General features: G+C 40.9%; 2 protein-coding genes across 4 annotated transcripts; one reads left to right on the top strand and one right to left on the bottom strand.

The window, feature by feature from the left end:
* Window positions 1–2,858: 2,858 nt before the first annotated feature.
* On the top strand, window positions 2,859–30,999 carry LIFR (LIF receptor subunit alpha; the record flags this gene model as incomplete). The annotated part of the gene is made up of 19 exons (XM_080362435.1): window positions 2,859–3,253; window positions 3,960–4,080; window positions 6,082–6,233; window positions 8,591–8,754; window positions 9,670–9,844; window positions 10,122–10,391; window positions 12,654–12,783; window positions 14,587–14,750; window positions 15,706–15,851; window positions 18,627–18,792; window positions 18,951–19,021; window positions 19,426–19,639; window positions 22,661–22,840; window positions 24,435–24,536; window positions 26,952–27,119; window positions 27,744–27,905; window positions 28,960–29,053; window positions 29,606–29,684; window positions 30,361–30,999. Exons 1-19 carry the CDS (start codon window positions 3,175–3,177, stop codon window positions 30,997–30,999), a joined length of 3,276 nt encoding a protein of 1,091 aa, XP_080218561.1. The 5' UTR covers window positions 2,859–3,174.
* A 14,112-nt stretch (window positions 31,000–45,111) lies between these two features.
* EGFLAM (EGF like, fibronectin type III and laminin G domains) lies at window positions 45,112–121,014 on the bottom strand (the record flags this gene model as incomplete). Of its 3 annotated transcripts, XM_080362379.1 has the most annotated exons (24): window positions 45,112–45,266; window positions 45,817–45,920; window positions 46,986–47,069; window positions 49,710–49,853; window positions 50,725–50,803; window positions 53,146–53,169; window positions 55,812–55,992; window positions 59,893–60,009; window positions 61,575–61,686; window positions 65,984–66,227; window positions 66,979–67,104; window positions 70,151–70,340; window positions 72,911–73,055; window positions 74,150–74,250; window positions 75,509–75,609; window positions 78,068–78,404; window positions 78,647–78,762; window positions 87,272–87,438; window positions 93,229–93,376; window positions 93,641–93,758; window positions 98,259–98,285; window positions 100,052–100,135; window positions 102,121–102,233; window positions 120,906–121,014. In XM_080362379.1, 24 exons carry the CDS (start codon window positions 121,012–121,014, stop codon window positions 45,112–45,114), a joined length of 3,126 nt encoding a protein of 1,041 aa, XP_080218505.1. The 3 variants fall into 3 exon arrangements, with proteins under 3 accessions (XP_080218505.1, XP_080218507.1, XP_080218506.1); XM_080362381.1 differs by lacking the exon at window positions 53,146–53,169 and having other exon boundaries at window positions 102,121–102,230; XM_080362380.1 differs by lacking the exon at window positions 53,146–53,169.
* Between the last annotated feature and the right edge of the window lie 23,165 nt (window positions 121,015–144,179).

Here is a 144,179-nt window from a genome sequence, read left to right on the forward strand (position 1 = left end):
TATTTTGTAACTTTATGATTAAAATAAGCCTATAAACGGGGATATTTTCTTCTGACTAATAACATTTAATTATGCAACATGAGGCTTCAAATTGCCAGCTTTTCAGCAAGCTATAAAATGTGTATAAGAAGACAGAGTCAGGGAGTCTAAGTTTCTTACGAAAGATTGTGGTTTACAAGACACTCATCATGCTCTGCATGAGAGTACATAGGTTCACTTCAATGCCTGACTCTGAAACAGAAATTAAAACCATGCTTGAGTTAGGAGAATTTGGTATGACTCAAATTTCTTGTAATTCACAGCTATGATGTTACTCTTAAAACTTCTGCAGTACGGGGGACTACTCAGTAAGCTATATATTGGAAGAGTATGCAGACAACCAGAAGATTTTCTTGAAACGTGTAGCTGCTGAATCAACCTTGTAAACCTGGCATGAGCCAACAGATTTTGCACAATCCTGTACAGATAATGTATTTAGAAAGTGAGAGGCTTGGGATTTAATTAACTTCACAATGCAGGGTTTTTTTCCTTCTAGTGGCACCAGTGCTTTCCTTTTTTCCTTTCTTTCCTGGACTTCTGCCAGGTGATAGGGGACTGTCAACTAATTTTGATTTTAAACTTGAGATTTTGATTTGGGTTTTTTCTACAAACCAGAAATAGCCTTTGAAGAAGTACTGAAAACAAACATATAATTGACACGTACATTCACAGTTAGAAAATGGTCATTTTACTCTTGTAACTTCCAGGTCTGCCTGAGTGGTCTTCATGTTTTTTATGAAGTTAGAGTTTTTTATGAAGCAAAGTTTAAAGCTGGAGGTAACATCCCATATTTTCATTAGTAACATGGACAAATACTAAATAAAGACACTGAGTGACACCAAAATGCAGTGGGGGGATCCTGGGGCAGATATTATTATATTTTATGTGCTGGTGGGTTCTTGGTGAACATGGATTTGTCAGACTTCTTTCTTGATTTGGCCTCTAACAAGTTACATGGCATGGATATTGCAGTTTAGGGATATATAAAAAGAACTGAATGTGTGTTGGGGTAGTATAGCTTAAATCAGTATGTTTTTAGTGAGGTCTTCAAGTAGCTTGAGAACATGATGAAAATAAAATAATAGTTAAGTTTTAAGGGTGTTTCTTCCCTGCAGAATTAACACTGACCTTTACCATTTCTCAGGTCCTGTGCTGCCTGTGCTTTTCCCGCATTCTGTTTATTGCAGACCTAGAGAAAAAAAGTGGCTGCTTGTGAACAACTCTGGATTATTTGACATAGTGCTGAAATGTTTGTCCTTGCACAGAGCAGATTGGTGAGAGCCAGAACAGCATTTCGGGCATTCCCAGATGTCCCCCGAGAGAGAATTCCTTAAAAAAGAGTAATAAAAAATATACAGTTGTATTGCAGGGAAGAGGGAGCATACTCCTTGTGCCACAGAGGACTTCAGTGAAGAGATTTTTCTTTAAAAATTTCAGAGACTTTTAGGCAAGGTCTGTTATCTGACAGTGATGTCATCTAGCTTCAGAAGAGACTTCTAAGACAAGGTCAGGAGTCTTTCCACTGGAGACATGGAAGAAGTAGCCTGGACAAAATGTTTTGAGTTCTACAAAACTGCTCTGTAGGAGGGGCTGGCTCAGCTATATTCTTACATGAAAGATGTCCCTTCTGCTGTTGTTCACCAAGGGAAGGCCTTTTGCTATCTGGGAGTGGTGGTCTCTGGGAGGGTGCTCAAGCCCTCAGAGCTTTCAGGTGGCAGGGAAACAATGCACCAGGGATTGACTGGGCTTTAAGACAAGCTTTCCTGCAGTTTTCTTTTTGAGAACAAAAGTTGATGGTGGCTGATGTGTGGGAACTGAATGTGTTTCCCAGATCCTGTTGAACAGTTGAACTTCTCTTTGGAAAACATGTAACCCATTAATACTCAAATAACACATTAAATGGAGTATTCTAGATAACTCTCACCTTAAGATTAATATTTATAGCAACAAGTGTCTTTCAGTAGAGAAATGCCTCTTTTTTTTTTTTTTCCCCCCCTCTAGAAGTTATTACTTAACACCATATTGAACCTCTGATCCTGGGTGATCAGATCTGGGTCTGCAGTGTCTTGAGCATCTCGTAACTTCAAGGAGGAGCAAATGTGAGCAGAGGAGAGAGGAAAACAGATGGGCTGTACTGTCCCCTTGAAGCCATATCCAAAACAGAAGTCATTTCCATTCATGGTACACAGGACGCTTTGGGAATGTGACATTTAATCTAAGTTGAAGTGACCTGTTCTAGGGGAATACCCTGCCATGTCTTTTCTCTTCTGGAATCAAAGAATCATAGAACAGTTTGGGTTGGAAGTGACCTCTAAAGCTCATCTAGTCCAACCACCCCTGCAATGAAAAGGGACATTTTCAACCAGATCAGGTTACTCAGAGCCCCATCCAGCCTGGCCTTGAATGTCTCCAGGGATGAGGCATCTACCACCTCTCTGGGCAACCTGGGCCAGTGTTTCACCACCCTCATTGTAAAAAATTTCTTCCGCATGTCTAACCTGAATCTCTCTTCCTTTAAAACCATTACACTTCGTCCTGTCATAACAGGACCTGCTTAAAAGTCTGTCTCCATCTTTCTTAGAGGCCCCTTTTAAATACTGAATGACCACAATAAGGTCTCCCTGGAACCTTCTCTTCTCCAGGCTGAACAACCCCAACTCTCTCAGCCTGTACTCACAGCAGAGCTGTTCCAGCCCTCTGATCATTTCTGTGGCTCCTCAGGCCGCTCTCCAACAGGTCCATGTCTTTCCCGTGCTGAGGGCTCCAGAGCTGGACACAGGACTCCAGGTAGGGACTCAGGTAGTCCTGCAGGAGGCCTCTGGATAACTGGGTTTTACATGTCTTGATTTTTGAGGTTATCTTTGAAACGCCTCTCTGAAAACATGTTAATCAAGGAGTGGTTGGGGCAGTGAAAAGGTTTATTTGCCAGACAAAGAAAGGGAAGCAGTTGCTATGCCTGGGAGCAGTACTGAAGAGGAAAAATAAATGGAACAAGAAGTGGTGTTTGCAGAGTATCAGCTCTGGAATTTCAAAGGTTTTTTTTGTTTTTGTTTTTAATTTTAGATCTGACTAGCTTGTTGGAAGATGACATTTATTCCTGCCTGAAGCTGCTGTTCTGAAAACAACAGTTGAAGAATGTGGAAGAATTCAAGCCTCCGCTGCCTTTTAGTACTAGCTATTTTATGTTTAAGCTTAATATATAGCCAAGAGATAGGTAAGTTTATTGCAATGCAGTTCACTAGTTACTTTTTTTGTATCTTCTGCCCTGACAGCATTTATGTTGCTTTCCTACGATTTGTATGTTCTAAGACTGTCACCTTTGTGGTCCTGCACCATCCTAGAGATGGAGGTACTACCAGTCCTGGTCTCTGCTTTCCAGCAACCAGTGGCATCTGGTAAACCAGTGCAAAGTTGGCTGTTAAATTTTCCATAATGCAACTGTGATAGTCTGCGTATGCAGTTGGTGTAAATGTCCACATTGAGACCTTCTTGCTGTATGTCGGGTATCTGCAACAATTTCACACATTATCTTCAATTGCCCTTCTGTCATTAATTGCCTTCTATGTGAGACAACGGAGGAGAGCAAAAAACTCATTAAGTTTTTCATCAAAGCTTGTGGTTTTGCCATTGGCCCAAAGCCTGCTTATTAGGCTAGACTCGGAATGGCTGTTGTGGAAAGAGACAGCTGCCTGTGTCATTGGACACAAGTATAAACCCAGATTTTGGGTACTTCTAGAAATCTGACACTGTGGTTGTCTGTAATCAGGCACACAAATAATTCAACAGTTTTAAAATAGTGGTCAGACATGCATGCAATAAAAGTATAAAAAGAATGGCTCTAGATGTGAACAACAGCAGGTGTTTTACAGTTGGTAATTTTTGACCTTCAGTTTGTGTCTGTATTTCTTACATGACTTCAGGTTCTCTGGGGCACTCTCAGAATTTAAAATGCGTAACGCACAATTTACGTAAAATGATCTGTACTTGGGATGTCTCGTCTAAAGGAAGACATGGACAAACTGACTTTTGCTACACTACCAAGTAAGTCTGCTGTATACCTGATTGAAAACTGCCTAATTGTGATGAAAGTGTACTTATTCCTCAGTCACTGCCCATGGAATTTGTGATGCTGTTGTTTCCGAGCATCTCCCCATCAGTTTTCTTTGGGTGGTGCTCCCTCCAGGCACTGTTAGCTCAGGCAATGGCAGGGTTTCTGGCAAAGTCTTGTTTCATGCTAACAATTCTGCCAAAATCTCCTGCTTGGTCTCTTCAAAGGGCTGGAAGAGCTCATTTACTCAGACTTCATTTACTCAGACTTCTCTGTGTGTCTGCCTAGCCCTTGCTCGGAGTTTTCATGAGGGACATCTTCATACCAGGTTCAATCCAAAAGGAAATTATAGTTGGAACAAGTGAATCCTGATGCTATGGGCCAAAGTGGTAGAATATATGACATAAGTGTTGAGATTCACATGTGGAAAAACATGAAAAATCTCTTGGTGGCTGTCTTACAACCCTTATAAATTTTAAGCTGTCTGGAGAACACAGTATTAGAGGAAACATAAACATTATTCCACAACTACAATAGCTTTCTCAAAGTGAAAGCAAGTTGAAAATTTTGAGAAAAGTTAAAAAAGTTAAATGTTCAGTGTGTTTTTCACTAATGAGAACTACGTGTGCAATTCCCCATGCTGTGGGTCTGCCAAATACTTATCATGTGCTAGGGATGAGTTCAAATCCTTTTTGCATCTCAATCCTGCCCCCAATCCAGATATTAGTACTGTCTTTTTTCCTGTAAATTCTGCAGTCAGCCTAGACTTGTCCTTGGGGTCCCAGGGCTTGGCTGCACTTCTTCCACCTACATGTTTGATTTTCTGCATCTAGTTATTCCTTCTGCATTGCCAGATATCATTTCTACACAAAAGAAAACCAAAACACATTTGTGTGACATTGCAGCCAGGGTTCAAGAATGTAGAGTTCACGAGGTACTGCCCTCTAAACAAGAACAGTTGTGTAGCTGCTGCCGTTTCTCCTTAGCAAAGCAGAACAGGCTTCGGTCCCCGAAGCAGAGAGGCTGAGGACTGAGCTTAATGCAGATCTCCCCGAGGGAAAGAGATTTTGTTTTTCAGTTACCCAAACATCCTCTAATAATATCTCAGTACAGAAGAGGAATAGCATTTCTGAGCACTCAAGTCTCAGCTGGCCTCCACTAGCCCCGAGTCTTGCATGAATCTTAAAAGTTCAGCCCAAGCTCTTGACTCCAGTTGATGTGAGCTCCAGGATCTTGTTCCAGTTCATAAGTGAGTAACTCCCTCAGCAGGAAGTCTGGCATTGTTTTCTTTGCTTGCCTTCCTCCCATCATTCCCCCAAGAGGAAGGTCTGGATTTTTCCAAACTTTTTGCCTTTCTAGTTGCATATCAGTGATAATGAGCAAAGGGACTTGACCCATCCATTATTGTTTCCTGTATATATCTATGACCTGCAGACAAACACCAGATCACATTGTGCTGAGCATTGCACAAACAATATGCACAGCCTGGATTTCCATCTGGGATCTTAGCAGTTCTCTCCACTACCCTTGACTCTTTCCCTGTGAGCTGAGCAGCAGAAGGGAGCTAAAAGATTTGCTCTGAGATGGGGACACAAATGGATGAACCTGTATGCCATCAGTTTGAGAAGTAATGGAGGGAGAGAGCGTCAGGAAACATAAGGGCAGGGGGATGTACTTTTGGATTAATTTGCTTATTTTGAAATATTGATTCATGATGACTGAAGGTTTCAAAAATGTGTCTTTTGGTTAAAAAGTCAATTTTTCAGTTCAAGGCTTAACACCTAGCTAGTTGCATTATACAACTGCTACACAGGGAATGCCTGTTAATCTGATACTAACCAAAGCCTATGCAAGTCTTACTGCTTCGCAGACTTGCTATGGAGCTCTGTTATATTACAGAGAATTTGTGTTTTATTAGTGTCCTAGGAACAGGACTTAGCTTGCCTTAGCTTCCTTCAGCTGAAATATCTGCTTAATCCTCTCTGTCTTTTCAGTGACCTTCCGCCTTCAATGTGTTTTAAAACTAAGGAGAAAAGGGTTGAGATTCCAGTCCCAGAGAGCTCCACCACGGTGACAATAACCACGAACAGCATTTCTGGAACTGCTTTGACTACCAAAGAATTTGAAATTCAGAAGAAGGACATCTGTATGTATGAGGTTTTATGTGTGTATGTAAGGCCTTTATACAGTGATTAACAATCCTCCAGAATTGTATATACTTGAAGTTTTCTTTGGTAGTGTTCCTGTATGTAAAATGTTTGTGTGCTGAGTCCATATGAATCTGCCATACCTAACAGGTTGTTTTCTCTCCCCTTCAGGGGAAAGAAAACCCCTCTATCCATAGATCATAGCAATCAAGAGGAGAATATAAGGAAAAAAACAAAGTTCAACACTGTTACATCTTCCTCTGCTTGTTTGTTCATAATTGTAAATTAGGAAGGATTTGTAAATAAGTTCCTAATCTACATACCCAAATACCTGTATCAGGCATAAAGTGCATTAGCTCAGACCTGACGCAGTAAAGGAAGAATGAACTTCTTAGAGCCTGTTCTCCAATTTTAAATGCTGAACTGCTGCAGAATTAAGTCGTTTATTCTTGGAGTATCACAAAATTTTAAGGGCAGCTATGTCACTCCTGACAGGATCATATTTTCTTAATATATGCACAACTTACCCATTCTGTTCAAAAGTATATGAAACTGAGCAAATGCACTTATGCTTGGGAGGTAGGCTGCATTATATTGCAGTCATAGATAAATTTGACTTTTCCGCACTTCCTTCCTCTCAAGGGACGAAGTTGAAAGCTGAAGACAGTGTTGGCACCATCTGCTATACTTGCTCATAATTTCTTCTTTGGTTTCAGTTTTCCTGGTTATTTCTTTAGTGTAGTGCAGTCAAAGTCTAAAGTCAGTAGCACTTCTTATCTGTGGCTCAGTGTTCTCTTCAGCTGAGAGCAGCTCAAGAACTTTAACTAAACTGAACTCAAAAATATGCGGGCAACATACTGGCTTCTTCAGCATCTTGCTGATGTTGGGCAGGGTGGGTCTCTCTGGTTCTGGTTATCACAGGTAGTGTGTTGACTGTGCTTTGCAGGCTTTCAGAGCCTTGGCCAGACCAAAGTTGCATAAATCACACATTTTAAAACTAGAATTTATCCTGCACCGGGCCCAAATAACTGCCATAACCCTTGTACTACCATAACCCTTGCCTGGTACTCAGGCTCTTTCTTGCTTCATCACGACCCATTCATAGAAGAGATGCTTCTGTTTAAGCTCCGTGTCCTGTCGTCATCACCATGTCATGCCTTCAATATTTTTTGTAGCATAAAATCATGTGGAGAGTTTTTGGCTGTGTGCTATGAACAAGCCAGCGCTTGATGTGGCTGTGGTGCAGGCTAGCACCTGCACGAAGGTTTTTCCTAGAGACACCAAAGACTGAAAGGAAGTAAACAGAAGCTGGTCTGCCCTCAACCCAGGCTGCAAGAAGGACGCCGTCGTCGCTGCGCATGAACAGTTTGTGGACAGTGTCCTGCAGCTAATCACCATAGTGGTGGGGGGAGAAGAGTGACTGCAAGTGTAACCAATCGTAGCCTGTGCTTGGCACATGGCCTTTGGGTATAGAGTATATAAGGGTTGGAAAAACGTGGTCTGGCAGACATTGATATTCAGTGTTGTTAAGAGTTCATTAAAGGGTATTGATGTTAAATTCATATTGAATTAGACTCATTACTCTTGCCGGCCTGCCTGTCCGTGCTCAAAGAGGTCCTGCTGGCAATTTTGCATTCTCCACATCTTACGTCATATGGTAGCAGAGGATGGTTAGCAAGGCAGACCAGCTTCTGTTTACTTCCTTTCAGTCTTTGGTGTCTCTAGGAAAAACCTCCGTGCAGGTGCTAGCCTGCACCACAGCCACATCAAGCACTGGCTTGTTCATAGCACACAGCCAAAAACTCTCCACAAAATCACATTCCTCATGTTTTTCTTCAGAGGCACATGTGAGCTTCTTCCACCCTGTGCTTCTGCTTTCCTTTCTCCCTACTCTAGCTTCTGTTGCATGTCCCATTTTTCTTGCTGGTTGCCAAGCCCCAATTCTTCCTTTGGAAGATTTTCCATCATCCTCCCTAGATGTGTTCTCATGTACACTTCAAAGACTGATGCCATGTTTCCTTTAGCCCTGCAGCACTGAATGAAGATTGTGAAAGATATGTCTTCCTTACTATGCGTTATAGAGAGTCATATTCGTGATCAGTTACTCACACATCTGCATGTTGATGTGTTAGAAGAAAATGCTACCTGATGACTCACTAGCACCTGTCCTTTCCTGGGAACTTTCATGTTCAAGTAATGACAGAGCCCATCTTATTCTAATTACAGAGGTTGAATTACATGTTTGCATGGCTACTAGCCAGTTGAGAGCAGAGACATGTGGCTGTTAAACACCTGCAGGGCTGATATTGCTGACTAATGACTTGGATGTGGCTTTTTTCCCTCTCTCCTTTTCAAGCATTTGTTCCTCTCACTCCACGCATTCTTAGTTTAACACCTGACTTTTCAACTTCTACGTTAAATCTGAAGTGGAGTGATAATGGATCAGTCTTCCCGTATGGACTGGATGCCTTTTGGCAGATTCAGATACTCCGTAAAGAAGCAATGGAAAAAGTCACACAAGTAAGTCCTTTACTTTGTTTACGAAAAACATATGTATGATGTGTGCCCTTGGTAATATTCTGGGAGGTGATTTGAAGGAAGCTCAGAATAATGAAGATAGTAGAGCTTTGCAGAACCTGAGTGTAGTCATGCTTCTGGTAGGTAATTGCTTGTTAAGTTTCGAAGTTTTGAAGACAGTGGCTACCATACTGTCAGTACTTAGTCACAGGTATGTGTTTGTTGTTGTTGGTTTGGCTTTTGTATGTTTGTTGTTTTGGTCTGTTTTGTGTACATGTGTTTAAATTAGTACAGGTTTTGCATGTTTGGGATTTTTGGGGGGTCTTTTTTGGGGTTTTTGTTTGGTTTTTGCTTTTTGTTTTTGTTTGGGTTTGGTTGTTTGGTTGTTTTGTTTTGATCTTAATTAGTATTTGCATATGACTTTGGCAGATATTTTACACCATTATCTCTGCTTTGCTTTTACAACAGTGTCTGAAGTCTTAGTGGTCTTTGAATGTTCAGGTTTTTGGGGTTTTTTTTTTTGGCAATAACAGTTATTTCAGGCTAATTTATAGCTCTGTTCTCTAAGTTTTAGGAATGGAGAGGAGGTAATATATGTGGCCTGGGACTAATACTGGGAGAGGCCCAGGCTACTGCGTTGCAATATTTACCTTTTCAAATGCTTGGCGAGTTTCCTGCTCTCCTTCAAATGTCTGCCCTCTGGTATTTCTGGCTCGCAGTCTACCTGGCTGGTGGCATCTTAGGCTTCTGTCCAAGTAGATTCACAACACAACTAAGTTAGGTGGGACATTCCTAATATCTATTAGGATTTTGTGTTTTACTTCACTTAATTTGCCATTCTGTTGACACCTGGAAGATGGTAACTAATTGCTAACAGGTGTTCATAAACTCTCTCTTTTTTGGGCGAAAACTTTGTAGGTAACTTACTATTCAAAACTGACTCATGAAGACATCATTCTTTCTTGGAACTGGACATCAGATATGCCTTTGGAGTGTACATCGCATTATGTGAAGATTCGCTGCTATATTAATATAACACAGTTTGTTGGCCCCAAGGATTGGAGTGACTGGAGCCCCGTAGCAGAGGTGCCTGGTATGTTTTTTCCCTTGCCACCACATGGACTTTGATTGCTTTATGAAAAGTAAGCCAAAATCAGAGGGAAAACATTAGGCAGCAATGGGCTGCTGTTTCTAGTTGTGTTTTGATGAGAGAAATAATGCAATCCTTAGTTAATGAAACCTAGTAAACATTGACTTGTATGCATTGGAGTGCTCTTAAGTCACATTTTAGCTGATCAGCAACATGTTTATGGCAAATTGTTCACGTGAGGATTTTTTGTTTTTATTTTCTGTTCTTTGTTCTCTGCTAGGAAAAGATACTGAGCCCCATGGGAGTGGAGTGTTTCCTGAGGACACTGTGGTGGCAGTAGGTTCAGATGTGACAATTTGTTGTGTCCATGAAGAAGGACAGCAGATACAACGGATGACTTATGGACCAGAAATATACCCAATGATACATCTGAGCAGTCGGAGCAGTGCAATCAGAGTACTAAATGCCAGTGCTTCAGATACCAGTGGGACAAATGTAGTGTGCATACTGTCTGGAGATGAGATGGATGGAACTGTCTTGTTTGTAGGATGTATGTACTGTTATGTTTACTAACCTTAGGAAAGTCAAAATCATTTTGACACTTTTTTGGTTCTGGAAGGAAACAAATAATATTGTGTCCTTTTTCCCCTGGCCTTTGTTTTCTGAGGATGAACTGGGATTGAACTTGTTTGATTTCACTGTAGAAACTCTAGCCCAGGGGTGTCAAATTCATTTTCACCAGGAGCTACATCAGACTCGTGGTTGCCTTCAAAGGGTCGAACGTAATTTTAGGACTGTATAAAAGTAGTAGTTACACTTAATACAGTCCTAAAATTACGTTCGACCCTTTGAAGGCAACCACGAGTCTGATGTGGCCCCCAGTTGACACCCCTGCTCTAGCCCATGGAGAAGACACCACGGCTTTGAGAATGAGGAGATATCCTTGTAAATCCCCTTCTCTGAGAACCTGGTCCAGTGCTTCACTCCTTGATCTTTTTATCTAAGGCACTTCTTCATGATCTGTAATACTTAGTAGCTTATTTCCATATGAAGATTCATCCTTGGTCTCTTTCACTTTAGGTTTACATCTGTTCTAGTTTGGTCCATGACAAGGTGAGAGTAAGGGCAAGTGAAAACATCAATTTAGCAACCAGTCAGACAAAGACAATAAAACAGTTAAAGTAACAACAGGTGCTCACCAGGGCAGTAGCTCCCTTGGAACTGATCACAGCAAAGGAACCCAGCTGACAGCTCCTCTTTCCTGGAAAATCTTCTAAACATTCTTTGAGTATTTTCTTTAAAGATACTGAATAACTGTATATCTTCTCTGTGTTATCATACCAGCCCCAGAAATCTCTTCCAGATACAGATGCCTCTTAAACTACTGGAAGTACTTGGTTCTTCTTTCATATAATGGGTCACTTCAGAGCTTTGCGTGGTTTTCCCACAGGGCTTTGTTGAGGTATCATCTTCCGATAGCTGCCCATTAGAATCCTGTTTCCTATTACAAATGCCTGCCTTTGAACTTAGGGTCTTTGGGGCTGAGGAGACGATAGGAGAGGAGACTGGGATTACTTTGAAAGTGTGTACCTGACTCCAGACTGTGCCTCCTATCATGGACTTTCTGTATTAAGTGTGTGATATCAAATTCAACAACATTCAACCTTTTACAGCTTCTCAGTGAGATGCCATTTTTACATTGTTTGTGCAGTATTTTTTTTTGTGGGAGAATCTTATAGGTAAATAAGTCAGTGGTTCATGAACAAAGGCTGTGATAATCCCATAAGTTTTTCCCATACAGTGGTTTTTGAAGAGCTGGGATCTAGTGAAGTCTGTTCCTGACAGTGCTGCTTCTTTTGGTACCTACTTAGTGGGAGGGGAGAGAACTTGTCATAATGCTTTTGCTTACAAGAGGCATTTGGAGAAGACAAGGTAGAGGAAGTAAATATGGATGCACACCACCTTGGTTAAGCCTAGGTCTGGCATATAAGTGTTCTTTTTGGTCTGCTGCTCATAGTCTGAACAAAGCCTGCCAATATTGCCTCTTCTGTTAGTGCCCCTTCTCTAGGGCAGCTGTGTGGATATTTTTGTATTACCTCTTAGAGAACAGTGTATCAGACTGGAAATAAGTTCCCTGCTTAGCTTTGCCTTAGCATGGTTACCCTCTCTGTTGGGAACACTGCCCATCTTCTTCGGGAAGGCTCTCAACACTGTTCTACTATGGGAGCAAAGAAAAAGCTTTATGAACAAGCTTTACAAGGAAAAGATGGGCACTTCCAAAGCGATGGTGAAGAGAACAAGCCATTCAGGCCTTGCTTTAACTTTAAAATTCAGCATGAAATTCATGCTAAAGGCAACATCTCCTTGACATGACTTGCTTGAACAATTCAAAAAGGTGGTGGGGCTGGCATGTCAGAAAATGTGACGCACAGCTGACAGCATTCCTATGTTGCTCAGCGGCTAAACTGATGCTCAGAATTTTGTAAGTGTTTGGCAGAGTTTCAGTGAAACACTTCCAGGTCAAAGCCTGGAGCTTGTGAACATATCTGCATGTGATTTACCAGATTATCCACTGAGTTAGAAGCCTAGAGTCAAATATTAGTCAGATGGGGTTGATAACAATTATCCATCTGTTTTATTGGGGTTTTTGTAAAGCATATTACTTATATGGTTGGAGCATAACTATTACCATGTATTTGTGAGACATGCAGTCTAGACCCAGGAGAAGGAATGGTGATGCTTTCAGGAAGCTAATGACCCACTAGGATGCCGAAACATTGGCTAACTGTTTTGGCTTTCTTTCGTGCCACAGATGCCCCTGATATTCCCCAAAACCTCAGCTGTGAAACATCCAACTTCCTGATAATAAAATGCACCTGGAAACCAGGCAGACCCAGTGGACTATATGGAAAACGAAGAACAAAATACAGTTTATTTGAAAGGTAAAACGATTCAGCCCTAAAAGGAGTAAAAGGGTAGAACTGGAATATGTCTATCGTTGTCTGTGACTTACTGCCCCATGCCTATTTAAATGAGATAGCCTCCATATTTACAGCCTAAAATACTTTTCAAGAGTTTTTGGAGATCCCTTGTTTAGCTCTGCAAAATTCCATTTGGGGTTAAGGATGACTTTTCCCAAACATTTATGCCATCATGGACTCATGACAAAATAAAGGCCTTAGTGTGTCAGGCTACTTCCAACATGTAGATAAGACCACTATGAAAATACAGGGAGATAGTAGGAGCCATTCACTATTTTTTTTTAATTTTATATGCAACCTGTTTCTGATCATCTGTCAGCCACTTACTGAGCTTCTGCTATGCAGAATGACAGAAACTCGCTGAGAAACAAACATAAGACAGGCCATGGGGCATTTCCCAAATGCTACTAGGGAAAATAGCAACATACCCATTCTCTTCCCAGCATTAAAAACTAGCTAGTGCTGACCAGGCAAAGTGCATGTTACCTGGAAAACACTGAAAGAGATTAATAACACTGGCATCATCCACAAAAAAATTGAAGACTGATGTGCCACCAGTTTGTCTTGCATCATAGGCCATGTGAAACCTTAAAAACTAAAAACCATTGTTTTCGAATAGCACTTGCAAATGGGATTCTTTGGTGATTATGGTTTGAAGTTAGTGAGGAGTTAACAAGATTCCCGTGGCAAGGAGGCTCCCCCATAATGCCAAAGGAGCAGTCAGGGAAAGGAGCCAGGAAAGGCCTGAGTCACACAAATTGATGGGAAATGGAGTCTCATGGTGGCTTTGAAGCAAGTCAGAGGCAATGAGGATTTAGTTATGGTCACAGATGTCATCCACGATGCTAGTGCTAAAAAAGTCATTGGGAAGGGTGCAAAGAGGTGGACAAAACAGAGCAGGTATTCAAAGGAATGGAGCTCCAGTCACTGGCTGCCCATATTCAGCTCATAAATGAGGATGTAGTTCAGACTTGTTTTGCTCAGCCCAAAGCTGTGAGAAGATTAATGTGATGTATTTCAGGGTAAATATTCTCATCCTTGTTCTCAGCTCACACCGAGCTATTGAAATAGGGAGTGTGGTGTGGAGAGAGCTCAAAACTCAACTAGAACACAATAAAAATGCCTGAAGGAAGAAGTTAAACTTCTGCTACTCAGTGAGAGATTTACACAGATTGTACTTAAAGCAGCTTCTATATACATGCATATATACAGAAACACAGTTTAGATTTTACCCCTAATGATGCAGCTTTGGTCTTGGCCATTACCAGACTGGCTCTCCTGCTTTTGATTTAAAACCAGCCAAGACTAGTGGATGTATCCCAGGTAACAAACCTTAGTTTGGATTTGGCAGGGCTGACAGAAAGGTGTAATGTGTGTCACATTTCCCAGTTCAGAAAGCAATTAAGAACATTATTTAAATGCAAATGTATGCTGATCTGAACAAAGATACTTTAAATCAGAATCTTAGTTGTGACTTGTGAGGTGGTTTTACAGGACCTACCTGTTTTCCAGGCTTTTGAGAAGTGAGAGGATGGAAATGTTATGCTAGTGGAAGAGGAGAGTTTCACGTGAGAACAGGGCAAGTCATGACTGATGCCACTTTAACCTGCGTTGTGGTGTTAGCTATGCCTCTGTAATCAAATAACTCTGTAAGCCATGTGTCAGTGAAACCATCATTCTTTATTGTGTTTCGGGTCTTGACTTCTGACTGTTGCTAAAAATCGTTCAAAAATTAAGTTGTCCCCTTGCCATTTTACTTTGTAGAATATCTGGTAAAAATGTTTCATGCGAAGTCAATGAAATGAACAGAGAGCGTGTCTGTGGCTTTCCAGTACTGGCTGATCAAAAAACCTACGATTTCATATTAGGCGTCTCCAATCCTATTGGGCAAACAGAGTCATCGCTCATGGTTGATTTAACTCAAAGAGGTAAGACTTAAGCTCTATGAAGGCAGAAAGATATATTTACTGTATGCTAGCCATTTTTTGTTTTGGATTTGAAGAACTCTGACATGGTAAACTTGTCATTGTTTTTTTTTTTACTGTCACCAGTATTTTGCTGCATTCAATAATTTGAACTTGAAAAGAAAATACGTTAAAACATGTCCTGAGGCAATGATTAGGTGTACAGGGAGATGCCAGTTCTTAGCAGCAATCCTACCAGTTTGGATACACAGCTGTATGGCTAAATGCTACTTGTGATGTAATAATTATCCAGTTACTCTTTATGTATTACTTCTATTACACATCAATAATTAAAAATTTAGGTGCATAAAAGCCGTGATCATCTGCTGTCATGGTTTGTAGAAAGAAATAACTTCTTTCATTAGACCTTCAGTTTAAACAAGGAAAGGGAGAAGACAACCACCTTTCTAGTGCTGTCTTCCCTGCCAGTTTTTTTTTTTTTTTCCCTCTGATTGCTATGAATAGTAGTACTGAATATTACTGAAAAATTATATGAAGGGACTTCTGGTGAGTGAGGGGTCATTTAGGAGCCCTACCCTGTCCTAATCTGCAGATTTCAAGTTCCAACTTAAAAAGTTCCCAGAAGGTGAGCAAAATCGAGTGCATTTCATCCATCACTGTGGTCATCTGAAATAGCTCCTGCTTCACTTTTTTGATAAAGTAAGGAGAAATGTTTTTCTGTGTTTTGAACTTGTTATCACACTTGCCAGTATGCTCCACCTTAAGTAAATCTGTTTACAGAGAAGACTATCAGGAATGAGACTGCTTGCGGATACCTTCCCAGCACCAGCTGCCCTACTTGCTGATCAGATCACTTATTTATCCTTATGATTCTCCTTGATCTTTTAAATTAAGATTTTTCTGAACTGAAGTGAATGTATTTTTCTTAGAACTGAGGGTTTTTTCTTTATTTTTTAAGTTCATCCAAAAACTCCAGAAAAGTTAACCGTTTCTGGGAACAGCTCTACAAGCATCCGTCTGCATTGGTTTATAAATGGCAGCTTTGCTGAGATCAGACTTCTGTGTCAAATTGAAATTAGCAGTGGTCACTCTGAGCGAAAACTGGTAAGTGTTACTTTTGATGGAATTTTTTTTTTTTTTGGCTCAAATGTTGGTCTTTTTCATTGAACTAATCACATTTTAAGGGTTTTTTTTTTTTTTTTCTGTAAGAGTTTCATTCTGGTCATCTTACTAAATGATTAATGCAGTAATGACTAGAAGTTCAGCTACTAAAATCATAAAAGTTCTGCTCATCTCTGTTGTTGCCTGCTTTCTCTTTTTTGGGGTTGGTTTTAAAAAATTTTGAGGAAAGTCAAATTACCCACCATGTTATTTGGTACTTGGGGAGGGTACAAAGTGCTTTATGCTGACCCTTTAGGTAACAGTCCTTGTGCTTTGTCCTTCCTGGTGCAAACTTCATTAGAACATACTTCTTCCAGGATGAGTTTCTGCCCTGCAGACTTCCACAGTGGCTGTTTCAGATTGTCTGTTGCAGTCTGTAGTTGAACTTTTATTTTTTTTTTCCCTCAGAGAACAGTGCATTTGCTTACTGTCAGCAATTGACATACATGTGGCTGTAATACAGAGCTGCTAAGCCTTCCTGAATGTCAGTGATGCAGAGAGGTTAGGGAAGGATTCTCCCACTGGGTGTATCAGTAGGAAATCTCTAGTGAGAACCTCTGGAGCAAGGTGCTATTTCTGAGTGGGGTTCAGATTTTCCAGCATAAGGCTTCCAGCTGCTGCCTAGCTTTGGTACTCTGCATCATGGACTGGAGCTGCATATTTACTCTGCTGGCTGTCAGAGGACCTTAGGATGCTATGATAATTTAGACACCAGCATCAGATAACTGAGTGTAGGTGGTGGGAAAATATCTTCATCTTCCGTATTGCCTAACTTAGTGAGGGGTGTCCTGTGTCCCTGGGGAAGCCTGATGGCAGAACTGCATATTCATTTGGCTTGAGATTTACTCCCAAATTCTTTGTTTCAGTATTCAGAGGGAGTATCTCAGAACAGCTTGGGTAGACTCGATTACCAGGTCTTGGTGCACAGAGCCTGCATTTGTAATTTGGGCACAGTAACCTCAGAAGCTGCTTTTTTACAACACTTGTTTGATTTTCAGTAGTGTTCTATTACCCATTGTGTTTAATTGCCTGTTGGATAGATTTGTTGGGCACAGCCTTGAATGAAGTCACTAAAGCCACAGAAGTGATGCAGCCAAGACTGAAGATAATCATTATATACATTGTCTCTAAAATAATAGGGTAGAAGTTATTGCATGCTCTATAAGAGTATTTTTTAAATACTTTCAAAGCACTTTAAAGGTATGGAAGCTTTAAGCATTTCTGTTTCCTCCATAATGATGTGTTCAGTAGTACCCAGAGATTGGGTACTGCAAAGAAAATCAGAGATATCTTTGGAATTTACAGGAGAAGGGTCTGGCTTTTAGATGTGCATAACAGTTCTGACCGATGCGCTCTGTTGGATTTTGATGTATAGTCTGAGATACTGTCACCTGCAGTTGTCTGCCTTCCTCTGCTCCCAGCAGTTACTGCTTCTGGAGCAGTCAGCAGGGGAAACAAGCACCCGAGCATCACCCATCCCCAGCTCAGCTAGCTTAAACTGCTAAAAGAGCAGGTTTGCACAGTTCTGTCTAGCCAGAGTTCTGCCACCCTAAGCCTGGGGCACAGGTTTGCTTATGAGCTTTGCTACCAGCTCAGCCATCTGGGGCAGCGGGAGATGGAATGGTCTTACGCTGCCAAAGCAGTCAGATTCACTTCACCTGTATAAGAGCCTGCAGATACAGATACTTTGAAATGCCACAGACAGCTTGGTAGAAGTTTCGAAGCCTTGTTATGTTGTCTCTGGTTGCTTAATAAAAAACCTCTGAGAGTTTGCTGTAATAAATGAAAGTAGCTGTGAAATTGTTATGGGGTTTACATGGCATTTTGAGGATGTTTTCAGAAGCTTTTTCATCCGTATGAGAGATTGTTTGCTATTTTTTTGTATTTTTCAAATTGTCATTTGGCTTTAGAAATGCACAATTAATTGCATTTTAAAGTCACTTGGAGTCCAGTTTTTGGCAGCTGTGGTGCACATGTGTTATAATTAGTTTCAGTAAAAAATATTCCCAAGCTTAGGGTTTCTTTCAGTAATCATGAAACCAAAATTCTACCTAGACTCACACCATTTTAGGAATAATAGGAGAGACTAGTCCTGTTATAAGAGCTGTGAACAGAGATCACATGGATAAGACTTGGATTCTATATTTAGAAGGAAAAATGACTGCTGAGAAGGCTGCATGACAAACATCTTGCTCAGACAGATAGTCTGTACCGTGCTTCTGTGCATGTGTCTTAGGAAAAAGGCCACTGTCCACCCAGTTGGATGTGCATGTGCACAGTGGAAGTAGAGGTTCTGAAGACTAGGGGAGAAGTCCTGGCCTGCCTCATATGCCTCTGCATATGAGAGAGGGGGAGACCGGCCAGGATAGATGGGAAGCAACAGCCTTCTACTGTGTGCGGAACTCATCCCATTAAAGTCTCATCATTGTTACCTCTCCTTTTCATGCTTTACATCTCAAAGGTGCTACCTACTGTTATATTTCAATTTCTGTGCTATATATCTCGCTTTATATTGTCAGAGCTCTGAAAAATTTTCCTTTGTTTAAGGTAATAGATTTTTCTTTTTCATTAATTTATTTGTAAGGCTGGACTGCAGCTTTTCTTCACACTGTTGGTATCCTTGGGGAAAAATATCACCTTTTTAGGTGTTAACTTTCAGCATAACCTAGGAGAAAATAAAATATATGTAACATGTCAATTTCTGTAAATTTTTAACAGCACAATGTCTCTATGCCTGGTGGAAAATTTTCGGTTTACACAGCTCAGCTGAACACATTGCACCCATATACCAAATACCAGTTCAGAGTGCGCTGTGCAGCTGCTGACCACTTCTGGAGGTGGAGTGACTGGAGCAGGGTAGAGGAACACACAACACTGGAAGCCCGTAAGTTTAATTATTTGATGATAAAATGTCAAACTTGTGAAGCCATGTATTTTAAAATTAGCCATCTAAAAAGCTACCTTTTTCATAGAGGTTAAATTGTCTACTATGCAACTTGGAAAAAAAAACAATGAAGCAAAACAACTTTTTTTTTTCCTTAGCTCCTGCAAGAGGACCAGATATCTGGAGAGAGAGAAGTCCTTCTGGAAAAAGTCTAAAAATCTTCTGGAAGGTAGATAGAACACTTAAACTTTTAAAATATTATGTAATGTAAATATGAAAAAACACTTCCTTACATATTTGTAAATGAGTTAAGTTTATAGTCAATTAATTAGACTGCTTTTCTCAAATCCATAAACAAATATTTTTCCTCAAATAAGAATCTTATTAAAGTTTTATAAACATTGCATTGAAAAGCATTTCATATGAAGAATTAAATTTTTACACATCCCAGCTGAAAATTAAAAACTTACAAACTTATGTGTTAATTCTCAAAGTCACACTTGAGTAACTATCTTTTATGGCTTGTAGACCTTTGCGTTCATCAAACTAGATCAGGACATTAAAATCAGCTTATCTTACATCTTCTTTTGTCTATTCCATTTTGGTTTTAACGCACTCTTTATCTGTTTGTAGCCCTTATCCCTTTCTGAAGCCAATGGAAAAATAGTGTCTCATGAAGTGTCCTGCTACCTGCTGGAGTCGCCACTGGAGTATAAAGAAGTCACTGAACCCTCAAACAGTACAGAGATAAAACTTGGAAAAAATGACTGTGTAATTAGTGTTGTGGCCAAAAACCATGCAGGCTCATCTCCTCCTTCAAAGATAACAAGCATGGAACTTCCAAGTGGTGAGTACCCCCAGTAGAGCGCTAAACACCTTCAAAACTTGGGAAATAGCTGAGCAGGTTTGTTTATTGAAAAATTAGATTATATGTGCTTTGTTTGTGTTTGGTTTCTGATTTATTTCCCCACCCAAATATACTGTGTGGGGGAAAAAAAAATTACTGATTTGCTTTTAGGGTAGCCACTTGCTAATTAATTGTGCTCTGTGTATTAAAGGAGGGCAATAGTGTGCAGTTTCTGTAGCTCTGTTGCACTTTTTTGGAGACCTCCTAGGAACAAGAAGGGTGGGGCTTCAAAGCGTTAGTGTGGATCTCTGATGTTGAGGGAGCTCAATTTGTTTCTGTGTGTTCTTGTTGAGACACGAACAGTGTTACATACTAAAGAGAATCAGAATGAAGTTTTGAGGGTGTTGTGTGGCTTTGTACGGGGAGAATTGTGAGTTCAATGCTTGAAAGCTCTGCAGGAGAATATTAATTGGGCTGGCTGGTGAAGTGTTGGCATCCTTGTATTAGGAGCTGGTGTTTGAAAAGGAGATGGAACTTTGGCTTCCCAATTAAAACACTCCCTCTCTTGCTGTGGGCTTTTGTAAAGAGAAATAGCTGAGCCAGATAATGATTCTCTGCTCCTAACACTGAGTTTGGGGAGAAGATAATATTGCCTGTGGCTGTTGAGAGTCCATGCTTCCCTGCACACCAGGAGGAGTGTAATCTCCCAAAGCCCAAACCTTTAGCTCTAGATCTGGCCAATGCTCTGCAGGGAGGACAGATTTACACAGCAAGACCCCTATTCTCATTTGCCAGGAGCATGTATGTTGCTGCTTCTCCTCCCCCACCCAGAGAACAACTATCACAGTTGCCTGTCTTGCAACTCAGGTTCTGATAAGACAGGGCCATCTCTTGTAGGCAGAGATGTGCTTTGACTGAGATTCACAGTGAGAGAAAAAACAAATTTTTTTCTATGTGAAGGAAAACCATTGCTCATAATGTTTCTTGTGCTTCTCCAAACCACCAATACCTAAAATTATATTAGTCTGCTCCTTGGAGAGAAAAGCAATTGCATGGGGCAGCTGAATGAATGAAAATGTTTTTATAGCTCTCCTTCAGCAGTGAAAGAACGAGAATCTGGAAGTCAGGGAGGTCTGTGTGATAAGTTTGTGGTGTGGGACAGCTGATGGCAGATGGAGCTTTGCATTCATTTATAGCTTTCTCTTGGATGTCTGAGGTTCCCTTTGGTGTTACCCAACTTGTACTTGTTGAAGATTTGGTCCCAAGTTGGTATAGGAATTATCTGAGTCACTGACTGGAGTAATGAAAGATGACTCACTCACCGAACTGGATGACATTTCTGCCCAAACATCTTTTCTGGCTGCTTCCTGTGTACAGTCTGTAAGTGCTTTTAATGTCCATAAGAGAGCAGTGGCTCTGAAGCTTGAGATCTGCTGAGGTTTTGTGAAAGGTGAGAACACAAACAGAGGGTCCTCTGCCTTAATTAATTTGTCACTGTCTCTAAAAAGTGGTCTGTAGATAGTTGAGGCATATCATCTGCCTGTTACAGGCTTCCCTACCAGACTACTACTGTAGTGCTAGTAGTTGTTTCTACTAGTCTAGGTTGCAGCTATAAATACACCAAAATAAGCAGTATTGCCCTGGGTGAATTTCTAGTCATTTGGCTCAGGAAATAAAACTGAATGTGATGTATTTAAGCATTTTGTATAGAGTATGTGCTCACTGTCAATAAGAAGTCTTTCCTGTAAATAGGAAAATTAAAGCAGGCTAATTAGAAACATGTTCTCTTCCAGCATCATAGACGTGTTGTTACAGTAGATGCATAGTAATTTTTTAGGGAAAAGACTTCAAGAATTGACTTGCTTTTTCTAATTGTGTGTTTTTCTTGCGATGAGCAAGCTAGAAAAGGATTGTATAGTTAGCTATATGTTAAAATTATTTCAGAATAGACAGTTTCAAAATTCACAGCACATCTGTGAGAGTGAAGTTTTCACAACACTGTTTCTTAAAAACTGCCCTTGCCCTTCAGCCTTCCATCGTTTATGGCTTTAATAACATGAAATAATAGACTCCATAGGGCGCATAAATGAGAACACTGAGAAAGCAAAAACTGGAACCCTGAGATTGTTTTTGCAGATCTGTCGTGGGGCCACTGCTGTTGTGGTGGCCTTTGGAAAACATCCCTTAGCTCAGCAGGGTCCCATCTGATGGACAGCCGTGGAGGAAAGCTGCAGGAATCAGAAGTCATTCCTAGATCTGAACACTTCAAGGGCAGCTGAACTTTTAATAATCAGGAACAAGAAAAATAGACTGACTAAAGGCAAAGTTGTGGACGTTTTTTGTTTTGGTTTGTGGGGTTTTTTTTTGTTTATTTGGGTTTGGTATTTTTTTTGGTTTGGTGTTGGGTTTTTTGTTTGGTTTGTTTGTTTTCATTTTTGTTGTGGCTTTTTTGTTGCTCTTGTTTGGGGTGGGAGGGGTGATGTTCGGTTGGTTTGTTTTGTTTTGTTCAATTTACTCTTGGTGTACTGAAGCCTGCATAAAGTTCACCCAGGACTTGACTTCTGCTGTTGATTCTTGGTGAAAAATGGTTGTCTATGGTCAGGTGAGCAATAGCAAAGCACTTTGAAAGAAGCACAAAGAAAAATGATGAAATGACAGTAGGAATTTATAGCCGGAGGCTCCTGCCAAATTGGTGTCAAGTCAGATTTGAACCTGACATTTGCTCTAAATCTTTACCTTGAAAAAGTGCTTCTTAAGCCAGTCCTGAGCTGCAGCACTTCTCATCATCATACTTAAGGCTGGCTGAGGGATTTGCTGCAGGCTATGTCTGATTTCCAGCACGTCAGATAGCATAACTGAGTTCACTGCTTCGAATTTCACAGTACCGGGAGTGCGCCCCTCATTCTTATAAATGACTGCAGTTTATAAAACGTTTGTGCTGTGGCTGGAAGGCTTTCTTTCAGCTTGGACTACAGATAAGTGTCTGCTCTCTGATGGATTTTTGTGTTGTCTTTGTTGCAGACAATGTCAAAACGGATCGGGCTGTGGCAATGGGGAATGGAATTTATATTTCTTGGAATTCTTACCCCAATGTGACCTGTGGCTACGTAGTAAAATGGTGTCATTCATCTGGGTCTGAGCCCTGTAGTGTGGACTGGCAGAAATTTCCTTCAAATACAACAGATGCAGTGATAAAGTCTGGTAAGTGAGAAATAATTTTTTGTGAGTCTTTCTGGATGAGAGCCTAAGCAGTGAGTAAAATAAGAGTGGCACCAATGCTATAGGTTGAAGATTTTTGCATTGCTATCTGCTTGTGTATATAAATGCACACCTCCTTAGTACTGTTTTTATTTTAATTTCTTACACAGCTTGGCGAAATCCAAGTATCAGTCTTGACTTAACTGTTACTATCCTATGTTTATTAATGGTTTTGAAATTCTTTCTTCCAGCTGCTCCCAACAATTTCCTAACTCAACCTAATGCATAATGGTTAATCTAGGGTTTGGGGCTTTATTTGGATTTGAAACATAAACAGCACTGCTCAGGATGGAAGAAAGACTAATCCATTGTTTTTACATGAGGCAGATTTTTTTAAGTGTGACCTCCATGTGCTGGCTTGCTATCAGCAATTGAAATTTCCTGGAACAGGACACATTCCAGCTCTCTAGATGCTGGTGGGCAGACCAAGGAGGTGAAACTCAGCTGTGGTGGGATTAGTAGGAGCAGAAGAGGAAAGAGAAGACCACAAAAATATATAAGAGTTTTCTATGTTGTCTTAAAAGGTATATATTTGCTTTTTTAAAGAGTTTAGTATAAAAAGTCTCTATTAGAGAAAACAACTTGGAGCTGTGTACATAGGAAAGTTGAGGGGGAGTGAGACCAGGGAGGTGAAGCAGTGTGTATTCCTGCCTGTAATTACAACACTGTGTTTGTGTGGTTTTCATTTGTGCTGGCTAGAGCTTGCTTATTCTAAGCATACAATACAATATCTGTCCAACAATGCACCTCTACTCCTGAGCTCTTCCCAGGGATGCTTCTTGCAGCACGTCATGGGAGTTACCAGGCTGCTAGAGCTGGGCTCAAGCTGGCAAATCCACCTCTGTCTGCACTCAGTCCTGCCAGGTGAATCTCATAAGCTAGACCTGAGCTCTTGCAGACTCAAGACTTCTGTGGAGTTTAACAGTGGTTTCTTGTTTAGAAAAGATCTTGAAAGTAGTGTACAGCCCTGAGCTGAGGAAATCCCAGGAAGTGGTCAATTACCTACACATTGTAGTATCAAACATCTATGCCTCCACCAAAGACATATGAAATGGAAATTTGATGGCTGTGTTTTGTAGCATCAGTTCGCAGTTCAGGCCTGGAGCTCATCACTAAAGTGCTTCACTATCACTTTTGAGTTTTCTCTGAATTTGTTTTCTACTGTTGCTTTAATAAGCCTGGGTATTTCAAAATGTGTTTGTATTTCTGAGGAGGAGGCAGGTTCTCCATGGCTGCTGTGGGAGGAAAGGAATTGTTTCTGGTAATTTCAGTTTGTGTTTCCCCAATGAAAGAGCAATTTATGCAATTTGAGTAGCTTGTTTTGAATCCTATTTGTTTAGAACCAAACTTTCTCCAGGAGCTAGATTTGCTTACTGCTTCTAAACCATATCTGATATAGGAGAAGTATTTACACCTAACACTGTGGTCTAAGACTTTGTAATTTTTTGATATGTATTTATGTAAATCTGCATCTTATGAAAGCTAAAACTATCACTCTTTATAAGTGAAATATTCTTACAGTGATTTTCTCTTGCAGCTCTGTTTAGACCTGGCGTGAGATACAACTTTTCACTATACGGCTGCAAATCCAGTGGATATCAGTTATTGAAAAACATAACTGGGTATACGAAAGAGCTGCGTAAGTGCACTTTATCCTTCAGGAAAGTGAATTTAGACTGTGTCTATTTTTAGCTCAGTGTTGGCAGAAGATTGAGACCAGAATCCTCATGCAGTACTGACTTGTGCTGGTATTGCAATTACATGCAAAGAACATGTCTCCAACCACTTCCAGTTCCCAGTATGCAATAACCTTGTGTCCTCCTGCTTGTGTGGTGCCACAGGGTGTCACAGAAGTTTGCTCTGAAGACAGTGTTAGTCAGAGTTGAAAGCACAGGCGTAAATTGAAACACAGGGCTGGGGTAGTTTCTGCACAAGAGGAGACGACTTGTTCTGATTTGTCAAGTCAAAGTAAACTTCTGAGCACATTTGGTACAGCTCAGCAAATATGAAAATTGTCCACAATATTTCTGTTTAAAAACACTTCTTAGACCAGAAGCAGATGACACCAAGTTGGGTTGGAGTGTTGATCTTCTGGAGAGCAGGAAGGCCATACAGAGGGATCTGGACCAGCTGCATCAATGGGCTGAGGCCAATTGTATGAGGTTTAACAAGGCCAAGTGCTGGATCCTTCACTTGGGTCACAACAACTCCAGGCAGTGCTACAGGCTCAGGGAAGAGTGGCTAGAAAGCTGCCTGGCAGAGAGGGATCTGGGGATGTTGGTCAACAGTGGCTGAACATGAGCCAGCACTGTGCCCAGGTGGCCAAAATGGCCAGAAACACCCTGGCTTGTATCGGAACTACTGTGGCCAGCAGGACCAGGGCAGTGATTGTCCCCCAGTACTCAGCAGTGGTGACCCTACCTTGAATACTGTGTTCAGTTTTGGGCCCCTCACTACAAGAAGGACACTGAGGTGCTGGAACAAGTTCAGGTAAGGACAACGAAGCTGGTGAATGGTCTGGAGCACAAGTTTGATGAGAAGCAGCTGAGGGAACTGGGGCTGTTTAGCCTGGAGAAAAGGAGGCTGAGGGGAGACCTTCTTACTCTCTACAGCTACCTGAAAGGAGGCTGTAGCATGGAGGCTGTTGGTCTCTTGTCGCAAGTAACAAGTTATAGGATGAGACGAAATGGTCTCAAGTTGTGCCAGGGAAGGTTCAGGTTGGATATTAGGAAAATTTCTTCACGGAAAGGGTTGTAAAGCACTGGAACAGGCTGCCCAGGGAAGTGGTTGAGTCACCATCCCTGGAGGTTCTTAGGGACATGGTTTAGTGCCAGTATTAGGTTAATGGTTGGACTCGATGATCCCAAGGGTCTTTTCCAACCAAAACGATTTTATGATTCTAGAGCCTAGAGGACAAGACACTTTGAGAATTGCACTCGTACTCCCTGCAGTACCAACCCTGTCTGGGTAACTGCAGTTTCACCCAGGGCTGGGCTTCGCTTGACTGGAGATGCATTAGTGTCCCAATGCTTTCTGTTCCCAGGAATCCAAGCATGGCTTTACCCTATAGCATCACAACTATATTTTATTGTAACTACAGCGCCCATTTCACTTTGAAGTGTAATGTGTTTTCTGCTAAAATAATTTGCTTGGAAAACTGAGCTGCTGACATAATCTGAACCCTTAGAAATGCTGTTTATTTCATTGCTAAGTTCAAAGGTGAGGTTAAGGCCATTTTATCAGAAACTCAGCTTTCAGCCATTTGTATCTCTGTAAAAATCCTGAATGGTTTCCCAGAAGGGTTTTCCATATGTGGTCTCAACAGACTGGAAGCTTTCAAGGTAAAAGGCTAAAGACTTTGAGGGATGAAAAATACATCAAATATGCAGAAGAAACTTATTAGGAACTGAGAAATATATTCACTTTACATGGGAGCATAGATTCATTCTAAAACTTCAGAGTTGCCTTTGGATGGATAACCATCAAGACAAAAATAGATGCATTCTTAAACAGCACTGATAGATCAAATGTCAAAGTCCTCATGCTCATGACCTTACACAAGATCTGATGTAACACTTTCAGCGGGGTACAGGTATTGAAATGACAACTTGTGATGCCTGCTAAGAGTAGTTCTTTTGAGCTGAGATAGGCTTGGTAGGAATGTAGAGTTTGTTTAATTTGTAAGACATGAAGACAAAGATTTAAAGCCTTTGAAAGCTAAGTAATTTTTATGCTCTGAATGTTTATACAATCTTTGGGGGTTTGTTGCAGGAAGAAGGATATTTGTGTGTATGGGTCTGTAAGAACACTACCAAGAAGATTTTGTTTTCAGCTTCTGTTAGGAGATAATACTGCAATAATTAATAACAATGAGACCCATGTACTTGTATTTTTGTAGTATCACCTGCTAAGTCTTTTCACATGTTCTTGACAGTGAGGGAAGAGTTATCAGGAATAAGCTGAAAATGCTAGCCCTAAAATTAAACTGATGGATTCAGCATTTAGTGATAAGGTGGTTTCTTACTAGCTTTTTCCTTTGTGATTCTCCCTACAGCTCCAAAACGTGCACCAAATTTTACTGTAGAAGAAACTTCTTCAGATTCTATATTGGTAAAATGGGAAGACATTCCTATTGAAGATTGCCAGGGATTTTTAGAAGGATATCGTCTTTCCTTTGCAAAAGGTGAAAAAGACGCTTTAAAGCCTAGGCTTTCGGAATCAGGTAAATGAAATTTATAGATTACTCACTGAAGCTTCTTTTTTTTAGTAATTTCACTTTAGAAAAAGATGCTTTTATCATCATTCAGTTGCATTACCCATTGGTATAATTGGCCCATGATATATGACAGAGGCATTTGAAATAATCAGCTCCTTGTGTGGTTACTACAGTTGTTTTTTAATATAAGGCAGAAGTTGGAGAAAACTCTGGCTCACTGAGGCCATAAAGCTATGCAGTGACTAAGTGGCAATGTGACACACTGCCTTGTGTACAAATACCCTGAGTTGACAAGACGTGGGGGAGGTTACATGGCTATATTTTATTGCCTGTATGCTTCCTGTACCCATCTTATAAGGAGATCTCTGTACAGAACTGGAGCCTGACTCACATTAACATAAGAGGATAAGCAGAGGTGTACAAAACTAAAGTCAACCTGCAACAAAAACATATGCCTGTGTTGTTCGGTGCTGTGTAAGCATTGCTAGGACTCTTTATTTCAGTTTTTCTTTACACAGATTGTTCTTCAGGTTTCATATGCTGACTTCAAGAAGGGCTTGCTAAAGCCGAGGCTATCTTTGTGAATCCTTTCTTACAGTTATGCTTTTCTTACTGCTTCCAAACAAACAGGAAATCCGGAACTTAAAGTTAAGAATATCACTGACTTAACAAAGAAGTCTTTGAAAATACTTGATCTTCAAGGCAAAACAAGTTACCAGCTGGACCTACAAGCCTATACTGCTGGTGGGTTGAGCCCTCCAAACAGCCTCTATGTGGTGACAAAGGAGGACTGTAAGTTGAATATTCCTGTTCATTAATAGTCTTCAACACAGGGGCTGCACAATGTATATAAAGCTGGCCTTGTTTTAATTCTGGTCCCCTTAGGTAGTTTGAGCCTACAGTCTAATTTTTAGTTTATTTAGTTAGTTATTTTTAAATACAAAACCTGGTGTAGTTCAGAGTGAGGAAAAGTTCCTTTCCTATTATAACTACCTTGTAGATCATGGTAATGTATGCAAGAAAAATAACTTCTAAACTACTACTAAATATGGTGGAGTCTGAACTTAGTCTTCTCAAGCAGCTAGTTGTTTTTGTCACGTTTCCCATGATGAATGTCTGCTAATACATGGTGGGAAGAAAGACATTCTGGAGATATTTACTAGTTTCAGAATTATAAACAGATGCCTTTCTGCTTTGAATTCAGTTTTATCGATCCCCTGACAGAAACAAATCTAGAAAGATGGTTAAAAAAAATACTGACTTCAGGGAATGAGAAAAAAAAAAAAAGTATTTAATATGAAAGACCTAACACTTGGGTGCAGCTAAAATACATGAAAAATCAAACTTGAGGCACTTAGCATCAATGGAGGAAGGCAGCAGGAATGCATCAGAGCTAAACCCTGGGGATTAGAAGCATTGTAAACCATATAAAAGGCAGTGCAGTTTGTGCAATGAGTTGTTGGCCTGTAAGAGGCATTACCAGGGATTTGGCCAGCTCAAGTAACCTGAAAGTGCAATTCCAGTGCTTGGTGAGAGCAGAATTACAGTGGCAAGCAAGCAGTCTGCGTTGCACATTAAGCCTTTTGCAAATAAGCAGTCAGAGACAAATATCTGCAGATTCCTGTAGTTACCACTGAATCAGCTCTGTTTATGGATGGACTGTTGCCCTTCCAGCAAGGGGGAAACATATGGTATATATACACTTCATCATCACTGTTTGCAAACCACTGTTAGATGAGTTTGATGAAACAGTCTCTATTCTGTGGGAATGTTAGAGAAGATATAAAACTTGCTAGTAACTTTGGATATGTATTTACTGTCTTTTCGTGTTTTTTTTGTCCACCAGCTGTAGGGTTAATCATTGCAATTCTCATTCCTGTGGCAGTGGTTGTGCTGCTTGGAGTGGTGGCGAGCATCTTCTGCTACCGAAAGAGGGAATGGTAAGTGCCTTCATTCAGTCATGATCTTTTCCTGGATGCGTTTGCTTCCATGCTAGAGTTTTCCATGATCTTAGTTAGTCTTTGTTTTCTCCAAGTAACCAAAGATGTCAGTGGGCTTTGTTTAAAGGTGGGTGGCAAAACACACAACAGAGAAGGTGAGGGAGAAATTGAGTTGAGGAGAGGTCCAAGTGTGGAATGCAAAAAGGTTTTGCTAGGAGCTTGTCTCCCAGTGCACACTGCTTACAAATAACTCCCAAGTGAAAATAAGCTAGAGACATACTATAAACTGTTAGCCATCCACAAACATTCAGGTAGACATCCCATCTTCAACTTCTCATAAACATGGCATATCAAGTTCTCCAGTTTAAAAAATAAAAATAAAAGTGTGCTGTTTTTTTCATTAAATACTCAGTGAAAGTGGAACACACTTAATCTTTGTGCCAGATGTCTTCAGTGTTCTGGTTTAAAGGGAAATGTCTTAACTCCTTTTGTGTATTGGCAATCTGTTTTGGAGTTTGGTAACTTCTAAAGTTTGTTCTTTCCTCTTCAAAGGATTAAAGAAACGTTTTATCCAGAGATCCCGAATCCTGAGAACAGTAAGGCACTGCAGTTTCAGAAGAACATCTGTGAGGTAACACTAATTTTATGTCTAGCATTTTAAACTATTAAAAGGTATTGCGAGTAAAGAATTGTTTTTGCAATCTTTGAGCATTCTGCTCCAGTTGTAGGAAAAACTGTGGCAGGGGGAACAGCACAAGTGACTGAGTAACTTTTTGCAGGTCCTGTCTAGAGCTTTCTTGTTTGTGTAGTTGCTTGCAATTTTTGAATTAGGAAAGGACTGCTCTATTTCTCTCCTCCTGCACTAATGGGAAATGTCAATACACAATAATGATGCAGGAATAACCTACCTGTCTTTGTCATAGTGTTAGGAGAAGTAGAAAGTGTGGAGAAGTGTACATGACATTTCCCCATCCTCCTGGTAGACAGAGTATCTGGAACTGGGTTGTAACATTTAAGTAACTTCCTGGAATGGGCTATACAGAGCCAGAATTTGGGGAAAGAGTTCTCAAACACTGACTGCAAGATCTAGAGTCTCTTTAAGTTGGCTAAAAACTTTTAACATTAACAGGAATACGCAGTAAGCCACAAAATGAAAACTAAACCACTTCTTTTATATTATACTAATGTCAGTGGGATGAGCACAAGCCACAAGCCAACACACTGGTTTAACTTGGGCAAGTTATTGCTTTCATAATTTCCAGGTCTTTTGGCTTAGCCTCTCCTCCTTCTCCTTTTTCTCGCTTCAGGGGAGCAAGACACTTAAAACACTGGAAATGAACCCCTGCACCCCCAATAGTGTTGAAGTGGTGGAAACACGGTCTGCAGCTCCCAAGATTGAAGACACAGAAATTATGTCCCCAGCAGCAGACACTACTGCGCCTGAAGATGGCTGTGACTCAGAAACGGAGAACCATGTGGTTGTGTCCTACTGCCCCCCTATCATTGAAGAGGAAATCTCAAATCACCCTATGGATGAACCTGTGGTGTCATCTCAGGTGGTTTACATTGACATCCAGTCAATGTATCAGCCTCAAATTAAACCAGAGGAGGAGCCAGAAATAGACTTAGTAACTACTGCAGGCTATAAACCACAAATGCAGCTGCCTATCAGTGTTCGGAAAATAGAGAGTCACTCATCTGCAGAGGAAGAATTGGACAAAACTGCAGGCTACAGACCTCAAGCAAACACAAATGCCTGGAACATGGACACTCCAGACTCTCCTGGATCAGTTGAAAGCAACAATGAAAATGCATCTTTTGGGAGCCCATGCTCCATTAATTCTCGGCAGTTTCTGCTTCCTCCAAAAGATGATGAAGACTCTCCCAAACCCAGTAACATAGGGTGGTCTTTCACACACTTTTTTCAGAACAAACCAAATGATTAACAGTGATTCCTCATTGTACCTGAACCTGCCTTCAAAATAAGCTCTTATTCCCTATGTTGTAAAGAAAGGAGGAAAGAAAGCGCAAAAGGCATGATTTATTCTTGGAGACCGTCAGCACAGGTTCTAGTGAGCTGAATGTTATGTTTAAGTTAGTGAAAGTGTTAATGTTCCATTTTAATAGATGCTGAGAGGCCAAAGTTATAGCAATTTAGTTATTACTCAAGTAAAATATACTGGATATAAGGAGTATTGAGTTTAGAGCTCCTGATAATCATAGTTAAAGAATGCTGCCTACCTTCACATAGTGCTCCAAGATTAATATGGTCTTATGCAACTTTTAACTGGGAAAGATTGCCTCGCTTTGTAGTAGTTGTTCTCAACCATGCATACTCAAGTGATACAGCTCCAACAGATTTCCTTACTGAAGGTGTCATTTATCACAAACCTTAGCCTAACACATGGAAATGATGTGGTTGAAAACTGTTGAGATCTTTTACTTAGGTATAATATAAGAACAGATGAGAGTACTATTTTTTTTCTTCTCCCGTACAGAAGGGTATTGTCACAGTTTAACATTTCTGAAGCAACAGCCATTCAAATTTGTTGCTTTTTCACTAGATACTAGTTTCTGTACCTACTGTACAATGTTTATTCAATGTTTGACTCAGGGGTACAAACTTGGGGAAAAAAAGTGTAACACTGATTTAAACCTCAACAAGAACTGCATGAAGTTTAAAACTTTTCTTTAAAAAACAAAACAAAACAAACAAAACAACAACAAAAAAACAACAAACAAACCTTAGAATGCCCTATATTTTTTCTGTTCTTTGGTTAAGGACTTAATCTTTCCTAATGTATTGCACTAATGCATTTTGTATTTCATAGCTTCAGCTCCAGATCTTCTTCAAAGTGGTACAGCACTCCATTCGCCCCGAGTTTTCAGCAGTCTTTGCACTATGCAGTAATGTAAGCCATGGGGAAATCTTTATCTACTAACATTAGCCTTCCAAACAGTTTGGCATGTAAAATTAGAAGCAGTAGTAGTAGCTCCTTGAGAACAAATTGCTCTTTGGGTAGTCTTTATTGTATAAGCTTTGCCACTTGCTGCCTGACTGTTCTCAGTGGCTATCCAACAGGACCTTCTCTACAAATCCTAATGGGGAGTTCAGGGTGGGACTTCTCTAGTGGCAGGAGAAATCCAAGGAGGTTTTAGTGCCACTAATTCTACCTCTCCTTTACCAGATGTGATGCAAAGAAGCTTAAATGATGTACGTCTGTGTGCTTAAAGAAGTATTCAGAACAATCATCTTCGAAAATGCTTGTATTCACATATGCGTCTCCAGGCAGCTGTAATTGTAACATTTCACTGTGTAAACTTCAGACTGTGGCACACATGAATTTCACTAGCATACAGGAGAAAGTGCTTTCTACCTTACCTGTTCCTTAACATAAAACACAGGGATGAGACGTTAAATGGTAAAAAGCTTGATCAAAAAGAGTCTCCATAACATCCTAACCAAATTTTTTTTTTTTTCAGATTTCAATTTTCCTAGCTACTTTGTGGTTTGTTAAATAAATAAGATGGGGGAATGGTTTTTTAAACAAGATCCCAAAATGGATAAGAAGGCTGAATTGGCTAAGCTGCTGGTTGTAAAGATGTGAGAGCAGGCTAGGAAGATGGCTAGTTTGGCAGACGTTTGGTCTCCAAACCATATGATCTGGCCATCAAAATAAAGCCAACCATAAGGTTAAACCTAATTGCAGCAATGGATGATACAGTTTCAGATGGTGATATGTCTCTACCATCTATGTAGAATGAAAATACAGAGGAATTTCAAAACTGACAAAAAGGCAAACCACTAAGTAGCATCTCGGCAGACCTGACAGACTGCAAGGCGTGTCTGAAAGATGAGAAAATGCAGATAGAGTTCTGCTTTTGAGGTTGAATCTTGGAATTAGCAGAGCTGTGAGTGAAAAACCAGACAGACGGTGCAAAGAGCTGGTGTCCATCTGTCACCAGACATCACCGCAAGAGAAAGTTTCATGCCTAAGCTATTACTGCCTATTATTGAGAACACTATGTATAGATAAAAGGAAGCATTTCTGCCCTTTGTGCTCAATAGCTGGGAGGTGGCTATATCCTGATAGTAACAACCCTTTCTTACAATAACTTTTAGAGCAGTTTTCTTTTCACTAGTGCAGATTTGGCTTAATGTGTTTATCTCCTAAGATGAATTTTAGATTGTGCTGTCATATGATTTTAATTGAAAGCAGAAGATGTCAAGGACAGAGTGTATGGGTAGTGGTTAGTGTTTTTAATGGAGCAGATTCTCAATGTAGAGATGCAATCAATATTGTATGGTGATCCAAACAAAAAAAAAACCCTCTATAGTGGAACAGTTGATCATGAAGAATAACTGTGCTTTCAGATGGCTGTGTATTGCAAGAAGCAAAACCAAACTGAAGTTTGAGAGTATTAACAATTTTCAATTTGGCAGACTGGAATCCAGGGCAGCTGCAGAGAACACGTAGAACTCACAGGCAGCAGCCTAACACCCTTCACAGTGGTTCCATGATGAATCAAACACAACCATCACATACTCAGTTTTTCCTTTGTGCTGCTCTTCCTATTCAGTAAAGGCAACAGCATTTTAAATTGCTTCATTTCTTAGTGATTAGGTAGGGGAAAGGCCTACAAATATAGGGAGTGCCTAAGTGTTATTAAAGCATTCTCATCTAATTTTCCATCACTTTTTTTTAAAAAAAAACCTTTGACTACATATTTTGACTGGTGTTCTGACTTCCAGGATGTAGGGCAGAAGAGTCCTGTGAATAGCAGTGGTTTACCATACACAGCAGAAGAGTGAAGCAAATGGAGTAGAGGCACAGACTTGTGCATCATACGTAGCATCGCTTACTGTTGCTTAATGCTTATGAATGACTAAGTAGTTTTCATTCCAGCACTTGAAAGCTCAGCTGTTTCACCTCTGTGGTTTCCTTTGAGCCTATTCAATGCTGCCAGTGAGGACTCCTTTCAAATGCCTATCTCAAATCTTCAGCAGTGAATCCAAATACCAGATGGGTAGTGAGAGGCTGTGTGCTAATTCAGTGATCAAGCGAAAAAACCCCTAGGTGCATGGAGCAGTAAGGATGACTGACAAGGACTGTCAGGGAATGGACTTGATTTCTGATCCCAAGTGCTATGCTAAAAAAATGAAATGTCTTTAGCAATACCTTCATACCAAATTCACCTTTGAAGCACGATGCTGTTTAGCCTCTAAATGCATTGATAACAATTGCAAGAGCAAAACTTCGGGTTTCAGAGGGGATCAGACTCGTTCTGCTAGTGCCTTTGAGCTTCCTGGTGAGCCTCTTCAGTCAAATTGTTTCTAAAAAATTTTAAATTTGTTTTAAAATATTTTTTTTTAAATAAAATAAATTAGAAAAATAAAACTAACTTCTCAAAGGAGTATGACCAGAAGAGATTGTGTCCAAAACACTGTTACTTCTAACTCAGTACTTCTATCCTCCAGTTGGATTAGTGCTTAGAGATGTAGCGTGTTAACACTAAGCAATTTCTCTCTGAAGCAAATTATCGGTGCTGCTACTTTTTAATTTTGAGCCATGCCTGTCATATGTGACAACTGGGGATTTGTGATGAGTTTTTGTACTGTTCACTGTATGCATGGAATATAGTCATGTTTGATGGAACATCGTGCACTTTCCTGTTAGACACATCCATTATTTTTTGTTGTTTTGACATGCAGGGGGATCTGGGACCTTGGTTTTGTGTGTTAAATTTTGGGATGGTAGATCTGCATGTGATATACCTCACAGAACTACTAGTTACATATATCAACAAAATAGTAAGCTAATACTACAAGCAGGCAGTGAATTTCCTGCCCTGCTGTGCAGTGCCTGCGTAGACAGACTTAGGACCCAAGGACTGACACCTGCTGTGGTAGCTTTGTTATCTGTAGTTGCTGTTACCATGGGTAAACCATTTCCAAAGGGAACCAGTAGCCAAGTTCTCTGTCACGGCACAATTGGCAGATGCGCCGTGTCTCTTTGTCTTTGGTTTATGTGGGGGACCAGAGCTTTCTTCTGCTGGGAGCATGGCAGCTTCTGCTGACCTCGAGTTCTAGGCTGCTCTGAAGAGGCATGTTTTGGTTTTTTTTTTTAATATGTTCAGTGGGTAAAGCTTAGGGCTGTGGTGTTTCCTGTGATCTTGTCCTTCAGGACATGAACATGAATAGTAGTGAAAAAGAAGGTAATTGTATGCATTGGAGGGGGAAGGTGTTTAGACATCACTCTGAAAAGGAAATGAGAAATTGTGTGCTCTATTTTTAAACAAATATTGCTTTGTAAATAGAATATTTGTATACCTGCAAGTAGATGGGAAAATACATAGGAAAAATGTAACACTTAAAGAATTGGATTGCTAACAAGCCTCCATGTACTGTAAATCTATCAAGAGCTTTCCATGTAAATAGCATCCTGTTCCACCACAGACTTTGAAGAAGACTTCAGTGCAAATGGCATTAATCTTTTTAACACTAGGAGAAGTCCTAACCTGTTATGCACATATGTGCTTACACATTATGTACCTAGGTGCATATTGCAGAGGAAGTTGGCCTGCCATTCCCAAAACGATTTTTTTCAGAGCCTTGTACTTGAATATATCCCTTTTGAGATGCAGTTTTCATCGAGAGGAAACAGCTGCCATCTGTGCTTCTCCCAACACAGCGCATAGAGTTTGTGCCACCGTGCGTGAAGTGGTGCCCTGTGTGGCTGATGCTCAGAGATGCTGTCAACAGTTCACAAGATCTGTGGTTGGCTTTTTCTTTGCCTTTTCCTTAGCAAACCTGGAAACAGTCCCAGACCATAAATGGCAGACATGGATTCAGAAATGCCAGAGTTTCTAAATTCTGATTTCCTCATGCTTATGCCTGTCTTAAATTTTTCAATATTTCCTTAGAAGCTGGAAAACAGTTTCTTCTGTAACAATTTTCTTTCCTCTCCTCCTGCGTTTATATAACTTTGGATTTTCCCCAGTGTTTCTAAGATAGCCAGTGTTTGTTTCCTTTTTGCGTGTTATGCAAACAAACTTTAGATGATATTGGCAGGGGTTTCTGTAACTTCTTAAGTTGTCCCAGGGTGCATAACAATACTTTTTCCCCACAAAAATGTCTATTAATTCCTTCTGATTTTACAACAAAAAAGTCTGCAGAGAGCTATTGTATTTCAGAAGGCAGAGGCTCAGCATCCCAGTGCAGGTGAGCGGGTCTAATGGCAGGGTGCTGCAGGAGAGGACGGGGCTAATCCTTCTCCAGTCTCACAGTCTCCTTGTGACAGTGCTGCCCAAGTGACTTCATGGGGCAGCAGAGCAGATGGCATCCCTAGTTATGACACCCAGTGTGATGTCCAGCAGAACTAGGTGGCTTTTTGGACGATCCCAAATCTGCATTTCAACTGTTGTTACATGAAAGGAAGCTCCATGCACAACTTATACAAGAAGGTTCAGTACCTTTGCAACTCATTTGTTCTCATGTTGTGCAAAATGTAATAACTAAAACTTACCCATGGACAAAAGAAAACATGAGATGTTATCATTTGCATTATTTGGGCTGAGAAAAAGTCAAAAATGAAATAGCTTAAGCAGGGCAAAATAAAATATAAACTGGTAAGGTCTTGCACATTTTAGTAGTAATACAAAAAAAAATCCTGCAATATCGTTTTGTCAATGTTTCCTTAATGTGATTCCAGAGTGGCTTGGGATGAACAACATTTTGTGCTTCATATTGTTTCTGAAACGTTTTTAAAGATGGGGATAGCAAAAAAATAACTGAACTGACTTGTGTCTGAAATCCTACCCGAAGGTAACAGTAATTTGAGCTTTGATCCTGTTGTGGCCCACAAAATAGCAGAGCTGGTGGAGTCCTACAGGTCACTGAAAAAAAAGTGTGTTGTACTATAATGCTGTAACTTTTAAAATATATACTGTGAACAAGTTCAATGTTTTTTTAGCTCTTTTTATACCATACTTTTTACAGCGTAAATAATTTGTTTAGAGATGTTTTTATGTTCTGTTTTCACAAAGATTTTTATGGATTTTTGTTTAACACTAGTGAAAGTATTGTTTGCCAATTTGAAATAGTTATCTATAGAAATTAATGCTGAGAATAAATCAATAAATCAAGCTGACAAAATAGTCTTCCTAACACACTAAATTTAATCAATCATTTAACATATTTCTGTTGCTGAATGATACTGAAGTTTTCCAGCTTCCAAATCTGCCACTGAAAAAATATTTCTATCACGGTTTAAGCAAAATCATCACAAGGCACTTTAATTAAGTTGTAGTATACCAGTAAAGTACTGATTCAGCAAAGTCTATCAACATAAAAATTTATGAGCTAATCAATTAAACAAATGCATGCTTGAAAAAGGAAGCGTGGGATCATGTTGGGGATATAATATTCCAGTGTGGTAGATGACATTTAAGACTAACCTAACACTAAAATAACAAATTTGCATACATTTTAAACCTAGTTTGCTTGGCTGTTGAAAGTCCTGTTGTATTGCTTGGATGTCTAAAAATACGCATGTATTTAACAATTTTACGATAGTATTGCCATGGAATTTAATAAATATATTTTCTTACACTCTTACATGTTTTTGTATTCCTTGCTTGCATGTTTATTTTTAAGTAAAAGTTAAATTCTGCTCATGCTCCAGTGCAGAATTATTTTAATTTTGTGCCAGAGAAAATAACCACAGGATCTGGCAAGTGCACCTTACCTTCTTGATTGAGATGGTGGGTAGTAACAAGAGTGTTCTCTGAGCAGCCTCTCCTGAGCACAGCATGTTGTTGTGTGTACTTACATAGGTCACTGCAGCCCTCCCGTTCCTGCCATGTGATGTGATGATAGGAAGAAGGCCAGCTGTCTTACCTGTGCCCTCCTTGGCTTATGGCTCTAACACAGCTGGGCTTTTAAGATGCGATTGTACCTGAAGGCTTGGGCTAAGGGTTTGCAGAGTTGGACAGCCAGAGACTCTCCATGGTGGACAGGTCTGTGTCATGGACATCCCTATTCCAGCATCAAGGATGTAGTGGAAGCAAAGTTTTTACAATGATGGTGGTGAAACACTGGAACAGATTGACCAGAGAGGTGGTAGGTGCTTCATCCCTGAAGACATTCAAGGCCAGACTGAATAGGGCTCTGAGCAACCTAATTGAGGTCCCTGCTCATTGCAATGGGTTTGGATATGATCTTTGAGTGTCCCTTCCAACTCAAACAATCATATGATTCTAGGAAGAAGAGGCCAAGGCTGCACACTGTGGGGTTGGTTTGGGTGATCTAAGACACCTTCTCAATGTGTTTTACTGGAATGGAGATGACTAGCTTCTATAGTGACTGTATCATGGGCCCTATGTTTGAGGCCATTTATGTCACAGCACGCACTTGTCCCAGTGGTAGCCAAGGAATTTTGTGGCTCATCTAACCACAGCTTCTGAACTAGGGAGTGGCACACAGGCTTACCTGTGTGCAGACAGACAGGTGCCACATCACATCTCATGAAGCCTTCCACGGTGGCACTGTGCTCTTTACACCTCTTCGGAGGCAGTCTGAAAAGTCAGAGAGTCGATTCCTTGTACTTGCTATAGCTGTTTTGTGCAGCCTACTGCAATGACATCAACTAGGTAAGATGTGTGGTGGAGTGGTGGAAATGAGGAAAGGCTTTAATCGTTCCACAGGTGAAATCCCACAGCTGCGCTCTTACGCCCTGCAACTTCTCTGGCGAGTGTAAGAACACCAGGGTTGAGTTCGGGATGGGTCTCACTCCATCATCTGCACCTAAGGACTAAATTAAGTACAAGGATGATGATTTTGCCATATCTTCTGAAGGTATTGCAGGTTGTTCAGACATAGCTCATTTGAACCTTGTCAAGACTGGACTTACCCTGTTGGGTTTGGTATTTGACACAGCTCAGGGACAGCTGGAGCTCCCTGTCCATTGGCACAGAGGTACTCATGTGACAGCAGCATCAGAAGAACATGAAAGTAGCGAGTTTGCAGAGACGGGACATATCATGTCTGCAGTAGGTGCAGACCAGATAGCCTGGTCTGTGCTCTGCCACCACAGATTGAACATGTGAGAGCACCAGCGAGCTCCAGCCCTGGGAGAGGTGAGGAGGGTTCATCCCCACCACAAACATCACCAGTGGGCTGCTGTCAGTGGTCCCACCGCCTACTGTGCCCATGGGCAGGGTGTGCCTGCGGGGTGTGTGGGTCTGCAGATCCACAACTGTGCCAACTCACCCCCGGGGCAAATCCAGGGGATTCTGGTCACTAAGTCAGCACAGAAATCATTTACTGATGATACCCTACCATGTCATATTTACAAAATACAGCCAATATACATGAAATATCCCCAGACAGTTGTGAGATGGAGCTTGTAATTTTGGGTGCATTTATGAGGTACCTGGGAACTACAAATACAGCACTTCTACAAAGTAATTAAAATCTGAGGGTCTGAGTTTCATGTAGCATTGTGGCCATTCAAAGAAAATATTATAATTTGTGCTACGAAATCACAGCAATTGACTTTGAAGGTTCAGTAATGATGGAGCACAGGGACTGCCCCATTTTTCACCATCAGGAAAAGGCTGGGGAGAGTTACTCAAAATTTCCGTGTTTCCTGGCTCTGTTCCAGCATGCATCCTTACCTTCTGCTTGGCTCTCCCTGTGCTGTCAGCACTGACTGCCCTTAACATGACTCTGGCTGTAGCATCAGCATCCAACATTTCTCCATGTTTCAAACTGCAAAAAGTTACTCTCAACACATAAATAAGCATTACAGAGTCCATGTGTATGAAGCATTTCTTAGTGCTTAGAAAAAACACTGTGTTTTGGTAAGACCAGTGAAAAGTTCAAATGAGAACTGCCTGAACAGGATGATAAATCAGTGATTTCTGCTTCAAATTCCGCTTTGCTGACACCAACATTAAAAGTCGTAGTGAGGAAAAAAAAATGGAAGCAAAAGAAATTATAAAGCAAATATTAAATATTGCCTTTCAAGTGCCTTCAAGACACAGGAAAACAGGAAAATTCCACTGTGCCTACAAAAGAGACTACGCTCAATGCTGCTTTTGCCACTAGAAACTATTTAAGAGTCTACAAAACAAAACAAAAAAAAGGTTGGAATGCTGTCCCCATATGTCATATTAAAGTACAGTGCTGGAAAATACAACATGTGGGGATGGTTGTTGAGAGAAGCAGCACCACTGTGTTCATAGAAAGGAAGACTGAGGGAAGCTTAAAAAAGAAATAGTGGTGGGAGAGGAACAATGTCGCCTTTGTCCTGTGCACAATAAACAAAGAAAACTGCTCTGACAGTGGACAGATATTCAAGAGAAATAAGAGCAGTTGGTTGCAGTACTGGCAGACAGTTGCCATCACAGGGGTTTGGGAAGAGGGCGCTCACAGATGAGTTGGGTCATGTCCCTGGGGGCAGAAAGCCACGACCTGGCAGAGCTCCAGTGGCTGCAGGTGCTCTGGCTTGGCTGTTACTCATGTTGTGAGATACCACAGTGCAGGGCAGGGACACATCATCACCCAATGAGGGGCCCAGGGGTGCCCATGGTGACTCAAATGGAATGGGAGGGAAGGATGAGCTCATCAGAGCAGGCGATGCCCCACTTAGACATCAGAGCAAGTTGTTGCTTTGGAGACTGGAGAACCTCACTGTGTGCTCACACACCAAGAAATAAAATGCTGATAAAAACATGCATCCAGCTGATGGTATGTGGCTGCTGCTTTCCATGGGTCAACCATGGCTGCATTTTGCCTGGTCCTTCAAAGTGAGGAGGTTTTCCCCTTGAGGGGTGATGCCGCTGTGGAGGGAGCTGCACTTGCAGAGTTGGGACAATACATTTCCAACCTGGCTTATTTTACCTCATCAACAGAGCAAAAATAGTTTCTCAAAAGCAAAGCCTGGCTGACAAAATAGTAACTTTTACTAGGCACCTGTGGCAGGCTAATGCACCAGTGGGGAATGGGCAGCTTCCCAACCCTGACAGCCCTCCTGCTCTTCTCCTCTTTGCTCCCCCAGGCCAGGAGGACTGGGATGGAAAAGAGCTTCTGGCCCATCACCTTTGATGACCCAGGACACACTAGTGCAACAAGAATTTGCATATCATAAGGACCATTGCTAAGTCTCATCTGGCTTTAATTCTCCTTGACACTTCTTTTTATTTTTATTTTTTCTTCTTTTTCTTTTATTTTTCCTTTTTTTTAAATTATATTTTCTTTTTTTTTCTTCCTCGCTTTTCTTTAGGATGGCCTGAATAAACTCAGCTGATGATTCCCAAGCAGCTGGTCCCCAGAGAGGTGGAGGAGTGGTAGAGAGCACCGAGACAGGCCGTGCCCTGGGCAGGGTGAGGGGCAGGCATGGAGCAGCTCTGCCCAACTGCCAGTGCCTAGCACAAAGCCTGACTTGACCCAGCCAAGGTTGGCATCAGCAGGGTTGCTTAGCCCTAGAAAGCAGAGGGGGATACATTTTGGAATTAATATGGAAAATTAAGAAGAAAGCTAAGAACTTGCAGGAGGTTGTAGCATGGAGGGTGTTGGGCTCTTCTCCCAAGTAGCAAGTGATAGGACGAGAGGAAATGGCCTCAAGCTGCACATCAGGCTGTGCCAGGGTAGGTTCAGATTGGATATTAGGAGAACTATCTGAACAGAAAGGGTTGTGAAACACTGGAACAGGCTGCCCAAGAATTTGATTGAGGTGTTTAAACACCTCCCTGGAGGTGTTTAAAAGACGTATAGATGAGGTTCTTACGGACATGGTTTAGTTGCAGTGTTAGATTAATGGCTGGACTTGATGATCTTGAGGGTCTCTTCCAACTGAAATGGTTCTGTGGTTCTATGGTTCTAACTGCATTTTTAGGAAGGGTATTAAATTGCAGAGAGCCACAAGCACCTGAGGCTGCTGCTTTAATTGCCAGTTTGCACAGGTACCTGTGGCAAAAAAATGTGGCTCTGTCAATGGGCAAGAGCTCATCCTGCAGCAGCATCAGGGTGATGCTGAGCATCTGATACGGCCCAAGAAAAATATTGGTATTAAGAAACAGCCTTGGAAACAATGAGCAGCGCATCCAGGACAGTTCCTGGGAAAATGACTAAGTACTCTGCCACACCCTGTCCGCTTTTCACCTCTCCTTCCCTGGCCCAGCACCAGGGGGTAGGAGGGGTGGCCAAGCCTCAACATCTGGTCACATGTTTCTGACCTACATAGTGCTCAGCTGCTTGAATGGAGACCATTGTGGAGACACAATCCCAAGCTTCACCAGGGAGACTGGAGATGTGGATGCAGGATACTTCCCTCTTTGAAAGTTTCTGAGACTATCTTTAAAAAGATGCAGAAAGGACTTTTTTTTTTTTTTCTTTAAAAGATTCAAACTCCACAGTGTCCTTGCTATTCTCCCTGGCCTGACTGGCATCATGCAGCTGTGCCACTCGTGCTTGGTCTGTGCCGCAGTGGGGTAATGTTGCCAGCTCCGAACTCCCATATGGTGATATGCATAATTGGAAAAAGGCATTTGTGGAGCTGCCGTTTGTTGCTCTTCATTTTCCACAGCAACAGAATTGTTTCCTACCAGCTATCCCCTACACTGTGTTTCAAAAAACAGCTTTTGTTCTGGAGAAGTATCACTTTGTACCAAAACGCCTGTTACGCTGCAGTAAATTGTCTTAAATAGAGATCTCTCCTGCCAGATGTTTGTCTTGGAGCCATTGTCCAAACCCTGTGACAGAAATGAAAGGATGGAGAAAGTGAGGCACATGTGACAGAGCTGACACTCTTTCTGGACCAGTGTTATCCTCCATCACTGGCAGCACAGCAGGTCCCCAGGACTTGGCGTACTGTCAGCCAGATGTCCCTCCCCTGCACCAGGTCAGAAGAGGTCACTATTGCTTGGGAAACCCCCTTGAGCCCATAAAATGTGATTCTTTCCTCTCCAGCAGCAGTGACTGAGATGCAGCCCAGGCACAGGTTCTGCCCTACCACCACCACCAGGCTGCTGCAGTGAGCAGCCAGCAATATCTTCAGCTCCAGGAGTTTTAGCTTTTCCCCTTTTTCAAACTCTGCACATTGCCCCTTTACACCCTGTGGCACCAAATCCCATTTACTTTCATTTTAAAGCCATATCTAGATTATACATACTTTACTCTGTTGCGTTTCATTTTTTTTTTTTTTTCCCAGTGATGCACAGATTTCGCTCTCCCCATGGGGCTCTCCAAGCCAAACAAAACTTCACGTTCTCCTCTGAGGAGAGCTGTGAGCATCTCCAGGTCCTCTGCAAGTTGCCCATGTCTACTACAGTTTTTCTAAGTGTGATTTGAACAGGAGGCAGAGCACAGGTGCACATTACAGGCTGACACAGTCATGTATTTTTCTAATTCCTCCTATTTCTAACAAGTACCTGTATTTGTTTTTGAACCCTGCTGCCATATTTTCGAGGAACACAAGATCGTTCACCTGAGTGATCAGGGTGTCCTTTTCAGCATGCATGAGAGGAGCTGGGGTTTCCTTGGCATTTATTTTGCATGTGCTGTTATCTAGTACTATTAGATTTTCCAGCCAAGCCTGCAGCTGCTCAAGGTCAGCTATAGTCAGGACAAGTCTCAGGAACGTGTTTTGGCTCCCAGGGAGCTGAGAGCACCCTGGCCACAGCAAAATGCAGCAGAAACCTCCTGATCTCCATTGCTTTTGCCACATCAGGTCCTTTTATCTCTTAGGCCTTCAGAGAAGCCTATGCTGCTGAGGAGGTTTATGTTTCTGTTGCCTGCACTTGGCAAGCTACGGGGTGCCCTACTGTGTGGTGGGTCTCTTTTCTCCCCTCCCAACATGATGGCTCATTGACCCACTTTGAACAAAGAGTTAAGGAAGAAAAACCTCCAAACTATTAAATTCTGAACCATTTCCTTAGTATCTTGACAGCACTCTGCTCGTCTGCTTAAATTACAGTTTGGCAATCAAGGTTGCATAAGTATTGGTCCAGTGCCCAGAAAACATTTTATTTTAAGAGGACTATGACCTACCAAGATCTCTTGCACATCCCTTTTCTCATCTTTCAAAAAAAAAAAAAAAAAAAGTAGTGATTTATAATACCACAGTAGCAAACATTTGCTTTTCTTTTTCCTAATCTTTTAATCTGTTTAAGCCAGGAAAGCTTCATAATGTACAATTTTAAACTGTCAAAATTTACAAAACAAAAAGAGTCAGATTTAAAACTGGTCACAACGCACAAATATCCCCATCAAAACTGTATAATACAGACATTAAGCTTCTTGTATAACAAATTTAAACCACAGGTCACTTTGCTATTTTAAGGAAAGTATGCAAAGAGCTAATTGTATAGTACACCTAACTGTTAAAAGTTACGTCATGTTAGCAGGTCTGTTCCTGCTGCTATAAAAATATACAAATATAAAATTACTTCTACAAAATTGTTTCATTGGTTCTGTTGCTTGTCATAAAAAAGTAGACTTTAAGAACTTTCCTTCTCAACAAACAACAATATTTTGAAACCAGTAACTGTAGCTGTTATTTACACTGGATCAAACATAATTTAGCTACATCAGAGATGGTAAGGAGAACTGCTTCTTCTGGGACATAGATTTGAATGCATAGGTACACTGCCCGGTGGTGTACTTATTGAAAAGCACAGTGATTATACTACTGCAGGGTGGGATGAATGCAAGTGTTTCATGACTGCTTTCTCTGATGTTACAAAAGACAACCTAAGGACCACAACACAGTCATTGAGCTACTCAAAACATCACACCTTTCTTTGCCATTTGCACTGATGCACAAACTTTGGTGTCCACTAAACACTTAATGGGTAGAGGGGATGGTTCCTACATAAAATACTCAGTTTGGTTTGGTCAGCAGAGAAATGAGAGGAAAAATGTTCTTTTTTTTGGGGGGGTGAAGGGGTGTCCCTTTGGCTCTGTCACCTTCCCAGATGGCAAACATAGGCCAGCCACATGCTTAGCCACACACACAAGCACATGATGCATCCTCAGCACCACGATTCCTCTCCTGTCACTTGGTCCCACATGTGTTGATGTTCTTCCCATCAGCAGCATCCTCCACCAGCGAGATGTGGTAATCAGTTGACAGCGTTAAGTGGGAGATGCAGCCCACCAGGCCCCGCAGGTACTGCCTGTTCGTGTGCAGGGCAATTTCCTTCATGCCACCTGTGGGAAAGGCAGCGATGAGAAGCTCTCCATGGACACAGGTCTCTGCTCCAGCCTGGCAGACTGCACACCTGGTAATGCCATTAGCCTTCCTAGCACATCTCAGAAGTGAATTTTAATTTACAGATTGCTCTGTGTTTTGTTTTGTTTTGTTTTATTTTAATACAGCTTTTAAACACTGGAAAGTACAGAGGGGATAAGCAGGAGATAATAAACTAGGATGATAATTATTTATTGCAGAAATTATAGCTTCAGGAAGAGCTGAGTAAGCTTGTGCCCAGATTCCCACTAAGGTGCAGGGTTTGCAGATGACTTTTCCTGTTTCTGTGTGTACCTACCACAGGGCGCCCCATGGTGCTGCTCCCTTCTCATGGCAGTTGCCCCCATCCCACCCAGAGAGGCCTCCTCACACAAACCAGGCTGTGGAGGACCAGAGGCTGATACATGAAGCCTTCACCTTGAGCTGGATGGAGCTGGGGTGCCCTGCCTTGCAGCCAACCTTTCAAACAAAAATGCACATGGGTCCTAAACAGGAATGGTGAGCACTCACCTACATAGAGATCTCCGTTAATATTTAGCTGCCTCATCTTCCCAGGGGATTTACCAGTCCTGGCACCATAATCATCCACAGTTACTTTGCCAGACTGTCCATCCCTGAAAGGAAAAACAAACTGCTCTCATGTGTCCAGCATACAACTGGGCAGGAGGAGAAGCAGCAGCATCTCCCCCTCACCAGGAGAGCATGGAGATAGAGTGGTCAGGAGGGTTCATGGCGAAGGCTTGGGACTGATGCTGGGCAGCAGCAGTGTGCTACAGCAATTCAGACCCTACAGGGTGTTTAATTTCCAAGGGCTAGGATGCCAGAGTTCCACAAAGGCTGGAGGACATATTTGCAGAGGAGGAAAAAAAAATGGAAAATAAGTAAATTGCAGAGCTAGGGGAGAAGATGTACAGGTTCTAACATGTTAAAAAATCAAATATAATATAAAGAGTAAACAGCATATGCTTCAACAGAAGGGAAGAAATAGGCAAGCTAAAGCAGAACATATTTATTAGCAGTTTTGTTTCTTACTAGAGCATTTATGCCACTTTCATTTTACATATGGTCAATAATTGCATTAACAGAAGAGCCACTTGATGGACTCCTCACTGAATTTGGTGACAAGTTGTGCTAATGTTAGCCTGCGATTTCCAGGGAACTGACATCCATGAAGAGAGGGACGCATGCTTTCCCTACTGGGCACACTTGCCTCCCATGAGGTAGTGAGTTATAAATACGAGTTATATATACACTGCAAGATGTCTGCACCTCCTCCAAATAGAAAAAGTAGGCATATACGGTCCGCATTCCAGTGCTTGTGCCAGCCCACAAAGTGCTCACTAGGGAATTTCAAAATGCAGACATTAAAGAAAAATACTCTTAACCCAAATGGTATGGGTTTAAGAGAATGTCTGTCACAGCCCAGAATAGCCCTGTGTGACTTTGGCAGCCTGCCTTGAGCTGTGCAGAGTTTCAGAGTTGGCACTGTCAACTCTAATACAATAATCTTTGTGTCTATCGTCCTGAAACAGCCAAGTTGCTGACAGTTCAACTCCTAAGCAATGTGAGAGTGTGGAGCCACAGTGATTCACACTCAGCCAACATCCAGACGCACCAGCCAGCACCTTTAGCAGCAGGATGGCTCCAAAACATCTCCCAGATGAAGCATGGCAACTTACCGAACAGCCTTGACTCTGTGCCACCGGCCATCACTGAAAGAGCCATTCACCATGATGGAAGCAAGGCCACTGCCCAAATTGTAGCTACAATTACAAAAAAAAATAAAATTAAAACACGTTATTGCCTCCCTTGCAAGGACTGTCTTCCTGCCAAATTGCTCAGGCATCCTTACTCTGTGCCCTATTCACCTGCTCAGCCCCCAGAGGCAAAGCTTACAGCTCAGATTTGGGTGGAACCAGTGGATCCTTTGGAAGTCCAGCAGTGATGCACTTATTTTGCAAAGTCAGGCTCACAGAGGAACAGGCAAAACTCCTTCCTGCCCAGATCAGAGTAGCTACCATCACCATGATCCCATGGGAGCAAAGAGGGCCCTTCTGCATGGCAGTTCCTCCAAGAAACAGGAGGTTATGAAGGTCAGTGATCTATAGACCTTTGGCCAAATGGGAGAGAGCAGTGGGAGGTTGCAAATAATGGTTACTAAATAAACTATTGCAAGAGGAAATAAACATGTGACCTATAACAGAACTACAAATCATCTGAATTATAGGGAAGGTTGAGACCTGTGATGTTAGAAAGGATGAAGCCTAATAAATAAATGCAGAGGTAATCATGAAGTTCCCTGCTTCAGCTGCAGCGCTGATTATTTCTTCATGTTTGCTGCTACTAGAATTACTCAGCAGATATAATGTTCTTATTATGTTTACACTTCGGGCATCTTAATTTCTAGGTCCCAGAAACCTGGTTCAACCTTCACAAAGGTGAAGTAGATGCCACAACACAGGCAGCTTTTAAGTGCTCAGATGCCTAAATAATCAGGATGAACCAGCCTGAGCTGCTGGCCTTCTGTCTGTACTGAGCTTGAGAGTTTAGAGTAAACATCATTGTATCTTCAGAAAAGACTGAACCAGGAACTAAGTTCATGGCCAGGGTTAGGTGCTTGAGAAAAGCATACTGTCAGCTGCACAGAGTAACAGGGCTGTTCTGAATTTCACTCCTCACCCAGAGGCTTCAGTGAGTCTCAAACAAGCATCTCCTTTAGCTCAGGATGCAGATACTAGTCTCAACTGAAAGGTCCAGAAGGATGTGGGTGTTCAGGATTGTGTCCAAGTGTTAGACCTTTGGTTACAAAATTGAGATTCATGTCCCTAATGAATGGGGATCCCCTACAATAGTGACAGAACCTTCTACGGAAGCAGAGAGCAACAGAAAGACTTAACAGCAGCAGCTGCACTGTACATAGAATTTACTCTGCTAGGCCAAAGGAAATGAGAAAGAAATGGTGCGGTTTTAACTTTAAACTGGACCAGAGCACAGATTATCTAATTTTGTGTTGCAAGAAAATATTTCTGATCAATTCACGGTCCTGAATATTATCCTGATCTGACTAAAAGTTACAGAAGTACCATGAGGGTCAATCTTTGTGAAAGAACATGATGCTTTTTTTTCTGCATTTATTTTTTCAGTCTTCTTCAGTGCTTCCTTTCAGTATGCAGTAAGTGTCTATGAGAGTTTTAATTTGGGATTTTACATTTTGCGTCTTCCTAAATGTGTGTGGAAGGTACAGATGCCTGAATAAAAATTGGCTGGTTCAACCTAAAACCTCTGTGTATCTTCATCTTTCGGGGATAGCAGCAACCCTAATAAAAATGCACTTTGCCTAGAAAAGAGACAGAACAGAATGACCAGTCACTACTCAGCATTCTGGAAAGACAGTCTCTCTCAGAGACATTTAAAAAATGCACCATTTCTGCAGAGTCGATAAGGAAGCTAAGAGTTTTTACAAAGTTAACCACAGAAAAACACATTTAAAAAAGCTTTAAAGAAATGAATTTAAACAGAAATGTGCAACCTCGTCTGTGTGTCCATGGTAGGTAGCAAACAACAAACAGGTAAAAGATAGCTTCAAATTAGCTTAAATGATTAACAAGATCTTTGTTATTTAATCAACAGTATCTCACAAAAGTCCATAATGATGATGGCATTTGTAGTTTGGTGTTTCAATATTTGTATTACACAACTGAAAAGGCTGTCATGAGGAAAGACAAGGTCTTTCAAAAAGGAGTCCCAAAAAGAACCATGCACAAAGTTGCAAGAAGTCCTCCCAAGTATCTGCGTGGAAAAAAATTATTCTGGAGGGAGAGAATATGAGTTCAGCCATTTCCCAACACTCCCCAGTTTCAGCTTTTTGATGCTAATATTATTTGTTTCTCAGACAAGTGGTTCTGTGGGTGTTGGCAGTAGCAATGCCTGGTGCCACTTGGGTTGGTGTCATGGGGTTTTGAGAAGGTGGAATGGATAAAGATGGATATTGGTTGAAGACTGAGCCTGTGGGGAGCACGGGCATCAGCAGATTTCCTTCCTTGAACCCTGCTCTCTCTGCAAACCATGCATCTGCTCTGATAACTGACATGGCAAGGGCTTCAAGAGGCATGGAGGAGTCACTGACAGCACTTGCACCCTCATAGGGTGGCTTTTAGAAAACCATGCTACCTACCTCATGTTTTAAGAACTGTGAGGGAGGTGGTGGGAGTGATGCAAAGCTTGTAGCATATTACCTCTTAAACTCACAACCTTTCCCAGAGAAAAACAGCACACAGCACTGAACAAAACCTGGAGGATATAATTGTCTCACATTATTCTGAAGGACAAGTGGTTGTGTTGTGGCAGCTCCTTCAAGCCTTGAGTGTACTGCATGCAACATAAATAAGGGAGTGATAGTTTACCTGAATATTAATGCTCCTTCTTGAAGGCCTAGAGAAATGAAATCACTGTTAGGTCGCATGGGGCTGTCACCTCTCCACATCAAAAGACCTTCCTTCATAGTGGTTTTAAACCTCATGAACACATTTGTTCTTGATCCTGACACCCTGTTTAATGCAGAAGAAGGAAATAATAGTAAAATATTTAACTGGAACAGTCTTCTTTCAAACAAACCTAAAAGATGGTGCGGTATTTTTTCTCCACTGGTCTTGCTGGTTACTGTCTTACAACTTGCCTACATGCTGATGTGTGAGTGACTTTGATTCACATCCCCATTTCCAGCATTTTCGAGTGAGGAAATTTAACTTGTCTGTCTGGAATCCCAAATGCAATAGCTACTGGGCTCCTTCATGCAAATAAGAGGAAATTCTTTTTCTCCTCAAACCTAGTGTGAAATCCAGTCCAGCAGGCAAATTTTGAGAAAGTCCAGTAGATGGTACCCTCAGAGGCCAGTGGAAGAACTATAATAAGGGCAAATCATAAAGTCCTTGTAGAGAAGAGGTACCAAGCTGCAGGTGAGGACATCTGCAAAGCCTCCCATATGCCAGTGGCTAAAATAGAGGCATATTTGTTGAAATAACACAAATTTACAGGAATTTGGGCATCTTCTAGGGTACAGAACAGCCAAAAATAAGTTTGAGGACCTACACTTTAGGGGACAGAAGGGGCTAAAATCCTTAGTTCCTCTACAGATACAGGCTCTGTGTATCTTTCTTTGTTCTCAGAAAGCGCACACCAATCCTTTTCCGTGTCAGACATATGTTGTTTGTGCCATTTCTCTAAAGGTTGCAAGATGCCCAGATATTGTAACAAACTAAACCATAAGACTGCACACAAAAAAATGTATTTTTTCCTAAAATTCAGAAATATGTCAAGTATATCTTAAAACACCTAAATACACAACATCCATGTGAGGCTCCTAGCATTACAATGGCGAACAAACAGCACAATTATTTATGTTCACAGGAGAAAAATTACCTTTTCAGGATATCTGGATTATCATATGTGAGGTAGCTGCGACCAATAAACTGTGGGATTTCAATTGCTTCTGTGATGGCTGAAAAGCATATAAACAAACAAACAAAACAAAACAAAACAAAACAAAACAAAACAACAAAAACCCACAAAACAAACAAATAAAACAAACCCCACAAACAAACCCCACAGACAAACCCCACAAAAACACAAACAACAAAAACAAAAACAACAACAAACACAAAACAAAACAAAACCAAAACAAAACAAAACAAAGAAAAGAGAAGTCTGTCAGATAGCTTACATGTAGATGGAAGAAAAAAAAGACAAAACTATTTTATTGATTTACTCCTGCAATGGTAGGTACCGGCTGGTGGGTGGCACAAAACTGAGCTGAACTCACAGCCAGTTTGTATCTAAGTGTCAGGGCAGTGGTTAAGGCAGTTTAAGCAGCTAGCAGTCCCTCTACTTATGGCCTTCATGCCACAGGCCTAACATATTGCCCCACCATAAACGTTAGCACAGCAAAATATGAGGTACTGGGAAAACGTAGCAAATTTTATTTTTGTTCCTGTTTCCACATCCCTTGATTCTCTGTGTGGTTCAAGCCACCCTTCTGCCAAATCTTATGCATTAACCACCCTTTGTTCTTCATCTAAGAAACTCCTCCACAGCTCTTAATGGAGGACCATGTGGAGAGCACGTGCTGGGACCCCTCAGCCCTGCAAAGCAAAGTTGGGAAGAGGCACAGGCAGCCTGTGAGCTTCCCATTTTTTCCTTCAGGGTACATGACTTTGCACAGAGCAGCTGCTGCCACACAGGGCTTACCCCTGGGGAGTAGTGCAGGGGAAGGTTAACTCTGGGGAGGCCATACAGGGTGCCCCTAATCATGTTAGGTCTATTAAAAGCAAATGAGACTACGCTAAAGGCTGTATGTCAAAGGCTGCAAAGCCTCATGGCACATGTATTCGACATGCTGCATGCAGTGCTGCCTCGGGGGTGTTTTGCTCAGAGCCTCCCCATTGTTCCCCACACAGCTTCTCCCATTTCTCTAGGCACAGCCCCTGATACAGCTGTGGTTTACAGTTGCTGGGATGGCAGCATGCACCGCAAACAAACCTGGAGCTGGAGTACTGCTGATGGAGGAACCTTCAGCAAAATAACTCACATGTGTGATGTATATCATTGAACATCCCTGATACACAGCCTTTGGTAGGCTATGAGCACTGGCACGAGCAAATTTTCTTCTGAGTGAACATCCTACAGTTTGCTGCTGAACCCTCATAACTGACTACTGCATTAATAAAAGCTAGTTTTATAAATTCCTTAAAATAGCTGCCTTCATCCAATTTTCTTCCTGAGAACTAATCCCTTCAACCCACAGCTAATCCCATCTATATAAATGTCAAGCTTTTCAGTGCATGGAAGCTTGCTTTCTTTGTGCAATGCAGAGAATGGCTTGGCTTTAAGAGCTCACTGTAACACAGATATGCAACAATTGGTGTAGACTGCCAGCCAAAACCAGCAATATGAAATTTAGCTTCAGTTGCCAAGACTGAGAATTTTAGATAGTGACAAATGCCTGTTTCCATCTGTGCTGAAATCACGAAAGCTGCCTAATGTGTCTAAAGAAACCACCACAGGCGGTCTCCAGCCTGCAGCCTGCCAGCATCACTGTAAGATTGCAAAAGTCATGTTACACTAGCAAGGACATTCCTCACCGGGTCTGATGCTTTATCCACTGGGCAGTCTCTGACCACGGTGGATGGTGGTGGAGTGTGAAAGGAATCATTCTTCCCCACGACATCCCACACCAGCCCCAGAGCCCCGCTGCGCCTGCCTTTGGCAGGAGAAGGTGTCCTTGCCCTTGCTGTAGCACTTTGATTTCTTCTACAGAGCTTGATGGGCATTTATCTCTGCTTGTTTTTTTCTTATGCCCTTCACTTGCTGCATGGAATTTGACCAGAGAAAACCAAGTACATTTTAGCAGCACCCTTGATGCATGTAGGGTCTTTCCAACAGGCAGGGAACAGGGTCAGTAAGGAGATCTAGGACTAAACACCTTCACTCTTTGCTCGTCGCAGTTCGGTGGAGAGGCACCTAAGCTCTCATGACAAGGGAGAGTGAGGTCTGAACTGGAGGAAAGCCTGCCCTGCCCCTACAAAGCACTCAGCCGGCTCCTGTCCCCGCTATGTGAGTGTGGGGACCACCTCTACAGCCACTGCTCTGCACTTGACAGGTGCTCTGGATACAGTTTAAAATATCAACAGAACAAGGTTTAAGGAAGTACTGTATAATCCCAGAAAATATTTTCACTTATTGACTGAAGCTTGCCAGGCTGAACAGAAATCCAGCATCCAGCTTGCTGGAGCAGGCACAGACACACAATGACAGAGCAGTTTTCTTATCATTTGCAGTACTTACTGTTTAGGCAGTAGCTTCCACACTCTGCAGTGAGTCAGCACAAAACAAAAGAAGAACATACTGGTTTTATTCTTCTATAGCACAGAAGCTTCCTTTCCAATGACTGTCCAGTTTCATGTCCACCTTTTTGCAAATGTGTGATGCCTACTTCCCTGTTGCACAGGCAATTATAACCACCTATGAAGGTAGCACTCTTTTATTAGTGGTTTTCCCAAGTATTTGTATTTGCCCAGTCAAAACACAGGAAGGTGTAGACAGGCATGACCAGCACCAAACCCTTTACCTGTCCTAGTTTTCAAATCCCAGGAACTGTCCACAGTTTCTGTGGGGATCTGCTCTAATGAGGGCAAAGCAACAGTCTTCTGTTCCACTCCATCTTACAACTAAGTATAAAAATACCTTTAACTCTCCTCACAGCTTGGACAAAAGATTTAAAACCCAGCAATGCCAGCAAAAACTCTATTGAATCCTCAGCCAATGAGCCATTATGTTATAGATCAATATCTCATATACCTCATAATAACACCATTTTAGTTGCATAACTTTGGAGAATGAGGTGCAGTCTCTCACAAGGACTTTGGTTTTTCAGAGTATGGCATTACAGAAGCCCACGAGCAAACAAGATAGAGACAGCACCTTCAGCCTGTCACAGACCCTCTGGATGTGCAAACCAAAACCCTGTTCTGACGGAAGAGCAGACGCACACATGCATTCTGCCTTAACTGTGCCTACACCCTACTGAAGTGACCTGAGGACTATTTTAAGAAATCTACTACAGGTTTATCTGAGCTGTCTTGGACTGATGTTCAGGGGGAGGGAAGGAGGGACATTGATGCTCTCTGTGCATCCATCAGCAAAACCTTGGATTTTCAGTGCTAGCTGAGGCTGCTCAAATGCAGAGGGGCATTTAGGAACAGCAGTCACAGGCAGCAGGAACAGAAGACAGATGACTCGTGTTTTTAGACACTCTTAAAAACAAATTAAGGTTGGATTCACATAGGAAGCAACACCCAGGATCCAGCCTAAGCGAAAGGCCCTTCAGACTGTCTCTACAAGCCTGGGCACTCATTCAGGTTATGACAGGGAGGAGAGCAGCGGCACATCAGCTGAGCAGCAGCTCTCCCAGTGCCACTGGGCAGCTCCAGTGATGGGCAGCTCAGCCCACTGCCTTTGGGGATTAGCACAGGTCAGGACCAGACCAGCAGTGAGGAGCTGAGGCCCAACCAACATGCCAAGGCTCATTGAACAGGCCAGAAGCCACACACTCAAGCTGCAAAGTATTAACTTGTTTTGACTGAAGACCTTAAAGCAGCCTTCCAATACCAAAAGGTGACCTGCAGGAAACCCGGAGAGGGACTTTTTACAAGGGCATGTAGTGATAGGACAAGGGGTAATGGCTTTAAATTGAAGGAGGGGATATTTAGGTTAAAGAAGAAATTCTTCACCATGAGGGTAGGGAGGCACTGACACAGGCTGCCCAGAGAAGCTTTGGATGTCCCATCCCTGGAAGTGCTCAAGGTCAGGTTGGAGGGAGCTTTGAGCAACCTGGTCTAGTGAAAGGTGTCCCTGCCCATGGCAGGGGGGCTGGAACTAGATGATCTTTAAGGTCTCTTCTAGCCCAAACCATTCTGAGATTCTATGATTTTATAACTCCTCCTGGAGATCTCAGTGTTGCTGCAGATACCATGTCGAAGTCAGGATTTAGCAGCCTGCACATACCTAGAAAGCCAAAATTTTAATTCTGCCTCCTCCCCACAGAGAAGCCAGAATAAATGACGTTGCTCCAACTATTAGTTAGACCACAAAAACGTAAGCAAAGGGCTTTATTGCATTGTATTTTAATAAAATGGTTTTGTTCTAAGATATTTTGTATTTTGGAAGAAAAGGCCAATCTATTCATCAACCAAAACCACTACTTTTAAGTTTGTGAGAAATGAAGGAGAGGGTGAAGACAATAATGTCAGTCAGCTCTTCTGAGTTCCTGTTACATTACAAACGCTTCCCTTAGGAATTCTTGAACAAGCGTGACAGAAAGGAAACATCTCCATCTAGTGGAATAACCTAAAATGCATTTCTTCTAAACATGCGATCTGAACACTTTCCTGAATCTAAAGTTTGAACTATTACAGCAGCTCTGAGGAAAGAAGAATAATGTGCACTTGGGCAGGTTTTCTTCCTTGGTGGTCTTCATTAATGTACCAAGGCACAGTTTTTGCATATGGTGAAATTACCATCAGAGTAGTCAGTGCCTAAAAAAGGACTTTCTATATATGAGAACAGTCCTAGGGAGTATAAAATTACAAGGGTTATCAATGCTTATGCTTCAGGATGTAACATAATCAGTGGTTGGAGGACGTTGGCAGGAATTCCTCCTTTGTATAACACTGCATAATTAGGGAGGTGTATGAAGTGTTGAGTGTTGGCCACCACAGGCTTCCAGATACCAGGCTGCTATCTATAGATCACAGGTCTGTGCTGGGATAACAGTTATGATGTTCCTAACTAACAAAATGAATTCTTCCCTGGGTAAGTGGGATGTGCACAGATGCAATGGGACCTCTGGTTTCTATTTCAAGGAATGTGTACAACAGCAGTTGTAGGTGCTAAATCTCTCTTATTTTTGTGATCAACTCTGGATCTCTGATTTTAAATGCAGTCATTGTTACCTTTTTGGCAATGTTGCCCATCAAAGCCCAGGGGACAGTCACATTCATAGCTGTCCTTCTTGGGAACACAGGTGCCTCCATTTGCACATGGTGAGCTGACGCAGGGGTGGGCAGCATTTGCTACGTTGACTCCAAAAGTAAAATCACGTTTCACATCAATTGTCCGGTCATTCAAGATAATCTATGTGTTAAAAGGAAAAAAAAAAAAAAAAAAAAAGGAAAAATTCATGCTGAAACCTAGTAATTTTTCAGTATTGCAGTGCTAGTCAGAAGACTTCTCGAAAGTTTTAGGCCCTTCAACATAAGAAAGACATTGAGGTACTAGACAGAGTGCAGAGAAGGGTAATGAAGCTGCTGAAGGTTCTGGAGCACAAGTCTGATGAGGAGCAGCCGAGGGAAATGGGGCTGTTCAGCCTGGAGAAAAGGAGGCTGAGGGGAGACCTTATCACTGTCTACAATTACCTGAAAGGAGGTTGTAGCATGGAGGGTGTTGGTCTCTTCTCCCAAGTACCAAGAGATAGGACTAGAGGAAATGGCCTCAAGGTGTGCCAGGGGAGGTTTAGATTGGATATTAGAAAATAATTCTTCCTAGAAAGGGTTGTCGGGCATTGGAACAGGCTGCCCAGGGAAGTGGTGGAGTCACCATCCCTGGAGGTGTTTAAAAGGCATTTAGACAAGGTTCTTAGGGACAGGGTTTAGTGCTAGAGTTAGGTTATGCTTGGACTCGATGATTCTGAAGATCTCTTCCAACTGAAATGGTTCTATGATTCTATGATTCTAAAAGACTTCAAAGGTAAGCCTCAAAACTTGGTCAAGGCATATATCTTGTGATGACTGTTTTCCAGTTGCAGAGGCCCAACCCATTCTATTGCTCATCCTGACCCAGTGGAGATGAATTTTTGTGTTTTGTGGCACAGGCTTAATCAACCCACACAGAGTGAAGCTGTGCAGGATTTACCAGTTGTGTCTGAACACCAGCACAAAGCTTCGTAGCACAGCTGTGAGCTAGGACTGTAAAATTAGATGTGTACTGCTGTGTACTGTTTCTGAGCTCAGGAAACCACCCAGGAGACGCATGTTGACAACAGAAATACTAAACTTTTTCACATTTTCTATTGCTTTCTGGTATGTCGTCTTGCCAGAAAGAGTGAGAGTTAAGAATGGAGAAAAAACATGACTTCACAAAATTGTTTGTATATAAACTGAAGAGAATTGTTAAATGTTGGGGTTTTTCCAATGTGACAGCAACATATGTTTTCCAACACAAACCATAATTTGTATATCTCAGCTGTTGTCTTGGCAGAGAGATTACATGTAGATATGGCTTCTGATCTCAGCCAAATCAAAATAAGAAGCCCATCTTCACAAAAAAAAAAATGTTTTTAAGGCCAGAAGTAAGAATGGCAACAGTTACTTTGGCTCCTGCATAACTCAGGCAATGTACCCCAGGGGGTGGTCTATTGCAGGGACAAATTGCATTAACCGTATACTCAGTTTGAAACACCAATAAACAGGTTTATCAGCAGAAAAACATGCAGTCCTATCATAAAGGTGAATCAACAAAGAATCCACTACCTTTTCAGCTTCTTTCTAACTTCTGGCTGTATTGTCCCAACTGTTAACAAGCCCTCACTCTTAAAAATGTGTCTCTTATTTCCAGACTTAAACTTACCTTCAGCTTCCAGACATTGTTTCTCATTGGCCTTTCTCTGCATCATTTTGGAGCCAGGTACTTAAAGAAATCTCACCCTTGTGTAGGAACTAGCAGACTACAATAAAGTCACTTAACCTTACCTGTGTAAAATAAATATGTTCTATACATAGTATGTTTCCAGTACTTGTTGATGTATGTAGCTTTATTTCTATACAATTACCCAAATCCTACTATGTGTGAACACAGCCGACAACTAGTGCCCAAAAGACAAGCAAATACTGCCCCTTGACATCTCATTCACATCTCTGGGAAGGTAAATCCATCTTCTTATCTACATCACAGAAATAATCAGATCATACTCAGCATTTCCCAGTCCTTATCAGTGCCTCTGTACTCTGCTTTACCTTGCAAGTGTGACCTATGTTAATTGCTCCTAGGCTTCCTCTCTTGCACTCCAAAATGCACTGCATTTAATCAAGCCGCCTTTCCAAAGACATTAATGTGATGGACCTGTTCACATCACTATTACTCACTCCTCCAATTTTCTTGAAATTCATGTTTTCTACTAGTCAGCTGACAAAAATAGTAAAAAATGTTGGACCAAGTGATGAAACCATTTACATTGAATTGTGATTACCTTTCTGCCCTTGATCAATTGTTCTGAGATGCATGATTAATTTTGTTGGTTTTTATAAAAATTTGATGCAATAATCCACTAATTTAAAACTCTTTCAGGGCTATCCTTTCACCATTATCCAAATTATTTTAAGTATGCCTAATTTATGGAAAGCAAATGTTAGATAAGTTTGAACTTTCTTTTGATTACTTATTAGGACTTATTATGAATTTACAGATCTATTCTCCAGAAAAGAATCACACCCATGCAAAGCTGACCCCACTGGAACATCATCCCTAACGTCTGCCAGCAATGAAAAAGATCATCTCCATTCATGTGCCCCATATAAAATTGTGAGAGGGGAAGGCAGTGAGGGTGTAACTGCTGTCTGGTATAAGAATACATTAGCTGGACTGAGATCCACTGCAATTCGCAGCTTCTTTTTCACTCACTACTCTATTGGTTAAATCAGACAGCTAAAAGCTGCCTTGAATGCATACCTTGAAGTATTTGAACATTTCTTTTGTTCATTTATTCATATATGGTGCTGAAGGGCACTCGGAGGGTTCTCATGTTGTTATAACTTCATGTATTATTCTGAACTTGATCCTATTTGACTCCTGCTCACTTATTTGTACAGTATGGAAATTATGGCAGTGATAATATTTACAGAATCACAGAATCACAGAATGTTAGGAATTGGAAGGGACATCGAAAGATCATCTAGTCCAATCCCCCTGCCAGAGCAGGAACACCCAGATGAGGTTACACAGGAAAGTGTCCAGGAAGGTTTTGAATGTCTCCAGAGAAGCAGACTCCACAACCCCCCTGGGCAGCCTGTTCCAGTGTTCTGTCAACCTCACTGTGACGTTTCTTCTCAAATTTAAATGAAACCTCCTCTGTTCCAGCTTATACTCACTGCCCCTTGTCTTATCATTGGTTGTCATGGAGAAGAGCCTGGCTCCATCCTTGTGGCACTCACCCTTTATATATTTATAAACATTAATGAGGTCGCCCCTCAGTCTCCTCTTCTCCAAGCTAAAGAGACCCAGCTCCCTCAGCCTTTCTTCATAAGGGAGATGCTCCACTCCCTTGATCATCTTGGTTGCCCTGCGCTGGACTCTCTCCAGCAGTTCCCTGTCCTTCTTGAACTGAGGGCCCCAGAACTGGACACAATATTCCAGATGTGGTCTCGCCAGGGCAGAGTAGAGGGTAAGGAGAACCTCTCTGGACCTACTAACTACCCCCCTTCCGATACACCCCAGGATGCATTGGCTTTCCTGGCCACAAGGTCACAGTGCTCGCTCATGGTCATCCTGCTGTCCACCAGGATCCCCAGGTCTCTTTCCCCTATGCTGCTCTCTAATAGGTTGTTCCCTGACTTGTACTGGAACCTGGAGTTGTTCCTGCCCAGATGCAAGACTCTACACTTGCCCTCGTTATATTTCATTTAATTTTTCCCTGCCCAATTCTCCAGCCTGTCCAGGTCCCACTGGATGGCAGCACAGCCTTCTGGCATGTCAGCCACTCCTCCCAGCCTGGTGTCATCAGCAAACTTGCTGACAGTGCACTCTACTCCATCATCCAAATCATTGATGAATATATTGAATAGTACTGGTATTTACTGGCTATTAAAGTTAGAACGGCTTTTCAGTGTGAAATATGTGTTTAAGAAGTTTGTTGTGGGCTCCTGAGGTGAAATCCTAGATTATTTTGAATATTGCCAGTGGTATAAGGGCAGGTTTCCACCTAAAGTATACACTGGATGAGATGGAAATAAATGCCTCCATTGCGTTACTCTGGGCACATACCTTCTGGATGCTCCCACTGAAGGGCCGGAGGATCCCTGAATTCTTCTTCACAGCATCATAACTAGGGACTCCACCAATAAATATTTCAGAGCTGCACTTTATCTGTGTGAAAGCCCCCTGCAAGAAACATAGGAATAAGATTTTATGAAAGTAGCTGCAACCATGCTTGTATCTTCAGATTAGTTTACATTAGATGTTATAGCTTGCTTTGATCCCTCATTACTTCTGTTAATTGCATTTCTTCGTACAATGCTCTCAAGAAAGCCACTGCAGGACACTCTCTACTCACTGTGTTTTATCCTAATCACAACTAGCTGAAAAATCTCAAGTATTTCAAAATGGGAATACTGAAGGAAGAAAGAAAGGAGACAGACACATTCTGACTTCTAGCTCTATTTGCAATGACTCGAGGGACATTGATGTGAATCTAGAACCAGAATGAGGTTCATAAATTTAAAATCAGAGCAAAGTCCATGGAACAGAGACACATTTATTGTTTACAACATCTGAAAATTTTAACCCATAGCAAAATATGGGGCCAAATGGAAAAAAAAAACCTGAGTTTGCATCAGTTACCAGAAGCAGTTGCTCAGGATACCTATGGAACCAGTCAGGATCCTGGAGTAAACTGGAAGAGGTTTAACAGCTAAGAATGGGAACTGGAAGATGTTTAATAGCTAAAGGTGGGATAGCTGTGTAATTTCAGTCCTATAGAAGCTCCTGTGTTTTATTAGTCAGCAGCTCCCAGTCAATCTCCATTGCAGCACTTAGAGAAAAAAAAAAAAGAGTCTTCTACATTGATCCAGCTATCTAAAGAAGTCTCAACTGCTTAGTTTGAATGTTTACCACTCAAATCTGTTTCTTGACAGACAACTGGAATATCAACTTATTTAGATTTTTCAACACTTCAAACACTTTCCTAGTTTGCAGAAAAAGCTGCGGATTCTTCTGCTAACAGAATCTAGAGTTGGGGTTTCTGGCCAGACTTTCCACTAGGAGAGAGTAAAACACATTTTCCAAGCAGTTCTAACCTCAGGTTCTTGGGATTAAAAAAGCATGTCTGTGTATGCATTTGAATGTTTAGAGTGAATACCCTGCTCTGTACAAGCAAAATTTCACATCATTAAAAACTTGACCTCTTGGTGAGTGAAGAATAAAATAATAAGAATAAAATAATAAAACTATCTGGCTATTTCGGCCATTACTCTTCCTGAAAATTACTTTTTGAAGGAAAAGACAAAGAAACTATTATCTCTTGGCCTCCTTTTTCCGCACAATATACAGAGAAATGTAAACCCAAGACTTTCAGTGCATAATGTCTGATTTCATCTTTCTCCAGATGATGCATTTAATAGTGCATACATTGTTCAACGGACTTAGCCACAACCAGCAAATATCATGAAAAGAACCGCAAGAGCATGTATGAACCAAACATGAAAATGTGATTCTAGATACGTGGCAAAAGCAGGTAAATTGTGGTTTCGGCTGCTTTTACAGGATCCCTGTCCTCAAAGGGAAGACTACATGTGCAAATTTCCACTTTGGGGCTCATAAAATGTTGTTCTAATGTATATACTTTTTCTGAGCTTATAAGAGCTTTAAAAGCAGCCTGTGTAGCTTTCTACTAAATCATTTTATAGTCTTAGCAGCTGTACGCATGACAACCCATGCGGTATGCTCACCTCTGCCATTCCTTCCACAGGCCTTTGTTTGTCCACTTGTAAGATACCATTCTTCGCTGTGCGAGACACTCGCAACTCATGCCATTGACCCAGACTGACAGGTTCTTCACTCCTGTTTTAAGGGGAAGAAAACTGTCAAGCATTTCATGCTTTGCCTTTCTGATATTTTCAAATATTGTTGTTTTTCAAAAACTCAGGTCCTCTGGGATGATTTTCTAAATAAAAAACTAAAAATAAATCACTGTGTTTCTTTCCTTATAAGGAAGTAACAATTTCTGAGTCCAGTCAACAAAGGAAAATAATACCATGTTCCTGTAGCAAATAACAAGCACTCTGCTTTTACTTGTAAATGAAAAATTTCTATAAACAGCATGTGTTGCATCTACCCCTGAACTATTTTTTTCGCTCAGTCATTTATAATGCATAAAGACAAAATTTTTGTCTCAGCTGTACAACCTTATTTCACAATGACATAAGTCTGGAGATAAAGCTTCTCACTTAGTGGTCAGTCTAGTCTCACATTCTTTGTCCTCTTTAAAATCCAACTTTGTTTTGGCTTTATCAGCTCTATTTATGCATCCTGTTTCACCGACATTGTGCACATACACACACAAACACACAGCCCATCTGCTGTATGTTAAGGGGAAGTAACTAAAATATGATCCTAATGATGTGATGAGATCCTGGCTAGGAACAATAATCACCAGTTATGCAAAGTATTCACCAGTCTCAAAGGAAGCATTTTAAAACTGTTCTTACAATCTTTATTAGTTCAGCACTAATATGAATCGCAATCGGTATAAAGGAAAAAAGCAAATTCCACTTTACAAGTTCTACAGAAGTTTGTATCTTGTTTTCAAAGGTCATTTACTACACTGGCTAAAAGATTTTGTGACTAAATGTTATCTTGCAGCCTTTCTACCAGGAATAATGAAAACTTGTGTTTGATTCACTGGTTAAGCTGGAAAAATCAGAAACTGCCTTATCTGGGATACCCGGAGACTTTCTAGCTTTCAATCAAAAAATACAAAATTGTTTTGAGTGAAAAAAAGTTTTGTATTTTCAGTCTACTTACATATAAAACTGAAAAAATATATATTTCAAAATGAAATAAATCTTTAAAAATGTGATTTGAAAGAGTAAATCAATAGTGATTCAAATGCTGATTAGAAAAGGTGTGTCATTTTTTCTTTTTTTCTAAACAACCAACACGAGCTTTGAAATCTTTTTATTATATCTATTTTGCTCCTCAAAACTTTTTCAAAGCCCATTTTCAACTGTTTGGGCAAAGCTGACAATATTACTTTGACACTTGTTACAGAAAATCCCATCAAAACATTTTGCAGAGCAATGCCATTCACTTATCCTTTTCCATATGTAGTGGCATTTAGGGTTTAACTAACTTGGGTGAGTCAATAGGTAACAGAATTTAATAACCTTGAAGGAGTCATATATACATATAAAGGAAGCAGACAGTTTGGGCTACCTAATAAGTGGTAATACATACATTTTATCTCCTCTGCAGAAGAGGTCATCATCATGCTAACCCTCCTACTCTGCTACATTTAATTACAATTAGGGATGATGAAGTCATAAGCATAGTTATCAGTTCTAAATTGCACACTATTTCTCGATTCCCCAGGCTTTTTGAAACCAGCCTAAGCTTGGTGGATGTTTGAATGCTTCTGGCTCTTCAAGTGCTGTAGGTTAAGGGCGACCTTTCGGTGCATAAACTGAACCATTCACCAAATGGTGAATATCTTGATCCTGTGAATGCTTGGCCAAGGGAAATCCCAGGAGACAACAAATTCTCCTCTGATGTATCTTGGTAAATAGCTCAGGTTTTGCATCCGTCTGTCCATCCACTTGGCATTTCTGCTTCTCTCTCTTGTGCACCGTCCCAGGACACTTCAGGCAAAAGCTTCAAAAGTGTCAGATTTCCTACTGTGCTGCTGACACAGGTGAATGAGCTTGCCTCATCCTTAATTATAAAGACATTATAATTGTGTTCTGATCATATTATAATATTTAACAGCCTGGTCCTATGGAAGAGATAGTCAGGATGACCAGAGTTATATCCCTATTTAGGACAAAGGGTAGGCATGAAGCAGTATGGTGAAGATCAAAGCAGACTCTTAAGTGGATATTGGCTAAGCAGGCATGAAAAACAGGGTATCTACCAATCTTATTTAATCACTGACAGAGCTGATGACAGAGTGCAAGATGCACACCTTATCTAGAAAAAGGACCTGAACAGGACATCTCAACAACTTTCAATGAAGCCTGCCAGACTCATGAGTCTCCTCCATGACCCAGCTATCACACCACACTTTTTCCACAATGCACGATATCCAATTACAAATAGAAAGGCGCATTTTCCACTTTCCAGGCACATGCTTGTGGCTCTTGACACTTTTCATAAGCCAACATGTCAGTTAAACTTTAGTCCAAGGTGTTCTGAAACATTATTATGTTGTTGGGGGGTGGAGGGAGGGACATTAGGTCTACTTTAATGTCTTACAGTTGCTAGTAATAGGAATTAGGCAGCTGTAATCAGAAAAAGATTGGCAGCTGTTGTAAGAAGAGCCATCTTGGGTCAGAGCAAAGGTCTTTGACATTAGCTATTTCTGCTTCTTTTCAGCAAGAGAAAAGAAAAGAGCAAGTATGGAGTGATTCTTCCCTTGATATATCCTCCCAGCTTCTGGCAACTCATCATTTAGCAATTTCCTGAGTCAGAGGCTGCATCCGTACAATTGTGTTTGATCTCCCTCAATGGAGCTTTCTTCAAATTTGTCTGATTTTTTTTGACCTATTTATAGTTCTGGCATCTGTAACATACTCTGACAATTAGTTTCCACAACCTATTTTTATGGTGGCTGGAAAAAAAAAAAAAAAAAAAAAAAGAGTCTTATTTTCTTAATCTGCTGGTTTTTTGGTTTGTAATTTCACTGGGTTCCTCCTAATTCTTCCATATTGAAAAATACAGAATAATCATCATATCCCTGTCATTCACAATTTAAAAATCTTTATCATACCCAACACTTTATTTTCCAGGTTGAAGAACCCTGTTGTATTTGTGGAAGATGTTTCTTTCCGTTTCTTTCCCTCCTCTGTGTATCAACACTACTTTTTTTTTTTTTTTTAATTGATTTATTCTGAAATGAAGTGACCAGAATAGCAATAATTTTTCAAGATAGGATGCATTGTGGATTTTTGAAGTGGCATTGTGCCTTATTCCATTCCTGATAATTCTCTGCATTGTACTTGCATTTCTGTATTCTTCTCCAAGCCATTAGCTGTTGCTTCCATAGAACCATTTGTGATGACTCTAGGATCTTTGTCTGACAACACTAGCTGTATTGCCACAGCTGTGGATTGATAGGTTTGTGTATTATTTTGCATTTGCTCCCTTGAAATTTCATCTCTCACTTTGTCATCTGAAAGGGTTTATTTGCTTGAGTCCTCATTTAGTGGAAAATCAGTACATTTCTCCTAATCACAATATAGGCAAAATTCCTGACATCCATCCACAGGGAACATAAGGCACGCAAGACTTGCAGGCACTGTACACATTTTCCAAAAGCTTTACATAGATTATTTATAAATATTATGTCAGCCTGCTCAAACCAACAGTGTCTTGGACCACATCCAAGGTGCTGAGTGCCTCTGTTCAGCCCATTGCCTTTCCAGAAGAGCCCAGAGGACAGCAGCCTGGAAACTGGGCAGTCTGTTACACAAAGAGGGAGAGTGAGCACCCTTTTTGAGGTATTTCATTGCTCCTATACTAGGCATCAATTTCAGGGTGTGATGAACCTTTCTCAGAATGTCTGCCTTTGTCTGGGAGCCTGGATGACTTGTTTAAACCATATAGTTGTTTCTTAGGCTGCTTAAGTTAGGTAATTTGGATATTAGCCTCAGGTACCCTCAAAAAAACAGTGCTATGAGGAAAGAGGGGACCTGGCGATATACCTTCCAGTGACACCTCCAGCCTGGAACTGGACACCAGGCAGGAGGATGCTCACAGCAGTGCCAATATTGTGCAATCCTGTGGCTAGAAAGTATATACATAAAATATTTATAGATCCCCTAATAAGCAGTGATACCATGTTGTGGAGGTAAGAAGGGAATTTCTGCAGTGCCATACAGAAACAAAAGTAGTATCTGCAGTAAGCTGGTGTTATGACATGGTAACACTGATAGTAAAGCTTTGAAACACCAATTTATGTAGGGGGAAAACCTTCTCCCCTTGAATACAGTTCTAGTGTTCCTTCGCTTCCTTAGAAGAAGTAGGCATAAGAGATGGATGGGCTCCCATCCCTCATTATAGGCTATTACTCTTTCCAGCCCACTCCTCTGCTGGATCAGTACCATGACACTGTTGGAAAGGAAATACAAGCAATGCTGTTTACCTGATAACAGCCGTTCCTGAGCCACAGTCGAACCTGAATTCCACGTAACCAGCCACCATGTTAATAGAGAGGAAGTCCTTGCTGTCTGTGTCATAGCTGTACAAAAGGACACCAGTCTCTAAATCTGGACGAAATGTCATCTCAAACTCCATGAAGGACAAGTAATTTTGTGATTCCAAGGGCCAGGGTGTGCTAGCAAATGACTTTAAGGACTCGTTGAACTGAGGTATGGCCAAGGTGAGTGCTGGAAATACAGAATACACAAGAAGGTCACACGAGGCTCCAAGGTAAGGGATTGATTGACTCCTACCAACCAGTGTCAATTCCTTTCGATAGGTGTTTGAAGCTAATGTTAAGAAATAACAACCGAAAAATTTCACCTTCTAAATTAAAATTATTTTTTTTATCCTAACCAACAGTGCTTCCCTTCTTAATCCCTTCTTTTTCCAGGAATCCGTTTGTATTATAAAGCTTTGTGCTCTTTTTCTTTAGTGACTCACCACGGTGTTTTCAAAGTAGCAAGCACGCACACAATGGGTAGTGGCATGAAAAGTTTTGCAGCACAGAAAATAATGCTGTATGTATTTGACTATTTGTTTGTACCTCTGTGATTTCACCAGGAATTTGAGATTGGATCCCTTACATTTCAGAATACAGAACTGACATCAGCTTAGGAGAGAAGTGGGGAAATTTTTAGAGTTAATGTGCAGTTGTGGAGGGCTACATTATTTTAACTTCTGAAAACTAAGTTTAGAATGCTTAATTATAGTTAGTTTAAATAAGTTAAGAGGCTTGAGAATCACTGATTATGTAGGAGCTGCGTGTAGCCCCAAAGCAAATGGTGGGGAAAGGTTTCATTATGTGATTTTTAAAAGATTAAGAAAAAGTAGTCTTTTCAGTCAGTGTAATAGCATAAGACCTCCTTGTATATTGTTATGTGGAAAACACATTGAACATTAAATAACACACGCAAACAAATACAGGCATTCTCTCACCTTCTTCACAATGATGACCTTTAAATCCCAGAGGGCAAAGGCAAATGTATGAATCCGCTTTGTTTGCAGTACAGGTACCACTGTTGATGCAGGCAGCCTCGTCACAGATGCCACTGCTACACTCACCTAAACACAGAGCCAGAACACTGCTTCATCAGAGAAGTTTGGCAAAGAAGAAATCTGGCTGTTGATCATTGCTACTAAGTAACAGAATTTGCTCTCCTGCCTAGATTATTTCCCAGTTTTTTAAATGGTGTGCAATTCAGAAAAAGCAACATTATTTTTAGGGTTGATTTTTTTTTTTTTTTTTTTTTTAGTAACAGACCAGAAAGATACCTTAAAACCAGCAAAAATTAGTCCTTCTTAGCAAACGATGACATTTGTAGCTTTCAATAATTCCATGGATTACTTTTTTCTTGCTTTTGTTCCTGTCTTTATTTTCTCATAAAATAGAAATCTCTCCAGCTTGTTTACAAGCACTGTGACATGTTTAATTTCAATTACCTTAAGTGCTTCTTTGTTCACTCCAAGTTCACACCATTGTAAGCATGGAAGGTGTTAATCAGCATCAACTAATCCTATTAACTGAAATGAGGTTGCCAGCCCTCTTGTTTGCATTAAAAGGGATCCATATCATGAGCATATGGCTTTTTAGGAGGCATTTCTACCATGCTGGCACATCAACTAAAATAACAAGGAGATGATTTCTTCTTGCTGGAATTAAGCTGAAATTGTTGTATGAAACTGATTTTCTTATTTACTTCTTAAAAATTATATCTGTAAAGTTAGGCTATGCAGTAGTCAAATGAATACAGCAGTCATAACACAGAGCTCCAGGCCTAACCCAAGGAGCACAAGGAAAGTATACAAGTCTGCTGAAAGGCCATACATACTCTTTCTACATGTTAGGGAACAATTAGCCCTTCAGATGGCTGCCCCATGCCCAGCCATAGGAGCAGAGGTGCTCGCAGTGCTCACGGAGACATCTTTTTCCCTTTGAGGCTGCACTGTAATGGCCATGGAGAACCAGAGAAGGACAGGTTATCTAGTCTCTGAGATCCTTCACATACTCATGAATTATTGTGATGGTGACAGAAAGAGCACTAGCTCTGCTTTATAGAGGAAGAAACAGAGTCAAGACGTGGATAAACAAGGACCTAGTGTATCGATTTTGAGATGCAAACAGAAAACTAAGACAAGGCTCATCTTTACTGCATCTACTGCTACTGTGCTGTTGGTCAATGGGGACAGTATGTTCAAACAGACCAAAGTCAAACAAAGTATTTGAGAAACAGAAAAGTACAAGGAAGATGACAATAACAGGACAAGTCAGAGGCTCACTGGTTTGAGGGATAGCTTGAACTGCAGAAGTCTTGGTATTTAAGGACAGGCTGCTCTCATAATATCTCAGTGACTTATTGCTGCCTTTGGGCTAGCACAGGTGACTACACTGAAAAGGGAAATCACAGGTCTGATGGCTGCATCTGCTTTGGTGCAGTGGCAGATGAGGAAGGAGGGAAGGGGCCACAGGAGCACAGGAGCACAGGGTTCTGCTGTGCCTCCTCCAAACCACGAGCACTGCCTCATTCATCAGAGCTTGCAGTCTGGTGGGACTTCTGCAGCTGGTAGTGGTGGAGCAGGGGTAAGATGGACCCTTCCCCTCCCCACCCTCAACTCTGCAGTCCAGGTACCAGAGCACCCCTAGTTTATACACTATGCTAATAGAAAAGAAACAAAAGACTAGCCAGTAAAAAACATCCCTAAATCATAGTATAGTTCATGGGCAATCTATTTATTTTAAGCTTGAATTATACGGCATATTGTTTGCAAGTCTCTCCTGGTATAGGTTCATATAAGCATGTGCAGCCAGGTAAGGATACTAAGTCTCTATCACTCAGTTTTGAATCACACATGGCAGCACCCAGCATTTATTTTTGTTGATGTTGATTGTTAATGCAGTAGTAAATAGAGCATTCATGGACGGGAATGAAGCTAGCTGTAACCCAAAAGGCAATAGAGATTAGGGCTTGGAGAACTTCAGCAGAGCTTTCATCTATTTATCTAAACTCCACAGATTCTCACTCTATCGTGAAATTACTCTCTGCTTCCAAAGTCTGATTCTTTTCAGCATCTGTTTCTTGGGCCACTTTTTTCTCCCCTATATGGCACAGAAGTTTGTTCATGTTATCTAGAGAATACAGAGCAATTGTTAGGAATTTTCTCATTAATCAGTTCCTTCTTGAGATGCCAAATGCCCAGCTATCGAAAAGAAGAAATATGACTTTGTGGCTGAAGCATGGCATGGAGTGCTCAGTGATACGGCATCTATTTCCTGCCTTTACCACTTGCTTTCTGACTTGGGTTTACTCTTAGTCTTAAACTGTTTACAAAGGGAGGTCATTAAAGCAAGGATTTTTATGCCCTACCTTTTTTTCAATGCCCATTGCATGGATGAAATTGAGCTTAATGAATAAGAAAAGACTAGTTAATTAACTCCCCTACTTCTCTATCTTTTTATCTGTGAAGGGGAGATAATGTTATAATACCACTTCATAGATTTATTCCATGGTATTTTTCAAATGTACTGAAAATGAAAATGGATGGTCAACAGGAAAGCTTATTTGCCTCATCAGTAACAGGGTTTCATGGTGTAAAGCCCTGTGTAATGGCCACAGCACTGCTGTGGGTCTGAAAGATCTCTGTGTTGCTTTAGACAAACGCAATGATGCCTTTAGGCCAAACACATTTTGTTGTGCGCATAGTGTTTTAAATACAAACATAGTGAACACACTATTGATTTCTGATGATATGACTGTGTCAGTCAGAAGAATGAAGAGGCATCCTGAGAGACGCTGGCAGAAATACTGGCACAGAAGTAATAATATCGGCAACAATGTCTGCTCATGGGAACTGGTTTTGGTATTGTGCTGGATAACTGTGTCCACAAGCTGTTTTGGTATACTTCAGGGATGTTCACTTGTACAATGTGATAAAACTCTCCTACTATAGACCCAGCAAAAGCAACGTTCAAAGGCACAGAGACATACCATGCTAAAAATAGAGACCACACCTTCCATCTCTCACATCTGGACCACTCCTCAGTTTTTTTCAACAGGCAAAAAGAGTAACCCTGGTTTATCACTGATTAAAGACCCTATGCCCCTGCACTTACCGACATCAGCACCACTGAGAGCTTTCCCCAAAGGCCAAGGTCTCATATCAATTATCTTTCCGTTGATGCTCAGTGACTGAACGCAGCCCTGAAAGCCACGGTTGGTGCCTGCAGCTCTGACCAGCCAGTACACGCTGGGGGCACCACCAACATAGAAGGGAGTCCGGAACGTAATTTTACTATATTGGCCCTGAAGGGAAAACAGAGGATGACATGATGTAGAACAGATATAACACAGGACAACTAATTAAGCCACACTGTGTGTAATCAATTTTTTTTCTCCACAAAGAATTGTGTCAGAGGATACGCAGGTTGCTCATCAGTAATTCCTTTCCATTAGTCATTCCTCTACTCAGTCTGTCATTTTGGATGTTACTTTTTGCACCCAAAACCCATCATGATAATATAGACTATTTCATGCAAAAAGAAAAGCTTAAAAATCACTATGATCTGAGGAGGGATAGTGATCTGTCTTTTGCTGCAATTTCTTCCTTTACTTTTGCAAAATTTGTTTGTCTTCTAAACTCTAAGTACTAAGAGACACAGACCAAAGCAATCGTGCCTTTTGGAGAAAACCCAGCAAGTGCTTAGTGTTGGATAATATAATAATGAAAAGACAAAAAACAACAGTAAAAACCATGTCACAACTACAGTTTCAGTGGGTTTCTGCTCACTTTGCTGGCACAAAATTTATTTCCCATCTTTTTTATTTTTTTTTAAACCTTAACCTGCCTATATAAATATACAGAATCACAGAATCACAGAATCGACTGGGCTGGAAAAGACCTCAGAGATCATCGAGTCCAACCCTTGGTCCAACTCTAGTCTGTTTATTAGATCATGGCACTAAGTGCCATGTCCAATCTGAGTTTAAAAACCTCCAGGGAAAATTCATTCATACATGTATGAATTTACTAACACTGCCATATTGCACAGGAAAGGAACCAAAAAATCCATCCAAAATTAAACAGTATGTTCTGGACCACTGGGTCAAACTGCGTGCTATTGTATGCAATGGAGTCATAATTCCTTCCATAAATTGATCAAAATATGTCTTTTGCCTCTGAGTCACAGGCTGTTTCATAACACCACTGCCCTTTATAAGAAAATATTCAGAACCCCCACATTTACCTATGTGTCCTTCTGTCAGCAATGACCTTGAGCCTGAAAGCTCTCCAGATTTTTCACCCCTGCCCTGCCTCCCTGGTATTTGTAACAATAAATTATATCCACATAGCCTATATTTTGCCAGGATAAATAAGCCAATGTTATTGAGTTTACAGGTGTTCACTGCACAGTGCACTGCAGAAATACATTGAACATCTCCATTTCAGCAGGGAAAAAGAATTCAGGTGGAGCCTTTGGTGAAAGAAAGTTCAGATGTCCACAGGATTTCATGGTGAGCTTATGCTAGGGCTGTGAGCACACAGTTCTCCAGCCTCCTTGGTCTATCAAGCTCCAGTTCTCTTGTAGGCGCTCTCTAAGACCGTTTAAGTCAAAATGAAGCAGGTCAGAAAGGACTACCACTCTGCTGAGACTAACCCAGGTCATTCTACCTAGGAAGGGCTGAGGAGAACTCACAGGAGCAACAGTACTACAGGAGCAGAAAGTTCTGGTGAAGAGCAGCACCTGGAGCAAGTAACAGTTTTTTCTGGCATTTCTGCAGCCAGAAAAATGTGTGTCTACTGTCAAACTCTTCTTTTAATAGACTCTGTGGACCATAACCCCTGTACCAGCCCTTTGTTGCACCTTCTTTGACTTCATCTTTCTTAGCTATGGGTGATCATGGTCATGCATAACCAGATGAAGTCTTACCAAAGTGCTGCACAATGGCATTAGTCTTTACTGGACATATCTCTCCTGATTCACATTTGCCTTTTTTGTGGCCTCATAGCACTGGTAACACAGCAACATGTGACAAGACATTGAAATCTTTTCCTTTGACATTTTCAACTGATGAGAACAAAATATGCAGCATTTTTTTTCCCTTCAGTGACTGCACGTGTAAGTGTAAAGCAATAAGATGTCTGAGGCCACTTTTTTCAGGGCTAGGGATGGCATGCTTATTGTGGCTATCAAAGAGAAGAAAAAAGACATCTGAAACAATTTGCAACTGTCTTTTTTTCCAGTGCCTTAATTTCACTTGTGTTTTCTGGCCTGGCAACAGATGATCAAGTGAAGACATCTTCCTTTATTATATTTTATCCTGTCATCCTTATATGAAATTTGTTGATGTTAACATAAGACAGGGCAGAATGTCTATGTCCATTACTGTGCTTAAATCTATGTCCATGGTATACATGTAATTACACTTCTGTACACAGACCTTTTGTAGCTACGTGCATGTTAAACATAAGCATCTACACATTCACACATATGCATCTAATTTTCTGGCAGAACAGCTCTGTGAGGCTTGGAAAAGCAGCAATCAGGGACAGCAGGTGTAAAACCTGGCAAACTTTTAACAGCAGCCTGCATCTAAGACTAACCAAGTGTAGCAGAAGGGCAACAGAGCAAGCATGGAGGACGATAGGAAAACTCTGATGGGATTCAGCACTGGGATATTCCTCTAAGAGATTTCTAGACTACACATGTGGAAGCATGATGTGTATACTGAGAGTGATCCTGGTTCACTGAAAGCCCCAACACTGATAATTAAAAATGTACCTTTTACATCTGATCAGACTTTTGCTGGTAAGAAAAAGAGTCATCATAATCTTGAGAAGCCCAAGTTCAAGCTGCAGGCAGAGGACCACCTACCTGAGATTTTCCTGTCACTGGAGCATCATTGTCCATTCTGAGCCAGCCTTCCATCCCATCTCTGAACAACGTGATACTGTGCCAGTTCCCCAGTTTGATTTTGTTTTCACTTGTTATGACTGCAACTCCAGTGCCACAGTTGAACCTGGGAGCATGAAATAGAGAGGGCAAGATGACAATATTACATTAACCAAATAACTGAATGTTGGTCTTAGAGTCCAAATATTCCCTTCAGTCCTGGGAACCTCTGTTTCACATTGCATATTAGCAGATCACAGGAAAATTAGTCAGCAGGTATACACATGATCTATTCTAAGTTTCAAACATCATTATCTGGTTTTCTCCCATGGAGAAGATTTTGCATCCTCTGGCTGTACCAAGTACATTGCAAAGCTTACCAACAGCTGAAACTGTTTCAAGATGGAGGCTATTACAATTCCTGCTATCACAGTAATTTCTCTTGGGAATTCTTCTAGCTCCTTGGTGAAAGGCAGTGTCACATTAATAACACACTGATTCTACATGAAACTGAATACTGATTGACTAAGACACCTCCAGGAGAGTCTCTGTTCAGCAGAATATGCATAAAAAGTGCCATTTTCTCTGACTGCCATTCAGTGCAGATGAAGAGAACCACAACTAAGGCAAATCACCCACTTTGTTGTTTATCATTTTGAAAGGACTCAGCCTCCCAAGTAAGGAGATTCTTGAGATATTCTTTCACATGCTTCATATCTATGGGATTGCAAGAAACATCTTCCATCTTCCTTTAAAAAACGTACAAATCCCATCTAAACAAGTGATATAAGATGAAGTTCCAAAGCCCTTGTTGGCATTAAATGCTTTCTTTTGCTACATTATCTGCAGGTCCTTTTGCTGTGAAGCAAAAACGTTGACTATGCACAGCTAAATATAGCATAAGCTTAGTAAATGTAATGGCTCACCAGCATTTCTGATATCATAGTAATGAACCCCAGACTAATGCCTTGACAAAAACTGATCATTTTGTCTTTTAACCAAGGTCTGACTAAAAAGAGTTCAATAGGGCACATGTCCAAACACTAAAGAAGGATAAGAGAAAAAAAAATTGAAGAACTATTAAATGAAGTAATACTGTCCAGTTTGTGCACTGCATGCAGCAGAAGTCAAAGACACAACAGTTATTCATCACACATAGCAAGACCTGGGAGGCGACAATGGTCTCCTCTCTTTGCATTAGATTTAGGCTGTAGTTTTTACCTGAACTGGATGCTACGTCGGATGATTGCTAGTGACATAAAATCACCACGACCATGTTCATTTTCTCCACAGTATAGCAACAAACCATCTTCTGATTCAGCCTGCAATCACAGCACCAACATGAAAAATCAAAGTCTAGGCCTCACAGTGACAGATAAATGCAAACAGCCCTGGGTGATCTTTCTCCACAAAAGGGACAGCATTTTTCAGGTTGAGTTTTTAACTTGCAGAATCAGAAATTGTTTGATCTATTTTGAATCCTGCATTTGAAGAACCTAGAAAAACATTGCCTCAATTCTTAAATTATTTAAGATGATCTCTTCTACTTACAGTATGGTACTAACTGGTCTAAAGAGAAGCCTGAAAGCATTATATACTGTCAGACATGTCCCATATGAGAAATCTGAGCACAAAGCCTAGCAAGAATGTCCTAGCAAGCCTGCTAAGTGTAGACACATCAGACTTTTTGCACATAAGTTCGCACACTCTGCTTCACACGTTCAGTCAGCCTGACACTTTCCAAGCCGAACAACCTGTGCAGGCAGGACTCCTACATATGTGCATAGCAGTTCACACAGTGGCTTTTCACAGCCATCCTGCATTTCAAACTGATAAAGTGCCAAAGGAGTGTCAGATCACCATGTGACTGTTGATGCTCTAGTGACAGTCTTGTACTTCAGCTGTGAGGCTGGCAAGTGTGCCTTACATGGGGGGCAGGGGTGCATCTGAGAGCTCGGCCACCATCCCTGTAGGCAGCCCTATCAGTTCTCTCCTTAATACACAGGCAGCATTAAGACAAGTCACTGTGGGATGTACCCCATCACTTGAGACCTCTGGTTTGAGTAGTCCAGTATCTTGCACGCATTAATAGCCAGTGTCCCAAACTTCAGAGTTGTAAAATAATGCCTACTTAAATTCTGCAAGGTCAGAAAGGAACTCTGAATATAGGGCAGTATTTTGCTGGCTGAAAATGACCACATTTTCTTATATGCAAAGCTACTGCATGCCACTTCTAACCTGTAATTCACAAAAACTCCAGGTGAACCTGTTGCTCATTCACACGGCCATAACCTTGCCAACTTACAGTGCTGCTAGTCTGCAACATAAGTATTACTAGCCCCAAGGATTCACTCATGCACTGTCTACCAATAATGATGTAAACAATTTAGCTTAATTTACCAACTTCATGTGCATTCATTGAAGGTGAAACTAAATCTTTAGAAAAGGCTATGTATAGGCTCACCACAATTACATTATAAGTTATATTGAAGCTAAATTATTGTTCCATTGTCCACAGCATCAAAATCAGATTAAAAAAATTGAAGGCTCCCAGGTGAACTTGGAATTGCTTAAACTTACTCTGAATTCAAGGGTAATTTGAAATGTCTGATAGGAGTTCTTCAGTGGTTCAAAGGTGAGGTATGAGTAGCCAGAGAACTGAGGATACTGGATAATAATATCTGAAAAACAAAAACAGAAGCATGTTATTTAGCAGTTTTCTCCCATATAAAAATCAATATACACATTTAGCACTAAATAACACCAAGTGAAAATGCAAGGCAGAGGTCATCCAGAGACAACCATTAGTCAGCAGCAGTCAACAATCTGTTGTCTTGTCCTCCCACTACTTTTCACAACTAATTCCTTTATACCAAAGGACCTAGTGAACTTGTAAAGGAACAGGATATTGAGGGCCAAACAGTTTAACTGTTGGCTTCAGTGGAAATTTCTCTAGATTTTCACGTGTCTTAGAGAAGACAGAACCCAATGACTTTATATTGATTTCCTTTTAAGAATTAATTTAACACAAAGACAAAAAAGTAATTTTCCATTTTGCAGGATTATAAAAACACATGCAGGAAATGTGGCCAGACTCTACACCACATTAGTCACTGCTGCTCCATAGCTGCTGCATCCAGCATCTGCAGAATCCTTGGATGGCTCATAAGAGCCCAGGAGTTTCCAATGCTTCCCTCAAGTCAGTTCAGGGCAGAAAGTAAAGGGAGTGATGGAGAGAAGTGAGTCCCTGAAGGCATTCCCCTCTTGCACCCCTGGCTGCAAGTCGCGCTTCATATTGTTCTTGTCAGCTGGCGTTACCAATCCATACTCTTTGTTGTCGTATGTTAGAGGACTATCCTGTCTTCAGCACAGAAAATCAGAGAGATGGCTTACTGCTACATTTGTAGATCATTTTTCTAAGCAGCACTGTGGACAGACATAGTTTCAGGCCTGAATTTTTATTTTTGCAGTGGATCTAAGTCTAGTGAGGAAGAAAGGATGAGGCATAGTATTCTTTACTATTTGAACACTGAGTGTTTTTTTCTTGTGTATTTGGATCTGGATACAGCTCTCTCAGCATTTTTGTTTGCCAGGTGTACATTTTAGGCTGAGGGGAAGAAAAGTGGTGCCATAAACCTGAATGCAACTGCTGCAGACAGCAATTAACTCATGCACTGATCACAAGCAAAACTGACTGGACCAGAGCCCCATGCAGCTGTTGATTGCAAAGAATAGTCTATTTTCATTCAGATTAATGTACTGTTTAACAATATTGGCTGCTGTGAGGAAATTCAGTACAAGGCAATATCAGTACATGATGCTACTGCTTACTCCCTAGTGAAAACAGTGGTTTTGGACCGACATTAACAAGCCCAGTCCACAAGTTATATACAGTTATGTCAGTTCAAATAAATCCTTGACTCTTCACACTTGATTAAGGCCAAAAATCACATCTGCAGATGTTCCATGTGGCTGAGTCACAACAGATTATTTTCAGAATGAGCTCTCTACTCCATCAGCAGGAGGAGATCAAACACCCTTAGTGTCTGTATCCTCAATGCATGACATTGTGCATCACGAATGTCTAACATGAGCCTGCAGAAGAAATGTGTGTCTCCAATGCTCTGCTGTGCAGAGGGATGTATCAGCTCTTTCTTAGCTGGTGGGACACCACTACAAGCAAAGGGACACTAACTTTGCATTAGCTCTGGCATTCATTTGACCTTTCACTCAGCAAACCAGATGAAAAATAAGTCCAAAGGGAAAAAAATTATCTGCTTAAGGCCCGGTAAAGGAGCTGGTCTGGCTCACCAGGTCATCAGCTCAATGTCAGGCTCAGCAAAAGGGCAAGGTTAGGTCTGCAGAGGGAAAGGACAAGGAGGTGGCAAGGAGAAGCAGGACAGCTTCCTTCAGCTCAGTGAGCTCTTGCCCTAGCTCAGCTGCCCTGTAGAGAGGCTAGAGAACATGTGGCAAGTCCTGACTGGGACAACCACATCTCCTCACATTAACCCAGGCTTCAGGTCATGCTTTCTTAACCTGGGAGGGGGTTTTGTTCCTCCCTTGCCCCAGCCTGGCCGACACAAGCGCTGGGGCTACTACTTCTGCCCTGTAGTTCTGCCCTGCAGACCATGGGCAAAGCCTCTTCTGGAGATGGTTTTACAATGGAGGCTCTGTCTCACATCTGTGCTGCAGGATCAGCATCATCTGATGGACCACACTGGAAACATGGGTGGTTCAGGTCTTCAGCTGCAGCCAAAAGGCAAAGGGGGTTGAATGTTGCTGCTGGAAGGTGTAGATGTCATGGCTGGACCCTGTCAGGCCTGGGTGCCAGCCAGCATACCTTGCTCCGTCACCTTCCCACTCCTAGATGGCGGAAGGAGCATTAACCTTCCCCATGTACCTTCACATGAGTTCTGCATTCAGCTTTAGTATAACTAAAGATAACTTCTTCAAACCTAGTTGAGGAAAGACAAGCCAAGAGGATGATATCTGAACTGGGATGTGGAAGCTGCTTCTGTTCTTAGGGATCCATTAAGCCCACACTGCCATTCCCAAAGCGCACTTTAGATGGTTTACCATGAAGCTGCTTCTTGCTCCAGAGAAAGGGAAACCAGCATCAGCACACACACATAAACCTACCTTCTGCACATGTTTCTCCTCCTTTTCCCAAGTTGCAGTGACATCGTGAGCCGCCCCGGTCGTAGTCATTGACACAAAAGCTGTTTGCAGAACAGATGGCCTCATCACAGGAGAGATCAAACAGACGCGCTGCAGAAGACATGCCACCCCTTCTTGCCGACCGAGCTGTAGTCACCCTCGTTGTGGTGGAAGGTCGTGTAGTGGTGGGAGTGGAAGTGGTGGGTTCAGAAGTGGTTGTAAGGACCCGTGAGAGGAGCCTGGAACTAGACCCTGGCGCGACCTTAGTTTCAACCAGAAATTTTCTGTTGCCTCCTTTGATAGCAGGCAGTGGTCTGAGCTGAAAATAAATAAAGGAACACAAATTCAGTAAAACCTAAAATGCTACCTGGAAATCAAACTAATACTTTCCAAGGTTCAGATCTGAGGCAACACTCATCGTCATTGAAGAAAAAGAAACTACCACATTATTATGCTTCAGCATATAATACCAGATATTAAAATTCCTGACAAGACTGAACACTTTAAAATATCAAGACTATAAAGAAAACAGGAATGCCAGAAGGTAATCTTGAAATTTACCTCTTCTATGTAAATGTCGTAGTCTGAGTCATCGATATCAAATCCATCATCATCACCAGTCACTGTGTCTGTGATGTACCGATGCCCATAGCTTCCACTTCCTAACTCCTCAGAGCCTACAAAGAGACAACTGGTATATTCAGTTCATGTTGTTTGGTTTGTTTTGTTTTTTTCTTTGCACATTAGCTCAGATCTTACCACCCCTGATTCAACACACCAAAATCTGAAGTGGTGTTAATGTTCATCCTGTGCAGACAATACAAGTGTCAGCCTGAAGATAGTAGATTCTGGCCAAGTGATACACATGCAAGTTAAAACAAAGTGAAGACCTTAATTTAATCACTTACTGTGATGCCCAAACAAAGCAGGTAAAACTTAGTTCTCCCACTGTAAACCGACTTTTTATCCACCATTCTTTCAGGAGAACAGACCTGAACGTTTTCAGGATGGATAACATTTTAATAACTGTATTGATAAGAGATCAAACTTTTCCTTTCTAAAAATACGGAGTCCTGTATCCTCCCTATCGGCGACCAAAAAATTGGAACAGCAAAAGAGATGCTTCTAGGTAAGGCTTTTCTGGCACACCTTGCTTAGGACTTTTTCTGCCTCCACTGGCTCTAATGCTCCTCAAATTAGCATCCTAAGTATATTTTAGACTATTTTTTAAAACACAATTTAGAACCTCAAAAAAAAGGAATGTGCACAAAGTTCATGTGTTTTTTAGGTGTATGGAGCACTGAAGGACTCCAGACTGGGAATGTCCAGTTTAAACAAGAGGGTCCTTGTAGAAAACATCCACGCTTTTCTGCACTTTACACAGCAAATTCTGCTTAAAAAAAAATGGTTTATGCTTTTTAGGTATTACAATTTAACAGAAATCTTGAAGAAAGATAATATGAGTAACTTCATCACTATTATTACTTGTCATTTAAGAAAGAATTGATGAACATTTGATAAATATTAAAACAACAGACTTCATAAATTTGCCTTTACCATAAAATATTTTGCAGTCACTTAAAAGGAGCATTTTGCTTTACAAAACCTCTGTACAGGTTGACCATGTGTGCTTTATTTCAGCAGCTGCAAGCTGTCTGTATTTTCTCCCAAGTTAGCAGGTCCTCTGCATTGCAACATGGAGAGACACAAAGTCTTGCTGGGCAGTGGCTGTTGGGGGAAAGGAGACCTTACAACCCAGAAAATGCCACCTGATGGTAGTGAGAGCTTCACTGCCACCACTGAACAACCCAATGGATCCAGACAACACTAAGGAAGCTCAGCAGACTTTCAGAGGGAGCAGGGTGGGCACAGTGCTGTCGGACCCTTTGAGCCTGTCTCACTGGGGTCAGCCATCTCCCACCTCAGTGGAGGATAAAGAAAAAACATCTCACTGACCTGATTCAGGCAGAAGAGCACTTGTCTAAATCTTATTGTACTCTCTTTTCCTTTGCCGTGACTGCAATCCAGAAATCCTGGCAGAGAGTTATGAAACCAAGCATATGTGCACCAGATACAAATGCAAGCCTGGCTAATTGGTTACCCACCATACACTCTGTCACAGTTACTTATCAATGGGCTTTACATGTTACACGAGCATACAGAAAAAACAGAAGCAGATGAGTAGAGGTAGTGAAGCATACATATTTGAAACCAAAACAACACGGGAGGCTGGGAAAGAAAGTGTATAAACTTTTCCACTCTAATAGGTATACCTAATAATCTGTAAATAATACACTTTAACTGTATATTAAACATAATTATTCAGCACAGAATTCTACCAGCTGTGGTAAGCAGAGAACTCATAGCTTTGTAACTGGTAATGAGAGGAGGCTAACTGGATAAACTACATCCTGATAACTTCTGTGCGTGACTGTGAATGCATAGGCAAAGGTTTACTACTGGAGAAACAGACCACAGGTTTATGAACTGGTTGCAATCCTGCATTCAATATGGAAAACAATAGGTATTATCCAAATGTGAGCAAAATATCCTCCTCTTAGTATTCACCTGTATAGTCACTCAGGTTCATCAGGACCACAGGATAATTTTAGTCCAAGTAGGAAAGATGAACAGAATAGAATGGAATGGAATGGAATGGAATGGAATGGAATGGAATGGAATGGAATAGAATAGAATAGAATAGAATAGAATAGAATAGAATAGAATAGAATAGAATAGAATAGAATAGAATAGAATAGAATAGAATAGAATAGAATAGAATAGAATAGAATAGTTACGTTGGAAGGTACCTATAGCAATCATCTAGTCTGACTGCAAGGCTGACCTCTTCCATCTATCACTGCATCAGAAGCTCCTTCTTTGGCAACATTGCTTTTAGAAGACATGCATTTTTACAAAAGAATTTCAGTGTGCAAAACCTCAAACATAAACATAAATGTGATTTGCAGCTTAACAGAAATTATATGAACAAAACAGAGCCCAGCACTAACTCAGCTCCCAACAGATGCAGCAATTTTTAGCTCACTACAATACTGCTGCTTTTAAGTCACATGCATAATATTACTTATTGCCTTTATACTGTGTGTCTGAAACTAGTTCAGAACTAATTCAGTCCTTCTAATACATTAAACTGTAATTTCCCTAGGAGTAGCAGAAGCCATAAAGCTAAACTGGGAAAAGGAAAGGAAAAAATCACAGTTCTGTGTCAGGAAAAGAAATATAATCTATACTTGTACGAGCTGTGATATGCAAACTCCCCTTTCTAATTTAGAAGTCACAAGCTACAAAATAAACATCTATTGTATCTTGTTTCCACAAAGACAAGACCCACCCCAAAAATAAGCCCTAGCTTGATTTTTCAGGATTTTTGAGGATGCTCGAAATAAAAGCCTTAATCCAAAAATAAGCCCTAGTTACGGTTCATTTAAAAAAGTGAATTTAAGTAGTTCAGGCAGATATACGTGTAGAAAAGTAAGCATCTATTGGAGCAAAAACTAATATAAGACCCTGCCTTCTTTTCAGGGAAACAATGCAGACCAAATTCTGCCACACTTTTTCTCTTTTAAAGGAAACTTTCTGTTGGTTTAATGGGATTTAGGTTCAAGAAGAACAGCAGGAATGAAGCAGTAGAGAGCATGAAGTATCTCCATATACATATGTAGGAAAATGTTAGGCCTCAAATTCACATTCAGGTGTGCGCACCTGCTTTACATGTATATATATATAATTTTAATGCCATGCCAGTTTTACAGAAGAGTTAACTCTCCTGTTTTGAGTGGACTTATCACCAAACTACATCAATAACCACCAGCATGCAGTGAGATCTGGTAATTTAGGAGAGACAGGCAGCTCCCCAAACAGAAGATGTGTCTCTTTCATCTAGCAGACCAAAATGTTACATGCCTTTGCAACAGAAGATCTAGGGAGACTAAATGTACCTACTATTTTAAACCAGATAATGATTCCTTTCACCTTGTTGCACTGGTACAACATTTAGAGCCTGGAGAGAGCAAAGAAAGTATCACTTATTGTTGCTGGTAGAAAAGACTGCTTTGAGGCACTTCTTCAAAGACCTTCTGGACATAAGTGGCATCACTAGGAAAAGTATAACTTCAGAAGTAGTCCTAATATCCATACTCTCAAATATTAGGTCCCAAATCTCTGCTTTGACTCCCTCTGGCTCTGAGTTTCAGCCAGCACATGCTGCATTACTTGATGATCTGTGAGCACTTTTGGTAACACATAGCACACTTGGGAGCAATGAAGACATGCAGTAGCACTCTCCTCTAACTATGCCTGATGCTGAATTTATACAGGTGAGTACACACACCAACGATGAGACCATCTAACAGCCCACTGGCTTCTCAGTCACCTTGCTCTGCCCCACATTTAGTGTTTGCTCACTGGATGTGACAGGATACCCACATGTGACATGATGCAACAAAACTGCAAAATAACAGGAAGTAGAGAAGCTAACATGACTTTTTGTAGACAAACCCCCGCGCAAGCCCATATCTTGAATGCATTGTGTGGCTTTAGTGGAGAGCTCATCTCACAATGGGTGGCAAATCGGGGACAATTAGGCAAAGTGATACTCTGCAAATATCAAAACAATGACTACAGAGATTGTAAGTGTGCTATATTTAATTAAATCAGTGTTTCACTGTACAAGGAGATGAAGCCTGTCCTGTTTTATAATTAATTGTAAAACCTGTGGCAGGTCATGAACTTCAGACAGCTTATTTTCCAATAATCAGGGGTTAAGTTCTACCAAAGAAATCTTTCTCAAAACAAAGAGAAAGCCACACAAACTTTCGTTTTTCCTATTAGGTGGCCACCAGTGTACTGACGAGGAGACACCAGAGAGCATAGCGGGTACATCACTGGTCACTGCAACATGGGCAGATTGAATGGAGGTGTTAACAGACTGATTGCCTTCATGCAAAACCTCTCACAGGTCTAAATCCAACATACATTAGAGACATTTTAATCTGAGTTTTATTTTTGTCAGTGACTCACAGTGAAGGACTGCATATTGCTTGGCCTGTCTCTTGCTTTTTGTCCCTGTCTGTATAAATATGAATGCTGCCTTTGTAAAGCTTTTTGAGACCTGCAGGAAGCAGTTCTGTGGAAAACCTTCTCCATTTGCTATCTCCAAGACACATCACCACCATTTACATCAAGGTTTGGGCCCAAGGGACTGTTCTTTTGCTGTTCCTGAGCCTCAGCAGACACATTCACGCACTATGCAGATATTTAAGCACCTGAGCAAATGCCTCACTCAGTATGAGCCTGATGGTAATGGCCAGGGCCAGAGGAAGGGATGTACCCAGATTAAGCAGCCACTTCTTTCACATTTGCTGTGGAGAAAAGCAGAAGGGTATTTTTAACAGAAGACACTTCCTCTGTTAGTCTGGCAAAGCTCAAGGCTGGTGACCTTCCAGGCACAGAGCAAACCCCATCTGTTTCCCCAGGAGATGAAGGGTATTTAAGCGATGCAGGTGATGACACTTTGTTTGATTCTTTGGGATGGTTTATTTTGTTGTTACTAAATTTGATATTTGAAAACTTTTTTTTCAAGTAAATTGCCAATGACACATTGACAGATTTGATACAGAAAAAAAACCAAAAAACAAAAAGCGAACCAAACCAAACCAAAACAAAACAAAACAAAACACCAAAACAACAAAAAAACAAATAGTGAAATACCTGCAAACTCCATCTGTAATTAAGAAAGGCAACTAACATTTATTTATTACAACTTTTCCCTCTAGAAAAAAAAAAAAAAAAAAAAAAAGAAAGAAACCAAATCACCAAGCAATTAGGACCCTTGGGGAAACTTGCCCTTGCTTTCCTCCCTCAAAACGGAGCAATGTAACATAAACAAAGCATACATCTTTTACCAAGTAAGGGGGTAACTGCTTATAATCAAGGCCACATGTGCTACTTGCACAGACCTTGGGAGGTCTGTCACATAGATTATACTGTCAGCAACCCTTCTGAGGCACTTTTTAGCAAAGGCAAGTTCCCTGTGCTGACCTAAAATGATGCAGACAAGAGTACTGCAAAGCCAGCCACCTTCTAAAACCAAAATGGAAGAATTACACGTGTGATTGAGATAAACCCCAGTGGCAAACTCTCCCAAGTAGCATGGACTCAGTGTCTGCAAGACTCATCTCTGTTTCAGCCTGCCTAGAAGAGCTGCAAGAGACCCTACACAATGCAACACAGACCCTGAAGTTCCACTGCATTTGAGGTAATTCTAGGAGCTTGTTCTTCAGTTAAAATAATAATCAGAAAAGTATTACTTATTTCAAAAGAAGCATAAAATCCAGGATATGAAAACATAATACTACAATTTTTTAAAATGCAGACACACTAAGGACCTTAGTGCCAGCACTATTTGGACTAAGTGTAATGCAAAGGAGCCAGACATCATGTGCACTTCTGCCAGCTTTCTAAGATATTTCAGGTATTTCTGTGGAATATACAGGCACCCAGAAAATAGCATCAAATATCGGTGGCATGTTTCACTGTTTACACTGCACCATTTTAATAATGACGAGAGTAACTTCTACAATGCACACCCCAAAGAGCAAAAGTGCATCGTTTTCAGACATGTCAGCTGAATGTCCAGTAGCCACAGGTGGCTAAGAGGTATCTGCTGGCACTTCGAGAAACTCAGGCATCCGGTGTCATTTGAGATGCATTACGGTACCTGAGACATCCCCAGAGGACTGTCAGGTATCTGGGAGATGTCTGGGAGGCACTTGTCTTCCTGCAGTGACAGCTGAAAACCCACCAGACCTAGGAGACCCCAGAGCCACTTAATATCTATACCTGAGCAACCAAAGTGAATTATTAATGTAACCATTGGCTTTCTGGCTACTAGAAGGGAGAAGATACCCATAGGTACATAATGTGAACAAGGAGTGAGTTTCACTTGGTTGCTCTTAAGCTTAGCATGCACTTTTTGTTACATTAAACTTGTCAACAGTTTAAATCACTCTCCAGAATATTTTAGTGTTTGGGGGGAAAAAAATGTTCAGCCTATGCATGGCTTTAATCAGGGACATTTTTTCACAACAGAAGTTTAGCTTTTCTATTAATGCACAATGTAGTTGTGTATCTGGTTTATATCAAACCAGTTTCTTACACAGATATCACCACTAAAGTCAAGTGAGAGCTCCGATACTCAGCTACACTCTTGATTTCAGTAAGTCACAGAACTTATTTCTGAAAGCATGCAAATTTTGTTGCCTTTGAACACCACTCCTTGCTCTGCAAAAAATGGTTGTTATGAAGACAGGTATCCAAAAGATAACACAGGTTTTCATGGATAGTGGCTATATAAAGTTTTAAGCCTATTTGCAAAATCCACCCTGGAAACTAAGAGCAGACTGGCAAAAGAACAACATTTGCATTTGCCAAATGACCCAGAGTTTGCTGAAGTAGCCTGAAGTACAAGTGGCCAGGTGCAGGGCTGGAGCACATCACGGACATGACGTGGGCCCAGGCTGTGGGAGATCTGCACGCTCATGACGGTCTTCCTACAACATTGCCAGCCCCTTGGTGCAGGGAGACCAGCCTTTCAACCACAGTGCCCACCAGGGACTGGCACCGAGTTTTTGAGCCTACTCAGAGAGCAGTGCAACATACATAATATATTCAATTTTCAGATCTGATCCAGACACAAAGCTCATGTCCTCTATGAACCTCTCTAGAAATCGATGTTTATAAACATCAGGCATGAATCTGATTCCAAGCTCTACTCACCAAAATCTATGTTTTAGAGCTATCTTGAGAGGTCTCTGCAGAACAGGTGGTTTCCAAAGGCAAAGTGGCTATCCCAGAGTGCCACAGTAATAAGCACAGCATGAAGACTACTCCACCCTGATTAACAAAGCTGAAAAACTTGATCTTTTCTGACCAAAGAATGTAGCTATTCACATCCAAAGATAAACAGGATACCAAGGAGAACAGAAGCATGCCTAAGGCAGCAGGAGCTGGCCCTTGAGGATCCCAGGGCCAAGGAACCACAGATCATGCCACACCTTTGTAGTTTTCACAAACATTTGCTTCAGAGGTTAAACTCACGAGTTCAGCAGTCATAACAAACTTCATGCAAACTGCTCATGGGACTGAATTTATGACAGAGGGGAAAAAATGGTAACTGCCATAGAAGAGTCAATGAAAAGAAGGAATTCTGAGATAGGGAAGCAGTTTAGAAATAAGTCCAAAACAAATTTGGCACATTAAGGATACATCTCAGTTAGTGCCCATACCCTGCCAGCCTTGGATCTGCTTCCTGCATTGACTCTCTTCGTGACATTGGGTTTTTGCTGTGCAAGAGATGTGATTTGCATGAATCTCAATGTGTTCTGCATCATGTTGATTTAGATTCTCACACACAGCTATGACTTTGGGGGTGATGAGAAGAAACAGCACCTCCAAGTCAGCCCACAGAGACATGAGCACTGACAGAGGATTACATCTCAAGGAAGGACATCAGAAGTTGTGTGCTGGACTTACCTCTTATTGCAATGTGCATGTCCTACATTGTTAGACAAATGTGAATACAATTGTTAACAAGTTCTGATTATTCAAGTATGAATGCACTTTCAACTATGCAGCTTTTGATCAAAAAGAGGTGCTTGTTTGTTTATATCATTATTTTCATGACTGTGCCTAATTGTTTAAGTGTCTTAATCTTCAGAAAATAGTACAGATTTGCTTTGGTCTTTCTGAGTTCTTTCAATTATAAATGTAATATTTACAGTTCAGTTTCCAAGAACATAAAGAAAGGCGAACAACAGACTTGTCTCTCTCATTTCTCTACACAATATTCACTTATCAATTCTGCATGAAGCCAGCGTAAAAGTCAGTAAGTAGTGGTTCAAAAATATCTGGCAATGATCTCCAGAGCAGAGAAACAGCATAAAGGTGCTTCTGCCTGGAGCTTTTCAAATCTTTGCTTGTGGCTTGACTTTCACAGGATGCTGCAAGCTCCACAGACAGGACCAAGACATGTCCAACAGGGGGTGCCTGTGCTTGGAGAGTGATCCTTTCCATCAGAAGCGTTCCACAGGTCACCCCAATATGCTTTAATTACAGATATACTTTATTTTTATGTGGCTTTAATTACAAAAAGGCATTTCTACTTACGGAATGTTCGAATGACATCACTTGGTGCACTGGCGGGGCTCGATCCATAGGAGTTTGCTGCTCTGACGGCAAACTGATACTTGGTATTTGGGAGAAGTCCCTTGAGAACCATGGACTCCATCTGGATCTGCTCTCTTATTACTGTCCAATTGCTGTCAAGGTCTGGCCTTCAGGATCAAAAAAAGCCAAGATCATAAATAATTAAAGCTGGCTGTAAAAATTAATTGCCTTTAAACTTCCCTGGGAAATGCACAAATAAATGAGATATAAGCCTGCTAAATCATCACTGAAATCCTTCACTCTCAAAGGGGCCAGACTGTGCAAACATTACTAAGCTGTGAAGCCTGTGATACCAAAACTACACAGTGAGACAAAAACAATACTCTGATTTTCCTTATACAGCCAAGGAGGAGGTTTAGAGGACAATTTGACAAATCAAGTTCTGTTTATCTGTTTTCATGGATTTTGGGTTCACGGTTTTCAAGTGGAGACGCATTTCTGGCAGTTCCTGATGCCCTGTTTGGCTGTATACTTTGCAATAGAGGAATAGATCCTGGTTTACTACTAAGAGTTTGTGCTGTAATGTCACTAAGTCTCTTCAAACATATACAAATACTAGGAGGATGAGAATCTAACATTTGATCTCACAATCCACCCACACTGGATAATCTGGATCCAATTTCACTTCAGAAAACAAACACACACTACAAAACAAACAAATAAGCAAAAAATAACAAAAAAAACCCCAGAACAATAGTTCAGAGAACCTGGTCTATGTATGTGGACTTTTTAACAGAATTCCTATGTCTGCCTTTGGACAATGTCTGGTTAACTCCTGATTCATACTGGAAGTGAACTGCCAATAAATGCTTGCTTAAAGTGTGCTATAATCCATCTCAAATCACAGTACAACCATTCACATGGCAGTTTGGTCTCAATGCTGAAGTTCATATGCAGAGGGACTTCGGAAAGCGGGGGGCTGCTTCAAATATTCAAGTATTCTGATGCTTTCACACTATATCCATTCTCTCTAAAAGTAGTCTCTTCCTATCAAAGAGACAAAGGAGTGAGAAGGTAAACAATACAAACAAAATTAAAATGTAAGCATTAGGAAACCTATGAAAGAAATTAGGGACAAAAATTACTTTCAGAGAAAATTATTCCAGTGTCCTTTTCTAAGATGTCCTTGTGATATTTATTACAGGAAATAACCTCCAAGTGCTCCGTGAATCTACCAATGTTTACACAGGACTAGCTGCAAACGTCTCCAACAGTCTTGCAATGAAAATTATAGCACAAGCCAGGGGTTCTGTATGTGTTTATTTGCAGCTGGAAGGAAATGCCAAAGTTAATGTATGTTTTCTTTTACCAGTCAATACAAGATTTATTGATCACTGAGGTTTCATTGCTTTATGCCAGCAGGGCAAATACTGCGAGAAAGCAGCAGCTCCCAGCTGCCCTGCTCCTATGCATGAAGGCACACCGGGTGTGAATATTTTGTTGGCTCACTAAAAATAAAATCAGACAAATGCAGAAGATGTAATGACAGCAAAACAGACCATCTTAAGTCACCCTTCACCACCATTTCCTGGTAGACAGGAGGGCATTTATTTTGGCTACTCTTTCATTGTTTCCCTTCTCTGAGCTTTTGATGCCTGGGCCAAAATGAAAACATATAGTGTTTTCCAAATGAAAGCTCTTAACACTGCTTCCTTGCTCTCTTTGGAGTGTCTTTTTTTGGCTCTCATTCCAGCCCAAGGAATTCCTGTTAGCTCTAGAGCTGCCACACGAGTCCCTTTGCACCAGACTCTGCTGATGCCTGCACCCAAATGGAAACATATATCTAATAAATCAACTCAAACCAGGTACTGGACCCTACAAAGATTTAGGAGATAACACAAACTGTAGGCTAGCCTTCAACTCCACTGTCTTTTGCAGGATTTCCTCTGAAGAAGTGAATATTAAAGGAAATGCCTGCAGATCCTTAAGTATCTGCAGCTGAAGGAAAGAGGGAGATTTATCACTTGACCTTTGCTATTTCTCCAGAAAGCTCCCTGTACAAGCAAATCGATACAAGATGAAAAAATGGCAAACAGATGGGGAGAGGAACACAACAAACTCAGCTGGTGACTGTGTCCAGGGACAGCCAGCTCCCATGTTTTCTAAGCTGTGAACATTTTGTTGAAAACTGTCTCCATGGTTCTTTTTGCATAAAAGTTTGTGTCAGCTCTTACATCAGAGGCGGTCATTTTGATGCCACTTTTCCCATCTTTTTGCAGTGCTACATTTCCTGGTCTGGCACAGATCTCTCTGTCTATAGCTGAGACCTCTCAGGGCCCCTCCAGAAGTTTCATCTGTGCACGGGGAGATCAGACAAATTCCATGGGCACTTTCTGCTCTTGAAGTTACACCTGTGTATTTCCAACACAGAAATGCCATGTAGTAAGGATCTGGCCTGTGACAAAGTCAGAGCATTTTTAAGATAATAAACATACATGCAAAGTCAATAGGACTGCATGAATGTAAATTGAGGGCAGAATTCTGACCCAAATGTACTCAAACATTTGGATTATTGCTTTACGTTGTAACCTGGGGACTGATTCAACTGCAGAAAGGAAATCTTTCTGATGTAAAGAACAATTTTATACTCACTTGAACTTCTTCTTAAAATCACCTGAAAATGATTTAACAGAGTGAAGCACCTGCTATAAATCAATTTTTTATAAGGTTTTTGATTGCTCCCATCTCAAGTGGCAAATTCATCCCTACATTATTTTTTAATATTCTTAGAAATAATAAATATGTTGTATAATGCATTCTTATCTGCTATGGAAAATAGTAATTGTAGAAAATAACACACTACAGAGTACTATTTTTAGTAATTATTATTATTTAGTTTTATTGTGACACTTTATACAAAATATATCAGCCAATATGCCAGGTTGATTCTGAGGAAAGGAAAAGCAGACAATTCTCTAACCTCATTCTTTTGTTAAATATTATTCTGATGCTGTCTAAAATTGTTAAGCACTTCTTCCCTAATTTCCACATCTTCCACTCTCATTTTTCATTAATTTCCTTTTCAAGGATTTAACTTCCACAAACAGTGAGGTAAACGTTGCGGCAGATGTATCTGTTTAATACATTAATCAGGAAAACAGTATCAAAGTTACTTTTGTTGGGCATTAGGAGGTGTCTCATTGGTCAGATCTGTTGCTTCAGGCTCCTTGCAAAAAAACCTGAATATGACTGCACAGTTCAGTACAGCATCAGGGACAGATCGTTCAATAGGGATTCAGGGATAAACCTTTATGGGGGGGCAATGGCAGGAAGATGTGCCAGGGGAGGTTTAGGTTCTACAGCAGGAAAAGATTCTTCTCCCAGAGGGTGGTGGAGCACTGGAACAGGCTCCCCAGGGAGGTGTCACGGCCCCAAGCCTGGCAGTGTTCAAGGAGAGACTGGACAAACATCCTCAGACACATGGTGTGAACTGTGGGGTTGTCCTGTGCAGGGACAGGAGTTGGACTCTGATCCTTGTGAGTCCCTTCCAGCTCAGGGTATTCTATGATGTGATGATTCTATGATAGTATGTTTAAGTCCAGGGTCTCACTTTAGAAGCTTTCATAAGAATACCATTTGTAATAAACCATTTCTCAGCATAAATCAACAAACTATTTACAATGAGCCTGCAAGCTTTCACAGACACCATTAGCTATTTTGAGTTTAGCATATTCTTTCACACATTCCCTATGAACTGTGCCATGACCGGTGGGCCTAGATTTGCCCTCCTGATTTTCAGTATTTAGCCAAGTTGGGATTATGGTCTCCTTAGTGGCCTCTAACAGTCAACAGCAGAGCAGAGCCTGAGTTAGACCAGCTCATCCTACATCTGAAACCATCTTCAGCCCTCCACTGCATAAAGCAAACAAAAATGTTCCTCAATAAACCCATGAAAGTGCCTAAATTAAGGCCCAAATTTAGACCCCAAGCAGAAACAGACTGCAGGTTACCTCTGGTTTCAATTAGATTCTGGTATATGCAAACAACTAATATGTCGTGAATTTTGATGAGGTTTTAATCCCCAATATCAGAGCTGAGAAAATGAAATGACTATTTTTCCCTCATCTCAGTCTCCCAGCATGGCTCTTCTAGGGTCAAAGCCATAAAGTTAGTTCTAAGAGAACTGAAATGATGTAAACAATGTCATAGTTTAAAGGTTTTTGTTTCACCCAAGAGAAATTACAGATTTGCATAATAAAGTCATTAATTTTGCAAAAGCACAGGATAATATTCTATTTCTTTTACATAAGAGGATTTAATAATAAATTTTCTTGCACTGTTTTGTTTTGGTTTTATATTAGTTTAATTGAACAGCTTTAACTCATGTTAATACATTTTATAGTAATTAAAACTATATGCAGCAAAAGACAATGGAGCTTAAAGTTAAATCTTTACCTCTAACTGCTGTTAGGGCTTGTGGCTCATTGAACTTCCTCCCAATATATAATCAAGTTTCCAAGTCTAAGAGAGCATAATCCCAAAATTAACAAATACACTTCCATCTTAGCTTTAAACCTCAAACTAAACAGTGTAATCCAAACATTGTGCTGTTATCAAATTCTTTCCTTAAGTCTGAAAACAATGAAACACTGAAATTTCAATTACTCTCATCTTTCGACTTCAGCAGTGAAGGCAGCTTTCCACTCCCTGGCTGAACAAAAGCCTTCAAGAGTGCACTTTCAGTGTGTCAGATGGAGATGATGGTGCTCACTTCTTCCATTAGCAGTTTCCCAGTGCTATGAAGAGGTGTACATAAACCTGCAGGATCCAACTTCCAGCAAAAGCACGGGGGCAGAAGTGCAGTCAACCAGAAGCCAAGAAAATCCCTTCCCCATCCACCAAGCTAACAAGCTTGAAGATATGGGGAGAAGAGATAAGGGTTCAGATAACTATTGTGCTCAAAAAATAGATACTGGAGAAATTCCATAGTAATGCTACAGTAGAGTTTACATGATGGCCATAGTGTATCTTCAGCCATCATGTCCTGTCTCCCAATACAATGAACATTGTATGGCTTCCCACTAAATATGGAGCATTTTGATTCAAACACAAAACTGCAACATAAGTTCACAAGCAGGCTTTCAGCCTGGGGATTCTTTTCATTATATCAATTTCTTCTACATTGCAACCAGACTTTCAGCACTGAAAACCAATGGATCTTTATGTCTGTTTTAATAATTATTATTTTAAAAAATGAATGTGTTTTTCTGGAGAACAATTTTTTTTACATTTACAGCTCAGAGTAGCTAAAGAAGCAATTCTCCTGACCCTACATATGCATCTTATAAATGCAACCTGATTGGCAACTTTTCACAGTTCAGTTCTATTACTGCAAATTTTACAGAGTGTAACATAAAAGAAAAACAAACAAGCAAACAAAACACCAACAGTTCACCTTCCCCCAAAAAATCTAAACAGTAAGGTCAGTGTTTCATTTAAACTTGATTAGCATTAGGACAGCAAAACAAGTCTGAGTCCTGCAAGCTCCAGATCAAAAAGACTTTCACCAGGTAAAACTGCCTAACATATGAGTTTGCAATTTGTGGATTATTTCTTATAGCAGCCCAAGGTACTACTGCTCAAGGGAACTGCTCTGCCACAGACTGTTCTCTGTGTTTGATGACAGGAGAAACTTAAAACTTCATTCACCCATTCCTTTATGAGAGGGAACAGATCAAATTAGACCTTATTTTCTTCAATCGGAAGGTATGAATTATTGGTGATTTTATAAAAAATTAGATTATTTCTAGTTTTGTCTTTAAATTTTCATGGTAATGCATTGAAAGGAAAACTAAGTGTACTATACACAATAAGTAAATAAGTAATAAGAAGATGCTATACGCAGTTTAGTAGTGCAGTTTACCTGTATTGCACAAACACTGAAATTCAGACTTCACTGGCAAACTTGCCTGATAAACTCCACCATGTAGTACTGGATGGGAGAACTTCCTTCACTCACTCCAGGCTTCCAGGACAATGCAACTTCTGAATCAGAAACTACCACAATCTGAGGCTGATAGGGCGGCGCGGGGGGCATGCACTTATCTAAGCCAGAAGAAATGCAAAGGAATAGCATTAGAGCAGCTGATTGACTAATACACAAAATAACCCAGTACCCACAGACTTGGGAATCAAAGTCATAGGCTCCTCCCCTCAACTCTTGCCCCTCTAATACCCCACACTTGTGGAAAAGTAATAGCAAAATATTACAATACTGCACATGACAGAGATTGGGGTGCAAGTGACCTGCTGTGTTATAGGTATGTGCCCTGGCATTTTCACAGGAGAAAGCCATGTGTGCAGTGTTACCTTGGGATAAGGTTGTCACGTCTCTGGGCATGCTGGGTCGTCCTTTCCCTGCCCAGCCATATGCTCCAACGCTAACGCGGTGAGGAGTGCCTGGCTTTAGGTCACCAATAACAACTTCCTACAAGAGTCAAGAGAGCAGAAGATAAGAACATTGTGAAATCTGTTTCATGTAGCTGGGGACAGCACTGTGAGCTGGGATTCATGGACCTTAGACAGCATTTTCCATGTAACCTCCTAGGAGGATTGTCTCCAGCCCAGCTCAGAAGCAACAAACACAAACACAGCACCACATGTTTCCTCTCAAGCTGCAGCTTCACCCCAGGGGAATCCACAGGGATGACCTGGGCCCATTTCTCAGTGTAACTCACAAGGTTGCAGACTGTGTGCATTTGCTGGCGAAGTCAAAGTCACATACTATTCCCTCCCTTGAGCCTATTGCTGACATTTGGTATCAGTCTGGTGCATTTTTATTTTTTTAATAGTTTTTGTTTGTTTGTTTATTAGTTTCTTTGTTTTTCTTTTAAATCCAGAAACTGTAGAAACTCCTGAGAAAGAAGCAAGTTGCTGCAGTGTGAACTGATAATATTTCATTTCTCATGAAGTAGAAACCAGTCCCATTACCTCTCACAGTTTTCCTAATCTAGCTAACTGTTGTGACCTGAAGTATTTCCTTTATTTGTCCTTCTGACATAAACACAGAAAGAGCAACCCACAGACAGCTACTATAAGGGAGGCCATGCAGACCTCCACTTGAAGAGCTTGTGCTGCTGAATACTGTTCAGAGGAGCCTGCTCAAATCTCCCAGAAATTAGCAAATGTCACCAAACCATTTTATCACTGGTTGGGTGGACATATCATGGATCAATTTCAGAAATTTAGATCTGATCTTTAATGGATGATATGTACATGTATATAGAAATTCAGAATTCTTTACTGCAGCCTATCTGTAGAGAGATGCAAATTCCAGATTTATAAATTCTGACAGCATATACAAGTAAATAGAGATACTGCGATCCACACCACAGACTGCTTTGGTGTGGAAAAAAACACAAAAATCTCTTTTGCAGAGATTTTTCTTCTGTTTTTCATTCTCTCATATTAAAAATATTATTCACAGTGCATGTGAAAAAGCATAAATCTCCTTTCTCTTCATGCTGGAACAGACCTTAAATCTGCATTTCCAGTTGCAGTAAAAATAGTAAACAATCCCAAAATTTTATTAACTGCTAAATTTCCTTATGACTGTTTTTTGGAAAAACTTTGTCTATTCTTTGGGGAACTTACTTTATTACTACAACACTGTCTGGCAACACCCTGCCATCTGTCTTTTCTCTAACCACAGTTTTGGAGCTCCACCATTGATTTCCTATTAACATGGACCACGTGACCATTATCCTGTTTTTCCATCATTCACCCATGATCTGTTTGAATGATTTGGATTCATCTGAGAGAGAGGATAACAATGCTGGAAAAGTAACTGCCCAGAGAGAGATAGCAAGAACACTCACACCAAAAGATTTAGTGGCTTTAAACTGGAAGAGGGTTGATTTAAATTAGACATAAGGAAGAAATTCTTTACAATGGCAGGGGTATTGGAACTAGATGATCTGTTAGGGCCCTTCAAACCCAAACCATTCTGTGATTCTATAATATGATTTACCTGAGTCTTTCAGTCTTGCAGCTGAGAGACTGAGTTCTTTCAAAATGTGATCTGAAAAGCCAGTTGCTGAAAACCCAGCATCTACTCCCAAAAACAGCACTGATGATCCTGCTCCTGCCATTCCCTCCTCTATGCCATAAATACTGTCTGTCTGTATTTAAACTGTGTGCATTTTTTCCTGCCAGCATCCCACTTTATTACATGCATCCTTATAAGAAAAAGTCCTTCATTATATGTCTTACTGCTTTCACACTATTCAGGAACTTGGCTGCTGCAGAGACTGAGATATTGATGTACTTGCCTCATATTATTACTTCCAGACTCAAGTCTACAATAAACTAAGCAGAACAAATCTCATTGACTACAAGTCGAATTAAGATCAAAGTCCTAATATCTACTTAGCTTTAAAGTTCAACATATGTACCCTTCAAACCTCAGCAAGGTGCCCTCTTGCCTTACACACATGGCTATCTGCTGCTTTTTTCTAACAATGACATCTCCAGGAACACAGCTGTTGGACACATAGTATCTTTGAGATCAAGTGTCTTGTAACCTTCTAGGATGAAGACATTGGTGAATAGGTAAAGATTCAGGACATTATCAAGCTAACCTGGCCCATGGCAATCTTAGGGAATACCCACATCAACTAGAACACTTTCAAATGAGATTCTGGAGAAGAAACACCTTTCATTGTACCCCACTGTCCATGGGCCTGTGAGTACATATTTAATCTCTCTTTTTGCATATATTTGGGAGAAGGGTCTTAAACCTAAGCTTCTCCACCCCAGAAGAAAGATAATGGCCCCAGAGCTAAGGAATTTAGGTGGTATGTGAAACAGTTAGCTCCCCATAATTTCTGTAGTCTTTCTCCCCGCTTGGATTGCCTCTATATTTTGAAAAATGATACCCCAAACTGGACATTACATTGCCAGTGAGGCTTTACTGCCCACCAACCTCACTTTCTTCTCTTACACAACACTCTTGCTAAAACCCTGCAAAATTACGTTCATTATTTTCATTACAGTCTCACATTCCTGAATGGGGTGAAGTAACACGATGCCTTTCCTGTGGCAGAGGAGTCAGGTGTACATAGAAACCATATACTCTGCCCTGCCCTGCCACACAGTGTGCTGGAACTGTTTGTGAGGCTGTTTGTAAGCCAGCTCACAGAAACATGGATTATAAATTATTTTCCAAAGAAAATCTCTTCTCTGTTTTGTTTTGGTTTAATTAAAAAAAAAAAAAAAAAAAAAGCAAACACAAAAAAACCCAAACTAACAAACAAACAAAAGAAACTTGATAATAGCACAGCTGCAGAAACTGAGCCAGGTTTAACGACACTTGATCCCTTGACAACTCCTTCCCTGCACTACTGGTCTCAGCTGGTCACTCCCCAGTTTGTACTGGTGATTTGATAGGGAGCACTACTGTTTTCCAGGGCTCTGTGCCTGACCTAAAAGCTGCCACCTCTAAAGCCTGCTAATTTTTCTTGCTTTCTATTTTTTTTAAATATTTATGCTCAACTTTATGAATATTATGCCCAGTAGAACAACTGCCGTATTAAGTTGTACTGCATCTGCACTTCTCCTGGCTGCTCTCAATGAACATGTTCTCTATTATAAGATGACATAATACAACTATAATAGATTATCAACTTTGGTAATGCACAGGCACATGCACACATGCACATACACAGAAACAGGTGACCCAGTTCAGCTCTTGCTCTGTCAGTCTCACATGGTCCAGAGAAGCGTCTAAGAAGGCAGCAGGGTCGTACCTAGCACCAGCAGAGGAGGCTTAGGGATGGAAACACAAATTGTGCACACTTAACCACAAAACTCTTGCAGATTTCTGTTGAGTTTGGTATGAATATGACAGAAACCAGTTCAACTAGAACATGACTTCCTGAGGATTAATGACAGCTGGGAGCTGATTAATCCCAGTCAGTCATATTTCTCCACAAGTACTCCTCAGAAGTGTTATTTTTATCAGCAGAAAGAAAGGGCCCAGCATGGAATTTCAACTCTAAAATGTCATAATCCAGACTCAGCTCAGCTGCAATCAAACCAGATAGTCCTGGTTCAAGTGCATCCCGAGGTCCCATCTGAACATCAGATTCTGACAGTCCAGCCAAAGTTCCCTTAACTCAGACCATGAAAGTTACGTGAGATCCACCAACTTTGTGGGATTCCTTCATTCCTAGAACAGACCTCAGAGAAAAAAAGTTTGCAGGAGGTTCCTGATGTTAGAGACTTCAGTTAAACACTGAAATCACTGCCTTCATCCCACCCAAACCCAAGCACCTCCTGCCTGTTTCGCCCCTCACAAAACGCCTTATCTGTTTACTGCTCATAGGAAGCAGACTGGACCGAGTGCAGGACTGGAAATAATTATTCTGAATAATTCACCAGCTGCAAAGCCATTAAGAGAGTTGGTAATTCTTTCAAACCTGTTTTATACAGTTGTTCGCCTCCCCCTCCTTCCTCCGGAGCATTTTGTGGCTGGTCTCTTCCTGCGTTCCTCCTCCTAGGCTTTTGCAAGTCTGGCTGAGGTTTTTCTTCTCTGTCCCCTCTCCCACTGCCAGACTGTTTTGTTCTTCCATGTCACTCTGTGTCTGCCCTGTCTCCTGTAAGTCCTCACTGCCTGGATATAGCTCATTTTTTACACAAACTTCCTCCAGCAAACAAGCCATTCATAAACACATTTGATAAACAATAGAAAAAATTATCCATTGCTAAAAAGGGAGAAGCTACTCGTGTCTGCCTTTTTCGCCTCTGGATTTTGAGATTCAGCTACTATTTGTAACATTTTGACTACAAAAGATCCTGCATAAGTGCCAAGTAGAATCAACATTTGAGATTGACTTCTGTGTGTGAAGCTGTGGAAAGACCAGGTCAGAAACATTCAATTTCATTGTAAACACAGCCACGACCAAGTTTCATGTCAAGCAATACTTACAAAAATTGCTTGTCCTTCAAGTTGACCCTGGGAAAAAGCGAAATAGGACTTGTTAATGAAGTAACATACTAAAAAGTGATGGCAAAACCACATAAATAACAGGTTAGAGAATTAAATCAAGGCCAGTGTGGCAGCATATAGTAGGCTATGTGGCTATTATCCATCTGTGTGAATACGGGGACACAGACTCTATTCTCCCTGTGACTAAGAATTACTGCTGTCATGATTAAGATAAAAAAACCCATGTGCTGTTTGATGTTAGTTGGCACTATTAGGAAGAATGGTTTTTCAGGGAGGAAAAAAAAAAAAAGGCAGCAAGTGAGGAATACAGAGATAAAGGTCATAAAGGAGAAAATAATGCATAAGTAAAGAAATAATATAACCTCAGCAACAGGCTTATTTCATTTGCCATGATCCCAGAAACCTGCAGGAGTCAGAATTGGCAACGAGAGTGATGGAAAACTGCAGGGAACCTGAACATCCCTCTCATTTACACTTCTCCCAGAGAAGGTTTCTGAGCACTACCAAGCAGAGATGAGGAAACATCAGTGGATGCAAGCCATTGAACACACTGAACATCAGGTGGGGATGCTGAAGGAAGGTTAAGGAAATTAAGGAAAATTAAGAAGAGTATAAGGAGAAAAAAAAAAAAAAGAATTGTGAAAACAGATCACCAAATAAAGATTGTAAAGCCTGCAACACTCCTCTGTGAACATATGTAAGCCTTTTTTTCCTGTGCTGGTAACATTGCTGTCTCATGGACAGACTGCCCTTTGCAGAGCATGGTATGAAAGTGCTTCCCTTACAGCACCCAGCCTGCAATACTCCACTTTCTGTCCAAACAGAGGATTGAAAATCTCTGTCTTGCTGAACTCAAAAAGTAACTTCTCCACACTGTGGAAGCAGCAGCATGTTTTGAGAATACCCTTTAAATGCTGACAGTATTTAAACCATCCAGAAGCACAGAGGAATTGCTTTAATCTCAGGACTAATTGCTCAGCTGTGCACTGAAAAGGATGAGCGGTGTTGATTTGCAAATGGAAAAGGAAGGGGAAATGAGACAGAAAAAGGGAAGGAGGAAAGAGAAGGGGAGATTGAAATAAAGCAAAGTAAGAAAGCAAATGAGTGATAAAAGAGAAAACGGAACTAAAGGAAAGGGAGGAAATGGGAAACAAGGAGTGGTGCTTTCAAGAACAAAAAAAAACAAAAAACAAACAAAAAAAAACCCCCACACAACCAAACAAACAAAAACAAAAAACAAAACAGAAGTTGAGGGAATCTTCTAGGAGATGGACTCACACAATTACAACTAAGGCAGTGCTATTAAACTTTAAATTCCATATTTCAGGAGGCTATAGACTCACATAGAGACAAAAATACACTGAAAACTGTGTCTCTTTTAACTCACACACTTACCTGTCTCAGGCACTGCAATACACATACACTGACACTGTGACTCTGTGCACAGTCTTGTAATTCCCTTTCAATGTGTTGAAGTCCACAGAAAATGCATACTCAAAATCAAAAAGTTCTATTTTAGTGGATGCCAAAGGTCAGCAGTAGAAAGATGCAAGTAAGTCCCAATAGCTTTACATGCTAAAACTAGTCAGACAACAAGGAAAAAATGGACAGGATTGCAGACAAATGTGATTTCCTTTTGCTCAATACTCAGAGCAGATCTGTAGCTTGGATCCTTGGCATAATTCACAAACCAGCAGCAAGCAGACAGTTGCAAGTTCCCACTTGCAAGCTCTGCTCCAGTGCTCTGACTGTTGATGAAAAGAAATACTCACCATGCTAAGCATATCCAAACTTAGGGGAACATCGTGCGAGAGCTGTTTAACTGCTTTGTCATCTTCAACCTCTGAGTAAAAGACCTTTGGAAGAAGATATAGTCAAATGGGTTAAAGCAATAAATCGGTGCTTCAGAATTACTCAAAAACAAGTGCATTATCACATTGTAGACAGCATTTGAACCTATGATCCTCTACCTTTCCCAAAGCCCTTTAACATTCCCTTCATCTTTGCTAAAAGTTGCCAGTATGACCAAAGGACAATAGTGTATATACTGAACCAAGGTGAAACACAGCCTAGCTTTCAGGGAATTCTCGAGCTGACAACTTTAATCGTGCATCATTCAGGAACAGTCAGCTTGGACAGCTGAAGATTTGTGGGACTGGCCTGCACAAGTTAGTAATTTTACTTCATATAAGGAAGATATCAACATCACATGATTATGTCATTATAAAAATTGCTGTATCACAAATGTCTCTCCATGCCTTTTTCTGTGTACTGTAGACTAATGAGCCAGGAAGGGTTTGATTTCCTGTGCACAGAGATCCTGAGATGCCAGAGGGTCAAAAGTGAATACGAAGTGAAGACGGTTCAGGTACAGCACTATCAATGCTGTTTGTCATAGGTTTTACCATCATGACACACATGATCTCAGGGCTTAAAACCACACTGGGGCTTGAATGCTTGATGCACTGCATGAGCAGTGAAAACTGTTTATGACTTCTGACTATAAAGTACTGCAACTGTTTGAAAAATATCATGACCTGTAGAAAGGCCACTTACTAACTGCACCTTTTTTTTCCACACAAGAATGGACTCAACTAAAGACAGAGCCCAGATGAGGCAGGTTCTGGACACAGCAAGTACTTCTCGATGTCCGAGACTAGAACCACTTTAATAACAATAAAAAAAACCTACAGCTGGGCTGCATTAGTGTCATTTACAAGTCCATGGGATGAAGGGGTACGCATACCAGAAATATCTGTTGCATGAATTTTCTCCTTTAGCACACACTAATAATAAAGGTAGTCAGGAACTTTCTGCTCCCACCTTTTTATGCAAAACCAAATTTTGTATTTTTTTTTTTCTGGAAAAGTCAAATCCTTCCACAGAAAATGGTAAGAAAAACTGCTGTCTTTTGCTGAAGGGCAAAACAATGAATTCTTAATCGATTTCCCACATCTGTGTTGCTAATTCCTCACTGACTAACTTCCACTTTGGGACTGAGTTTCATTGCCAGGGAATACCTGTTAAAGCAATACCTAACAGAAATGAATGAGTGGCAAATTAGTGCTCTCTGTTTTTCTGCTTGCACACTAAAACACAGTATCTAGCTTAGGCTAGCCACTCTGTTTTGCCCGAAAGGCAGAAGGTAACGTGGGAGAGGAATGGAGGGGGTCAGATACTCGCCCATAAAATTTCTGGGTTAAACAGGAAAATTACACAACTTCTTTAAGGTAAATTCACCACTGAGGTAGGGGAAAACAAAGTCAAGTCCCTTTTGATATTTAAGGCTGTGGCTGGGCTCCCAGATATGCTATGCAGTACAGTAGCTATCGGGGAAGAGACACCATGAAACTCTCCTTCCCCTGTAACTGCTGCCAGTCTGGGAAAGTTTAGAGGTGTAGCTGGGAAAAACTATTCCTGCTAAAGCAATCCTCAGGCTGGAAGTACAAGTCAAAGGATCTGAACAGCCCTGCAATCACCATGCATCTTCCCTCCCTTGCAGAGCGTAATATTGACCTGCACTGCTCAATTGTTTTATCAGCTGTAGGGAGAGTCAAGATCCTTGTATGAAAACCACAATAGAAAAGCAATCTATATCCACTGGAAGCCCTTGGCATCCAACCCAAATTCCTATCATAGTTTGCTTCTAGCAAATTAACTGCTTACTTCTTAAAGTTACAGCTCAATCTGTTCAAGCCCACTGTCCCTTGACCACTTTCTGGGCAATGGCACCATTTGTTCCAAGAGTGGTCTCTCCTGCTTACTTCACCATGCTATGTGCACAGTCTGAGGCCATGTAGGGTATTGCAATCCCCTGCTAGCAGCAGAGAGGATCACTTACTGTATATCCTGTGATGGTGCTCGCATGCTGCTTTGGCATCCTCCATTGCACACTGAGCGCTGTACAGTTCAGTGAATCCAGCAGTATATCAAGAGGAGGCCCCAGTCTATCTGCTTAAAACAAAATGACATTGTATAAGAAGCCACAGGCCATAAAACCTCTCCTTTAACCACCTGGCAGGTATGTATTTGAAGAAGAATAAACATGTGCTGCCCTCATTACAAACCATCAAACATAGCCCACTACTCATTTACTTGGATGTACCTTTCTCTCTCCACTTTTGTCCTCCAAGGCAGCAGTGGGATCTCAGGAGAGAGGGAGCGAAGGGGGACATTCCTTCTCTCAGTGCCAAGGAGCTGTTGATCAGCTCAGCTGAGGACACCTGACGGACATCTACAGCCTCTCCCTTACCTGCTACCCCACAACATGCTCCACATCCAACATCAACACCCCAGTGTGAGGAGAACCAGACCAAACCCAAAATATGACTTCCTCTCCTCAGCTCTTCACAGCGTTGGCACAAGCCAAGAAAAATGCCTTGATGTGCCACCGAAGCAATCACCACTAACCTCTGCAATCTCAGTTCCTGCATGACAGCTATGGATGGGAAGGACAATGACTTAAGACAAAAAATCTAGCCTTATGAGAAAAACATGAAGAACCCCTCATTTCCTGCCCACCCCTCTCTGGACCCAGGTTATGGTGATCAGATCTTGTCCCGCCATCCTGCTCCTGAACAGACTCTCAGTGCCACCATGATCAACGCTGTACCTCACCAGCTGCAACAGGAGGAGGGCATTTACACTCCACTATACTGGTCTCACTGACCTACCTGTCTCCTTCTCTTCCCATGGCACAGGTTGGTGTTTCACTACAATGGCTTATTCAACTACTGCAAATAAAAAAGTTGGGAGAAGGAAATCCTGAGCTCCATGTCTCCAGTAACATGTTAGCAATTACATTTACTGTCTGAGAAATGGGCAGGCAGAGGAGTGTGTCTTCTGGAGAGAAGCCAGAGAGTGGTAGTCAATGGTGCGGAGTCTAGTTGGAGGCCTGTATCTAGTGGAGTGTCTCAGGGGTCAGTACTGGGGCCAGTATTATTCAGTATATTCATTAACAATTTGGACGAGAGAATTGAGTGTACTATCAGCAAGTTTGCTGATGACACTAAGCTGGGAGGAGTGGCTGACATGCCAGAAGGCTGTGCTGCCATCCAGCGGGACCTGGACAGGCTGGAGAGTTGGGCGAGGAATAACCTGATGAAATTTAACAAGGGAAAGTGTAGAGTCCCGCATCTGGGCAGGAACAACCCCAGGTTCCAGTATAGGTTGGGGAACAACCTATTAGAGAGCAGTGTAGGGGAAAGGGAGCTGTGGGTCCTGGCGGACAACAGGATGACCATGAGCCAGCACTGTGCCCTTGTGGCCAGGAAGGTCAATGGCATCCTGGGGTGTATTACAAGGGGGGTGGTTAGTAGATCGAAAGAGGTTCTCCTCCCCCTCTACTCCACCCTGGTGAGACCCCATCTAGAATATTGTGTCCAGTTTTGGGCCCCTCAGTTCAAGGACAAGGAACTGCTGGAGAGGGTCCAGCGTAGGGCAACAAAGATGATTAAGGGAGTGGAGCATCTCCCTTATGAAGAAAGGCTGAGGGAGCTGGGTCTCTTTAGTTTGGAGAAGAGGAGACTGAGGGGTGACCTTATTAAGGTTTATAAATATATAAAGGGTGAGTGCCACAACAATGGAGCTAGGCTCTTCTCGGTGGCAAACAATGATAGGACAAGGGGTAATGGGATCAAGCTGGAACACAAGAGGTTCCACTTAAATTTGAGGAAAAACTTCTTCTCAGTTAGGATGACAGACACTGGAACAGGCTGCCCAGGGAGGTTGTGGAGTCTCCTTCGCTGGAGACATTGAAAACCCGCCTGGACATGTTCCTGTGCGATCTCACCTGGGCGTTCCTGCTCCAGTAGGGGGATTGGACTAGATGATCTTTTGAGGTCCCTTCCAATCCCAAACATACTGTGATACTGTGATACTGTAATCCAAGCAAGATTTTTAACACAAATTCACCAAACCACCAATGTTTGTCCTCTTGAAACCAAACCCACCCAATGAAAAATTGCAACAGAGAACTGATTCAAACACTTTAAAAACAACTTCATTTTTAAGTTTTACTATATTTAGGTTTTCACATGCCCTTAGCTATGAAAATTTTAAGTAATGACTAAGAAAACCCTTTTTTCCTCCTCCTTTTTTTCCACTACCTCTGATAAAAAATCGAGGGAAAACAAGCTACTGTAAAGGTAATTTTTAACTATGAAGCAAGCCTACATCAGATTTATACTTGTCACATCCACTAACATATTTGATTTGAAGCTAAATACAAAACTTAATAGGTCACAAATTCTGCACAGTATCTATCAGCATCAATACCTGAGTATTTAAAATAAGAGCAGAACTGATATTGTGGTTCATTTCTAATTGACCCTGCATTTTTCCACTGCTGGAAACTTTTTGGTTTATGTTTCTCAATTTGAGCAAGCAAGTGTGGCCAATCGGGCTCCATGCTTCTTGGTTAACACTGATGATTCCGTGTTTTGCACTTCTTTTTATTTATTTATTTCTCTTCAAGGCCAAAAGAAATCCTGGGCAGTGCTAGGTGGAATCATTCAAGGAAAAATACAAAATAAGTTTAAGAGACGCTACTTCTCTCAACATTTGGTCCCTACACCTAAAGCTTCAGCCACTCTCCCCTAAAAAAATTCCCAGCATGGAGAGGCTAAGCACATCCTAAGTGGATCCTCCCGTAAACAAACAACAACCTACTACTTTGAGCAATGCCATTGAGCAACCTATAGGCTTTTAAACATGTTCCTGAGATGCTGGAAACTACCACATACCCAAAGACAAGGACATTCACACATCCATAGTGCCTGTGCAGTCTGTGGCACAGGTTCAGCCTCCCAGAAAGGTCTCCCAGGCATGGTTTGGAACATAGTACAGTTCACAAACCATGCCCTTAAGTCAGTATGGACATCTTTTGGGAAGGAAAGGAGTTCAGTCATACAGATAAGAGCCAAACGATGCCATGCTACTTGCTTTCTGGACCCTCAAATATTTTCTTTATTATTATAGCACAGACTTAGTCTCATGGTTCCTTGCTTGGTTCAGGGGTGCTGAGCACAGCAGAGTAGCACTTTGTGCTTGCTCAGCTCCTGCCCCATGTTCAACAGTAGTTGTACCATACACCACCACATACTACCTGCTACCGAAAAGAGAAGAAGGAAAGAGCAGCCAGGGCTGGAATGTCACTGTCTACTTAGGCAGCATTTCACATTCAAAAAACACCTTTCCAATCTTCACAATATCCAGTGAGGCAGATTAGTATTAGAGCTGCAACAATAGTAAAGGAAAAAAAATACCCCCTAAACATTAATTCTTAACATATTTATGCCATCCTTGTATTACTTCCTGGGGTGACTCTGTAAGACAACTTCGCTGGGAAGCATAGTTGCTGAAATAAAAATTTTAACCAGCAATGACAAATATAAGGCGTGTTTCAAATTCATATTCTAAATGCACTATAGCCCAATAAAATTATTTACATAAAGTATTTGCTGAATAATTTGGAACAAACAAATTTGAAAAAACCACACTCCATTTGCAGACTATCTGTAAACAGAGAGGCAATATCTGTTTAACAAGGAGCTACACCATAAATTATTTACCCAGTCCTACTAAACACTATTCTCTCCAGTTCACAGATGATGAAAGAGATACAGAAAGCCAAACACCGACCTCAGATACATTGGCTTATAGATTACCACTGGAGGAGTAAATACTAACTTTAGCCATGGAAAATGAGAGCATGGAGCCAGAGATGTTGATATCTCCACCACCCTTGTTTAATTCTCCCTAAAAGTAAGGGAATTTCCTTAACACTACAAAGACAGTGGCAAGAGGCATGCTTGGGAACCAGTTATAAGCTCCAGCAACACCTGGCACTGTCTTCATGGGCAGACTCAGATGATGCTCCGTGGTCAAGCGATGGTTTGGGGGCTGCACAGGATCTGCTCGCTGTACCACTGCATCCTTTCCCATGACAAAACTGCATGACGAGCAAGCACATGGTGCTCACCCTGCAGGGTCCACACTGCTGCCTGCTCAAACCAGGAGTGAGGAGAAAAAGGAAAACCTAGACCAGCCCTCCTCCACACACCGAGTTATTTCTTGGGGAGTATAGAGGGCAAGGCACAGAGGAGCATCTCAAGCAGTGTGGCCGTCCCCACAGTTTAGTGTCACTGCTCTTGACCTTGCAGCTTATTGATGCGCATCTGGGGACTGAAAGTCATTTCTGGTCGCCAGAATCTGAATTTCACACAACCCCGCAGAAAGCAAAAAATTTCCATTTTTCGACTGAACGTTCCCTTTGCAACTATGAGGAAGTGGCTGTGCAATCTGATATAAGCAATGTTTATACCACTGAGAGGCAGAAGATAACATGGCTTTGAAATGGTTTGCCAGCTGATCACAACTTTTGAAATACATATTGCTGTTCTACTAACAAATTTTTTTGAGATAAACATGCGCTTGAGATATTTTGCAAGACTTGGCAGATCATGTATTAGGCACACTAGAAATGGATATTAAAACTGGTTGAAACATTTATGTCTTTATGTCAAAGGTCATGTTTAGACTATAAGAAATAAAAATCATTTTTGAGGGTAAAACTCTTTGGGTTTTTGTAGTTTCCCCTACAGTTAAGGTCAGAAATACCTCTTTTCTCAAAATTCAGCAAGAAATCTCTGTTAATTTGGTAGCACCATGCACATTGCAAACCCACAATGGAGCCTGTTACCCCCTGCAGCCTGCTGGATAAGGGTATATAAATAAAAGAGGTGCAATATATCTACCACTTTAACATACTCTGTAGATCTGCCTCACCGATGATCCCACATGCAGATGTCCTATGCAGTTGGATCTGCAAATGCCTAAAAAGGTATGGACATTAGCTCTCGTTGTAAAAACAAGGAGCCAGCTTATAATAAAAATGCCACATTTTGTACAAACACAGTCATTCTTCTATCTGACCTGTTAGACAAAAATTTTGACATTGTCTAAATTCCTTAAAGAAACTGGTAATGGAGGTAATTACTTTGGTCCCATTCAAAGAAAGCCATTAATCAAGGGGGAGCACTCTTACACATGACTGTATATTCTAAAAGTATATCAAATACAAGCAGTTATTGAGGATTCCACTGTAGATAAACAATGCTGAGCTGGCAACACTTTGTTTACTTTTCTGCAAAAACTGCTAAACCAGTAAAGAAGTCACAAAACAAGCTCTCAAGGTGAGCTGAAGAATAGATGAGCCCTTTCCCTAGGCTGGGGTTAATTTTACCATTTTAAAATAATTACCATTATTTAATTTTTTGCTTCACAAAAGCAACTCATATAAAAAATGGTGAAAAAGCTTATTCCATCAAAACAAGTACAATTTCTGTTGTGGTTCTCACTGTGCATACAACAGCCTCTGCCCATACAAGAAGCACCCACAGGCTACCATCAGGGTGTCCACAGGCGAAGTGCCTCCTGGGAACAATCCCAAGCTCGTGACAGTCAATGACGTAGTAATGCCTCAGGATAATCCTTGTCATCACCGAATCTACAAGCAGAGGTGTCACTTCCATGTCTACCTTTGCGGTTTTAAGCAGAGCTTGCTTGAGTACCTAACGGGAACACTTCAGACTAACCCACCCATTGTTCCCAGCCTAACCCTGCTGGCCTCATGCAGAGCTCAGGAGGAACCACTTAAACTTGATTCTTTCCTCCAGCTACTGCAAGAAAACTGCCACTGCAGACACAGGCAAATTCCTTCCTCCTTCCAGTCATGAAATGGCCCCAAAATCTTTCTACAGTGATGAATAGTTATCGAAAAAAACTCAACTTCAAAACAAATATATTTTTTTATGTTCTCAAGCTTCAAATCTGAAGCACTTTGGATGAGCTGGGTAAAGCTCATCACAGTTGGTACTTCTATTTTGAGGAAATTTCAAAATTGATTTAAATTTTAAATTATACAAAACTAACCTTGACTGAAAACAGCATTTTTAAAAACTATTCATGGATAGAATATCTGAAAGGATTTGGGTTGAAATATTTTATTTTAGACTTGCAATTACATTTTGCATTTCATCTTATTGTTCCTTTTTAGATGTTTATAACATTTCAAAGCATACAGTAGTCACAGGTACTTACAGGTCCTGAAATAATACATGAATAATACAACTGGTAGAATCCACATGCAATAATATTGTAATTCATTTAAGGGAAACCAGATTATTCATTTCATCTCTACTAATTTATGGTTTGGAAAACTAAAATATTTATACTACTTATTGTGTATTACAACTAACAATGAATAAGACATAGGTCAACAAAATTAGAAAACTATTTCATTGTTTTACTTCTAAATCTTTGTGGGTAACAGCTAGGAGGTACTAACTGAAGGGCTGCTTATTTTCCCTGTTGATATGTCTCCTATTTGTGTCCCATAGAGCAAGAGAAATTTGTTGATTAAATGCCAGCTGTCACTACTAACAGGTCACAGTATAAGGAAATAGGAATAACAACTTCAAGAAAGACAACTCAAACTGATTCTAAATTGAAGTTTTCCAAAAAAAAGTCTTCCAGAAAGAGAAATTCCTTTGAATTTCTTTTGTTTCAAATGTTATTTGATTCAATTCACTAATCTGTTGAAAACAAACAAACAAAAAAAATATTGAAACGGGATTATATAATTGAAAAAGCTGTTTTCAATAAATAAAGTCTGTCCACTCAGTGGAAACGCAGGTGAAACAAAGTTTATTATGGCACATTAATCCTCTCACTGAAATACGGGTGAAATTTGCAGTTGTAAAACAATAAACAGTGACAGGGTCTTTTCTTGTTTCCCTTCTTTTTACAGGCTGAATGATGTTATGCATACACCACAGTGGAATGAAGACAACATGACAAATTGAAAGAGGTCAGGAAATCTTAAATAAAAAACGGTCTCTGAAGTATTTTCCAACTCCACCTGCTCAGCAGTGGTACATAAGAGAGTAAGAATCTCCCAGCTGCAGCAGCTACAAAGGACAATGGCTTGAAACTAGAAAATCTCAGCTTCTGTCTCCTTGTCCTGCACCTTGAGTAGCAACATCAACATGGAAAACAACAAAAAAATGAGAAATCTTTATAGTTACTGCCCTGAATGAATCACCTACCACTGTTAGGACACTAGATCCTGACAAGAGGAAATCCACTGGATCACCTGCATGCTGCCACAAGGAGCATGGGTGCAGAGACTGCAGGTAGTATGGCCCTATAGAGGCATCACAGTTTGTGACCCAGATCGCAGTGCACAAACCTTTGGAAAGGCTAGCAAAGAGTCCACTAGTCCTTTAAAAATACTACGATAAACACAGTTAAAAACAAACAAACAAACCAACCCTCAATATTATAATAATAGTGGGCTCAGACCCACGTGATGTCTTTCTGATGCAGTATATAGCATGTGTTATATGTCCCGGGTACATCTGAGGTGACAGTCACTGGGGTATTTATAGCCCAAGGAAGAGGAATAAAGGAGGCAAAGCTCAGCATTTAAGCTAGAGTGCAACACAGTGAATCCCATTAAAAATAGGCACAATGTCTGTGGTGACTTTATCATGGCTTTTCCTGCTTTGCCTTGGCCCTGCAGATTGCAGAAGAGAAGGACAGAGGCGGGAAGCCCCGTTCTCCTCCCCACACTCCCCCACACCAAGGCTCTGCACGTGGGGAAGGCTCTGACTCTACAGAGAAGGAAGGGAGAAAGGAGGAGAGCTTTGCACAGTGACTTCCAGTTGTGAGAACGCAGAAACTGTTTGCTTTTTTTTAAAGACCTAGATACAGAAAAAAAGCTTAAAGCTGTGGATTGTTACACACTGGAACTACTTTTGGGGAAATCCTGGTGTTGAAGGTTATTTAAAGCAGGGGATGTCATTGTCTCTGAGCAAAGGTCTAGTTTATACCTGTCCTACCTTTGTCAAGAAGAACCGATAAGGAAAATCTGGGTAAGTCTTACAGGCTTGTGTTTTCAGTAATTACTGATCAGAGGGCAGTCTGACTAACACAAGTGCTGTACACTGTACCTGAGATAACTTGGTGAAATATTTCTCCTCGTGGAAGCTCTTTCCACTTCCAGTACAAATGTTGTACAGATGTCTGTAAAAAGCCACACCAAGACACTCCACCTGCATAATCTCGGGTGCACTCCTGGAAGCCTGAATCAAAATCTCATGCTCGCATCCCTAAAACTAGGCTTGTGCTTCACTTTTTGAGGCCCCATTGCTGGGGCATGTCTGCCCTAATTCCTGACATCTCCTCAGCATTTTGGCCTGGCAGAGGAAAACAGTAGCCAGGCCATTATTCCCAGAGAAGAGGAAGCACTAGGGCTCCCTGCTCCAGCCTACAGCCTGCTTTGGTGCGACATTTTCCTGGTTTGGGATTTCATGGCTGGGCTCGGACCTGCAGATGTGTCCAGTGGCTGGCAGACTGCAGCTGGCCCTGACTGCTGCCACATCCACGCCTGCCTTCTCATCGGCTACTTCCCCAGTTTTCAAGTAATATTAAAAAAAACATCTCTGGAATGTTTAAAGTAGGTATTAGAAAGCTGCTGAAAACAAGCAACAGCATGTTAGCATGTCTGTGCAACAGGCTTCAATCATCAGTAGGACAGTGTGGATATGAACCAGCATGCCAAGTGCATTTCCTGGCATACCCTCCAACCCTGTCTCCCTACATGGTTTTCTATACTGGGAATACACTGGGAACAGCAATAAGTTAAAAAGCCACTCAGCTGACATCCAGCAGCAGCTTTCCAGCCAGGCACCCCAGTGGGTTTGCACATGCTGCCCAGGTGAGACAGACCCGGTGAGCCACGAAGAAAACTCTGCACCAAAGGAAAACTGTGCCATCCAGAGGTGCAATTTCATCCTACCACTGAGCAGAAGCAGAAGCTCACTGTGAACAGCAAGGGCAAGGTCTCATGCCTTCTCCTGCCCTGCCACCTCACAACTCTTCCATCCCTCTCCCTCCAGCCATTTACCTCCACCTTCCTACCCCGGGGCTTCTCCCTCCTCTTTTGCACAGATTTGTGTGTCATATAAGAGAATTAAACCCACTTCCACCAGGAAAAAAATAAAAAAGGCTGTTCTCTTTCCTCTCGTACATTATGCATCTGAAATGTTAGGAAGCACAAACACTGGAGGAGCTCCAGAAAACATGTTACTCCAAACACTACCGGAAGCAGAAACAGGAAAACATTAACCAAGTTGATGACACAGTGCTTAAAGTTCCTAACTGAGTCTTAGGCATTGTCGGTGAAAATAAACTCTACTAAGCAAGCTATTATGATTCTGAATTGAAATTATAAAAAAGAGGATAAAAGCCAGCGTCGTGTATTTTCTGAACATCTATAACATGGGTAAAATACATAAGAGAACCACATATTGAAGACTTTATATTTATTATAAAAAAATACAGATCATTATATATATATATATATAAAATATATAAATAAAAAGGGTAGTTAAGATTTAAAAATATCAAATAAGCAAATTAAATCAATAAAACTTAGGTATATATTTTCCAGGTGTTTGCTTTCCAAAGCTTATTGTCTTCAATGGGAATCATGGCGAAATTTTTCATGCTACTTGAAAAATGTTGTCCTTGAAGTCTCTGAATCTCTCTGCTTTATCTAGTACAAATCTATTTCTCACTGATATACAATGTAAAACTGAGGTCTTGAAGAAATAGCTTACTTGGTATAAGAAAAAAAAATTCAAGAGGAGCTTCCAAAAAAGCAGTAATATAGAAAAACCTGACAATCACACATATATTACAGACACACACACAAAAAATAAAGTATAAGGAGGACAAAGCTGGCCACGTGACAAGCAACAAATGTGCAGGGTGAGGACAGGACATGCAGCATCTTAGGTTCCCACAATTCCTACAAGTCCTGAGTAATTGTTTTGAAGCTCATTATTGTTGGACACAAATGATCCAGTCATGCCCCAGAGAGTACCACACAAATAAATGTGCGGGTTGGTTATCCCGAAGGTTTTGGCACAGGCCTCATACGGCTATACCACGCAAAATGGTAGCGACCTCCCACCAAATACTCAGTTTCAAAAGATACATGTGGTACTTTGCAAAAATCACAGAGAGGATGAGATTTGAAGGCACCTCTCAAGATCACAAAGTCCAAATCCATGCTCAGAGCAGGCTCAACTACAGCAGATTGCTCAAGACTTCACCCAGTTGGGGTTTGAATGTGTCTAAGGATGGGGACTCCACAGCTTCTTCAGGCAGGTGCTCAGTCATCCTCACTGTAAAAAATATTTTTCTTATGTTTAAAAGGAATTTCCTGTTTTCAGTTTGTGCCCACAGTCTCCAGTTCTGTCACAGGGCAGCACTGAGAAAACCCTGGCTCCATCTTCATTACTTCCCCCGTCAGATATTTACACGCGTTGATAAGATCACCTCAACTCTTTTACTCTCCAGGCTCAACTGTCCCTCTCAGCCCATCCTTGTCCCTGAGATGCTCTAGTGTTTAATTATCTTTGTGGCCCTTTGCTGTACTTGCTCCAGCATGTCCATGTCTTTCTCATATTGGGAAGCCAAGAACTGGACCAGATCCTCCAGGTGTGTCTCATCAGTGCTCAATAGAGAGGTAGGATCACCTGCCTCAACCTGCTGGCGACACTTCTCCTAATGCAGCCCAGGATGCTGCTGACCTTTTTGCTGCAAAGTGACATTCACCAGGGCTGCCCCTGCACAGTGATCCTGACTTGACTGGAGAAACCAGTCAACTTGCAATTGTGATTTTACTGAAGGCTGCTGAAGATCAGGTCAGGGAGGAAATCTAGCATCTTCTCAAGTAGCAAGAAATTCTTCTCTGACTCAGTTCCTCTGTAAGAAATGGGATAATTTCACTACCTTCTGCAGTCAGCAAGTCTCTTCATTCACCAGTAGTACCAGTAAAAACCACAGAGGAAACTATTTTTCTCTATTAAGTGACAGAAATAGATGTGTTTTTTAAACCTGAATCTCCACACTAATGTAGTGTGGGACATGGGCTTGTGTCTCCAAAGAGCCAGGAGCAAGCAGTGGGATGTGAACGCTGGGGGAATGACTGGGAGGGATGAAAGTTTCTCTGCTGCAAGAAGCAATGAGACATAGAAATATATCTTAGCATAAATAAAGACCCAATATGTAAGGGAACAAGCAGCAAATGACACAGGTGGAGTTACGATGTCCACAAAGCTAGCATCCACCAAAGCACTCCCTGATCCATTTCAGTTTGCAGAGTTCAACCCTTTGGCCCAAACTCTTACCAGGGCTGCCTCACCATGCAAGCCATGCCCTTTTCTCTTGGCATCTGCTGGTAAAACATCTCTTTCCTGTCCCCTTTCAGCACATTTTAGGTGCTGCCTGGTCCTTTGTCTAGCAGTGGCTTTCTTCCCCTTATATTCTGCAGGTTTCTTCCATCCTCCCTATGATCACAAATGATCCCTTATGACTCCACAGAGGTAAATGGCTTGAATGCTCTCATCTCAGCCTACTGAGTCCCTTAGAGGGAGAGTGCAGTTCTTGACTGTACAGTTCACCACACGATAGCGCTGTGATTATAATTGTTCAATTAAGATCAGAACAGTAGCAACCCACACACAATGGGTTCACGCAGGAATAGGGCTGTCATGAAATGGGAACAGGAATTAAAAATGTCAGCAGGACATTGGTCTCTGTATTCATGGCTGGAGTATGAGCTGCAATGTCACCACCTCTGTAAATAGTCATCTTCATTAAAAGCCTGTCTATTTTTAGAAACATGTTTTATTTTCCTGTGATTATCCAGAAAGCAGAATATAAAACAGAGCTGAAACATTTCTGTTCCAAGTAACAAATTCTGGCTTCTGCTGTCTCTAATTTAACCACAAAAGTTCTGGTCCTAGATGCTTACTTTCCATTGTTTGCAGTTTGACAGGTTTTGTTCCGTATTTTTTTTCCTAAATGATCTTCTACATGAAGTTTCTCATGCTCAAAATAATTTAATTTGAGTAAAATTCTCTATAATCATTACCCTTAGGATTTTTTCAGAAGATTTTTGAGCTCGGCAACACAGTATTGGTTTAAACCTTTGTATGTGCAATAATACCTCTGACACATTAGAAGAATCAGAATTATTTCTCTATTTTAAAGAAGCATGCTCAGCATTCACAAGATGCTCGTTTCCCCTCATTTTAGAATGATCATTCAAATTGCAAATTTCAAATGTACACAGGTGTTGATATTTGATTGTACCATCATTTTCACAGGTGCCAACAATTTTAAGTGAGAGGTGCATAGAACAATTTGACTTGGCATTCTTCCAGCTTTAGAGATCTCTCTGTGTGAGTTACACCAGTGACTATCCTCTGAGGACACAAGGAAACTCAGAACCCCTCAGCGTCTTTTTATCAGAACAGATACTCCTGATATGGCTGCTACCTACACTGTTATTTTAAAAGTGTTTATTAACTACAAGGTTAATATATATAAATGGAAAAACACCCCATCACCACTTGGTGATACACAGAGAAAACCAGGTGCAGAGTGTGTTAGAGCCTGCACATAGTCTATCTCTTCTAGGTCTAAAAATTATCGAGCATAACTTTTGGGAAGGCTTGAATGAAATATCTTTTTAAGAAAACAAAGTCAGTGTATTTTGACCATCCAATTACATGGCCAGCTTCTCACTAACAGAACAAAGAGTTTCTCACATGGCATCATAGCTGCTCTCTTCTTTTTGAATAAAAGGCTTCCCGGGTCAATATTCTGTGAATTTCTCTTTCATTGGAGGTTGACATAATGAACTTGCCTCATGAGTAGCCCTTACTCCTGGGTGTAGTTACCCTGTGCTCAGTAGAACTGGTGTGGACTTTCACACTATACGCCTCTCACCTGGAGAGTTTTATGGATCACCACAAACCATATCATTACCTAGGTTTCAGTTAGCCACCTTGTTGTGATAGAGCTTCTCCTCTAAGCCTCCAATTTTCAGTCGTTCGTGCCCTCCTACAGCAGTTACTTTCAAAGATGAATTCAGCCATGCTTGTTTTCAGCTCAGCAACTCTGCAAAGTCTGAAAAAATAATGTTCATATTTTGCTGTGGTTTGGATGTTCACGTTGTATGAAATAACTATTTTGATTTTCATGTCTAAGCGTCTTCACTAAAAGTACAAAATAAAAGGAAATAAAATCTTGCCTATTCTTATACAAAAGTATTTCCCTTCAGTTGAAATTAATTATGAAGAACAGGTTTTGGGTTTTTTTCTGTTATGTGGGGGTTTTTTTAGGCAGATCATTCATTTGCACAAAAAAACACTAGGAAATTTTATTCAAGATCACATCACTAATAGTCTCCTGTGTGCCTACAGTTTAGAAAGTCTTTTATCACATGATCACAGACCACTGTTGCACATTCACTGATAAATAAAGCACCAAAGTGTACACATTTTAATATAAGAAATAATAAAGTCTGCAAAGATCTCTTCATGGTAAATTACTCAGATGTCAGGCACCTTTTATATATTTTGATAAATTTTTAATATGACAAAAATTTTCTATAACCTTTTATTTTAGTATTTTACTTCATTGTGGCACAAAAGCTGTGTAAAGTCCTTTAAGTCCTAAGTATCCATTATGAAGCAACAATGTTAGCCACCTATTTTCTTTTTTTTGTTGTTTCGTTTTGGTTTTGTTTGTTTGGTGGGTTTTTTTAGTTTGTTTTGGGTTTTATTTTGGGGTGGGTTGATTGTTTTCAGTAAGACCACATGAAAGGGGTAGAAGCAGAATCAGGCATAAGGTTGAATACCAATATAAGCATGATTTGAGGAACAGGAAACTCCTAAGTGTACTATCAGCTAACTGATGAAATTGTGGGGCACTGAAGAGAACCCATCCACTGACATTTTCTGGTACTCTCCTGCTCCTCAGGGTGTCTTTTGGGTGACTGATGCTCAGAATCCCTGCCACTCACAGAAGCCTTAACTAAAATTGGGGTAGAGCTGTCTTGAGTACCCTACAGAAGTCCTAGTACTGTCTAGTATGGCATGGTTGGAGAAGGATAAAAGCATAAAACCACTCTTACCCCACTGTGAAAATGGAAAATCTGGTCAGGGAAGGACTGGCAAAACCTCAAAGCAAGTCTCTGACAGCCTCAGAACACAAAAATTTCCCAAGGTTCACTCTAGTGCCTTAACTGCAAAACAATCCCTCTTCTCTGAAGCATCACTGGCAACCCCAATATCTGCTATAGGTATAATTCCACCAATTTTTTGAAACTTCTTGGCTAATTGTACCTTTCTGAACACTGGTGGAAGTCTGTGTAGTAGTTTTAGAGAGGGCACTGGAAAAATGGTGCCCAAGAAAAACATTTAGGGCAAGTTTCTTTTTACAGAGGAAGATAACGACTTCAGCATGGAAAGGACACAACTTGTTTTGCTGAGAGTAAGACTAACTAAAATCGAAAACATACTTGCAAAGGAGTGACTAACAGTGACATAATAGGTAACATGCTGAAGTGAAATAATTTAGTCCATTCCCATTGCTGCTCCAGAAGGCATTATGGGAATGCTTGTATCTGCACAAGGTGGTGATGGCACTGAGTGGTGCTCTCAGGATTTACCAGCGTATGGACCCTAGAGGTGCAAGAGTGAGTCCAATCTAAATGAAAATGTCATATAGTGTTGTGACACAACTTACACCCAAATTTGATAAACACCAAATGCAAATGTAATCAGTGTTTAATTGATTTTATTGTCATTGAAGGCATCAAACATCGGATAGCCCATGTTTGGCCTGTGTCTGAAACAATTAAAAAAAAAAAATAACCATCCCCAAAATAAATTATTCACATCTCTGTTTTAGTTTTAGCTCACTGATACACACCATCTCTGCCAGCCTGGCAACCCTTGCATTAGAAATCGTTCAACTTCAGACTCATTCCATTTCTCACACACTTCATATTCAGCAGCAGATCAACCTCACTGTTGCACACTTTACATATGGGATTTATTATGGCAGTGAATTACAATTTACTCTATTGTTCAAAAAAAACTCTATTAAGCACCTTCTTTCCCAAGGACTGCTGCATCTTCCGTATGTGTAATCCTGATTTTCAAGGTAGTTTGTCCTATTTTGACACCTAGAGAGGTCTACACTTTCAAAAGTGTTCCGTATCCAGCAGCTCTTATTATAGTCAGATTTTCTAAAGAATTCAAGAATTGCAGTGCCAAGTTCTTTGGAAAAAAGAAGAAAATTACTGTAGTGCTGACCAGGGAGCTGGGCTGTTCCAAAAATCTAGCCCTGATATTGAGTGCTACACTCTTGTAAACTCTTCATACTTTAACAGGTCTGATTCCTCCTGCATTTACACACAAAGCCAGTGAAGTCTACTATTATGGACATCTGGTAAATAGAATAGAATACAAGCCAAATTCTTTTTTTATATTAATTGACAAGCATTATATACATATACATATACACATACACATACACATACACATACACATACACATACACATACACATACACATACACATACACATATACATATACATAAATGAAGATGATTCCAAAGCATGAGATATGAATATTTTATTTTCTCCGTGCAGACTAGCTCAACAGTTTCAATTTTTTACAGGGCATTGGAACTTTACATTGATACTAAAACTGGAACAATGCAACATAGTGCAACAAGTTCACAACATGAACATCCATGGGAAAATGGCTAAGTGGTCATCTCTTTCTCCTATAATTCTCTAAAATCACAGAACAATTAAAATGCAATATTATTGTGTTTACTTAAGCATTAGTATTGCACACTGGGACCTAGGTTTAGGTTTTCCAGTCTTCAATGAATTGACTGAAATTTGAAATAGAAGTGGCAAAAATCTGTGTCTTTGCATAAGACAAAAGCAAAAAACCAATGTGGAAGCAGCAACACAAGTGCCAGCTTCTGGGAGTACAAGATTTAGAGAATCCCAGCCTAATCTGTTCCCAACTACGCAATTTACCACACAGTGTCTAAGGATTTGTTTTAAGCCCTTCCTAAAGTGTCTGTCATCCTGTTTTCTTGTCTCCAGCAAATGTAACTGTAAATAAATGTTCAAATGAGCTTAGAAGTCATCAGGATGTTTCAAATTTGAGCATGATGGCTTTTTTTCCCCTGATATTTAATTTAAGAAATTGCATTTGTGGGCATTTTACTACTTATTTTTAACTTTGCAGACATATTTCTCACTTTGCTGCTTTTTGGGGATTACAAAAATGATCCTTGTAAGGTGAGCCCTGAACAAAAAAATGGGAAAAATGGAGATGCATTTGACAGGGTTTTTTTCTTCAGACCCAGAAGACCTCCCCGTCAGCTCCCATTATTGAAGATGAACTGGTTTTATCAGTTCTGTCTCAATATAGCCTTTTGATTTCACCTCAGTAACAATTTCTGTACAAGTCTGACTTCTATTAAAAGGGCAAAATGAAAGAAAAAAAAAATCTTAATGAATGTTTTAGTATCTTATCTCTTCTTCACCCATTAATTTTGGAAGTGTGAGTAAATGACAGTTCCCTTTCACTCTTAACCACCTGGCATGTGATGCATTGCAGAACAAGGGAGAGCTGTGAACTACCTGGAACTATACCTGTTCTCAGTGTTCTGACAGCAACATTTCACAGTAGGGACCCAGACATGGGATTATTGGAAGCCCTGCAGCTTCAATAGCCGTTGGCAGAATGTAGATAGGATTTAAATCATATAACACTGCACATAAACTCTCTGGGGGATTTCCCTCTTCAAATCTCACTACAAGTGGATTTTCAAATGTTTTCACAGATTCTGAAAAAAATTGTTCCCATATAAAACTGGCTACTTCTTACAGAGCCAAAGAAGTACAAAAGAAATTATTTAATCCATCAGTGAACTTGAAATAACATAAGTTTTATATATATAAGAACATAAAATATGCAACTAACAAAAGTAAGGTAAATGTAATATTAGCATATTAATTTATCCACAATACTCCACAATACTACAAACAATTTGTTTCCAAGCTTTAAACTCTTTTAATTTAATGCACAGAAATACATTTTCCCTAGGTCTGTCATTCTGCCATGATTAGGAGAAACAAGTATGCCAGTATGGTACAGGAATCTTTAAAAAATATTTACAGATTTCCATGTCCAACTTCACATATCTAGTATTTCAATGCAAGTTACTGATCACCTCATTCACAACTACCTGTCTGCCCCGTTTCCTCCAGTACTTAATGGTAGCTATTATGATAACCAAGGATCATGGGACTAGATCCCTAAGAGACAAGGTCAAACCTGTAAAATTAGCCATCTGTCCAGTAAGGGCTTTAAGCTCAGGCTGTATTTAAGTATTAAGTTTCCAACTGTACAGACATTTGTGTTTTTTACTCACAAGAGCAAAAGAATGAACAATACTGATTAAAAACAAACCAACCACCACCAACAACAACAGCAAAAATGCAGAAATACAAATAGATTAACACTTTGGAATATATAGAAAAGGGTCTGAAGCTACAAACACTTTGTGAACTGACATAATTTACTAAACTTGTTATATTTTTTCCATTTATCTGATCCTGGTGAAGTTAGGAATAAAGATCAGTGTTGGCCTCAAAGACTCCAGGACACTCCCAGTGTTTGAGAAAGTTTTGGGCCTGTATTTTCTCTTAGCACAATTTTTTAAGTATGCAGGATGTCAAACTTCACCATGCACTGCATCCCATTTCACTGTTTACATTTTACTGTTTCATACACTGCAGACTGCAATGCCTGCAAAAGCTGCTTAGAGTCCCAGTTTTTAACTTTCAACCACTAAGGACCACCTTGATCAATGTGCAAAACCCCTGACAGTAGTAGAAACTCTCCTGCAGATCATGGGTAATTCTCAGACAGAAGCAGGACCTTGAAGCATCCCATGTCACACTTGGTACAGAATAACTACATTTTTGGATGAAAGTTTTGCTTCCCTAGCCACCTTTCTTTCACATTTACTACTCTATGTCTTACGCTGTTCACTACCACACACACAACTTGTCACAGCCAAAGCACAGCCTTGCTGATCAGAAACCTTTTGACTGGCACAGAGGTCCACCTGGCTTCTAACTCTGCTCACACAGCACCACAGGTTACGGGCTTCAAGGAAAAAAGGATTAAAAGTTTGCCAATTCCTTCCGCAGCAGCACTCGGGTCCTGGTCTGTAACGTGAGTGAACCCACCGGCATCGGGTGGAAAATGGCAGAAAAAAATAGATCGCACACCGATTTTCCAACTTGACGGCTGCCAATGGCACATTCCCTGCCAATGCCTGGACATCCTCTCCCACCCGTGGGTGGGAGGACGAAGCATGGTCTTGCAGGGAAGAGCAGGGGGCAGCGATCACCTCGCTGGGCATCTCGGCCGCCCCGGGAGCTCACGGACGAGTTCACTTCCCACGGCAGAACGCCGAGGAGCGGCCGGCGTCGGGCACTGCCCCCCCACCACTGCCCGGCCAGCCGAGCTCCCCCTGCCACACTGAAGCCTTCACCCACCCCGCAGCAACACCAGTTATAAAGGGACGAGAAACTTTGCGGGGTGCAAGCGTGGCTCTGAAAGGGCGTCTTCCCACCCTGGCACTGCCGCCCGCCCTACCTTGCCGGCGAGGGATGCTCCTCCGCGGCGCCGCGGCGCACCCGATGCACGAAGCCAGGAGCAGCAGCCAGGCGAGGCAGTGGCGGTGACAGCCGCCCAGCACCTCCATGTGCGCCACGTTCCCCCGCCGCCACCCGAGCGGGGGAGGTGGGGGCCGGTGGCCGCGGGCGAGGGCGAGGGGCGCCGCCGCGCGTCCCGTCTGGGCGGCAGGCGGGCGGGGAGCTGGGCTGGGGCCGGCGCGGAGCGGAGCGGCTGGGCTTGTACCCGCGCCGAGCAGGGCCGGGGAGGGAAGGAAGAGAAGGGAGGAGGAGGCTGGGTCCGGCCTTTGATGGGATTACCACCGCCCGTGGGGCGGCCGCGGCGGCGCGGGGCACTGCTCGGCACCTCCCCCGCGGGGCGCTGCCCCCGGCCCTGGTCCGGCGCTGGTGAAGGCGTCAGGGCGTCCCCTGCCGGGTGACGCCCGTGCCGGCCGGTGCCGCCTCGGCAGACCGGCCCTGCCCGAGGGCTGGACACTCGAGACCCCCGCGGGCGCCCTGGGGCGGTGCGTTCCCCCGTCCTCAGCGGAGACCCCTTGCCATCCCTGCCCACGCCCTGCACAAGCTGATGTCCTCGGGTCCCTCCCGTGCTACGGGAGCCAAACTCTACCTCTCTACCCAGGGGACATTGGGTTCAACACTTGGGTTCATGGTTTCTTCCTTTTTTTTTCCCCTAGTTTCCCTGAGAGAGACGGGGATGAAGTGGTAGCCAAGTGTAGGGGCGAAGGCGAAGCTAGGTAGAGGATTCAGTGAGGAAGCTGTTGCTGAATTAAGAGGATAAATTAAATCTAATCCCCCCAGATGGAGGCTGAGACCAATCCAGCCACTCAGACTAATATAGAAACTCCTGGGGCGATTAGAGGGCATAGGGAGGGTTGGGGGAGGAAGGCAAGGAGAAGCCATGGAGTTTGAGGATCCCATGGAAAAACAGGAAAGAATGAGCAAGGAGTCCAAACCACCCCTTCAGAGCAATATAGCGTTGGTGGGAAAAGAGGTCAGATCTGTTTTGTCAGTATCCTGTCTTCAAAATTCCACAGACAGAACAAGGTGTGAGAAACTTCTTATGAGGCAAATGTGGGATTATCTACCCTCTGCTTTAGGTCTCATCCTAATCTTGGTTGGTTAGAGATCAGTTTAAACCCTGAAACATCAGAGTTGTTATGTCTCAAGGGTTTGTGTGGGCTTTGTTTTGGAAATGAGGTTCATTTGTTTGTTTTGCTGTTCACTTTGATAACTTTGAGTGGTTTTGATGTCCATATAAATTATGTATGTTTATACAGTCCCTTTTTGAATTTTATTAAATACGTAACACTAATACTCTGCTCAGTTATTTTGAGGCTGTAATTTTATGACATGTGGGGGAAAAAACAGGAGGAGATCAGAGGAAAAGCTGTCTCTCTGTGGAAACAATGCTGAGACAGTAAAATAAGGAAAGCTATACGGTTTTGCAGTAAGAGACAAGACAAGGAAATGGTGCTGAAGTCCTTTTGGACAGAACATCAGAGGAAGGGAGTTGGAGCCCATATGCTGTAAAAGCACTGCAAGTAACGCAGAAGGTAGTTAAAGGGGGAAATCAAAATCCTCACAGGAGATGGTGGACAGGATAGCCCTTATGTTCCTCAGAGCCAAGACAAGGAAACAGGAATCTGGTTCCCTCAGAAAGGGCAGTATGTGAGTTTCAGGGTGATCTCTGCCAGGAGAGCACACTCAAGGCTCTAGGAATTAGAGATGAAGAGTAGTACTGTTGGCGTATTTGAGATGCCAGTGGTGTCTCTCTCACACCCTGTCAGCCTGATTTGCAGAGCAGTAGGAATTGCAGTACATGTGGGAGAAGTACAGAGCCCATGGAAGGAATTCCTGGTGGGGTCTGGGGCTGCAGTGCATTGCGTAACTGCATTTAAGGCAGAGAATGAACTCTGGACTCCACATTTGCCCACAAATCACATGGGACTGCTGTCTCTTCAGTAAAAGATGGCTAAAAGACCATGGTAAGGTGAGGAGAAAAGCTAAGTCCTTCCTTTATATATGGTCCAAGCAATTGTTATTTGTACAGCATGCTGTCATCACATACATTGCTACTTCTGATTTTCTTCTTCCTTGATCTCCTTTCTTCCTTTTTTTCATTCCTGTATCTCTAGTGTCTTCTCTCCTCTGACTTTTTTTTCTGGCAATACTCATATTGGCCACTGTTGTAGTTCGTCTTTTCCGTCACCTATTAATCAAGAGTAATCTCCGATTAAGTACTAGTTGGACATATTGAGGCCAAACTGATTGGATCACAAAAGTTCCTACTGCTGAGTTTCAGGCAGTTGTAAGATTCAGACAGATTTTTAAAATTTAATTGCAGTTTTGGAAGATTATCTGTGCAGCCATGCAAGCTGAAAGCTTGCCTTCTGTTAGGATGGAGTGAGATTTTCAGTTCTGGGCAAATGGACAGATGCTCTTCTTGAAAATTCTACCAGCAAAGGTAATCCATCACAAGCCCATTGAACTCTCTCTAAATGAGAGATGAATCCCAGTGGCTTTCTCACTGTTAAGGTTTTTACAGTCTTCTCACTGGCATAGTCCCCAGTTATCTTCCAGTAGCATACTGTTTAACATGAATAACGCTTGGCAAACATTTGTTATTGCAACCTATCTCCAGAGAGAAAAGCATTTTAGTGGAGTTTCTAGAATTAAAACTTAGAAGAACATTTAAAAGATAAATGTATGCCTTGCTGTTCATTGATCAAGGATAAGGTATGAGAAGTGAAGTGTACCACATACTTCTGACAGCCCTGAGTTTTGGGAAGGATTAATCTGCCAGTCTCAGACCAGCATGAGATACATCATCCTCTCACAGATGAAAAAATTAACTTTATCATGGAGGACTCCGTGTGCCAGAGTAGCACAGTTGTTACTAATGGCACACCATGGCTGCACAGTCATCCGGTTACTTCTCCTTGTCCTCACCTGAAACATTCTTTGTCTGGATTCGACTTTAATCAGTGGTCTGTGATTTGATCCAGTCCCAGAGCTGTCTCTATGCTAGTGATGAGAATTCTTTGCCATCGAGAGGAAGTATAATAGATCCGTAAACTATTCATCATGTTTCTGGTTCAGCAGTGGTTGTACATAATTGTTGATAAGGACTGAGACGCAATCTTTTGGAAGTCCATAAGTCCAGGTGTTTAGTGATGGTGGGAGCAGTTTTCCATCATTATCTGCTGAACATTCTCCACTGGAGAAGACACTAAGCCAGCACATGAATTTACATGTACTAGACCTGTGTTCGGGTCAAATATCCCATCCTTTCATCACATACTGTAGCTGTGGGTTGGAATTGGGCTCCAGTCCACATAGTTTCTTACTCTGGGAAGCAAAGAGATACAATACAGAGTACAGACTTTTTCCTTCGTATCTCTTCTCTAAGAGGCAACACATGGCCCTTCTCTGCATGCAGGAACAGGAATGCTAGGAATGATGTCCTGTGAAAGCAGGAGAAACAGTCTCATACTTCAGAGTACCCAGACCCTTCTAAAAGCTCTACATGCAGAAGGGTTGTCTCTATTCAGCTTGCAACTGCATTACACTGGTATGTCACGCATGGTTTGCAAGTGCTGAAATCAAGAGCTACCCCTTTTCTTTGCAGAAGCGAGAGATAAAAATAGAATGAATGTAAGGCACCAAATGTTCAAACATGGCCATAGACTCCATTTCAGGTTTTGGAGGTCCAGCATAACATGAATTCATTTTGGGGCTAAACTTCGCAGCTGGTACATCAAGTCTCATGATGAAACAAATTGTTTTTAGCAGATATCTAGACTGCTATTCGGTCATAGCAAAAAAATCAATCCCTACAAGTATTTTCAACACTTCATTTTATAATAAATCACTGAGGAAGCAGTTTTCTGTTAAAGGAGCTGAAGCACAATATTTACCCCAAAACCATTTGGTAAAAATGAGGAAGCTTTTTCTGTGGTCAGTTAAGTGAGCAGATGGAGGGACTGGAGAGTGTAGGAGCCTGGCCAGTGGGGTTAGCAGGCTTTTCCACTGTGATTCATGGCAGGGGAGGAGAAAGCCACATCTTTGCCTTGGGGCTTGCCTTCACTTAAAAGATATTTGGGATAAAAGAAGAGTTTGAATTTATAACATTTTTCAGAGTAGATCCATATGTGGACATATTTAGTCCAGAATAAGTTTAAAAGAAAACCAGTGAAGAAGTCTTTTGAGGTAGAAGTATAAAAATGGAGGCAAATATGATGAAATGGGTATTTTACATCTTTATAGTTTTTTTTATGATGACACTGTAGGGCTCCATTTAGGAAATAAGGTATCAGTACATTTTCAAAATTATGAAGAATGGATTTTTATCTCTTTAAATAGAGGCTCAAAATTTCTGTTTTTCTCCCTCTTTTTCTGCTTAATAATCCACAACTTTTTAAAAGAAAAATTCTGAATACATGGCATTGTGCCAATTTGCGCATAATCCGCTATAGACTATTTTCAGGAATTTTCCTCTTGAAAGAAGTGCATAAAGACTTGACCTTTTAAGGTCCTCTTAGTATACCAAGGTCATCCTACCTATTTTACCATCCTGATATTCATTCCAACATAAAATACTGACTACAAGTTATACCAATCTACATATGTGATACATAGAATTATAGAGAAGTGAAGGTCTTTTTATTGACTCTGGTAACTTCATAAATTTGCTGAAAAATATGAACGACCATTAACTTACTAGTTTTCAAATACAAACCTCATAAATGTAAATGTAACTGAAAGGCAGCAAACTTTATTCTGTCAGGTCACATTTAGTTTTATAGCAATACCAAAAAAATCACAGTAATTTGTATCTTATTGTAATTTAATTAGAAAAGAGTAATGTTTCATGAATGTATGTATTTGTCACTTCTACTGATCACTGTAATTAATAATTGTCTAACTAGTAACAAAAAACAGATAATTAATTACATTGCAGTATAATAGCTGTTTACATTCCTTATATCGTTTATCACTTACAAAATGACATAGATGTGCATAGAGTGCATATTACAACATGCCATCTAAAGTCATAACTCTTCTGCATACGGTGTTTCTATCTGTCTTAACTGAGTAGAGAGTCTTGGACAGGACTGTTTCTAATTTGAACAGAAGATGGTAATGGAGAATTTTGTTGCCTAGGGCACCCAGGAAGACTACAACACATACTTAGAGCACCCTCATAATTAGGATTTATACGCATGAAAACGTGGCCTTATAGCCAGCATACATTTGAACAGGTCAGGAAGGGAGTTCAGTCTGCCCAATGAACTCAAGGAGAGTTCACTAGTTTCCCTGCAGTGTTGGTAGGATTTGTTCTTTAGGATATTATTAGGAAACACATAAAGGTTAATGTAAATTTAAACTACTTTGAAACAGTGAAGGGATGACTGTAAACTATTAGGTTCTTAACTTTTCACACTATTTACTTGGTTTGGATCTGAGTCTGAGCTGAGCCTTCAAGGCTCTTGTCCTCTCCTTTTTTTCCATCAGACAATCTGTAGAGCCAAGATTTGATTCACTCATATTTGCCATGTATTTTTTTCACCAACCTGACCATTTAAACCCATTACACTTTCCAAGGACTCACAGTCTTAGTCTCCTCTGTTGTGTCTCACATGGACTGGCTGTGGCATAGCCAAGCAGTCAATACATATGAGCAGCTCATATATTTGCAAGCAACAGCTGTGCTAGAAAAAGGGCCTCTGCTGACCACGTCTGCATCAGAGTCTTTACAGCCTTCTTTCTTCGTGCTGTCTGCTCTAATCCCCAGTCTCCCATCTTCCTACTGCATTCCAGGTTATTTTTATTAATTACATTTCACTCATTACTAGTACTATATCAGAACTCACAAACCCCAGTCATGACCAGTATTCTACACACAAATAGATTACATAGAAGTCCTTGTTGTGCCAAAAGCTTTTGAGCATGCAACAAGTAAACACTCCAAACAAAACAGAGGAATGGGAAGATTATGAGCAGCCACATAAATAATAGTCATAGCCCTACAGTTACCTGGACAGTATAAATCATTATATGCCTCATTGTTGTCTCACTCTTTTGCCCTCACTCATTTTCACTTTTTTGACGTCACATTAGTATTTATCATGTTACAAACTGCTCTTTCCTAACACTTTATATATTTTAGTTACTAACAGGATAACACTTTGCCAAGCATCAGCAGTATATTTATAATTAAGAATTAGTATGCATTACACTGTTAGAACAATAGGATTATATTGGAAAAACATTTAATGTCGCTTTCTTCCACTTTTGGGCCAACTTTATTACTTTGTGTAAAATTTAAAATAAATGTGATTAGCAATAAGCACAATCATTCCTTTGTGCCAATACTCCAAAATGGATGGTTTTGTTTATGTGCTCAAATCCTGAAGTTTAGTACTGTTTATTACTTGTATAGCAAATAATTTAACAGCATTTTGGCCATGGGTTATGTCACTATTCTACAAATGCCCAAGGTAAGCTCCAAAGATCACTTAATCTGAGTAAATTTAATCTCTAGATGGACAGATTCATAAGCACAAGGAGTCACTTGGAAACGTGAGTAGTAGCTTATAAAAGCCAAACCTTACACTTGTGGTTTATGAAAAAGTTTTTGAGTTATTCTATCAGAGTTGTTTGTAGATTTGAAGGTTCCAGTTTTAATAACTTTGTTTTCCTTCTCTAATTTTCTATGTCTAGGATGTGGTAAGGTGGAGAAGGTATTGTTTTGAGCTCAGAGAGTGCTTTCTATTGGAGAACAGAGGAATCAAGACCCAAAATCAAAAAAATTGTCACCTAAGAATCTGAGTACACTGTTATGCATCTCTCTTATCTCTTACTTCTCACCTTCCTATCTCAGATATATCAATATTTGCCAGTTTTGTTCCTGGTGATTTAATGGAGCATATCCTTTTCTTCTTGTTAACGAGTCAGTTCTTGCCAGACTCAGAACCTATAGTAAATGTAAGGCAAAACAGTGGAAGGGAGATCTTTTACAAACCTGAGTGTTGCTTTAGACACTCATAAAGTTTGTTTGCACCAAATAGTACATCTTCAGCATTTGCAAGTGTGAGTGGCATTGGGAAAATTATGTATTATGCAATTAAGACCTATTTTTTCTTTCTTTTCAGTTTATTATGATGGTATAAAGAAAAATGAATGATCCACAGTGCTCTGGGTTGCTCAGGACACTGTCTTCATGTTCATTTTCCCATTTCTGTCTTTCTGCTGCTCTCAAAAAATATGACTTGAAAGATTGACTTTCTTTGGTTTTCTATTTAATGTAATAGGTATGCTCTTCCCATACCCTCATCTGTTAATCTCACAGACTGGTACATTGCTAGTATTTATTGTACAATCTGCTGGGGTACTTCCTCCACTTTCTTGATCAGGATTTCAGAATGAGGAAAAAAAGAGATCACAAAGAACCATCCAGATTTTAGGGTGAACTCCATGCATCTTTGGACTTGCATAGTTTATTTACAGGGAATAAGAGGGAGAAGAGATGAATTCTGCAGAAATAACACATAAAAAGTACCACAATCCATGTTTTTTTCAAACTTGCTGATAATTCCCACTCTGTTGGACGGAGTACACATACACTAGAGATAGGTGCACAATTGTCTGCTTCTGCTATACATGCAGAAGGAATGTGATTTTCATTCAAGCTGCCTTTGAGTTGATAAGCCTCTAAGAAGCTTTTGAAAAATCGTAAAACTTTTAAAAGATCTTTAAAAGCAGTTTTTCATGTTTGCCCTAGCAGAGAAATAATACTTCTTTAAAAATACCAGTAGCAAGATCCAATCAATAGACCATTGAGATACTGACATCACCAAGACAGGATTACATGGTGAAGAAATTGTGAAACCTTTAGCTTTTTAGTTTTTCGCCTAGAAAACACAAGGAAATTGCTTTATTTGTTCCATAAGCCTAAACTGAAATAATCTTATCTCTTTCTTGTCATCAGAAAAAGCCCCTGCTTGCAAAAATATGAAACTAGTGTGTTAGTGAGCCACTCATTTTATCACAGAGCGATGATTCTTATTCTTTGGGCTGAAAGGTGTTTTACACAATATGGCAACTTGGCTTTGTTTCACCTGCATAGGGTAACACCAAAGTTCCACCAGATTCTTGAGAGGCAAATTCATTTGTGGTTATTACGAACAATTGTTTGGAGGCAACTGCTGGCACTTGAACTGCTCAGACTGTTAACATATAGGAGCTGGGAGGCTCTTTGTTTCCCAAAGAGCACAAGACCAAATGAACTTATGTGTAGTCATAGAGCGGCATATTTTATGGACTATTCATACATCCCAATTTCCTTTGTCTTTGACATAAAAGACCAGATGTTTTCTAGCACAGTTGTCTAACACCAAGGATCAGTTTTGACACATGCATTTCCACTCAATGTTCCCATCATGGTGGGGAGAGGGTAGGGTGTAGGACAATATGCCACTAACCCCCTATCCATCTGGAGCTCATTTGCCCAAAATTAACACCCCAGTTGCAATGTTGACCGTCTTAACCTTGGCTTCTCTGCTGCCCACTGCGGAGACACATGACATCTCAAGCGAACATCCCAAGTTGTTGTGAGAGAAAGGTTTTGGACTCAAAGTTATGTATTAAATTCCTGGAGAAGACCATGCTGTGTCCTCCCAGTATCAAGTTGCTGCCCACTCTCATGTTGCACACCAGAGCATGATGCCACCAAGTGCAGATGAAAACCTACTCACCTAGTGAGGATATGAACAGGGGCACAAAGAAACAGTTGTCCCCTTGCCATGGACCTACTAACTTCATTTTTGTCAGAGAAAGTGAAAAGAAAGGTATATTCAGCTTGCAATTCGAATGTGAATTCTTCCCTTATCTGAGTTAGCATCTGTTATCATTTATCTGACATGAATAGACAAATTGTAACTTGGAGCACATAGTTCTGCAAACTTAATAAATGCAATTGCCTTACTGGGCTTGATCCAAAGCTGGTAAAGTTTACTGAAAGACTTTTAGTGACCTTAGTGGACTTCCCATTTTTCAGGTGAATGTTGAGGTGTTTAGGCATAATTTATAGAATCTCTCTGCCTGGAGCTTCATGAAACTGCAACCACACTGCTCCTATTGCAGTTGAATTCAAGGCAGAAAGTGCAGCTGCTACAGCCAGAAAACTTTCTTTCCTATGTTTTGATCCATATGCATATGTAGAACTTTCTTTCAGCTAACAAACAGTATGAAGGCCTCTAAGCTACACTGCTCTCAACACAGCAAAGTAGTAAAACTCTGTGTAGTCTCAGTAAGTCCAGAAATCTCATGTGTACACAGGAAGAAGAACCCATCAATTTTACTTTCTAATAGAAAGTTTGGAAGCAACAAATTATGCTTTGGCTTATCAAGACGATAGAGAGGCAGCTATTCACCCTAGAGACGGCTCCCTTAGTTCTTCAGGTGCACATGCTACAGATTAATAGAGTTTCCTATGTAGTCTTAATATCTGCACAGATACAATGCAACAAGGATGGTAAAGTTAAGGATGACCTAAATAAGCTGTAATATTGACAATAGAGAGCTAAAGGGAAAAATAAAATTAAGTTCCTATTTTTTAAGAGTCTGTGTTGTGAGAGTTGAGAACTTCACATATTTTAGGGACTTTACAGTATGCCACATATTTTTAAAACTGTTTTAGCTTACAATATTCTGTGCTATTATAATTTCGTTAGTACTGCTATGGGTTTGTCCAGGTTTTCCTTTCAGAAACACATTTGCACATGCATCGTGTAGTGCTGCTCTGTTTATATAAAGAGCATGTGTGCTAGACAGAATGTGGTTACCTAATCAGAGTTGTCAGACATGCTGCTGCGTTTGTGCTGATACCCAGCAATCCTAGAAAATGTGCAAAAGTTCTTAAATTCTGTCCAGACAAAATTTTCAGACAGAACAAGAAAATGCAGACAAACAGTTGCTCTAACTGCATCGGATAGCAGCCTACTTTACATTTATGTTCTAGTAAGTGATGAGTTCTATCGAAAATTAGATAAACTACCTTCTTTGAAGAAGAAAGTAAATATTGATCTTTACACAGCTTGAAAAATGAAAATACAACAGCTTATACTCAGAGTAATCTATCCATCTCTACCCATGCCAGTGAAGATATTCTGGGTTTATACCACTATTTTTCAGATCAGAATCAGGCTCTAGACAGAGCAGTGACAAAGGGCATATAAATAACTATAGATAAAGTAGAATGAACTGGGCTGTTTTCAATATTCTAATTACTAAGTGACAGTATTTTTTTTTTTTTATTTGTATTTTTTCGCAAAAGGACCCTTCACATAAAAGAGTCAAATTTCATAACCACTGGCTGCAAGAAAACCAAGGATGTTATTAAGAGGAAATACTGAGTCATTTTTTGCTATTTCACTCTATACTCATGGCTTCATCTGGACCTGCCATAGCAACAAATGACCCCAGTGCCTTTCTTTTGCAGACACCTTTCCTGATTTCAACATTGCCACTGACGAAGAGACAGATGGCCAATAAGGATATAAATGTATGTCCTCTTTACCTCAACCATATTATCTCTTGTAATATATTGGGTGAGATCCTCTATAGGTTTAAGTCAGGACAGCTCCTTGGAGACAGCATCATCTCCAGAAATACAAAGCCTCCTGCAGTGACCAAGGGTCTGGCTCCGGCACATTACCCTACAGCAAAACGGGAAGTGGAGACAACAGCCTACTCATCAAATAAGATTCCACTGATAATGTTGCTTGAGTTTTCCAAGCCCTTCCTCAAAATCTTCAAGGCTATTTTTTTCTCACCTTATCCAGGTCAAAGACAATGATGATCAAGTCTTCCCACTATTTAAAAATAACCTAACATAATATTTAACACTACAAACTATTTTTACTTTTTATTTTACACAGAGAAGATACATGTGTGTTTGTTCTACCTTTTGCTGCATTCAGAAAAAAAAAAAAAATCAAAAGAAAGAAGCACAGAACAAACTTAAGCCCATAAAAACTTGTCAGATCTTCACAGGCTTCCAGATGCACTATGTTAACAGAAATAATAGAAGCTTGCATCCACTGTATTGTATCTGTGAGACATCATGATGCGCCTTGGATTAAGCCAATTTAAAATGTATTGAACCCTGTTTTGGTGGTGTCATACTTAGGTCTCTTTCCCCAATAATACAGTTCTGTATATTTCTGGGAATAATTTTTATTTAATTTATTTGTATTTCTGCACCAGTCTCAGTTGTAAGCCACGCAATTTTCTGTTAAGATAGCCCCTTGAATACATCTAATGCTGTCTTCTTTACATGCAATAAGATTTCACTTTCTCCAGGCTCACACTTTCAACTTCCTTGCCCAATAAACTATGTGTTTTACTCTTCATAGCCTGCCAGTTTGCCAAGATTTTTATTAACTAAATATATTCTGTGATGCCCATGTGGCACATAATTCGGAACTTTAAATGGTTTCATCTTCATTTTGAGAAGTATTACATCAATATTTACTGCTGAAAACCAATACTGTAACCTTCCCTTTCACTATTAGACTGATATTGACTTGATGAAGACTTTAATTTTTAAATAACTGCTATTTTCTCTGACCAGCACAGCCAAAAAGCCACAGCAGGAGGAGTGTGTCTGCAGTGCCTTCTTTCCTCTGATGTCCCTAGGATGCTCTGGCTTTCAGGCTGCAGCTCACAGCCACACTGCAGCTCTGCTCACTGCCAGAGACCAGAACCCACTCCAGAAAATCCACAGCTTGCGCGCAAGCACACCCACACGATAGTAAACTATTTTGCAACCAGGACACTGACTTTGAAGCAGTTGTGATTAGAACAGACTCCTGAACCACTGGCAGATCTCTCACCTTCGAGCGCAAAAGATTTGGTGTCACTATGGCTGTGTCAATCCTTCCAGACACACTCAGCTGCTGGTTGTAATCACATGCTGTAACCACTTATCCTGCTATTTCCAGACTCATTGTTCATGAACTCTAGAAAAACAAAAAGCAAAACTGTTTTAGGGGGTAAAAAAATTGCCAAATTGTCTCCTTATGAACAAGAAGGATTTCAGACAAAATCTGGGACTCAGAAATGCAACCATGCACTGGAGGCTTGGGCTCACAGATTCTGTTTCTTTTTAAACACTTGCGAGTACCTGGCCATATTAAAAACATTTAAATTCCTTGCCTGTGTCTTATGTGCACAAAATAGTTTGCATGTCATGCAGAGCACTTAGAAAGAAGATGTAAACAGACCTTTTCAATTAGCTGCAGTGGGAGCCTCAGAAATCAAATGCTAAAGTGTAGGCCTGTGAAAGCTGTAGGGGATCATTTGGGTTATTTATTTATTTATTTGCTAGTGTGGCATGTTGCCTGAGAACTAAATCGACACTGCTTCAATTTAGCCAGCAAAGGGAATAAAAAGACTTTCATTCCCTGCTTTACTTACGTAAGGAAGAGGGCAGAGGTAGAGTGGAGAAACACAAGTTCCTCCTGTGCCTGCAGAATCCAGCCACTGTTGGGAGCTGATGGCAAGCAGGGAAGTGGGGAGGCATCATATAGGCTAGAGATATGAGCTTTTCCAGAACAAGGGAGGGAGCAGGAAGTAGAGCTAAAGTCCATACTTCGGTTTCCATCAAAGTAGATGCTGCTCCTCTTGTCTAACATAGCTTAGATTGGAGATTCACAATCCAGCCCTAAAGGACTGCTCTCTTTTCTTAAGTGTGATGTTAGTGTCTACCTTGGAAGATGTTGGAGAGATCAAAAGGCTGGAAAACTCTGAGGAAATAACCCCCAGAAAATAAGTAGCACAGAAAGGGAAAATGCACGTGCATAATCAGCAAAATTGAAGGACAGTTGTAGACAACTGGGACATTTGCCTTTTCAAGAGCTGTTCTCATAAACAGAGGGACTGAAAACTTCCATTCACACCTATCTATGTAAATAAAACAAAGAGATGGCTATAGATCTCCCTCTCCCTCATGGTCTGGCACTATCTGGTACACACAGCTGGTGGTGTCCTTCCTGACCTTCACCCTGGAGATCTGCAGCCCAGTCTGAGATATGAAACTATTACCTGTGATGTTTGCTTTTCTTCCCATGCAACTAGGCAGAGAAAGGATGAGTAGAGACAGGGTACCAGAGCTAAACTTTTTCACTTTGAAATGAATGAAGGGCTAAGGAGAAAGATTGTATAGTTCCTCCCTTTCTTCCCAGAAAAAGATAGAACAATGACTTAGGCTAAACGGACTATTGCAATTTTTGTCATGCTTGCATGATATTATGTCTATGAGATGTGCTTGACCTCAGTCAGATGACCTAGCTCTCCATTTCTTCCCTTGTAAGCCTGTATAGCTCAGTAACTACTGTTTAGGTAATAACTGACATATTTTCAGATGGTAGAGATGTGGAATGCATAACTTCTAGTGACTGAATGACATGATCTTCAGTGTAACTAGTTAAACTATTAAATATTGAGAGCCATCATTTCAGAGCAAGATTAATATTGTGCAGTTGCCAAAATTGTATATGCAAATACGCTTAATTAACCATGTGCATAGTTAATGTATAATCAAGGTAATTGCATACCCAACATGAATCACTAGGATGAAAGGACAAAAAAAAATACTAGTGAGGGTTGCACGCAAGGAACTGGTTCTAGTATTTGAAACATAATAATATGGCTTATCATCCAAAGAGTCAGAAAATATTTGGTCAGATGGAAGGGCAAGATAGTTTAGCATAGCCTTGCCTGTAAACAGGGAAACTGTACTAATAGAGAGGTTAAAAGAAAAGAGGAAAGAAACTAACAGAGAAGACAAAAAACACTCTGTCTGCAAGGCAAAGATGAAAGTACTTGGATACAGTCCTGAAATACGTTCAGCATAACTGCATATAGGAAGATTTGAGAAGCACATTCAATAAGAGGATACATCTTGATAGACAGAGGAAGCAAATGTCAGATGGAGCAGGACCAGCAAAGAGCAAAATCCAGGGGGAAAAACTAGAGCCAAGTCTGTAAGCACGCAGGGTATGCAAGGTCGGAGGACATGGAACAAGACTAAGGAGAGTGCTAAAGATAGAAAGTCAAAGAGAAGGGTAAAGAAACCAGCAAAGGATTACAGTTCTCTTGAGAAGCTATAGAAGCTCTGGATCCCTCAATTTTTAAAGGAAAAATTTGGGGCTACTATAAAACCTGGGTATCAAAGTGATTTAAGGTGTAGACTTAATACCTTTTTCAGCAAAGGAATACCTGCAGTGCAGTGAATTAATCTTTCTGTGAAATATTTTCTTTGAAGTGATTTTTTTCTGCTTACTAACAAAATCGGAATCCAGCAGTTGACCTGAGATCGATATGGATGGGAAGAGAGAGCGGCATGCTCAGGACAGGAGGGTGAGCATTAACCACCCAAAAGACAGCTGCTTTGATACAGTGAAAGGTTCAATGCTAGTCTACACCACCCTCAAATTAAAAATGTCTTTCTTATGTCTAGTCTAAATCTGCCCTCTTTTAGTTTAAAACAATTACCCCATGTCCTATGTCAACAGGCCCTACTAAAAAAAACCTCTGAACATAACATCCATGTAAGAATTTATGTTCCTGAGGTTTTGCCACTTTTCCAGTGTGAGGAGGGGCGTACCATAATGGAAATCACACACAGACCCCTTTGAGGCCTGGTGGGGGAAAGTGAGAGGTTGTACAAGTTTTGGGTTCTCCCTTATCCAGTACAACTTAGTGCTTACCAGAAAGTCAGGAGTCCTTATGGCTTCATCAGCAGGTGTTTATCTTATCACAACACCACTGAAAGAGAATGAGCAAAGAAAAAAGGGGATGTCCAAGTGCCTTACTGAGCTCATGCAAGGGTGCCTTGCAATCTGGAGTACTCTGTCTGGCACCTGCACAGCTGGATGTGTCTGAACTCACTCTGCTTTTGCTCACAGGGCAAGATGACAGCCACATGCTTAAAAATGAACCTTCTCCCATTCCCTGAGGAAACGAGAGGCTAACTTGGGGTGTCTGCAGCAACTGTCGATTCAATTTGCTTCTCACTGTATTCCAGGATAACAGTCTGATTTTCTACCTGGCTACCAGCATCAACCAGCTACTAATAAAAAAATCAAAATAAGGTCCAAAGTTGTGATTTCATGCTGTGAAAGTGCAAAGTTTGCAAGTCAGCACCTGAAGGGAAGAGGCACATGATCCTAGGGGAAATTTAGGTTTTCCTCTGCCCCAGAGAGTCTGTACTGGTTTCTTGGCTGTAGCACACAGCAAAGCACAGCAGAGTGTAACATACGGAGACATTCTATACTTTCCTACTAGCATGCTCAGGTTTAGGGGTCAGAGAGCTTAAAAGCAGAGCAAGAGCACATGTTGTTTGCACTGTGGTCTAGGCCTCATGCAGATCCCCACACAGCATGAGGGAAGGACGTTTGAGCAGGCTGGAAAGCCAGGGATTTTTTTTGTTACCTGCATCTCTTTGCTAGGCCAAGACCAGGAAGAGGTGAGGCACAGGGCACTGTAGTTTGGGAAGGGTTGTGTTAGCTTGTCATTTATTTATTTATTTTATAACAGTAAGCCCTTGTGCAGTCATAGAATCATTTTGATTGGAAAAGACCTTTAAGATCATCCAGTCCAACTGTTAATCTAACACTGCCAAGTCCTTATTACAAGGGTAATCCCAGTGTGTTACCGTCACCACTGAGGCTAGGAGGCACAGTTCTGTCTGCCAGTCATTAACAATCTTATCTTGCTGCTCTTGCTCATCTCAGGTGTGTCCTTAGTGTGTCCAGCTGTCTAAAACAACATCTTGAAACTAATTGAAGTGCTTAATGTCAAAATGTCAATGCTCAGTTTTGAATTGCTGGTTTAACTCCAACTGTCATTTAAATATCACTGTGCAATAAAATATCAATTTAAATTAGAATGTTTCCATCCAAAGTAGCATTTGTGGAGGTGAGTTGATACCAACTGGAAGGAAATGCATACCCTTCAAAGGACAGGTTTACCAGCAACAGTCTAAAATTTGATGGCATTGTTGCAAACCTTGGAAAACTTTCAGGACTCAAAATCATGTTAGTCAGTTGTCTTAACTTTCTTTGATGCAAGAGGGGAATTCCTAGAAAGAAAATGTCTTTTCATGATCTTTGGTTTTAAGAAATCTGCTAAAGAGTGAACTGCAAGGGTATATTACTGTTCAAGAACATATTCTTTCTGTAACATACAATGATTAGATTTCAGGTTAAAATTTGTGTCCTTGTTATTTCTTTTTTTCCTTCTAACATTTCTATGAGACACCATTAAGTTAATAATCTTTCATCCAGCCTGTCAGACAAACGCAGATTTAGATTAAAGCCAATGGGAACTTTGCTATCAGCATTGATAAGGACAAGGTACAGCCTCAGGTTCATTGCTGTTATATTTTTACCTTACCAGTGTGGTTCAGCTGAGTGTTTGCACACCACCAACCTCACAAACTGTTGATGCAGGATATGTTGATTCCATCATTCTCCTAAATTCAGGGCATCAAACTGCGAATTCATCAGTGAAGAGCAGGTGAAGTTATGACTGGATTTAAATTACTGTAAAAATTTGTGTAGTTTTGTACTAGGAATTAATCAGAAGAGTAAGCCTAGGAATACATTCTATTTCCACATTTTATTAGAACATTTATATCATTGTTTTCTGCTTTTCTGTTTTATCTCCCCCTTTCCAGAAAGGAACTCTTTTCTTTTTTGCTCTGAGGTATTAATGCCACATAAATCTCATCTTTCTCATACCATTGATTGTCAATTCTTTTATTATTGCACTGTATTTTATATACCAGATTCTCCAATTCCCACATACATTAGGTGAGACAGAGACAAAAGAGTGAATCCTAGCTACAGAGAAACTTTTTCATTGAGTGCAAAGGGCCACAAATATGTGGGTGGTGTAATCATATAAATAATTTTGAAAGCAAAGAAAGTATATCGGGAATGCAATTGCTGAATATGTACTTTCTGTCACAGATGTTTAATATTTTTCTTCAAGGGAATGAAATCAGTTTTATTCTACCCCCAAGCTGTTAAAAATACACAGGCAAACATAAACACACACAACAGCTTGTGATAGCAATAAAGGATGAAAGTACTTTCCCATATCAGCAGTACTAGCTCCAGCTGACTCAATGTATCTTCGATCACTGTCTTTGTGGGTGCATCATTGTTATATTCTCTGAATTTCTGCTCATTAAATACATTATGCTAACAGGTAATGTTACTACTGGCAAATGTATGTGAAAAACATCTTCAGTACTTAGGAAAACGTCTTTCCCCCCTCTGCTGCTCTCCTAAAGATACAGGCCATGAGCCTGGAGCTGCATCCCTCTGTGGCCTCCTGCCCTCCTGTACACAGATGCTGGGAGGCTGAATTTATTGCTGTGTGCAACTGTTTCTGCACTGTAATTATGAGCGATGAAGAGAAACCTTCATGTAAAGCCCAGCATATGGAAATGGGAGTTTATTTTGCAGACTGAGAGAGCCAGCAGGGATTTGGACACACAAGTGATGTGGCTCTTTTCTGCCCAGAGGACCTGAGATGTTGAAGATGAGCAAAAAAACTGCACAGCCACATTATACCAGAAGTCCCAAGAGAGGTTACCTTGCAACCCACACTTGTCTGTACTCTTTAGCCAATCTCAAGTAATTTGCTCTGTGGACACTTGTATTTCCGTGTAGGATAGGGTTGTTCCATGCAAGCCATTAAAGCAGTCCTCATTTACTGGAACAACAGACCCAACTGGTTTAAAGCAAAGCATTCCTAAGCACAAATTTCACTGCACTGGTTTAAGATCACACTGTGAAGAAGACTTGCCTGCCTGGAGGGGTGACTGCCTGGTGAGAGAATTTCAGTATCTTGGTTATCTCATGTTATTCCACCTGGAGATGCTCATTTCATCTACTCCCCATGGAGGAGATAGAGCACCTTATAACCACAATGTAACCGTGCAAGGCAGAGAAACTCACACAGCATGCAGCTGGGTGTGCTGCCATCATCAGCAGAGGACATCTCACAATCACTCTGCACCTCCCACCTTGTGCCTTTAGAGAACTAGATCAGTTTTGGGAGGAAGCATGGCATCTACCGGACTGTTTTGCATGTGGAAAGTGAATTAGCAAATAATAACTGGAATGTAGTAGCATTTATTATGAAGGATGGTCTGTCTGAGGTCTTTAGTCTCAGACTTCTGCCCAGACTGAGAGGAAAAAAAAGGAGATTCCCAAATACATCTTGTTTCTCACACTTTATGTGGCACTGGTGTAGAGACAAAAAGATATTTCTGTGGGATATGTGTGGAAACCTGCTGTTGAATATGGGCATTATATTACACATCTACACATCTCATGGATTGATTGCCTTTGCTGAGATCTGTGACTTTCCAAAATTCCAGAGCTGATATCTCAGAAATCTCTGCACAGTCATTACTTGATGATCCTTTCTGCTATAGCACAGGGCCTTCCTACTGCAAAAGGACTGAAAGCTGTGCTGTATTCAATTTATCATGTAGTAAATAGGATTTCTGTGTCAGAACATTTTCTGTAATGCATCTTCGGGAGGATTGCTTTTACTGAACGGGTCTTTGCATGACAAGCTTAGCTGCTATGAGATTTGGACTCTGTATCTAAGAACTAAGTTTTGTTCTCAGTCTGACTTTCCATGCCCCACTCCCCTTTTCGCTGCCGCCTGTAGTTGGTAAAGTGCATAGTGTTGTTCTGTTAAACAGCTACTGCACACAGTCTGACTTTGTATTCTGCACATCCATAGGCATCGCCTGATGAGAGGGGGCATTGTGCTGTCAAGAGCTGCTCATTGGAAAAATACTTCTGATGATGTATAGTGCTATTGTTGTTCAATACAACTGCTTGACCAGCAAAGATGTATCCTAACTTCTGCTACAACATTCAGAGGAAAACATGTATGTCAGCAAGGGACCCTGGCATTAAATCCCTAAAGGCTTAAGAGCTGGTGAGTGGCAGAGTCCTGTACGAGCCGTGAAGTTCACCCCCTTCCAAGGAAAAGATGCATAGGAAGATATAGAAGAATCCAGAGGTCTAATTTCCTTTTCTGTGAACATCATGTCAAATGCTGCCTAGTGCAGTTTAATACTGATTAAGCCTGTAGAAGTAAGCCTTCTGCAAGAGATGAGAAAAAGACAGCAGCTGAACACAGCAGTGGGCTGGGGAAGTAATTGAGAGGTCAGAAGAGCAGCAGAGCACAAGGACACAGAAGCTGTGAGGCAAGAGCTGAGGTCTGAATTTATTTCCAAGTGGGACTGAGATGTTTAAAGTTACTAATTGTAGTGAACAAGAAGGAACCTTTGGAAGAGTAGTTAAGCTTAGCAAGGAATGATCATGGACAGAGGAGCTACATCAATAAAAACACAACTCACTGTAATTTCTTGCCCCCAAATTAAATAGCAATTATTCTGATCTTCATTTGTCCTCCAAGAGTATCTGGTACAACTCATGTTATAAATATCACAGTCCCACACTGAGAGACCCACGTACCAGAGTCATGAGATTAAACCAGCAGTGAAAATTGAAATAAGTACATTTCTAGCCTTTGCAGTAAGAAGAAAAGCTTGTGAACATGACTGAACGTAACCGATACAAATAGCTGGAAAGAGTAGTAATGAAGCATATGAGCTACCCTTGTATTTCAGTGACAGCCCTTACTTCAGCCTACTGGTTGTGGCAGGAAAGATCAACCTGGGGTATTGTAGGACAAAAAGAGTTCTCAAGGGCCCCCAGGACGGTGGCTCATAGGACTGCGAGAGGTATCCTGTATCATTCTTCCTGGGGGAAGGCAACCATTGAAGGAAATTTCGATGTGATGACACTAACCCTCCTTGGCTACCTGAGGGGAATGGGCTACCAAGAGTCCAGCTCTGCCTTGTCAGCATAAGAGATGATAAACACAAAGTTAAGCCTTTCAAAGAAGTGGAATTGTTACAGACTTTATGTTGTGTTTAGAACAGCCTTTTTGCTTGCTTTCTCTTCATTGTAGAAGAAAACTCACTCAGATCAGTATGAACATGAAGTTATTGGTGAATGTTTTTTATTATTTTTGCAGAGTTGTTTTATATACAGTGTCTACCTGCAATGTCACAAGAATATTGTGGAAACACCCTCATGCTGCTTTACAGTATTGACATTCCCCAGCTCTGAGACCTCCATCAGTGGAGCTGAAATACTTTTATTAGGAAGTGGTTACACCTGCATAGCCGATGAGAAAACTGAGCCATAGAGAAGTGACTTTCAAAAGCCTCTCAGCCATGCAGGGTTCAAACTACTCAGCAGAGTCCAGACCTCTGCGGTCTTGTAGGTTTGGTTGGTGCCTCTACCCCATCTGTGCCAGAGGAGCAGTCGTAGGCATTGCAAAGGCCATCTTGGTATCTGTCTTACGTTGCAGTGGGTTCCCTATCTTCAGCATAGAAGAACACAGTGCAAAACAGGCACTGGAAGGCGTGAATATAAGAATTTGGGTTAGTACAAGCGTTTGTCTGTACCTTAGTGGAAGGGCTCTGCTGCCTGAAAAGCTGCCACAACAGTGCTTCTGTTTGTTATCCTGATGCTCTGCCTGTTCCCTTTTCTGTCTTGTTACTCCTTTAAAACAGACTGTGAAACTATTTTGATAAAAACTCCTTGTCGTTTTTCAACCCTAGCTAGCAATGCAACCATGATAGCTGATCACTCACACCCTCTCTACCCCGTAATAGGGGAGGGAATTGAAAGGGAAGGGAGAAACTTGTATTGAGATAAACACAGCTTAATAAAATAACAAAACACTAATACACTATTAGTAAATATATATTAAAAATAGAAATAAAAGATACTCAAGGTAATTCCTCACAAACTCTGTCCATAACTAAGCAGCCAGTCCCAGCAAGCCATACCTGGTCCTAAAGTCAATCCCAGAGAGAGAAAAAGAGGAAAAAGGCAGAAAGGCTCAGAGGCCTCTGCAAAATGGCAAAATGTCAAACTAAACGTCCTGACCAAAACTTCCCCAGCTCGAGAGACAAATGGAAGAGTGGAAAGAAGAAGGCAAAGAATAGGCAGAGAGATCAGAAGACCCCAAATCCAGAAGTTCCCAACTCTCCTTAAATAATTAGCATGACACTAATGCGATGGAATACTCTTATTGATCGATCTGGATGTCAGTCAAGCTCTGCCTGACCTCTGCCTTGCTGTCTCACACTTGTGGGCAGAGCACTCAGAATGTCCTTGGCTCTCAGACCAGAGTAATTAAAAACTTTAACTCTGTGCTGGGGTGTTATCCACTTGTTCTCAAACTAAGTCCAAATGATGAGCATGCTATCTGTGAGAAAGAAAAGTTTCTAACTGCATGAAGAAATTTTACCCATTTTCAGTCAAACCAAATCAACAGAGACAGCAAAGTACAGACAAGACTATGTCTGTTGGAAAAAACCAGCTAAAATTATCCTTAGGTTGTTCTGCTAGCAAGAATGGAGGAAAAAAAAAATGGAGAAGAAGGATTAATTGGAAAGGGAGTGTACCAGAGAATTATACTTCATTTTACTAACATTCAGATAGCAATCTGAGTGCTGGCAAGACACTCACATCGAATTCTTAAGGCTTCTGTGGTACATGTGTTTGATTATTGTTGTAGGAATAAGCAAGAGGTTGTTCTAACATTTGTGTGTCGTCTGCAAAGAAGTCACATCAACCCTATTGTCAAAGCTAGTTAATTTGTATACCGAAATCAATGGTCTGGCTATCCAAAACCATTTCATTAGTTGTCTAAATACAATTTAATTTCATTTTATCCACCTCCACTTGAGCATATAACTCAACATACTTGTCTGAGATCTCTGGGTAAAAACTGAACTAAGAGCCGTATTCAATGGTAATGCAGTTCTCAGGGGTTTTTTTGTTTGTTTTTTAATGCAACAATACAAATATGTTATTTACTCTGTGGTAGATTATGGATGTGAAACTGCTAGCTAGACAGTGTAATAAAAATTAAATCTTTGCCCGATGGGCTTAGATGGAACTTGCAGGAAGCAATATAAATAAAATGTATTATTCATTTCTTCCTTGCTTATTTGCTGTAAGGATGTGAAAGTTTGCTGTTGAATTTGCTTATGATTTCAGAGTGCAATAAAAATGAAATCAATGGCCAATATGTCCAACATTTAGAAACAATTCTTCATGCTATAAAACTTTATTTCCTATGGTGCCTTTCATACCAACTATATCCCAACAGGTTATGTGTACTGAAAGAATACAATTACAGAGATAAATAATAAATAGTAAAAGGGGAGTGCAATTAAAGAGGTGCTGGCAAGGGGAAAAACATAACTAATATACTACAGAACAAATGTTTCTCTTATTTAGCTTTGTAAAAGGATATTGGCACATAATTATTAAATTGGTGAGTTCCTGTTGGAAGTGTTGAAACTCTCAGCATACTCCATTTTCACAGGCCACAGTCAGCAGCAGTTTATCAACTGCTGCACTGGAGGATATGTTAATGTTTAAAGGGCATCAAATCAGGACCATAAAAGCTATTGCAAGTCTTTTGCTTTCACTGTGTTTTGGATCAGGCTTAAGTGTACTTATTAAATCAATAATATACATCTGTTTTTTTTCATCTAGATCTCTACACCAAGAGAAAAAAGCCCCTAAAGGCCTTTTGCAACAATGACAACAACTCACCAAAGGAAGAGAAAAACAGGATTGGACTAGACACATTAAGAAAATGAAGGCTGAGAGAATTATTTCTGTCTATGATTGTTTTCTGATATTAAAAAAAAAGAATGAAAAAACTTATTTAAAATAAAGGGTAGTGCTGACATTTTAAAAAATGGTTGCAAACAGGCGCATGGTGAATTTAATCTGTAAATCACAACATTAGTGATCAGCAAAGGAGTAACTATCTGAGTAAATCCTCCAACACAACTACTCAAGGGGCAAGAATAAATTAGTTTCCAGATGCAGCTGGACTGGGTGTAGGTGAGTGGTGTCCCACAGGAGGTCAGACCTACGACCCAGGAAAGCCCCTTCCAGCCATTGTCCCACCTTCCTAAAATACTACTGAACTAAACAGCTGATTTGGGTCTATTCAAAATCTTTCCAACTTAGAGAAAATCTTCTTTCTATTCCTGTCTCAACCATCTTTCACAAACTCTTTTCTTCCTCAGTTT

Source organism: Nesoenas mayeri, assembly GCF_963082525.1.
Source record: "Nesoenas mayeri genome assembly, chromosome: Z".
NCBI classification, from domain to species: Eukaryota; Metazoa; Chordata; class Aves; order Columbiformes; family Columbidae; genus Nesoenas; species Nesoenas mayeri.